The 123,423-nt window shown below is 50.0% G+C and overlaps 5 protein-coding genes, 1 non-coding gene and 1 pseudogene across 17 annotated transcripts; 3 read left to right on the plus strand and 4 right to left on the minus strand.

Moving 5' to 3' along the window:
• Window positions 1-656: 656 nt before the first annotated feature.
• Window positions 657-27,041, minus strand: Ptdss2 (phosphatidylserine synthase 2). Of its 9 annotated transcripts, XM_057779040.1 has the most exons (12): window positions 26,809-27,041; window positions 22,665-22,766; window positions 13,676-13,758; window positions 10,016-10,083; window positions 5,558-5,692; window positions 5,086-5,136; window positions 4,413-4,526; window positions 4,206-4,324; window positions 3,004-3,118; window positions 2,769-2,914; window positions 2,480-2,665; window positions 659-2,163 (listed from the first exon to the last, which is right to left on the minus strand). In XM_057779040.1, the coding sequence occupies exons 1-12, from the start codon at window positions 26,922-26,924 to the stop codon at window positions 1,974-1,976; spliced, it is 1,425 nt and encodes a 474-aa protein (XP_057635023.1). In that variant the 5' UTR covers window positions 26,925-27,041; the 3' UTR covers window positions 659-1,973. The 9 variants fall into 9 exon arrangements, 6 of the variants coding, with proteins under 6 accessions (XP_057635024.1, XP_057635025.1, XP_057635023.1 ...); XM_057779041.1 differs by lacking the exons at window positions 10,016-10,083; window positions 13,676-13,758; window positions 22,665-22,766; window positions 26,809-27,041 and adding exons at window positions 8,725-8,799; window positions 8,955-9,052; window positions 9,154-9,422 and having other exon boundaries at window positions 657-2,163; XM_057779042.1 differs by lacking the exons at window positions 10,016-10,083; window positions 22,665-22,766; window positions 26,809-27,041 and having other exon boundaries at window positions 657-2,163.
• Window positions 8,735-8,805, plus strand: Trnaa-agc (transfer RNA alanine (anticodon AGC)). Its single transcript has one exon. It is a non-coding gene; the product is annotated as a tRNA-Ala (tRNA).
• A 2,228-nt stretch (window positions 27,042-29,269) lies between the features above and the next one.
• Window positions 29,270-29,586, minus strand: LOC130880499 (cytochrome c, somatic-like; annotated as a pseudogene).
• A 17,897-nt stretch (window positions 29,587-47,483) lies between these two features.
• On the plus strand, window positions 47,484-57,511 carry Ano9 (anoctamin 9). The gene is made up of 24 exons (XM_057778712.1): window positions 47,484-47,489; window positions 48,179-48,253; window positions 48,483-48,608; window positions 48,721-48,866; window positions 50,601-50,647; window positions 50,746-50,804; window positions 50,892-50,965; window positions 51,180-51,314; window positions 51,422-51,518; window positions 51,687-51,747; window positions 51,842-51,924; window positions 52,025-52,129; window positions 52,207-52,359; window positions 52,439-52,475; window positions 52,654-52,765; window positions 54,701-54,758; window positions 54,847-54,944; window positions 55,042-55,184; window positions 55,286-55,438; window positions 56,182-56,329; window positions 56,903-57,004; window positions 57,080-57,173; window positions 57,279-57,391; window positions 57,484-57,511. Exons 1-24 carry the CDS (start codon window positions 47,484-47,486, stop codon window positions 57,509-57,511), a joined length of 2,253 nt encoding a protein of 750 aa, XP_057634695.1.
• A 4,132-nt stretch (window positions 57,512-61,643) lies between these two features.
• Sigirr (single Ig and TIR domain containing) lies at window positions 61,644-67,420 on the plus strand. 3 transcript variants are annotated; one of them, XM_057778638.1, is made up of 10 exons: window positions 61,644-61,903; window positions 63,484-63,624; window positions 64,681-64,879; window positions 65,294-65,424; window positions 65,506-65,646; window positions 65,891-66,034; window positions 66,137-66,239; window positions 66,316-66,466; window positions 66,619-66,808; window positions 67,104-67,420. In XM_057778638.1, the coding sequence occupies exons 2-10, from the start codon at window positions 63,618-63,620 to the stop codon at window positions 67,262-67,264; spliced, it is 1,227 nt and encodes a 408-aa protein (XP_057634621.1). In that variant the 5' UTR covers window positions 61,644-61,903; window positions 63,484-63,617; the 3' UTR covers window positions 67,265-67,420. The 3 variants fall into 3 exon arrangements, with proteins under 3 accessions (XP_057634621.1, XP_057634623.1, XP_057634622.1); XM_057778640.1 differs by having other exon boundaries at window positions 65,300-65,424; XM_057778639.1 differs by having other exon boundaries at window positions 61,644-61,843.
• Window positions 67,421-68,143: 723 nt separating this feature from the next.
• On the minus strand, window positions 68,144-77,063 carry Pkp3 (plakophilin 3). Its single transcript, XM_057778637.1, has 13 exons — window positions 76,753-77,063; window positions 74,660-74,739; window positions 73,895-74,526; window positions 73,674-73,797; window positions 72,958-73,162; window positions 70,795-70,969; window positions 70,164-70,281; window positions 69,921-70,091; window positions 69,633-69,818; window positions 69,149-69,302; window positions 68,782-68,974; window positions 68,601-68,688; window positions 68,144-68,407 (listed from the first exon to the last, which is right to left on the minus strand). Exons 1-13 carry the CDS (start codon window positions 76,982-76,984, stop codon window positions 68,372-68,374), a joined length of 2,394 nt encoding a protein of 797 aa, XP_057634620.1. The 5' UTR covers window positions 76,985-77,063; the 3' UTR covers window positions 68,144-68,371.
• A 7,851-nt stretch (window positions 77,064-84,914) lies between these two features.
• Window positions 84,915-95,897, minus strand: B4galnt4 (beta-1,4-N-acetyl-galactosaminyltransferase 4). Of its 2 annotated transcripts, XM_057779615.1 has the most exons (20): window positions 95,513-95,897; window positions 92,938-93,041; window positions 92,593-92,688; window positions 92,407-92,502; window positions 92,231-92,321; window positions 92,056-92,156; window positions 91,837-91,904; window positions 91,558-91,636; window positions 90,035-90,101; window positions 89,797-89,931; window positions 89,600-89,709; window positions 89,420-89,520; window positions 89,233-89,333; window positions 88,271-89,159; window positions 86,630-86,913; window positions 86,351-86,504; window positions 86,165-86,237; window positions 85,931-86,084; window positions 85,504-85,630; window positions 84,915-85,307 (listed from the first exon to the last, which is right to left on the minus strand). In XM_057779615.1, the coding sequence occupies exons 1-20, from the start codon at window positions 95,661-95,663 to the stop codon at window positions 85,184-85,186; spliced, it is 3,105 nt and encodes a 1,034-aa protein (XP_057635598.1). In that variant the 5' UTR covers window positions 95,664-95,897; the 3' UTR covers window positions 84,915-85,183. The 2 variants fall into 2 exon arrangements, with proteins under 2 accessions (XP_057635598.1, XP_057635599.1); XM_057779616.1 differs by lacking the exon at window positions 92,407-92,502.
• Between the last annotated feature and the right edge of the window lie 27,526 nt (window positions 95,898-123,423).

The raw sequence follows: 123,423 nt of genomic DNA on the forward strand, positions 1-123,423 counted from the left end.
AGACAAAATGCTCCTCATACTTATAAAGTAAATCTCTAAAAAAATTTGCCGAGCAGTAGTGGCGCACACCTTTAATCCCAACACTTGGGAGTCAGAGGCAGGCAGATCTCTGAATTTGAGGCCAGTCTGGACCACAGAGCAAGTTTCAGGACAGTCAGGGCTACAGAGAGAAACCTTGCCTCAAAAAGATAAAGCAAAACAAAAAGTTAAAGATGGAGTTATGGGGGGGTGGGGCTGGAGCGATGGCTCAAAGGGTAAGAGCACTGGCTGCTGTTCCAGAGGTCCCAAGTTCAATTCCCAGCAACCACATGGTGGCTCACAACCATCTGTAGTGAGATCTGGTGCCTTCCTTGCCAGCAATACATTGTATGCTTAATAAATAAATAAATCTCTTAAAAAAAAAAAGATGGAGCTATGGGATGACTCAACAATTGTTCTATCAGCTGGGCGATGGTGGCGCACGCCTTTAATCCCAGCACTCGGGAGGCAGAGGCAGGTGGATCTCTGTGAGTTCGAGACCAGCCTGGTCTACAAGAGCTAGTTCCAGGACAGGCTCCAAAGGCACAGAGAAACCCTGTCTCAAACCCCCCCCCCAAAAAAAAACAATTGTTCTATCAGATACACAAACAAAACAAAATCAGTTTGTACCACCTTGCTCACGCTAGCAGTGCTCCTAGCAGTAAGAAAGTGGGGCTGGAGGGATGGGAACTAACAACCACCTCTAACTCCAGTTCCTGGGGATGCCCTCTTCTGGCCTCCTGTGTAATTTTACCCACAAATATAATTAAAAATAAGAATAAGTAAATATTTTTTAAAATTTTTTAGTCAGGCATAGAGGCACAAACCTTTAATTCTGGGAGTCTGAAGCAGGAGGACTGGCAAGAATTTGAGGCTAGCCTGGGACATATGGAGTTCTGTGGCAGTCTAAACTATGCAGCAAAACCTGGTCTCAAAAATCCCAAGAAACATGTTGCCTGAGAAGACTGAGACAAGACTTGCACATCCGCATGTGTGGGACGACTGGACTTGTCAGAGACAGGTGGTTTGTCTTTGCATTCCCAATGGCTGCAGCTGTAAAGTTTATAGTCATCTCCCACGATCCTCAGTGATCACTGCCCCACCCCCCAGTGAGACAATGTGGGAGTCATGGGGTAGTTGCCCAGGACATGTGTCTTGTGAGCAGCTATGCCTGTCCTTGGAGAGGTGTATCCCACGGCCCTTGAAGCCCTGTGAGAACTACATTCTGCACACACACTCAACTCCAAATGGATGTAGCAGTCCCTTCTCACGGGGCAGAGAAGGCAGCCGGAGGCTCTGCACCTTCGCCATCGCTTTATTTGTTCTGTTTGCTCACGAGTGCAACTAGACTCAGGGAGCCATGGTGACAACACAACCCTAGCACCTGGGGTACAGGTCTCCAAGTTGGATTCTCTGACTTGATACCCCTCAAGGGGTCAATCTGATGACCTCCCTCCGTGGACATACCACCCATCTTAGAGTCCTTAAACGAAGGCCCCAAAGCTGTTGTCTCAGTACTGACTCCAGATCTACCACTGTGCAGCCACCTTAGTGTTGTCACAGCCTTCACTTCTGCTGCTTCAAGTTGGATGGGGCCACAGGGTCTCATGGGGCTTCTGCCTACCCCACAGAGGGTAGAGAAAGAGTACAAGATGCCTCTTCTGGTCTGTGGTGAGACTGAGCATGAGGGAGACCATGGGTCAGGGCCTTCGCTGACCAGGTAGAAGGACAGGGCAGGACCCTTGCTCTAGAGCATGCTCCAGGCTCACTGGTCAGCTCACAGCCCTGGAGAAGTGTCAGGAGCCAATATGTGCACACACCTACCTGCACACAAACAAGTACACTCAGGTGCCCCTGGCGGAGTGGGGATGGGCCCCCCTCCTCTGAAGCAGGGAGCATAAGGATGGGAGAAATGGGACAGCCCTATGGCACAAGGCCAGTGAAGACGGAGAGGATCATGAGGCGGCTGAGGCCCCCTCCTTCTCAGCAGGTACACTGTCACTGGTGGTCCCCTCTTCCTCTGCAGTCCCAGTCCCTAGCAGGTCATCATCTGGCCCTGGGTGCCCATCCCCATTGTTGACGGCTCTGCCCTGGTGACTCTGCTGCTTCTGTCGCCGGGTCTCCTTGTACCTCATGGTGATGTCCCTGTGGGGCAGCAGAGCCACCTCACCACCTACCCGTGCAGCAGTCCCCAGCACATACCCACAGACACCTGGACACCTTTGCTCTGCAAGAGGCTCCATCTGCTACAGTTGCAGGAATGGCTGGGTAGAGGGTAAGCTGGAGTGCTAGCTACAGGCAAGGCAGAGTTGCAGCGACTCAGAGAGAGGACAGGGGCAAAGGCAGGTAGAGCCACAAGACAAGGGTGGGGAATGGATGGAGCCCTGTCTGGATTCAACCAAAGGGGGGCAGACATCATTCATAGTAAAACCTGATGGCTTGGGGTCCCATCCCCACTCACCGCAGGAAGAAGCGCCAGACAGTCCACGTAAGCACCAGGATGGAGCCAAGAGTCCAGCACTGGGAGATGTAGAAGGGCAGTGACAGGGTGAGTGTGTGCGGGTCATACTTCACCACGATGAGCAGCTCTGTGACTGTGATGGCTGCCACCAGCCAGGCCTGCTGGCCCAGCTTCCTGTGGGGCTTCCTGCAGAGAGGCAGCAGCTACCTTGCTTGCTCAGAACCCCAAATGCCCTTGGGGCTCCCAGGCTCCGGCCTCCCACCCCCTAGGCCTTATGGACGGCCCTCACAGTTCATCCATGAAGTCATAGATCTCACGCATGGCCACACCACCCACGTTCACGAAGAAGACCAGCCGCAGGAGGACCAGGTAGTGTTCAGGGGGCATCCATAGCACAAACTTCAAGTAGAATGTGTTCAGTTCTGCCAGCAGGAACTAGGGGATGGGAGAAGGTCAGTTCGTCAGTCTGAGAACTAACCATTGGTGGTGTGTGGATACACAGTCACCAGGCTGCTGGGACTTACCACCAAGATGATACCACACACGGCCAGCCAGCGGTGCAGGCTGGAGGCGGGCTTCCACTCAAAGCGTACCCAGCTGTAGGGCGTGAACTGAAAGGCAATCCTCTTCATCTTGCCCCTGGGAACCAGAAAGCCAGGAGCCTGAGGGCAATGGCCAGGCCAGAGAACCTGTGAGCCAGTGTTTACTGCCCTCCTCAGCAGACACAAGGCTCTGTCCTGTTCACAGTCACACACAGCCACTCAGAGGGGCCTATTCACATGCTCGAGGCACCGAGACAGGAGGGGAACCTCATTCCTTATTGTCCCAGGTTTTGTTTTTGTGGTGCCAGGGACCAGGGCGATCCTCTTGCCGAGTTCCGCCAGCCCTTTTCTTTTGTGTGACAGGGTCTCTCTATTGTGTAGCTCTGGCTACCCGCCTCTGCCCCCCAAGTGCTGGGTTAAAGGTGTGCACCACCTTGCCTTTGTTGCTGAGACAAGGACTTACTAGGCTGGTTTCCTGGGACTAAAGGTGTGTGCCACTGGGCCTGGCTAATTTTTAGTTTTTGAAACTAGGTTTCATGTAGCTAAGACTAGCGAGCCTCAAACTCACTATATACCCATGGATGACTGTGAACTCCTGCTCTGCCTTTACCGCCCAAGTGCTGGGATCACAATACATTTGGTTCATGTGGTTTCAGGAATTGAACCAAGGGCTTCGAGAATGGGAGGCTAGCACTCTACTAAATGAGCCGAGTTACATCCTCAGCCCCCACTTTTTCTTGGTTTTGAGAGTCTCAAAACTGAATCACCTAGACTAGCCTCAAACCTCTGCGCTCAAAGAACTCTCCTGCATCAGCTTCCGCAGCTGTGGAATCTGTGGGTGTATACCACCACTTCTGGTACCATTTTTTTCTTAGCAGAGAAACTGAGTATAGGGTTACACACTAGTGCTCCTAGAGTTGGAAGGTGGGGGCAAGAGTCACCCTAGATGACACAGCACGTTGGAGGCTAACCTGCACTGTATGAAACATAGACCAAACAGGCCCACAGCCTCTTGAGAGAAGCAGGCGAGGGGGCTACATGGAGGAGTCAGATAGGCGTTGACTCTCTACCACTCTAAGGTCTGAAGGACAAAGGCCCATCTTGCTTGCCACCCTCCTGAGCAGCAAGGCCTTGTGCTTGGGGGCCCAATGCCTGTGGTTCCCTCTACGACTCCCAAGATGTACTTGTAGGTTGGAATGTTCCAGAGGCCCTGCCACTTATATGTCTTCAAGGACAGCCACTCGAGGGTCTTCATGCCACAGTAGATGCCCAGCCCGTTGCAGATGAGGACGTCCATGATCCACTGGGTCAGGAAAGGAGAGGTGTTAGCCACCGGGCCTGCGACGACAGGACCAGGCCCACCCCGGCTGCGCCTTGCCCGCTGCACCTACATGGTCCCACCAGCATTCGCTGAAGTTGGGCAGCTGGTGCTCCAGGCTGTACTCCAGGAACTCGAACATCACGCTGATGATCATACACATCCACCAGTCACGGATCATGAGGGTCTGTGAGGTGCCAGAGAGCACCCCATCAGGCTCTGCCATCCACTCCCTACAGACTGTGCCCTTCAAACAAACAATCCCAGCCTCCTGCCTCCAGCTCCCAGCCCAGTAGGTCCCTGGTATGTGCACTAGATGGGCAGCCGCCTTTCTAACATTAAGATTGCCAGTCAAAAAGGAGGGACCCAGAAGTTTGGCACTGAGCTCTGACAGAAGGCCTGATTCAGGCTGTGTGTATGGCCGACAGGCAGCACTATCATGGGGTACACCAGGAACCCAGGCTGACGTGGGCTTTCTGCCTTGCCCCTTTTCCTCATTCCCTTTTCCTAACTGGCCAGTGCTGGGACAGGGCACAGACCAGAGCAGCAGGGCCAGCACTAGCACCTGAATCCTGCTGAGAAACCGTGACGCTTCTGGGATTGCACATATTCTCCAGGACAGCTGTGCCTCCTCACCAGGGCGCGCCCACCTACCACTCAGGTCTACTGTGGCCCCAAATGGCCTAGAACACGGAGGAAGGGGGACTAGAGAGAAGCAGTGTGTCAGGCCAGCTAGATATCCCTACCTTCAGATACCATCCAATGAAGTGTGCAGGAACAAAGCCATCCAGCTTGTCCTGTAGGTAACAAGAATGCGACCCTCAGGCCCAGCACCCACCTCCGGCAGTCCCTCCCACAGGCCGTCTCCTCCCCTACGGTATCTTGGGCAAGTTTCCAGAGACCGCACAACTTCAAGCTGTGCAAAGGCCCAGGGTCGTTCCCTTCCCCTCCCTCGCCCAAGCATCCAGACTGGTGATGCCAAGTCAGAGTCTGGCAAGGATGTTGGTGTGTGGACACCTTTAGACCACGCTGGTAACAGAGAACAGGCCCGTGGGCCTGCTCATGTTAGATGCCTGTACCCCATGTGCAGAGTCACACCACAGTGCCCCGAAGGAACCTGAGGAAAAGCAGGAAGGTGGACAGTACCCTGCCTGACCCCATACAGTAAAGAACAGTCCTGGGGCTACTGAAGCCCTGCAGTTGAGGGGAACACCCTACCCAGATGTTGTGGAAGGGGTCAGTCTTGTTGTCAGCATCATAGACGAGGCAGTTGCCCCCGTAGTCCCTCTCTGGCAATGGAACTCCCAGCCTGGGATCCACATACTTCAGAAACTGCCGGCCATCATGGACTGTCTGCAAAGCAGAGTCATTAGTGTGGTCAGGCTTAGCAGGGCAGCCTGGATGGAGGAGTCTGTGATGTGATCTCTATCTTGGTCAGCATGTCAGAGGGACAACAGCCCTTCCACTCCAGCTAGAGCACCTCGAGTCCCGGGGAGCCATCAAGGCACAAATGCCAGCCCTACAACACTGTCTCCAGCGGATACAGGACCAGATCCCTACGCAGGAGAGACAGCCCTGCACTGCTGCCTTTCCACAGTCCAGGCCATGCCCAGGCCACTCTGTCAGACACAACCCCATCTCTGGACCTGCAGCAGTTGATAAGAGTTCTGTCCCCTCGGTGAAGGAAGCACTTCTAGACACAAAAGAGGAGGGGTACTGGAGCAAACCACCAGCTAGGACAAAGGGGAGGCCAGCATAGGAGACAGAAGTGAAAGCACACCACAGACAGGAGAGTAAACGGGAACAGAATGGCCAGCTGACAGTCTAGCCCCTGATCTCAAAGTCTGAGTTCACCTGTCCCTGGTGCAGAGACTTCGCAGATGGCCACCTTGCTAATGTCGTGTGCCCTGAAAACTAGCAAGACTTGAGGACATGCTAAGGCAGGAATGTTCCTGAAACCACCTTCTAGCGTAGGCCCTGAGGCCTCAAACGAAGTCACAAAAGGTGAGTTGTGGGCTTGGCAGAAGTTCAGAATCAAGGGGTACCTGTTTCTAGGTTCAAAACACCTTCAAAATACCCGCTGCCCCTGATCAACATGCAAAAATCCTATGACCCCATGGCACTCTTTTAGAGGGTAGGATGGGCAGGAAGTAGCCAGGCTGCAGAAGGACCTTCAAGATAGAGTACTAAAACTGATGTGATCACAGTAAAGTGTTACACAAATTACACAGACAGCAGCCAAGAACTGGGCGTGTGACCAGCAAACCCAGTTCCCAGATTGCACTCTCTTAAGACTGTCCTCCATCCTCCAGGAAAGGAACAGGGCTTCCAGGGAAAGGGCCGATTCCAAGGATCAGGGAGGGGTGCACATAACTGGAGCATCCTATGGTATGAGTTAGAAAAGGCCTCAACAAACAAAACACTAAGAACCACAAAAGAAGGGGGTGTGTCAAACAAGATAGAAACCAAATGACAGCTGCCTATGGCCTAAAGAACTTCAGTAAAAACTTAAAAGCAGTATTTGACCACAACCTAAAACAAAGTCACACGATCACAAAAAAATTATTAGATACTTAACATATGGTAGAAAAGAGACAGGTTTTCCTAAGAGGAATCCCAATAACACACACACACACACACACACACACACACACACCCGAGGTAGTGGAGCTCAAGTACACACATACATACACATACACACACACACACACGCACACCCGAGGTAGTAGAGCTCAAGTCCACACACACAGACATACACACACACACACACCCGAGGTAGTGGAGCTCAAGTACACACACACACACACACACACACACACACACACACACCCTAAGGTTGCAGAGCTCAAGTCCTGGCTCCTCCTCCCACGTGGACAGCACACAGAAACTTCCTTCTAGGGAGTAGAAACATGCTGTAAAGGGCACCATAAGGAGGGACACTGGTGGTGCTGCATATCAGTGATCAGGTCAGTTTCACCTGCAGAAGCCCTGTTGGCAGACGGCATATATCTTAACCCCGCTCAAATCCTGAAATATACATCAGACAAATTCTAACTAACTATGATGACAAAGCCAGAAAAGAAAAATACAGTTCCAGGAAATCAAAGACATGTGTCTCATGAATACAGATGCAAAGATCCTAGGCAAAATACGACGGAGGATGAATCTACACTACAGACAGGGTCATCTCAGGAACACATCATAGGTTCCAGTAAGAAAATCATGCCAAGTATGGTGGTAAATGCCTGTGATCAAAGCACTTGGGAAATACAAGCAGGACTACTGGAAGCTTGGGCCAGCCTGGGCTACATGACAAGACCTTGTCTCAAAAACAAAGCAGAACAGAACACCCCAAATAAAACACATTTTAAAAATTAATCAACATAGGACTAGGAAACTGGCTCAGAGGTTAAGAGCACTGGCTGCTCTTCCAGAGATCCTGAGTTCAATTCCCAACAACCACATGGTGGTTCACAGCCATCTATGAGATCTGGTGCCCTCTTCTGGTGCACGGGCATATAAGCAGGCAGAACACTGTTCATGTAATAATAAATAAATCTTTAAAAAATTAATATAAATGCCATCATCAATAAAGGAAAACACATAATCATCTCACTTAATGTAGAAAACACATTTGAGAAAATCTAATATCCTAAAATCAAATAATATACTCAACCAGTTACATCTGAACTGCTTTTACTTGGTGAGGGCTTCTAGGAAAAGTCAGAGCTTCTCAGCACACTCAGGACAGAAAGGTAGATACTCCGCTAAGATCAAGAAACAGTAAAGGAGGTCCATGTTTGCACTCAATACATTTCTGGAAGGCCCTGCTACAGGAGTCAGGCAAGAGTGACAAATAGAAAGCCCCAGACAGCAAACAAGTGTTACACACATGGCCAACATAAATGGAGCTGCTATCTGTAGCCAACTACCAGGACACCTGACCAGCAAACCCCACTCCAAGATTACAGTCTCTTAAGACTATTCTCCATCCTTTAGGAAAGGAACAGGGCCCTAGGAAAAAGGCAGATGGCAGGAACTAGAAAACATCAAATCCTGTACTTCTGTAGGATTTGATGTTTAGCAAGATCAGTGCACAAACCAACATGAAAATAAACTGTATTTCTACACACCATTAACAAGAAGTCCAAAACAAAACTGAGAAAACAATTCCACTTAGTAAGGCATGAAAGTGAGTAAAATCCTCAGGAATAGTTTAACAAAGGAAGCACAAAACTTACAGCAATAAAACTATAAAACATAGGAGGAAAAAAAAATTAAGGACCTAAATAATGGAAAAAGACCCCATGCTCATGGATCTCAAGACTTAACGTCGGGGTGGCAGTATTCTAAACTGATCAATGCAACCCCTGTCAACATCTCACCTGCTAGGGCTGGGGTGTGGCTCAGTAGTAGAGCGCTTGCCTAGCATGCAGGAGGCCTGGGTTCCATCCCCAGCACTGCAAAGAAAGAAAAAGAAATCTCATGGGCTCTTTTACATAGCCAGAAATGGATTCTATCACTCGTTTGGAAATATAGATCAGATGACACAATCTTGAAAGAGAAGATCAAAGTGCGGAAGACTACATTGCCACCTGACCAACCATACACCCACCAGCCTCTGCAGAGCTGTCAGCCCATGAGAAGCAAGGTCGGCCTGAGGAGCCCAGACGATGTGAACCCAGGTGTGCTGTGGTGTTTTCAAGTGGACCCCTGGCAGAAAAAATACAAAACACAAAACCAAGAAATGCCACCGTATACCCATTAGGATATAACTCCATTTGCCAGCAGCAACTCCACCTCGGAGCACTCACACAACAGAAGTGAGGGAAAGCAACAGCAAGTCAGTGCTGGTGGGGTGCAAGATGGCACAGCCATGCTGGAAGGCAGCCTGCTGGATCCTCAAACCGCTGAGGGCACATGTGTGAGGTGATCAGCGAGACCACTATGGCCTGTTGAGGACAGACACGGAAATCTGTGTCCGTACAAGAGAGCAGCGTGAGTCACAGCAGCTCCAAACGGGAAACCAAGTGCCTCTCGGCTCTGTTGAAGTGTCTCTCAGCTGACGATACAGCTGGGTGGACCTCAGAAGGACGATAAGCTCTGGCTAGCTCCACTCATGGGCTGTTCTGAGACAGATCGTGACAGATGGCAGGTAACTGTAGGACAGAACAGAGACTATCGAGGGCTTTGAGCGGGTTTTCAGGAGATGGAGCTGCTTTGGTCTTACTAGGATGTCAATACACGCACAGGGACTCGGCCCTGATAACGGCCACAGATGGCACAATAACAAAGCTGTCCACTCACTCATGAAGCTCAGAGTTCAGTGAGTGAACCATTAGTGAATACATAAAGTAACAAACACTCCAGCCCACTCCACCCTGGTGAGTCGCCAGCCCCACCAGCTCTGTGGGTCCCAGGCTAGGCCAAAGTTCAGAAAGCCTGAGCTGTTCAGCTACAGGCCAGGGCAAACCTGCTCAACTACACATTTTCTGTCCTGAAATCAGATGAGCTACCTTCTCCAGCCTGTGCCTGGACCCACACTCAGACAGCCCCTCCACACTGGCCCTCCCTCCTGTGCTGGTCCAGCCTGACTCCTTGCCAGGACTTGGGGCTGACAATCAAGGCCTCCTCTATTATCCATTCCTACTTTATCAACCAAGAAAAGCTGCTTACCTGGAAGAGGATGAAGATGAGAAACAACTCGTAGACCACACTAACACACAGCCAAAACCGCCAGTAAGCTACAACAAGATAACAGCAATGTCAGGGGCTGTTTTGGGGCTCTAGGCTCCACCCAGCCTCAGGAGGGTCTTCATCACAGATAATATTTTTCTGGGGGTACTCAGGTGTCCTTTGTAGAATTTTCACAAGGCCTAAATAAATTTACACACAAAGCTTCTCTCTGAAATGCATCCTCCATCCCAGTCCTGAGGAGTTTATTTTATTTTGCCTTACTACAGAGGCAGAGGCCTGTAACGCTGGGTAGACGTGGCGACACCCTACTCTTGTATGTGCTGCTGCATGTATGTGCTGCTGCATGTATGTGCTGCTGACCTGCTCTAGGTTCTGCTGGACATTTTTTCTAGGGATGAAAACCTTGTAATTCTAATATGTTTAGTTTTTAATCATGAATGAGTACAAAGTTTAGACTTCATTTAGGAAGGTGTTTTAACACAAACCTTACCAGTAGACTTCTGATATTCAAATACCCTCCGTCCTCAATAACACCATGGTATTGAAGAGCCAGGGAGGTGCCAGGCATTCAGGATCTGTGACCCATCTATTTGGTTGAGAATGACCAACCCAGATAGGAAACACGATGTGGGACGCTCTTACTGGATTTGTTCATGTTACTCCGGGTTACACAGATGGAGGTTACGAAGTGGAGGAAGAGCCTGTGTGAAAATCTTCACCGGCACTAGAGGTGCAGTGGCAGTCGAGGGTGGCAAGATGACCCACACCACTGGAGTTTGTGTAGTGAGCGGGGAGGGGGGTGTCCTTCTTCAAAGAGGCAGACATGATTTTTTTTTAAAGTTTTTCAAGACAAGGTTTCTCTGTGTAACAGCCCTGGATACCCTGGAAATCACTCTGTAGACCAGGCTGGCTGGCCTCAAACTCACAGAGATCCATCTGCCTCTGCCTCCCAAGTACTGGGATTAAAGGTGTGGCCACCACCGCTCAGCCCAACAGTAAGCTTCATCAGCTCTGAAACGGACGTCATCTGTTCGCTAGTGCTGTTTCCTGTCTTTCCCATATTGTTTTCAAGGAAGAACCCAAATCAGAAGCTGAACTACCTGAATCCTTGCTTCTACACCCTGCCCCCAAACTCCCCGACCTCTGGGTGTGGTGGGTTTGATGCCAGGGTCCCTTGTCCACCTAAATATAAAATGGAATATACAGGAACACAGGCTGTTTAGCAGTGCTGGGGATGACATCTGAACCCTAGCTTTGAACACAGCCCCAGACAGAAGAACCAGGAAAGGGGCTGGGGCTGCGGCTCAGGGGTGGCACACTCGTCTAGCATGAGGCCCAGGGTGCAGCTCCTAGCACTGCACACTGACAAAACAAAAACAAAAAACTGAACCACGGAGGGAGGCTGTTTCAAAGGAACCAGGACCTGTTTCAAGGTGTTCACAGCCAATTAAAGTTTCCAAATAAAGCAACTCCCCAGGGAGGTCAGCTGAAACCTCATTTTGCTGCTCTAATGAGGCCAGGCAGATAATGGCTCCAGCTGAGGCAGCTTGACTGGGTCTTCCTAAGTGCAGACCAAGAGGTAGGGTCGAGGGCACAGTCTTGCAGAAAGGCCTCCCTCCCATGTGATACCTGGTGATGTCTCACTTAGCTACATCACAAGCCTTTTGACTGGAGGCTCTGATGACTCCAAGTTCAGTACATTAACAAAAAGTGAGTGGGCGGTGAGAGATGGCAGAGGAACGACTCCCTACATAGTAAGACAAGAATGGTAAAATGCTTGGAGTTCACACAGAGCAACTACACTGGAAGGAAAGGCAGAGCAGAGCTCTCCAAATAACTCATAGGTGAGCATGCATGTTAAGAGGGAGAGGACTCGAGCATGGCAACACAGGCCTTTAATCTCTCAGCACTTGGGAGAGACAGGCAGATATCTTAGTTGAAGACCTGACTGGTCTACAGGTAAGTTCTGGGCAGCCAAGCTACACAGTGAGACCCTGACAAAAAAAAAAAAAAAAAGAGGAGGGAGAGGAACAACATCCATCCAAGTACTGGGAGCCAGAGCAACAGTCACTTAGCTCAGAGTCAGTGGGTGCCTCTGAAAACTCTAAACCCTTTCAGACTTGTGCCTGCCAGGATACAGGGCTTGTCTCCTGGACCTGCAAGTCTCAGAGACACTTCCAGTGTCCAGCATGCTCCTGTCTGTCATGTTCACTGAGAGGTGGCTTCCTAGACGAGGAAGTATGCCTTACTGGATGGGCTTACAGTCTTCTTCAAAACACAGGACAAGCACTTAACAATTAGCCCCACCTCCTTGTACACATGCAGTTTTATTGTAACAAAGCAATGTGTATGACTTTAACACCTAAAACTGAGCATCCTTCCTTTCTAGTAAAAAATCAAATATACATGTGTAATAATAATTAGAATTAAAAAAATAGAGAATGTCAACGCTAAATAAAATTCTATAGGTTTTGTTGATTTCCCCACTGTATGGTAGAGTTCAAGTCATCATTCAGAGAGACTTATTTCAGAAGTTACATCTGAAAACATCACACTTAAACATGTCATCAAAGGAGAAAACATACCACTAAAACGAATTGGGTACTTTTTAATTATTTTGCTTTTCTGTGGCTCTGCTTCAAACCTTACTGAGGCAAGGGCTCAGAAGGTGGAGGACTACTAAGGGCTACGAGAAGACTCAGTAATCTAGCAGCAATTATACAGCCTATTGGGATCCCTGAAGGGCCCAGCTCAGAGCTTCTGGGCCACAGGGGAGTCATGTTCACAACTCATAACTAACTTACCCTTGGCAGACATGCCCCATCCTTAAGGGCTAAACATCCCTTATCTCTGCTCTTATCTCTGCTCCTACAGTGGTTTGTTATACAATCAGGTAAGTACACAGAGACATGTGGGCAAAATCTCAAGACTGCCTAATTCACAAAATACAAAACAACAAAAAACCCACAATCAAACAAAACCTAGGAAAATCAGCAGTGTTGTAGCACTCACTTGTGGTCCTAGTATTCAGGAAGGGAGGCAAGGGAATTCCATGAATCCAGGAATCTGAGAATAGCCTGAGCAATAGTGAGACCCTCCCTCAAAAATAAGTAAATAAATATACACAACACATCCAAATTTAAGTGTTTATTTTTTTACATGCCTAAAAATAGTTTCTGTATTTCAACAGTTATAATCCCATTGAGACAGAAAAGAAACGTTTCTAAATATACGCTGAGGCCCTTAAGTCACACCAAGTTGTAGCCTCAAGTGCCTCCTAGTCTGAGCTCTGGCCAACTGCGGAGAAAAGTGGGTGGCTTATGACCTGCAGCTGAGGTTCACAGGGGACAATCTGATGCATGGATTTGTCAGAACTTGGGAAAGGTGATGGAGATAGCACCCATCGGCTACCTCGAGGTCTCTAGCCCCTCCTGTGATCCTAGGGCACCCTGGTCTGCAGGAAGAATGTGAGAGGGCCATAGGACAGGTGGAAGGAAGTATAGTCAGCTCTCCTTGACATGGAGGTAGCAGCCACAGGAGCTGGCAGAAGAGGACAGGACATTCACATCCAGCAGAACAAACAAGCAGCTGCTCAGAACAGAAGGGATACATGGCACACATGGAGAAATGGCAAGTTACCTGGATGAGGTCTGGAAAATGGCCCGTCTTTGGCTTGTGTGACTCCAAAACATAAGAAAACCAAAATACTGGCCACAATACCTCTGCAAATAAAGAACAAACAGCCCCTCAGTGTGCGTAAGCTTCTTCTAGGTCGGAGGCTGCAGGGACCCCAGAGGACACCCAGGTTGGGCAGGAGGCTGACCCACAACGTCCCCTAAGCAGCACCTCTCAGATGTCCTCGTGCTAGGTTTCTTTTCTTTTCTTTGGTGGTTTTTCGAGACAGGGTTTCTTTGTAGCTCTGGAGCCTGTCCTGGAACTAGCTCTTGTAAACCAGGTTGGCCTCAAACTCACAGAAATCCTCCCGCCTCTGCCTCCCAAGTGCTTGGATTAAATGTGTGCACCACCCACTGCCCGGCCAGGTGATAGGTTCCTTGTCATTTATGGTGCCACCACTCCTCCACTTGGACACATGATGATTAGACCTCATAAAACCCCTGAAAATGTCAGGATCTAATGGCTATCTAATGGCCCAACAGGTCTTCCCAGAGATTTCGTCCTTTTGGAGGTACAATATAGAAGATAAGTATGGTGTCTACATGTAGACCAAACACTGAAAATGACACAAGGTGCAGAAGCACTGACTCCACAGGGCCAGGGCTGTGCTGTAGGAGGTCCAAGGCTCTCAGTTCAGGATGTAGCTAAGAGGCCATGGTCCCTGCTAAGGACTAGTTTGGACTAGTGTTCAGAGATACCAGTTCTGCCCTGCTTTGCCTGTGCTATGCTGACTGTCCTTAGTATCCCGAGACCCTAGCTCATCGAGGTGGCACAAGCCAAGAAAACTGAGTACTGATTGCCAACCACGTGCAGGTGAGAGTCCCAGTCACAGCAGAACATCTGCAGTCCTCTAAGGCACATGCGACTTCCTACATTAGTCTCCTCCCTGGCTCTCCACCACTGCTGCCAGGAACAGAGCCCTTACTATTTAGCTCTGCAGGGAGGAATCACAGCTCCATCTCAGATGCACTAGCAAGACAGATGGGATAGGCACCTGGAAAAGGTACTTTGAAGTGATACCTCAAGTAAGACACAGCCCAACTTAGCTGCCTTCCAGTGCAGACTGATAAACTATTAAGTGAAGGACAGTTAAGTAGTCCCCATTCCCAAAAGGACAGAAAAAAGATCATGACAAGGTGACGCCACTGCTCTGTTTACCTGAGACAAGCCTGTGTCACATCCATCTGGGGCCATCAGTATGCCCCAACGACACACTCACCCATGGCCCATGTGAATGACTTGTAAGAAGTACCTAAGTACTTGAAAGAATGCTAGTTGAGCAGAAGTAACGCAAAAGGAAAACATTCGGCTTATATTTTAAAAATGGACTTTTAACCAAATAAGATGCACACTTTACCCTATTTCTCCAGTTCCCTCTAAAACCCTCCTCTGCCTCTCTGCAGGCTCCTCAGGTGCGGACAGAGCTGGATGTGTGCAGGACTGTCCAGCCTGTTTGAAGACGTCCCTGCTGCTTCCCTCACAGCAAGAATATGGCTGTGGGATTGGGGAGGACGTCCTGGGGGCAAAGGCCCCTTGGGCACTAACTGTAGTCCCCACTATCAACCTGACCTGTTCTCAGGACTCTGAAGCTGGCCCTGAGCACAGCTCTTCTCTACAACAGAGCAGTCCTCCACCCCTCGCTGATCTCTGGGGAAGGAGCAGGAAAGGGGCAGGGCTTAAAGCTTCCTCAGCTAGAGCCCGTTCATGTGGGATTCTTCTGCATGGGAACCATGCCCCTTGCTCCTGTTTGCCGATTTAATCAATTATCTCACTGTGGACTCCTGGACATGAGATTTCGCGCTTTGAGTAATGCTCCAACATCACTTTACTGACTTTGTTGTAAGTTTTTGGGTTTTTGTTTTGTTTGTTGTTGTTATTGTTTTTAATTTGAGACAAGGTTTCTTTGTGTAGTCCTGGAATTTGCTCTGTAGACCAGGCTGGTTTCAAACTCGGAGATCTGTCTGCCTCTGCCTCTGAGTGAAGGGATTAAAGGTGTGCACCACCAAAACATTTTTTTCTTTTAAAGAAAACATGCCTTGTTTTGGCACACACCTTTGGTCCCAGCACTTAGGAGGTAAAGGCAGGCGGATCTCTGTGAGTTTCTGAGTTTAAGGGTCAGCCTGGTCTACAGAGCTAGTTTCAGGACAGCCAAGGCTACACAAAGAAAGACCTGCCTTCCACCCCGAAAAAGAACACACTTGAAAATAAACCACATCTATGCTGAACACATACAGACGTTTTCCTTGTCATTGTCCATCATGCACTAAAGCAGCTCTGTGTGTGGCAGCCACATTTCATATTAGCTAGTATATTTTAGTAAATGGAGACATCTGTGGCTGTACACCGATGGCACTGTGTGTAAGGCATTTGAGTGCACACACTTCATCTTTGGAGGATCCGAAAACCAACACTCCATAGATACCAGGGTAATTGTATGTGTGGATATAGAGTGGTGAAGGCAAGCGTGCACTGTTCTCTGTTCTCAGAGCCTAAAGCTAGCCTTACGCTAGGGGCTACAAGTACACCCAGCACCCAGACCTTGGCTTCTGGTGTTCTTCAGTATGAGACCCAGACTCCATGGAGCACTGTAAGGCCAAGACTGGGGCAGAAAAGGCCCAAGAACAGCCTAGAAGTTCCTGCTGTGTCTGACACTCAGAAGAGCCTGTGGTGTTCTCAGGTCATCTCACAGCAACAGCCTTAGTCAAAACTGAGCAACAAGCCAGGCGGTGGTGGTGCACACCTTTGATCCCAGCACTTGGGAGGGCAGAGGCAGGAGGGTCTCTGAGTTCAAGGCCAGCCTGGTCTACAGAGCTATTATTTCCAGGACAGGCTTCAAAGCTAAGGGAAACCCTGTCTCGAGAAAAAAACAACACCAAAACCAAAACAAAAAAAAAACAAAAAAACAAAAAAAAACCCACTGAATGTTTGCCCAGGACTCGGGTTTAATTTCTAGCACCCATAAGACAGCTATAACCATCTTTAACTTCAGTTACAGGAGATCTGTCATGGGCACCAAACACACAAATGGTGCACAGACAAAATACCCAAACACACCAAATTGAAAGAGAAAGATCTTAGTTCCCTAAGCTGCTTTCCAATGTGGACAGACTCTGCATCCCTATTAGTAATGAACGAGCTGCTGCTGTCTCAGATCCTTTCGGGTTTTACATTTCCGTCTCCCTAGAGGTGTGTGGTGGTGTCTGAGACACAGTGACAAGTGCTGCCCATTTCAGACGCTGCTTCCTCTGTTTCCTCCTGGATATAGTATCTGCTCAAGCCTTTCTCCATCAAGATTTACTTATTTATTTGGTTGGGTAGTTTTTTGAGATAGAATTTCTCGGTGTAACAGCTCTGGCTGTTCTAGAACTTGCTCTGTAGACCAGGGTGGTCTTGAATTCACAGAGATCCACCTGTCTCTGCCCTCTGAGTGCTTTATTTTTATAACTTTAATTATATGTATGTGTATTTATGTATGTGAGAATGTGCACATAAGCGCAGGTCCTTGGATGGTATTAGATCTGCTGGAGCCAGAGTTACAGACCGCGATGGGCCACTAGACATGGGTGCTGAGAACTGACCTTGGTTCCCCACAAGAACAGTACACATTCTCAACAGTTGAGCCATCGCTCTGGCCCTCTATCCTGAGGACACAGTTATCATACTGTCCAGGCTGGGCTCCTATTCATGGGTTCAATCAATCTACGCTTCAGCCTCTAGAGTAGCTGGGAGTACATATGTGTATCAACACATTTTAACTGTGACTGCCCTTTTAAAAATGTGAGTGGGTTTTTGTTTTGTTTGAGAAAAGAGGCAAGATCTTGCTATGCAGTCCAGACTGGTCTTGAACTTAGGATTCTCCTGCTTCAACCTCCTGAGTTCTGAGATAAGAGGTGTGTGCCATCATGCCTCGCCTTTATAGTTGTACAATTTTTAAAACTGTAAATGGGATGGACACGTGGCTAACTGAGGCGAGAGAACCTCAGGTGTCCCCAGATCACCACAAAGATGGTAAATCTGCATGACACAGCACAGCAGTCCTGACTGTCCACAAAGACGCAGCCACTGTTATGGAGAGAAGAGAGACACAGAAGAGCAACATAGTAACTCCACTCCTGGGCCAGCAGCAGGCTCACAGGTGTGAGCAGCTCAACACACCAACCTACACCTTTATCAGAAATGCGTTAAATTATAGGCCAATAAGGTTGATTTGAGAAGAAAAAAGCTATACAGTGGCCTGTGTCTGGAGTCCTGGCTCTTCAGAAAGCTGAAGCAAAAGGATTACTTGAGCCCTGGAGCTCAAGAACAGACTGGCAGCCAAGCATGGTAAATCACACCTTTAATCCCAATACTTGGGAGGCAGAGGTGAGTAGATTTCTGTGAGTTCTTGACCAGCCTGGTCCACATAGTGAATTCCAGAACAGCCAGAGATCCACAACCACCCCCCTCAAAAAACAAAAAACAAACAAAACTCCAAAACCAAAAAACCCATACTGGCAATACAGTGACCCTTCCTCCCACATGTCAAAAACAATGATACAAGGCCGAGCGGTGGTGGCGCACGCCTTTAATCCCACCACTCGGGAGTCAGAGGCAGGCGGATCTCTGTGAGTTCAAGACCAGCCTGGTCTACAAGAGCTAGTTCCAGGACAGGCTCCAAAGCCACAGAGAAACCCTGTCTCGAAAAACCAAAAAAAAAAACAAAAAAAAAAAACAATACACACGTTGAAATTAAAGACTTTCCAAAAGGGGCAGAGGTAGGTGAATCTCTGTGAGTTCGAGGCCAGCCTGGTCTACAAAGCAAGTTCCAGGACAGCTAGGGTTAGATAGAAACCCTGTTGCTCTTGTAGAGGGTCTGGGCTCGGTCTCCAGCACCCACACTAGAAGGCTCACAACTGCCTGTAACTCCTGTCCCAAAGGATTCGATGCCTCTAATATTTTTGGGCACTTATATACATATAACTCACACAGGCACACATATATACACATAAAAAATTTTAAATCGTTAGAAAATATTTAAAAATAAAGCCGGGTGATGGTGGCGCACGCCTTTAATCCCAGCACTCGGGAGGCAGAGGCAGGCGGATCTCTGTGAGTTCGAGACCAGCCTGGTCTACAAGAGCTAGTTCCAGGACAGGCTCCAAAGCCACAGAGAAACCCTGTCCTGAAAAACCAAATAAATAAATAAATAAATAAATAAATAAAAATATTTAAAAATAGCCAGGCACATTGCAACACTCAGAGGCAGAGGCAGGCAGATTTCTGAGTCCGAGTCCAGCCTGGTCTACTGAGCAAGTTCCAGGACAGCCAGGGTTACACAAAGAAACCTTTTCTTGAAAAACAAGAAAGAAAAATGTTAAAAGTAAATTTGGGGCAGGGGGTCTAGAGGGATGACTCCGTGGTTAAGAGCGCTGACTGCTCTTCCAAAGGACCTGGGTGTGATTCCCAGCCCCCACATGTCAGTTCACAACTGTCTGTGACTCTAGTTCCAGGGAATCTAACACCTCCCACAAACATGTACGAAGGCAAAATCCTTGTTTGTATAGTGGTGAAAAAAATGAAGGCAAAATATCAATGCACATAAAATAGAAATAAATTAATTATAAAAAAATGAACAAATAAATACATCTTGGGGAACTGGAGAGACAGTTCAGTGGTTAAGAGCATTTGTTGCTCTTACAGAGGACCCAGATTCAGATTCCAGCACCCATAGGCAACTCACAACTGTCTGTAGCTCCAGGGGATTTGACACCCTCTTCTGGCCTCTGAGGACACTCACCTAGTCTAAAACATACATTCACATATATAAAAATAATTTTTTATTTGTAAGTAAGTCTTGGGGATGTGTCTCTGCAAGCAAGAGTGCTTGCCTGGCACATGTGAGTGTCTGAGTTCCATCCACAACACCACAAAAATTATACAATATTTTCTATAAGGCTGGTGAAATGGCTCAGCAGGTAACACGCTTGTCACTAAGCCTGACAATTTGAGTTCCACCTCTGGGATCTGCATGGTAGAAGGAGAAAATTCACTCCCAAGGGTTGTCCTCTGACATTCATGCATGTGTGTATTGTACATGCTTGAACACAAAAAAAACATGCAAACAAATACACATAATGAAAAAATATTTTTGACACACAAAACCTATCCTAAGGGCATAAGAAAACTCCCACATATTCAGGTTGTAGGCTCTATCAGAAGAGTTACAGGCCAGAAAGGTCAGTTCTTTCATGCCCTTAAAGAGGAAAGAGGAGACAAAGACCATGAGGAGTGGGTGTCCTGTGTCCCCTGAGGAGCAGTGAGGCAGCTCTCCTGAGGTAAGTGCTGAGAAGAGTGGCCTCACCCACACAGGTCCACAGAGCCACCCTCCTTAAGCATGGGAGTCTGAGCTCTTGGACTCTCCAGGTCTGGATCACCTGCTATTGACAAGACCAACACATTGGGTGGCCAACAGCTCTGTAACTGCTCTGGCAGATGCTTGGTGACACCTTTGCAGGTTCCTGCTCTTCGGAGAGAAGGCTTTGCTCTTCTTGGAGGCAATTCTTTTCCAGTGACATCAGAGCTGAGCATCTTTAGCTGATTCTACTTCTCATACATAGAAATCTTTTGGAGGAGTAGGCTGTGCTTTTAGGGTTAAACCCTGGGCCCCCTAAGCCATACATTCAGCCATGGAGAGCACCTTCTGAGGTGTAGCCATGTCCCGTCTCTTTGGACTTCTTACTAGCCTCCATGCCCAGGTAACACAGGTGAATTCAGAGAAACTCAGCAGACCCAGTTCTTTTCTTCTTTTTTTTCCCTTTGAGACAGGATCTCACTATGTAGCAACAGCTGTCCTGGAACTCTCTATGGACACCAATCTAGCTTCAAACTCATAGAGATCTGCCTGTTCTGTTTCCCAGTGCAGAAAGGTATGCACCATCATGTCCTTTTTGGTTGTTTTTTGAGACAAGGTCTCATGTAGCCCAGGCCGGTCTTGAACTCACCAAGACTGGCCTTTAACTCCTGATCCTCCTGCCTCTGTTTCCCAAGTGCTAGGTTTACATGTATGAGCAATCATACCTAGCTAAGACCAGTTCTATTCGAAAATTCCCTCTGAGCAGATGTAGGCACAACCAAGAGTCCACTGCCTCCATACCCTGGGTCTAATATCTGCAGATGCCCCCTCTGCTAGGACCCTATTTTTTTTTTTTATTCTTTTTTACTTAAAATTTCCAACTGCTCCCCGTTTCCCATTTCCCTCCCTAGGACCCTATCTTAAGAACATGCTGAGCTTACAGGCTTAGCTTGGGACTTAGGAGTATAGTGGAAGCCTTTCTAAGAACGGAGGGAGAAACAGGCAAGCCTGTAGATGACAGTGAGCAGAAAGTGCCAGTATAGACCCAGCCAGACACGATGGACAAGAGAAGGGCTGGTGGGCCTGGAATCAAGTCATCCCAAGCTCAGGGGGAAAAATGAGGAAACTCCTAAGAGGCTGACTCTGAGTTGAAGTTACTGAACAGTAAAGTAACTCACAGAAAATGGACTAAGAACAGCTGGGCAACCAGCTAGAGAGAGGTGCCTGTGTTGCCCAAGAAAGGTAGACGGAAGCCTGTGAGTCCAGCAGTCTGATGGCATGTTTCACAACGAGAACCCAAGGGCATACGCTCCATTACAAGGTTCACTGTTGGTGGCTCTACATCCCAGACAGGCTGGGTATCCTTATGTCCTAGAGTCTACCACATTGAGGGTGAGCTGTTTGGTGTGATGACACTCTCACAAGGCCCGCAGATACTGGGGAGGAGTACATCCACATGGTCACACCATACTCACTGTGACTCTATTCAATTCTTATCGCAAAGTACTAAGACTTCCATTTTTCTTTTATTTTCTTTAAAAAAAACGATTTATTTATTTTATGAGCCTTGATTGTTCTTTAGACTGAATGTATGCCTGTGAGAGGCTGTCAGATCCTCCGGAATTGGAGTTAGAGACAGTTGTGAGCTGCCACGTGGATGCTGGGAATAGAAGCTGGGTCCTATGGAAAAATAGCCAATGTTTTAAACCACTGAGCCATCTCTATAGTCTCTTAAGACTTCCATTTTTAAAAAACAAAATTTTGGCCTGGAAGTGTTAGGACCATGGAGGTTCCACAAGCAACCAAGATGGCACTGAAATCTCAATAGACCTTTCACATCCCCCTGTGCCTCTGCCCCTACTAAATCCTCTCTGGTCTCCTCCAGCCCTCCCAGAGCAAACAGAACCCGTTCAGTAACAGTAACTGACCTTCCTTGCCAGGCAGCATTCCAGGGCAGATACCCAGGCTAGAGGATTAGAGGGGCTGTCAGTACTCTGGAGCAACCGTCCCTGCATGCTAGGGACTGGCCGCTAGAGGATTAGGGGGCAGTATAAAAGGCTGTCAGTACTCTGGAGCAACCGTCCCTGCATGCTAGGGACTGGCCGCTAGAGGATTAGGGGGCAGTATAAAAGGCTGTCAGTACTCTGGAGCAACCGTCCCTGCATGCTAGGGACTGGCCGCTAGAGGATTAGGGGGCAGTATAAAAGGCTGTCAGCACTCTGGAGCAACCGTCCCTGCATGCTAGGGACTGGCCTCAGAACCTGGCAATACAGCAAGGACAGACAGTGCTTGTGGCCTGCCTGCTCTGGAGAATCTTGAGAAGCAAGGTCACAGGTGGTCATCGGATGTCCACCTGGCCTCTTACATAGTTCGTTTAAATATTTAGAAAGTGCTGGCACCAACACCACCACAGACTCACACCAGCAGGGGGATCACCCTGAAGGCTGCTGCAAAATAGCCCCATCTCTTGAAAGGTGACGTGTACCCAGGGTCCTGGGCGAGAAACACTCTGCAGCTCCAAGGAAAGGTGTGAAAGCTAGTCACTCTGCCATACAAGGGAATTTAGAGCCCGGGCTGGCCAGAGCACCACAGCACACACACCCTCTGCACCTCAGCAGTTACCTCTTGGTGTTGTAGGCTGTATCCTGAGGGGTTTCTTCCAGGAGAGTCACATAACCCAGTGCACAGGTAAGGATGAACAGCACGGTTAAGGTGTGGGCACGCCTGAATTCAAAACACACAGGTAGTGTCAGAGCAGAGACAGGGTCACCAAATACTCACCCAGCATAGGAGAGGGCCTGACCTGCACTCCCGAGCTGACTGACCATTCCCATGGGTACCAGAGGGACTGAAGTGTACAGCCTATAGCACAGGTAGATATGGTCACATTACTAACACAAGTTAAACATGGAAGGCTTTCCCCCATTTTCCCTCCAGGACTGAGGACTGAGCCTATGGCCTGACATATGACAGACTCTACCCAGCTTTTTCCATATACCTTAAAAATGATATCAGCTCCTCGGTTACTTTACTAGTACACTGATCTTCTCATAGGTTTTGAAGTAGCCAATAAGCTGAGGGCGTCCTTGACCTTTTGTTTTGTTTTGTTTTTTGTTTTTCAAGACAGGATTTCTCTGAGTAGTCCTGGAACCCTATTCATAGACCAGGCTGGCCTCAAATTCACAGAGATACTCCTGCCTCTACCCGCCAAGTGCCAGGAATGAAAGCGTGCGCTACTATCCCCTGACTGGGAGTACTATCTTTTATTTCTCTTAATAAAATAAATAACACCTTTCCCCTGAGGTAAATTTTCACCCTTTCATTTACACAGTTACCAAGTACCTTGCCTCCCTAACCTGGGAAAAGTGAAGCAGAAAGGGGGACCCAGAGGCAGGGCATCATCAGACAAACTCATAGCAGGTAGACTTCAGGAATGACCCAATCAATGGCTGCCGAGGAGCAACTCTACCCTGCTGCATGCACCGTATATCTCCCAGCGCAACACACACACACACACACACACACACACGATTCCAGAGGCAGTTATCCTTCCCCTTCCAGAATGTCAGCTTTGTGCCTCCTACTCCTCCCTAGTGTGGGCAGACGCTGGGATAATCCGGGTTCCATGACCAGGCCCAGGATGAGAGCTGACCTATGTAAATCTTGGGACTTCAGTCACTGCATGGGGCAAGCATGAGGACAAACTGGTTCCTTGCTGTGAGTGGAAAATACCCAGTTGTTGTTCCTCCCAAGAGATGACCATGTTCCTCATGCTGAGTGGGTAGAGAGGCAGCCCTGCCAGAACCAACCAGGGAAACATGAAGGTGTTGCCAGGAAAGGGACAGAGCATGCCCCAGGTCTGCAAGAGGTTCCTAGCTTGTTACACTGGCCTTCCTGGCCTATTGATCTCATAGTTAAAAGGTAAGAATTGCCAAATCATGTTTGCTAGATGTGGGCAAACCAAGGCAAGCCCTAGCCACAGTGAGTGACGGCCTACACACGCCTGCAGCTGCAGGAATAAGAACTACTGTGGATGTACTGGTGAGGTCCGCCTCCCTCACCTAGAAGGCTCACTAGAGGCTCCCGGCTCTAGGATTCAAGCATAGACCACCAATGCTCAAATTGTCATAGATTCCAGGCTGGTGGGAGTAGGTTAGAAAGTGTCACTGGGGGGCTGAAAAGATGGCTCTGAGGTTAAGAACACCGACTTTGCTGCGAGGTAGTGACTCACACCTTTAATTCCAGTACTCGGAAGGCAGAGGCAGGTGGATCTCTGAGTTCAAGGCCAGCCTGGTCTACAGAGCAGTTCCAGGACAGCCAGGCAACACAAGAGAAACCCTGTCTCAAAAAAACCAAACCAAGGGGGCTGGAGAGATGGCTCAGCGGTTAAGAGCACTAACTGCTCTTCCAGAGGTCCTGAGTTCAATTCCCAGCAACCACATGGCAGCTCACAATTGTCTGTAATTCCAGTTCCAGGGGACCCAACACCCATGGCAAATCACCAATGCACATAAAATAAATAAATATTTATTAAAAAAAAAAAAAAACAAAAACAAAATAAAACATACAAACCGCTCTTCCAGAGGACCCATACTGGATCCCTAACACCCATACAGCATCCACCAGTCTGGGACTCTTAGTCTCAAGGGATCCAATACCCTCTCTGGCTTCCAGGGGCACTGCACACATATGGTACACATACACACATGCAGGCAGAACATCAACACACGGAAAATAAAATAAATTTTTAAATAAACAAAGTTCTAGGACTGTGCTAGAGTCTGAGCTCTTGTTTAATTTCCTGACAAATCCCCTAAGATAGTAAGGGCACTCAGTAGAGGTCTCCAAAATACACACTGAAGAATGACTGAATGAATAAATGAATATAAAGCAAGAAAGGCAAGCCAGCTACCCACTCCAGGATTTTCTATTAATGACCATCAACTGCACTGGGGGAGGGTGGTGCCTCCCTCCTGCCCAACAGTCATGATGGGAGCTACCTGATAGAGAATGATGTTGAAATATCCACTTGAGTAATTTATAGTCCATCATGAATATAAGGCCAATTAGAGTCCTTTATTTAAGCAGGGGACCAAAAGTAGACTCCTGCCACAAAGAATTCTTGGCCCTGAAGACAAGACAGTTTATAAAAACAAAAACCAGGGATTTTTACAAGCATCGTTTCCCTGCAAGGGAAAAGGAACCCAATGTCCTATCAGGCAGGATATGAAGATGGTATGGGGTCAGTTATGGGGTTAAAGACCATGTGTCCTGTCGAGGAGGAGGAGGTATGGGGTCAAGACAGCCTGACTTCTTTTAGGTCATTTCAATGTTCAAAGGACCTCAAAGGTCAGAGAAATCCATTTGGCACTAGCTCTGGCCCCAAACCCACAACTTCAACTGCCCCATGCTTTCTCCTCCCCTCCCAGGGTTTCACTATGTAGTTGTGGTTGTCCCGGAACGCACTATGTAGCCCAAGCAGGCCTCAAACTCACAGAGATTCACCTGCCTCTGTCTCCTGAGTGCTGGAATCGCTTCTCTCCCTTCTAATGCTTCCACAGTCACCAGAGGGCATCATACTGAAGAGAAGCCTTGGTGGGACCCCCTTGCAGAAGCTGTCCCCAAACCGGGGAAGGTGCTAATCATATCAGGTCCAGATGCAAAACTATCTCCTACAGCCACCCACTTCCCTGCCACTTCAGCTGTATCTCACCAGAGCCTCAGGTACCACTCCCACTGCGAGGCAGAGATACAAGCCAGCATAGGACAGCATCCCTCAGAGAACCCCATCTGTGTGATGGCACCTTCTCCCGAATGAGCCAATCACTTTCAGACCATGCTTCTCTCGCGCTGATTAAATGTGTTCTCAAAGCTACTTGCACTTAGCATCACCAGTAGGTATGCATCTGTCTCTGTGCACTCGGCTCTCACTCGTCTACAGGACCCACCCAGGGACTCCAGTATTGCATATGAGAGTGGAAACTTACATGGCGCAGGCCTTTAATCACAACACTCGGGAGGCAGAGGCAGGTGGATCTCTGTAAGGTCCAGGCCAGCCTGGTTTACAGAGTGAGTTCCTGAACAGCCAGAACTGTTATACAAAGAAAACCTGTCCCGAACACACACACACACACACACACCTGTCTCTCAATACACACACACAGAGGGCAAAACCATTTCTCTCATGAAGTGGGCTCTCTCTGGTGCATGAGTTTTGAGTTCTGTCATTTCTCACAAATAAGGAAAGGTGAAGGGTTAGCCCAAGGTCATGGGATCACACGTTCGACTGGTCAGCCAGGGCGGTGGCATGGCCCTTCAAAGGAGCCAAAGCACCTGCAATTCCTCGGCACTCACTCCACTAAAAGCAGAGGAGGCGGCCCGACCCCAAAACTTGTCAGGGGCTGAATTGTGCAGGCCAGAATTAGCGAAAAGGGTAGCGATGAGCAAAACCTAGCACACAGACATGCCAGACCCATCAGGCCAGTTCAAGGCAATACCACCGGGGAGAAGCAGGGGAAGAACAGAGAGGGAACGTTACTTATGTGTGGTGGCGAGGCCTTCCAGAGCTCATCCCGGGGTTCCCCCGACCAGAAAAGCACTCGCCATCTCACACGCAGATGACCACGCGGGGAAGGAGGGTTCCACCCGTTTGCCGGCCGGTGAGCCCCGGTGCGAAACTCCCCCGACTAATCCCGGCCTTGACGGTCCCCGACTCCAACCCAAACCGCCTGTCCCAAGCCCGGACACGACACGGGGAGTCCCTCACCAAAAGAAGGTGTTGGTGCCATCGTCGTAGACCTCGGACTCGGTGCTGCGGCGACCGTCGAACAGCGGAGACCCGGACCCCGAGCCTCTGGCGACTCTGCGTTCGCCCCTCCGCATGGCGCCCGGCCTGCGCAGCCCGCCAGGTTGCAGGCAGCGGGCAGGGGTCGCGCTGCCGCCCAGCGGGGTCTCCGCGGGAGTGGGGCGGGGCCGTGAGGCATTGTGGGACGCGTAGTGCGCGCCGAGCCGCAGGGCATGCTGGGCGCTGGCAGCCTAGGTCCTGAGCTGCGAGCTGGGAGGGACGCGGTCCGGTTGCTAGGAGACCGGTCGCGTGCTCCACCGGCAGGGAGACTGTTCTAGCAGGTGGCAGTGGCTGGTGTTGATAGAGTTCCGAAGACAGATGTCTGGGGACGCAAAGAAAGAATCAGCTTAAACTGTTGGGGTGGCCCTAGCATGCGAAATAAGCACTCGGGAGGCTGAGGCAGGAGGATTGCTTCAATTCAAGGCCACCCTGGGTTACGTAGATAAACCTTGTTTTAAAAAAGGGGGGTGGGTGTGCTGGAGAGATGGCTCAGTAGTTAAGAACACTGGCTGCTCCTCTAAAAGACCTAGTTCAGTTCTCACACCCCCATGGCAGCTCACAATCTATCGTAACTTCCGTTCCAGTAAACCCAACGCCCTCTTCTGCCCCCCCAGGTACTGCATACAGGTGGTGCATACACACGCAACAAAACACCTATACACATAAGATTTTAAAAATAAAAAATAAAATTTTAACCAGGTGCGGTGGCAAACGCCTTTAATCCCAGCAGCTCAGGAGGCAAAGACAGGAAGATCTGCATGTGTTTGAAGACAATCTGGTCTACATAGTGAAATCCAGATCAGCCACAGATACACAGCGAGACTCTCTCCATTTTTAAAATTAATTAATTAACTAATTTACTATTGCTTTAAATTAACTGGATGAGGTATGCTGGATAGTTGAGAGATCACGGAGAGTTGCTGAAAACACATTTCTGCCGTAGGGTAGAGAATGGCTTACCTAAACTTGTATGAGGGTGTGGGTTCTTTTTCAGTTTTATGAGTTGTGATGCCGTGGACCTGAAATCCTAGCACTTTGAGGTGGAGGTGAGTAGATCAGGAAGTTCATGGTCATCCTTCCATGGGACTAGGAGCCTCTGACAGGTAGGAAGAGAACCTACGAATAAATATTAAAGGTTGCAAATTTCAGCAGGGCAGTGATGGCTCACACCTTTAATCACAATAATCCAGAGGCAGGTAGATCTCTGTGAGTTTCAGACAGTCAAGACTACACAGAGAAACACTGTCTCAAAAAAAAAACAAAAACAAAAACAAACAAACCCCAAAACCAACCAACAAACAAGCAAAACAAAGACAAACAAAAAAGATGGCAAACTTCTGGTTTCTTCTTCACCCTCCTCAACTAAAATAAAACTCTAGCAGTTTAAAATACAGGCCGTGGAGGCTTTTTCTCTGATAGTAGGAGCCCCAGTCTGTAGAGCGGCCTCATCACAAATTCAAAGCCAGATAAGGACTTGTTTGCCCAAAAGTTGTAGTCTTATTGTGGGCCTGCCAGACTCCCTGTTATTATTCAAACTGACAAAGCATAAACTAGGGGAGGGACACCTCTTTTTTTTTTAAATTACCTTTTTACTGCTGCAAACATCTCCTTTATTTTAATCCTTCCATAAAAAGTTGGCAAAGAATGCCACCAGCAATCACACATGTATAGAAGTTTCAGTTTTGTTTTGCTTCTAAAAGGATGTTTAAGGACAGTTCTGAATTACAATTTAATCTTAGATAATAACGAATTAAAAGCAAGGTCTAAGCTGCTGGTTTCTAAAAGCATTTTTAAAACTTAATAGATCAACTATAGCATGTGCTAAATACTCTTTATTTGATATATTCTACATAGACCACAGTAAGTGCCTTTCAATGGTAAAAGGCAGCATCCTTTGACTTAGGGAATTCTAATTAAAATAACACCGTCAAGTCAAGAATAGACAGTTGCTTCCTGACCTTTAGCCGTTGCCAGTAACAGCAGGGAGTACAAACTTTATCACAGGCGAGTCTTCTCATTTCTGAGATGGTGACAGAATTTCCCCAGCGTTTAAACATATTCATATGTCCAATTATATAAATTTAATTATAAGACCATTTAATAGGTTTGAGGCGACACCCCCATCTTTGTGGAAAGTAGAACTTTAATAATTAAGTCCAATCTTATCTTGAGAAAGGGTGAGCAGTGACAGTGTTTATGCAACTGGAATCGTTACTTTAAAAAAGATCACATCCACTTTACTACAAGTCAGCTTTACTTAAATCAGGACTGTCCAACAAAACACTGTTAGCCGTTCATGATCGGAATTTTGGGGTATGAATTAAATTACGGTATGCATTAAAAGTCATGAGACATTTGTTTTGTAATAAATAAGGCAGTGGAGTTACTCATTAGTAGCCTTTTTAAGATAAGCTATTAGGTCTGCCTTCTTTCCCTTCTTCTTAATTCCAGCAAAGATCATTTTTGTTCCAGGGATGTACTTTTTGGGATTCTCCAAACACTCCATCAGGGCATTCTCTCCCCAGGTGATGCCTTTGTTCTTGTTGGCATCTGTGTATGAGAATCCAGCCACCTGACCCATCTTCCTCCCAAACAGACCATGGAGATTTGGTCCAGTCTTATGCTTCCTCCCTTTTCCACAGTGTGGCACTGGGCACACTTCTGAACAAAACTCTTCTTGCCTTTCTCAGCATCACCCATTTTTAATTCGCTCCCAAAGACCCACCTCTCTCTCTCTCTCTCTCTCTCTCTCTCTCTCTCTCTCTCTCTCTCTCTCTCTCTCTCTCTCTCTTTGTGGTTTTTCGAGACAGGGTTTCACTGTAGTTTTAGAGTCTGTCCTGAAACTAGCTCTTGTAGACCAGGCTGACCTTGAACTCACAGAGATCCACCTGCCTCTGCCTCCTGAGTGCTGGGATTAAAGGCCCCGGTGGGAGGGAGACCCTCTTAAAGATCCTTAAAGTCTTATGCCTAAATTGCTGATATGGCCACAGTGGTCCAAACCTTTAATTCCAGAATCCAGAGACAGGCAGGTCTCTGTGAGTTTGGAGGCCAGCATGATTTATATAGTGAGTTCCAGGCCAGCCTGGGCCATATAGTGAGATCCTGTCTCAAACAAAGAACCATCCAGCCTTCAAAGAAAGACCGGATTTGGGAGTCTTGAGTGCCCCCTGAGTCTGCAGAGGGTCTTTCTCTAGGTGCCCTATGTGCTTCCTCACCCTAAGGAAAGCCTTTCTTTACCAGCTGATTTTGTGTACTGTATCCCAGATTTCCTCTTCAGCTGCTTGTGTCTTTTAATTCTCTAATTGGCAGAGAACAGAACACAGAAGGTACCTCTTGGCTACATCACCAGATTGATGCCAGACTGAACTACAGGAGACCCTGTCTTTAAAAACAAGAACAAATAAGCAAACAAACAAAACCACCGGTTATCTCAAAGGAAGGCAGAACCATAGCCCCTTTACTCTATTAGTCCTTTTCTTCCTCTCTTTCTTTGCTTGGAGCTGAAAAGCAAGGGCCACCTCAACTGTAGACATTTGATGTCATTCTCAGTTCATGTTTCTCCCAGAATTTTAAAAATTATTTTAACTAAGAATTAAAACAAAACTCAAAAACCAGCATATAATCTTTTTTACAATGACAAAAAAATTACACTTAGTTAGGGAGAATTAGGATTGTAAGTTGGGAAAAGAAATTTAAGCAATCTCGTCAATGTACTACTTACTTCAGAATTTAAAGGCAAGAGCACTGTGGACACAGTGAATTTCTTCTCAAACTGGCAATGTCTAGGTTTCAAGAAAATAAAGTTAGCCGGGCGGTGGTGGCGCACGCCTTTAATCCCAGCACTCGGGAGGCAGAGGCAGGCGGATCTCTGTGAGTTCGAGGCCAGCCTGGTCTACAAGAGGTAGTTCCAGGACAGGCTCCAAAGCCACAGAGAAACCCTGTCTCGAAAAACCAAAAAAAAAAAAAAAAAAAAAAAGAAAGAAAATAAAGTTATAGCTAGGCATGGTGGCGCACGCCTTTAGTCTCAGCACTCAAGAGGTAGAGGCAGGACAGCCGGAGGCCAGGCTACAAAGTGAGACTCTGTCTCAAAAGAAAGGAAGAAAGTTACATGTGAAAAAAGAATCTCAGAGACAAGTTTCTAGGATGAAATATTTTCTTGAGAGAACAAGAAGACCCAGCACATGCTTCTGTAAAACTCTACATTTGAAAACAAAACAAAACAAAACAAAAAGGCTACACCGGTAGAACTCTATGATGGAGTAAAATTACAATGTTTCAGATCCTAATCCAAGTTATCTTGGGCTGTCTTTAGTATCCTTAAACCGTTCATTCCCCACCTCTGATTTAACCTAACACCCCTTTTGGACCATTGGGTAAAACCTGAGGGATGTATTCTTTGTCAACCACTATCCTATAACAAACCCACAACTAAGAATACTATCAGCATCTTAAGGGGGTACTAGAGATTGCCCTCCTTTGTAGTAGCCTGTTTAATTGTGGTCCCCACCAGTGTATTTAGAAAATGCAGTAGCAATCCCTGGGGGGAAAGTGCCAAATGGCAACTTCAAAAAAAGCATAAAGCATTTGAATTTGAAGGAAAAGTAACTGTGTGAAATTTGAAGTCATTTATTTATGATGTTAAGTGAGCAAATAAAAACACAGCTGAAACTGTTAAAAACGGTTGTATGTGTGTATGTTCGTGCAAGAGTATGGTTGTGCATGTGGAAGCCAGAGGGTCAAGATTTGGGAGCCGGTTCTTGCCTTCCATCTGTGCAAAATATTAAAGATGAGTTTTTTTTTCTATCAGCTACTATAAATCTGTGTTTAAAACAAGAAATCCAAGTTATTTCATCTCCCCCACCTTATAAAACATTTATGCAATTATCTTAAACCCCCCACACCTCCACCCACCCTCCCACCCCTGTAAAGCCTTCCTTTCCTAGCAGGCTTCATGCCTCCAGAAACTGATGTCTGGAGCAGCGACTCCTTTCTCCTTTCCTTCATTTCTTTTGCAGCAGATGCCTTTAAAATCAGCCAGTCTTGACAGACAGAGGTCAGACCCCAGACAATGTTAAGCCCAACGATAGGAGGAAAAAGACCATTGACTCAAATCATCATGGCCAAATTGATTAAAACAAGCAATAAGTTAAAGCAAACTTTTTATTTCTGAATACGGGCTGTCAACCCCTAAGGGGAGATTTGAGAGGTCACCACTAGATCTGAGGAAGACAAGGCTTTTATAGCTCAAGGGTAGGGGGTTTCCCAAATGGGGGATCAGGCAGGCAAAATAGGGGTTACAGGAGCAGAACATAAGCATAATTAGTCAGTCCTAAAGACCTCCTCAAACAAAGACGTGGTAGAAGGTGGGCATAACAAGAAAGTCAGAACAACAGGTGGTCATAACAAGGTGGTCGTAGGGGGTCAGATAACCTTTTGAAACAAAAGTAGGGTTGCAAGATGGCTATAAACAACTTTTTGAAACAAAGACATGATTGCCATTCCGGGAACAGGCAGTACAGAACCATGTGTAGTCAAGGTTACAAGTGGGGCACAGTTCAATCCTTGAGAAACAGGTTTAATCATAAACAGGAATGAACCTAGTTTGTCTTTATTATAGGATGACTTTTAGGGCTGGAGAGGTGGCTCTGAGGTTAAGAGCACTGACTGCTCTTCTAGAGGTCCTGATTTCAATTCCCAGCAACCACATGGTGGCTCACAACCATCTCTAATGGGATCTGGTACCCTCCTTCTGGCCTGCAAGGACACATGTAGGCAGAACACTATACATAATAAATAAATCTTAAAAAGAAAAATAGAAAGAAAGAATAAGATGGCTTTTAAGTATAAGATGGAGGTAGGCTGGTTCTTCATCACCACTTGTAATAGAATAAAAATTGAGTGCACTTCCTGACTCTGACTCTTTGCTCCTTAGAGCACAGTCAAGGTTAAGGTACCCTTGTCGAGAGACTTCAAGTAGAGTGGTGGTCTACATAGGCTAGCTGGCTCCTCCTGTGTCTGCCTCTCATCTCAGCCACAGGAGTACGAGGATTACAGCCGCATGCCACAGAATGCAGCTTCTTACACGGGTTCCAGGTAATCAGATGAGGGTCCTCGGGTTGGGGCAGCTAGCGCTTTTACCTTCTGAGCCATCTCCCCGGCCCTAGGTAGGTTTCTATTGTGACAGGGTCTCCCTAGGTACCCCCAACTGACTTGCAACTCACCATGTAGTCCAGACTGGCTAGCAATCCCAATGCCACAGGCTTCCAAGTGTTGAGATTACAGGCTGGTATCATCACCCTCAGCCTCATTTGAGTAGGGTTTTGACAGTGATTCCATTTGGATTCTCTGAGCAGTAGTTGGCCGAGGGACTGAAGACAGCTCCATGCCAAGGCTTTCGAAACTGGACTTCTTACTACACCCTAGGAAATTTCAGGATGAGTCAGTATGAAGTAAATTGGGAATTAATTAAGAAGAGAATTTAACACAGACTTACACATGATTGGGGGTGGGTAACAGGCTTATAGGAAATAGAAAAGTACCCACCTAGTGGGAATGTGGGTCTCTCCAGACAGTCCCCCTTAAGTATCTTTACAGTGGCCATGCAAGATGCTGGTGTCATCTGAAGTTCCATCTCAAAGGGTTGCTAAGGGATTTAAATGTGGCCATAAAGCAGTTCCTGATGTGCACAGGACAGTATTGCAGCTGATAAGGTAAAACACTAGGGTTCAAGGGTTGCATGGAGGTTTTTTGTTTGTTTGGTTTTGAAGACAGGGTTTCTCTGTGTAACAGCTCTGGTTGTCCTGGAACTCTCTTTGTGGACCAGGCTGGCCTTGAACTCACAGAGATCCATCTGCCTCTGCCTCCTGAGTGCTGGGATTAAAGGCGTACAACCTCATGCCCAGCTGCACGGAGCTTTTACTGTAAACTTTTGTCTTTGAAACTCAGAAATTTTCAGGTTCCAATGTGGGAAAGAAGTAAGCCCATATTCTAAGGTCATATACACGCAGGGCTTAAGCATGGGTCATTGTTATTTTAACAATGTTATTTGAAATTACTTCTGTATAAAAGAAGCATATTGCTTCTATGCAGCCAGTCTTCACAACAAAAGTCAGTTGTGCCGGAATTCTTGACTTTCAGCTAGGGAGGGGCTCGTTTCCCTTCCCATGTCTCCTTACTTTTTTCCCTGTCTTTCTAGCCTGCTTCAATGTTTACAACTTTTAACAGTTTGTTAAAATACTCAACACCTTAATACTGAACCTTGCTCGACGCACAGATATGTGAGTCTTTCGTTGAGTGCTTGCCTCTGGGCCCCCTGCCGCCCACTGCTCTGATCCGGTATGGCCCCACGCAGTAGGTCGGCCCTGTGTTGGGTGCACACACCGTTGGGTGTGCGACTGGACAATACGGGGCTACAAAAGAGGGCAGGGCTGTGCCTCAGTTTCCATCCTGTAATGGGCCTTGAAGCAGCTGAGAGCGTGATGGGGTAGGCGGCGCCAAGACTGCATTGTCTGGGACTGAGACAATGGCCTGTAACAATTTGGCGAGGAGATGATGTCATGCCACGCGATATAAGAGTCCAGCACTGGTCGGCAGGCTTACCCTGCCCAAAGACAGCTCCTTCCGAGCCATCCTCCAGCGCCCACTTCTTGTAACTCCCTTCTGAGTTCCCTTGAAGGGAGATAGCTTTCCTAGTGTGGGTGTTTCTCCTGCGCAGAGACCGCAGTCCTTCCTCCGAGACACTGCTGGAGTGCTGCAACCTTTTCAGAGAGGAAAGACAGAATCAACCAGTCTGTTCTGCGAGGGACGGAGCCAAGGACTGACCGGCTCGGGGGCGTCGTCTGGGGTGGGCCTCGGTTCTCCGGGTAGGCAGTTTGGGGCCGGCCCAGGGTCAAGAGGATGGGTTTCGGGTGGGCTGAGATGACGGCCTGTAGGCGGGACTGGGGATCAAGGGGCGGGACGAAGGGCGTGGCCAGGCTCTGAGAGGCTGGTGGGCGAGCGGTTCGAGGGCGGAGCCGAACTGCTTAGGGGCAGGGCCCCGCAGCTCGTAGGCGTTGGGTAGTGCAAGTTCCGGAAAGGGCGTGGTCTGCGAGGGCGCGTCCACTTTTAGTCGGACCACGTGCAAATGTTAGGAATTACTGCGTCTGTTTTGCGACTTGTTATGGAAAAATTCTCCCAAGTTTCCAACGCTTTACAGGTCTTCACAACTCTTGAGTTTTATCTTTGCACCTTGTTTAGAAACAGAGATGCTGAACCGCGGGAATTTTAGCGACCTCCTCTCCCAACACTTTACAGGATCACGAAGCTTCTACCTGAACTCCAGGATTCTGCTGGCGCTCCCTCTGCTTGTAGGTTCGCACCGGCGTCTCACCTCCATCTTGTCTGCAGGCTGCGGATACCTGCAGTCCCTAGGGAGTGGGACATAGAGTGCCTTTTCTCAGCTTTGAAGCCTCATGTCAGAGACCCAAGACTCTGGAGCCAGGCAGGGCTTAAAGGAAACGGCCAGTTCCGGCCTTACCCTGGGAAGGAGGGCGCCAAAGCTCACATGGGCGTGGTCTGGTCTGCCATCAGAGGGCAAGGTTTCCTTAGGCCCAGGGAGTCACATTGATGGTGGGAAATAGTACAACACTGGCGGAAATGTTCTCTAAAAATACCCTTACAAGGAAAAAAGAGAAAGCCTGTGTAGGGAAACAATGGCTGGTTTCTATTGGTGTGGTAAATCTATAAAGCTGAAAACTCATTCCCAGCACACCTGCCACCTGAGAGTTTTTTGGTTTTGGTTTTGTTTTTTTAAGGAGCAAAGCAGAGAAACCAAGGAGTCCCTGTAGGAAGGCCTCACCCTATCTGTAAAAACACAAGACCTGCTTCAGAAAAATAGACCTGATACGCAAGCGACCTGAGAGATGGTTAGGAACAAGGTTGGGAAGCAGCCCAGAGAGAGAATGGGAAGCAGGGTCTTGGAGGCACCCAGTTCCACTCAGAGGCTTGGTCAGAAAATCAGAATATATTTACATCCAAGTCATCAGGATTGAGAGGCACATACCAGAAGGGCTGGAAGTCCCGAAGTCAAGGGGGAAAGCAGACAGTGCTTACTCCTGTCTGGGGTTTCACTGCCCTCTGGAGCCCTGCTGACCTTGTCCTCCTGATCCACAGAGAGGCCGCTGGATCCTGGTTAGCAGCAGGTGCCTCTTGTACTTTGGCCCTTGGAAGTCACCAAGATTTGTAGCTGGAGAAATGAGGAAGGAGTAGAAAGGGAAGAGCCGGAGCCTCATGTGGCCTGGGCCAAAGTTCTCTACTTGAAAAGGCAGGACAGCACAACCAACAGCCAAGGAGGCTGGGCCACACCACAGCAGGGCCTCATCCATGACCGGTCCCCTTCCACCTCAGCTGTACCCCGAACAGAGACCAAAGAATGCATCAAGTCTGGGAAAAGAAGATTTGTAATACTAGATCATGATATGCTAATAAAGTAATTTAATAGTAAGCATCAAATAGATGTGTGTGTGTGTGTGGTAGAAAATGTAAAAGAAACAAACATGGGGAAGAATCGATGAATTAAGCTTATACAGACAAATATCAACTTATGAACCTGCTTTTCCAGCATTTTCATATTTCTCAACTTAGTTGAAATTTCATGCTTTTCATTAAAAGCATTTTTTCTATATTCTCCTGGACTGTATTTTTTTTTCTTTTTGTAGTGGGTGGGATGGAGCCCTGACCTCTAGTTTGTTATGCACACACTCACACTCTGCTGTTGACTTAAACGCTATTCCTAAAGCATAATTTTGTTTATTTTATTTTTTAGAGACAGGCTCTTACTCTAGCCTTACCTATCTCGTGGAAGTGTCCACATTTAGGGAAGTGAATACAGCCAGAGCTGTTCTTAGCACTCCGATCTGGAGAGAAGTTGAGCCAGTCTTTTTTAGACATCAGTCCCCAAGACTGATCAACAGCCTCAGAACTGTTTCTGGTGATGCATGTTAGCCTTGCTTCCTATAACTGTTCTGAGAGGGAAAATTCAAAAAAAAATAATATATATATATATATATATATATATATATATATATATATATATATATAGAGAGAGAGAGAGAGATGTCTTTTGTATCCAAGATTGTAAACCATCTAGATGTTCAATAACAGGAAAAATCTGAGTAAACATAGTTTGTTTCACCCACTAAATCTTAGGCTCCTGCCTGGTTGGTGGTACATATTGGAAATCCCAGAGTTCGGGAAGCTAATGCAGGAGGAACTGCAAGTTCCAGGCCAGTATGGGCTCTATAGTAAATTTTAGTGAGACTTCATCTCCGACGATGAAAGAAGAAAGAAATAGAGAGGATGGGGTGGGGAGCCCGTGTCCTGGGCAGGTTCAAGTGGGACCTGGCAGGAAGACAAACAGCTGTAGTATGTATGGGTCTTAGTTTGGATTGAACCTTTGCAGATTCTCTTACTGGTTGTTTGAGACTGTCTGTAGGTTGAGGCTGCTAGGTACTGAAGGGTCCTACTTTCTTCCTTAAGAAAACAGAACATATTCTCCAGGTTTCTTTGCCATTGTATAGTTATGTGACCAGACATGTGAGGGATGGGGTACCCTCCGTTCTCTTTTTCTTCTGGTTGAGTGTGGCTGCAATACTAGACGATTGAGCAGCCTTCTTAGGGAGGAATGACAGTTCCCTGCTGAAGGACTACACATCCCAGCATCCCTTGCAGACTACAGAAGTAATTTCCACCCCTGTAAGGGGCCACCTCCCATTTCCCTCGGTAGGCATTTTGGCCATCCACACATGTGGGTGACATGATGTCCCCTTGCTATGAATAAAACCTCTCTTTCTGCCTTCTGTCTCCCAACAGCTGCCTTTTAAAACAATCTAACAAAGGGAATAAAGACCAAGAGTTTAAGGTGGCAAAACCTAGTAAAGAAAACCTGGGCCCTTGAAAATTATGGAGTGAACATATTAGTCCTCATTATCCAACTCTGGACTTCCTTCTTAGGAAAGAAAATACAGGAATGTGTGTAAGTCACTACCATTTCCATTCGTTACCCATATACTAGTATGTCCTTCTGGGTTGGCTTCATTCCTTACACAGTGTGGTGTTTAAATAGGAAAGGCTTATTATATATTTGAGTGCTTAGCCACCAGGGACTGGAGCTCTTTGATAGGATTAGCAGGATTAGGTGTGGCCTTGGGGAAGGAAGTGTGTCTCTGGGGTTCTCTCTCTCTCTTTCTGCTTTGGGATCAAGATGTAGTTCTCAGCTACTGTACCAATAGTACATCGTGGTAGTGCTCCCTGCCATGATGATAATGGACTAAACCTCTGAAAGTGTGAGCAAGCCCCCAGCTGCTTTCTTTCTTTCTTTCTTTCTTTCTTTCTTTCTTTCTTTCTTTCTTTCTTTCTTTCTTTCTTTCTCTTTCTTTCTCTTCCCTCCCTCCCTCCCTCCCTCCCTCCCTCCCTCCCTCCCTCCCTCCCTCCCTTCCTTGTTTGTTTGAGACAGGGTTTCTCTGTATAGCCCTGACTGTCCTGGAACTAGCTCTTATAGTCCAGGCTGACCTTAAACTCACAGAGATCCGCCTGCCTCTGCCTCCCAAGTGCTGGAATTAAAGGTGTGCGCCACCACCTCCTGGCTTCCAGTCTTCTTTTGTAAGAATTGCCTTGGTCATGGTGTCTCTTCAAAGCAATAGGACAGTGACAAAGGCAGTGTTACACAGTTTGCTCTCTCTCCCTCTCCTTTCCCCTTCCCTGGTTTCTGGGTTTGTTTTTTTCCTCTATGACCACTCACAATTCAATCCCGGAGCCTGCTGCTACCACTACGCAGAAGTAGGAGCGTGTTACTCTTCTGAGAACCCTGAGCAAGTATCCGTCAGCTCAATGTCTGAACTGCAGGAGACTGAAACGTGGTGACACAGTGTTGAGCAGGTGACATTGGGTGCCTTCTGGCTGCCAGCCACCCTGTGAGACCTTCAGAGATCCTGTCCTGACTATCAGCCTCCTTCCTGTTTCCTCAGCTTCTTATTGGTTTTCAGACCTGGCAGGTGTCATGTGTATAATGGCATTTACAGCTCAGTGTCCTCTGTCCCCTCCCTGGTGGAGGCCATTCACCCCCTGCCAGCTTCAGCGTCCTCAGGCTGCTGGCGCTTGTTGGTTACTCCTAGGCTGCCCTTCACAGCAGGGCTCATGATCTCAGGGCCACCCCAAGACTTCAAGAATTCTGGAGCCCAGGTGTGAGAAGAGAGTTCCTTTTGGGATCTATCTTGCCGTCCCCTCCCCCTTTTCCTCCCTCGGGAGTCAAGAGTACATTTGAAGGGTCAGAAATGAACTCTGCAGATGTCTTGGGGACAGGTGCTACTGAGTACCTGTCTGTTAAGTCATCTATGTTACCCCTCTGGAAGGGGGCAGGTGTCACGGACCCCACCTTACAGTCAATGCATGCCTGCAGGGAGGATGATAGGGATCGAGATGTAGTTCAGTGCTTTTTCTGCCCTCTTGCCCCACCTCACCCCTGAAAGGAAGGTATTGGGATTGCTGAATTTTCTTGGCGGGTCTGCGGCTGGCTCCTCCTCCTCCGCACACTAGGGCAAGCTATAGGAGGAGAGGGCGGGGCAAATCACACACGGAAGTCAGGTAACAGCAGGCAGCCTGGTAGTCACTCTCATACCTGCCAGCACCAGCATCCAGAGCCCCACGTTGACTCAGCGACCAGCCACCAACATGCAGGTGAGCCTGGGTTCTAAAGGGACATGCTTTCAGCCCCTACAGGTGCCACCCTTCCCTGGAAGGTGGCAGGCAGTTCCCAACAACCTGCCATCCAGGGGAAATGTGGCTAGAGTTGGATCCACACCTACGGGGAATGAAGTAGCTTTGTAGCCCTGTCTTGGAATTCTGGAGACTCCAGGGCTGGGCTTAAGGTTTTTGTGAGTATGTGACTAAGGGTTTTTCTGCCAGCGTTGTCTGTGCAAGGTGAGGACCGAGATGCTGTGGCGGAACCCCCAGACCTAGGGCTTGCACCGAGAGGGAGGGACTATGAGCACTATGATAGACTGGCCTTGGCAGCTGTGTGCCACGCTCTCTGGGTCCTGCTCCAAGCAGGGGCCAGCTCTAATGCCGAACTAGAAGCCTAGGTGTAGAGCAGAAGGTGAGATTTGTGTGTGTATGTGCATGCATGCATGTGTGTTTGTGTGTGTGTGTATGCGTGCATGTATGTGCGCGTGCATGCGTGTGTGTGTTTTGGGGGGTGCTTTTTGGAAAGCATCACTTCTCCTCTTGTCAACCGAAAGGCCACCCGTGGCAGAGGCCAGCACTGGTCTCCCCAGGGAGGAGGGAAGGGCGAGGTAGAGAGTGAAACCAGTTTCCCACTCAGGCACCAGGCCTACCGGAGCGGTCTGTGTGGGTGGCTGCTCCCTCTGCTTTTACTCAGTCCTCTCGCTGGGCCTCCCAGAACCCAGCTCTGGGAGCTGCCTTCTCAAGCCAGCAGCACATAGACACCCCTTAGCCTGGCCCCAGTGCCCCCTTGCCAGCCTCTTTTCCAAGCTGTTTGGTGATGCAAAGGGAGAGTATGAGCCCTTCCGTCCTCAGGGGACCTAGTGGTCCCAGCTCCTGTTGGTTCTCAGGGGCCCTCCCTGGTGGTCCCAGCTCCTGTTGGTTCTCAGGGGCCCTCCCTGGTGGTCCCAGCTCCTGGTTGGTTCTCAGGGGACCTGGTGGTCCCAGCTCCTGATTGGTCCTCAGGGGACCTGGTGGTCCCAGCTCCTGATTGGTCCTCAGGGGACCTGGTGGTCCCAGCTCCTGGTTGGTCCTCAGGGGACTTGGTGGTCCCAGCTCCTGGTTGGTCCTCAGGGGACTTGGTGTTTCCAGCTCCTGCTTGGAGCTGAGCCTGCTCTTCACTGTGTAAATTTCTTCCATGGCTCTCCATTGTTTTTGTTGAAGTCCATGAAACCTTCCATGCTCTGGCTTCTGTAAGCTACTACCCTCACCTGGTGGCTCTGCCCTTGCCCTTTATACTCCTACAGAGTGGAAGCGCTGAGGACTTAGTCACCGGGAAGAGTGACTACCAAGTTCCCAGGCATGTTGAGGACTGAGTCCTGTCAGGACATGCATGTGGAGGGTCAGAGGACAGCTCTTTGGAGTTAGTTCTCTCCTTTGATTGTGTGGTCCTAGGGATCAAAATGAGGCTTGTTGGCAGGTGCCTCTATCTGCTGAGTGATCTCACTGTACTGAGCTCTTGAGAGCATTAGCTACTGAGTCTCTGAAGGGTTGAGAACTGAGTATAACTTCCAGGTGCAAGCTGCCTCTCAGGACTGACCCACACACCTTCCCCTCTCCCAGAAATGCTGCTCCAACCCCTTTCCCCTCTTGCTAATCTCTTGCCTTACGAGGTAAAGACTGGGACCATCACTCCCACCAGGTAGACGTGACTCCAGTCCCTATGTGCACCCACGCCAGGCGCCACCCTCCAGGGTTCAGCACTGAGAACACGGAATGAATTGCCTGTTTAGTGTCTAGGGATGAGCAGATGGTGGGCACACAAAGGGATGGACTGATGGAAGACAGGTGGTTACAGTCAGCTGCAAGGAGAGATGGGGAGAGAGACAGAGGCCTCGGGAGTTCCTAGGAGGCAGAGGAAGCAGAGATGGAAGCAGAGATGGTGCCGGGAAGGCAGTGGGTTTGGGAAAACAGACCCCTGGGCAGTAGGGGTGGCCTCTATGTTGCACACGGTGGTGGAGCTGGTGGATCTCTCTGTGGATAATGAAACTGAAGAGTAATGTAGGCCTCAGAGCCCTAGCAAGGGAGGTAAACATGACCTTAGGGCCAGGTGGGCCACAAACGGGGTAGGAAGTGAGGTTCACATGTCTTTTGCGTGTGGCTGGGATGTTGTCATGTATGTGTAACATGCACCCACAGGTCAGGCTTGCTTTGGAGATGAATGGCGGGTGTTTGCACAACTGTCCCTTCTGTCTGTACTGACCAGGAGGGTGGAGAGGAGATGCACAGTAGGGAACAGGACTGCCCAGCTCTGGCTCTCTGCACTGCTGATCCTCCAAAGGGAGGTTCTTAGGTGCTATGGTGTCCCACTCCCTGGAGGAATGGCCTGTGTCCATAACAAGGAGCTGGGGTCCTAGATGAGCCCTGAACCCTGAGCCCCAGTCCACTGTGTATGGCCCGCAAGACTGGGGGTGGGAGGGACAGGGTAAAATGGCAGAAACCTTAATGCCTGGGCATGTGACTTTCTTCATTCTTTTCCTGTCCACGTATATTGTCAGGGCTCTTCATTGAAGGGGTGATATCCTTAGATTCTATAGGTGAGGAAACCGAGTCTCTGAGAGGGCTGATCATACCAGAGCCAGGGTATCTGTCTTCCTGAGCTTGAATCCTAGTCTGGCTGTATATGGCAAAGTTGGCACTGAAGGTTGAAGGCTCCTGCTGAATGTTTTGGTTCATCCCTGCTCCTGCTTTGGGTATCCCAGAGTTTCAGGAGGCCACACAGCTTCTTGGAGGTGAAACTCAATGGATTAGCAGCCAGGGGTTTTGAATATTTCAGGAACACCGAGCAAGCTGCTAGGCTGGAGGTAAAGGTACCTTCACCAGCTGGTCCAACACTAACAGCCCAAGGTTGTCCCGAGATGTTCATGAGTGTCATCATCCATTGGGGACCAGCAAGATGTGGCCCTGTACACACTGGCCCTGGACTGCCTGACCTGTCTGCGTACTGTGGCCGTGGATGGGTTGGTAAGCCCAGAATGCATGAATGCAGAACTTGGTGTCTGGGCCTGTCTTGCTGTGGGCTGGAAATGGATGAACCAGGGCTAACTAAGGGATCTCTGGCCTAACCGATAGGTTGGCCACTGTCCCTGTGCCGTGGTGGCAGCTAAAAGCTGGTGCAGCCCCCAGCTATGTATATATTGCATTGCCATGTATATATAAATAGTGGTCCTGCCCAGAGTGACCTCAGCCTACACTGACTGAAGTGACATCCCCAGCCCCATGAGGCTCCCGGTAATTGTTCCAAAGCTGCACACATCTCTAGTGGGAAGGGGCTTTCTAGTCTAATTTTTTGGGTTGACTAGAGACAGCCTCTGAGTCCAGCTTTCAAAGGTATGCTTTGTAGACAGTCTCCTCTTCCCTAGGATCCCTCTCAGTTTAGATTCCCAAGTCCTCTAGGTTCCTGGTTCTGTCCTAGGTCCCATCTCCACTTTAGTTTGTTCCAGACGTTTTGGGTGTGAGAAGACATTTTTTAAAAACACGTATATTTTAAATTGGGAGGTTTTGTTTGTTTGTTGGTTAGTTGGTTTTTTGAGACAGGGTTTCTCTGTAGCTTTGGAGCCTGTCCTGGAACTAGCTCTTGTAAAGCAGGCTGGCCTCGAACTCACAGAGATCTGCCTGCCTCTGCCTCCCAAGTGCTGGGATTAAAGGCGTGTGCCACCACCGCCCGGCTTGTTCCAGACGTTTTAACATTTTGATCCCACACTGATAATTGTGGCATATGGAAAGGAAAGCATGAGAGGATATCTGCCCAGGTTCAAAGTCAAATACATCCCATAGAACACTTGCTGAGCCTTTGTGGTGGGTGGATTACTAGGCTGGGTGCCAGGGACATAAGGGTCCCCTGGCTACCTATCCTGTTGGTTGAGATGTCCCAAGTGGAGACATGGGTGTTCACCTTGTCTTGCAGCTCTACATGTTGGTTCTCTCCTGGAGAAGTTTCCATCACTGCCCACAATACCTGAATACGGGTGTTTGTGGGAAGTGGATGGGAAGCCAAGAGAGCCCAGAAGTCTGAGGAATTTTGTCAGAGGGGGAGAGGGTGGGAGCAGACAGACACACCCCCTTGGGATACCTGGTGGACTGCGAAGTATAGCACACGATTCTGTGTGCACACAAGATGACGTTCTGGGGCCTGTGCTTCCTCCAGCAGCTAGATGGAGATACAGGCAAAGGCAGCACCAGCCCATCCTCGAACCAGAAGCTCCTTGGGTATATATAAGTGTGTGTCTGTGTTCTCACGGGGGTACAATAGGGTGTAGATTCAGCAACAAGACAAATGAATAAGCAAATAAAACAAAGCACCTTAGGTTAAAATGGATTTCAGATAAGTAACTCCCCTCCCCCCAGTATAAGTATACTTATTCTTAAAAACAAACAAACAAAATTCCCTCATTTTGTTTTGCTTTGAGACAAGGTCTTGCTATGTAGATTAGGCTGGCCACAAACTCGCCACCACCCTCTGAATTTCTGGCGTGTGCCACCATGCCCATCCCAAAGCCTGTTTGTCTATCTGGAATTCCTACATGACTGGGTGGCCTGTATTTTACCTGGCAGCTCTCGAACTGGCCTGTTGGAGCAGTATGGTGAGACTCTCTGGAGGAGGTAGAAGGAATGTGCTCGGGTAGGGGAAGCAGGAGTCAGACCTGGCATTGGGGTGACTTCAAGGATGGTAAGATGCAGTGTGGGGATAGAGGCAGGGGTCACTGAAGATGGGCACTGGGAACTGGTAACAAGACTCAGTGTCTATGAGAAGAGCATCCCAGCCTGCTGAACAGCCAGAGAAACAGCTTCGTTTGGCTCAGGTGCCTAGAAGGTACCTGAGTGTACCTACTTCCGGGACACTGGAGCCACAAGGTCCTTGTCATTCTGGAATCCCTCTGGAGACCTTCCACCAACCCCGGTGTGTTGCTTTTAGGGACATGGACAGAACTATGTCGCCATGTGCACAGAGCCAAGGGACACATCATGCACTACAAAACTAGCATCCTCAGCATCTGCGAAATGCTGTCTTCTTAGCCAGTGTGTCTGCCCATTCAACCCCTCCCTCGGCCCTTACTCCATCAGTTTTGGGAAAGCGCAACCTACTCCAACCTGCCTGGCAGCCCCCACATCCCCAATTCTCCCTCCCAGCTTCCTGCAGACCACACCCTCAGAAAAGAAGCCCCAATTGCCACTTAACTTTAGTCCGTAGGCACCTTGTTTGTTGAGAGTAAATGAAGTCCCAAGAACCCAAGACCCAGCACCCACTGAGACAGAGACCATGAGGCACCCATTGCCCCCTCCATTGGTAGTGTCGTTTTGGTTTTGTTTTTTCGAGACAGGGTTTCTCTGTGTAGCCTTGGCTGTCCTGGAACTCCACTCTATAGACCAGGCTGGCCTCAAACTTATGGAGATCCACCGGCCTCTGCCTCCTGGGTGCTGGGATTAAAGGTGTGCGCCACCACCGCTGCCACCAGCGCCACCACCGCTGCCACCAGCACCCAGCTGGTGTAGTTTTATTCCGTCTGTGGGTGTTCCTAAAAATGCACCACATTACTTGTGCTACTGAGGCAGGAAGACGAAAAACTTGAGACCAGCCTGGGATTCGTACCAAAACCCTATGTAAGAAAAACAAATAAGCAAAAACCCAGGCATAGTGTTCTATGCCTGTAATCCCAGCACTCAGAAGGTGGAAGTGGGATGTCCCTATTTCAAGATCATCTTCCCTCCTACCAATTTGAGGCCTGGGTTACATAGCCTGGCTCAAAAACTCAGAAACAAGCAAACTGGATTGGGTATGTAGCTCAATTAGTAGAAAGCCTGCCTACCACACATGAAACCCTAGCTTCAAGCCCTAGTACCACATAAACTAGGCTTGACCGTGTCTGTCAGTAATTCCAGGGCTGGGGACATAGAAACAGGAGGATGAGCAGTTCAGCAGCTTCCTGGACTACATAGTGAAGTTAAATCAATCCAGGCTATATGAAACTCTATTTCAAAAAATAAAACAATATTACAGAGGACATAGGTTCAATCCTCAGCGTGCACAGAGTGGCTTACAACCATCTGTAACTCTTGTTCTGGGATCTGATGCCCTCTTTTTTTTTTTTTAAAGGATTCTTTTATATATATATATATATATTTGTTTATTTATTATGCATACAATATTCTGTCTGTGTGTATGTCTGCAGGCCAGAAGAGGGCACCAGACCTCATTACAGATGGTTGTGAGCCACCATGTGGTTGCCGGGAATTGAACTCAGGACCTTTGGAAGAGCAGGCAATGCTCTTAACCACTGAGCCATCTCTCCAGCCCCCTGATGCCCTCTTATTACCTCTGCTGGGACCATGTACACACATGGCAAACAGATATATATGAAGTCAAAACATGTGTATAATAAAAACAAATAAAGATATAAAAAATTTAAACAAAACAAGATAGGCCAGATGTAGTGGTATGCATTTTTATACCAGAACTGTGTAGGCAGAAACAGATGGATCTATGCGTTGAGGACAGCCTGGTCTGCAGAGTGAGTTCCAGGCTAGCCAGGGCTACAAAGTGAGACCCTGTTTCAAAGGAAAGAAAGCAGGTTGGCAGGTTGGAGAGATAGCTCAGTGGTTAAGAGCACTGGCTGCACCGGGCGGTGGTGGCGCACGCCTTTAATCCCAGCACTCAGGAGGCAGAGGCAGGCGGATCTCTGTGAGTTAGAGACCAGCCTGGCCTACAAGAGCTAGTTCCAGGACAGGCTCCAAAACCACAGAGAAACCCTGTCTCGAAAAACAAAAACAACAACAACAACAAAAAAAAAAAGAGCACTGGCTGCTCTTTCAGAAGATCTGGGTTTGATTCCCAGCACCCACACAGTGGCTCACAAACTTCTGTAACTCCAGTTCCAGGGGACCTGACACCTCTTCTTGCTTCTATAGGCACCAGGGTCAAACACAGTGTACAGGCATACATGTGGGCCAAACACCCATACACGCAAAATAAATTAAAAAGTTAAAAAGCAGAGCTTTAATTGTTACTTGTTTTTTATTTTATAAAGAAGTATATCTTGCTAGGGACTTGAGAGACGGCTCAGTGGTTAAGAGCACTGGCTGTTCTTCTGGAGGACCCTGACTCAATTTCAGACCCCCACATGGTGGCTCATAAAAATCTGTAACTCCTCTGGTCCCTCTGTATTACCCACCCAGCTGGAGCAGATCTGATGCCCTCTTCTGCTTTCCATGGGTACACAGACTCAGCCAGCAAAAATGCAGGCAAAATACCTATTCTATGCACATCTTTTTAAAAAGGCATCATGCTAGATGTAGATTCCTAAGGTTCATTTTCTTAAAAACAAGCTTATTTTATATTTAGGTTAGTAATAGAGCTACAAGGTCATTCTGGTGTCCTCCAGCCCTCCCTTAGCGTCACATGATGGTCCCAGAACACACATGTGCTGCCCAGCACTTGCAGCCACACACCCTTGTCTTGGCACTCGGGATTCTGTGTGGCTTTTAGTTACTGTCTTCTTTATTATTTTTATTTTTACTAGCCTTGGTGTTTTGGCTGTGTGAACGTCTGTGTGAGGGTGTTGGATTCTCTGGAATTGGAGTTACAGACAGGTGCTGGGAATTGAACCCCGGTCCTCTAGAAGAGCAGTCAGTGCTCTTAACCACTGAGCCATCTCTCCAGCCCCAAGTCACCATCTTCTTAGCTTCCTCTTAAGATACTTCCTCCCCTTATCTTGGTGATGTGACTTCCTGGACACTCTCCACGTGACCCTCTGAACTTCTCTGAGGACTTAGGTGAGACGGATTATAGGCATCCGGCATCAGGACCATCGCTCACTTCCACAACCAGTCATGCGTCCCTGACTGCCATGGATGTAAGGACAACCACAACCTTCCTCATATGGATTGAGGCGATACTGGTGCCCACTATGTTTCCCATGCTCACAGCTTTCTCTAGGCACTGAACCTAGCCCAGAGTGGGGAGAGATGCAAGTCCATCTCCCAGAAGATCTGGGGTCCCCACTGTGGTCCAGTAGTGAACTAGTCACGAGCTAGTGTTCTCAAGGATGGCCTGGTCACAGGGTCCACTACTGCCAATTAAAATTCCAGTGTAAAATGTTCCCCAAGTTTGTGTGAACTTCTAGCAGTACACAGTGCATCCCTGATGTCCCCTGACTTTGGCATCCTCAGACTGACCTGTCCCTCCCTGAGTCTCTGAGGTTGCCATTTCTTCACCCATCAAGAGCTCACTAGGCCTTCTTTCAGTGACATCCCTATGAACCACTGTCTGCCGTGGAGGAACGGGGCTGTCTGACCTTCCTGAAAGCCCTGAAGGAACTCCTTGGTGTTACCACACAGACTCTGCTGGTTCTGTTGTCACCCTCTGCTCTCTTGTGACATCCTCAGCCTCACCTCCACCAGGAATGACCTATTTGCCAACTAGTTTCTGGCAGACCAGCCCCCAGCTTGGTGCAGATAGGGAATCTTGCTTCTTTGTTTACCAACTCAGAGAATGTAGGAGGAGAACTACATGCTCATCTCCCCTTTCCTTTCTGTTCTCCAGGGTGATGAGAGCCTTCAGATCTTTGTGGGGCCAGAAGGGGACTGCTTGCCACTGATGGAAAGGGGAACTTGTAAGGTGAGGCTGATCAGACCTCCCAGGATTGATTCCATTGACCCCTCACCTACTCTGTGTATCCTGTGCTTGGTTATGGTCCTACACCTCTTCCCATATCCATACCCTCTGCTGGCTTCCGGTCCTACACCCTTTCCCATCCTGTGTCTTGCACTAGGTTCCACATCTATATTTCTTCTTATCTCTGTCCAGTGTTCTGGTTCTATCCCAATCCCATGCCTTCTTCCTCCAGCTTGAGGACTCTCATCAATGGGACTGTGTCCTGGTGGCTGATCTCCAGACCCAGAAATTCGAGAAGCAGGTGCAGAGGCAACGGCAGTTCCTGGAAAAACTCGAAAGCAAGGGCTTCCACTTCAAGGTGGGTTAGTTTGCATCAGGGGCCGAGTCATGGGGAACGCCACATCATATGTCCCAGGAACAGGGGACAGGATAGTGGCTGTGGATGAGTTGGTTCCCCTGTGGCTCCCAAGATAATAAAGGACCAGAAGAAGGTGTTCTTTGGAGTTCGTGCTGACAGTAGGATCTTTGACCTGTACCGGACTCTTCTCATGAAGCCCGAAGATCCTGGCCCCAGAGCCAAACCGAGCAATGTTAACTCCATCCCAGTTACCACAAGGTGAGGATGTATCCAGAGCCCAGCCAGGAGAACCCCTGCCCTGTGTCCGGGCAGAACAAGGGCCATATCCCACCTGAGGGAGGACAATACAGCTCCATACAGTCTTAGCATGGATGTCACAGAGGATCAGGCCCCACTTTTTGAGCAAGGCTCTATGCCCCAGGATTCATTTTTAATAGTAATAATGACACCTTGTACCGGGCTTCTCTTTTTGGCCCCCAACCAGCCCCCAAATCCTGACATGGAGACTTATTATTAGTTTTGAATTCTCGGCCTAGCTTAGGCTCGTCTCTGGCTAGTTATTTTAACTTAAATTAACCTGTTTCTCTTCATCTATCCTTTGCTCATGGCTTTTTATCTTTCATCCCTTCTTTATATCTTTTTTTTTTTTTTTTTTTTTTTTCGAGACAGGGTTTCTCTGTGGTTTTGGAGCCTGTCCTGGAACTAGCTCTTGTAGACCAGGCTGGCCTTGAACTCACAGAGATCCGCCTGCCTCTGCCTCCCGAGTGCTGGGATTAAAGGCGTGCGCCACCACCGCCCGGCCCTTCTTTATAGCTTATATTCAGTTTGGCGTGTCTGGCTGGCGGCTGCCTGGCTTCTGGTACCGGGCATCTCCCTTGTTCTCTTTTTCTTCTTCCTCTTGTTCTCCCTGACACACACACACACCTAGATTTCTCCTCCTACTTATTCTCTCTGCCTGCCAGCCCCACCTATCCCTTCTCTGTCTAGCTGTTGACCATTTGGTTCTTTATTAGATCAATCAGGTGCCTTAGGTGGGCAACGAAACAAATGCAACAACATTTGTAAAAAATGCAGCCTAAAAAATGTAACACACCTTTGTACAGTTAAAATAATATTCCACAACAACAGCTCACTTCTTGACATCCTGTGAGAACTCCTAGTCATGGTTTTCCTTGAATCAAAGTCAGCCCTGAAGTGAACAGACACCCCTTCTCGTCTCTGAGGTCTTTATCTCCCATGGATCCCTTCCTCATCAGCTCAGAATCCCCTCTCTGGACATCTGGTTCCTGGCTATCTGACAGGGACAGCATCCTGTGTCCCCAGATACCTGCTCCTCCATGAACATTCATGCACCCCTTTCTGGTACTTCTGTGTCACCTACCCACCCCAGGCAGAGCTATCTGGGGGCTTATCTAGTTGACTTTGGCAAAGGACAGTCAGGGAATTAGGCACCAAACAACAGAGTCCTGTGAACACAGAATTTTTTGGCACTGGGGAGGCTTGAGAGGAAATCAGAAGTGTAGAGGCGCCTTGATTCAGGGCATGAGAAAGAGAGACCCGCAGAGGGCTTTCCATGTGTTCACAAGGTGACTACATCTCAGACACTTGACTTGTGTCTGAGTATGGCTCTCCAAGTGCCTGTGTGGCCTTGGGCAAGCTACCCTAACCTCTGAACATCAGTTTCACATCAGCAGAAGGCTTCATTACCACATAAGAGGGCTTGTGCACATTAACACTCAGCATGTACAAGCGAGTATGGTCAGAGGTGGGGGGCTCGATGTGGAACCCCAAGAGTAGGGGCAGGACCCTGTCCTGGAAGCCAGGCAAACCTGACCCGAGCAGGCTTTCAGGGTGATTTATGGACTCTGGGTTCTGGTCAGTATTGCTGGAGTGCCTCCTCCAGAACAGAGAGGGCAGAGAACAGGGCCTTAAGGGGCAGGGTCCGCTAGGCTATCACGGGGCCATTCTGATCCTTAGATTCTTGGATTTCAGGATCCGAATTGTGAGCTTCATCGTCAACAACAAGGCGAAACCTGGTGGTAAGCACAGATGGACAGGTGGCCTAGGAGGGTGCTGCTGTGGGCTGGATTCCCCTACCCTCCACTGTTCTCTGACTGGGGTTCCCTGTAACCCCTAGATACCTTTGAGGATCTAGTGAAAGATGGGGTGTTTGAGACCATGTTTCCTCTGCACGAGGTGAGGGGTGACAAGTTCAAAATGGGCCTGAGGGTGGGAACCCGAGGTAGGAAGCCAAGCTCTTATGGCCTGTCTTCCGTGACGCAGGGGGAAAAAGAACTGAAAAGAAAATGGGCCCGATGGAGAAACATGTTCCGGAAACAGCCGATTGATGACATTAGGTAAGACCACACCGAGCCGCTCACCTCTGTGCCACATCTGTGCTCAAACCAGATAACCTGTGACCCAGTAAATCCAGTCCTAGGTGACAGAGAGAGTCCCCATTTACACCGATGCCAGCAGCCCCCCCACCCCTAGCTTCTCTTCATATGCCCTCCCCTATCAGGTCCTGAGGCCACTGGGGAGGGTGGCCTTGATGGGGAAGCTTTCCCACAGGAACTACTTCGGCGAGAAGGTGGCCCTGTATTTTGCTTGGCTTGGCTGGTACACCTACATGCTGGTGCCTGCTGCTGTGGTGGGCCTCATCATCTTTCTGAGTGGCTTTGCCCTGTTTAATTCCAGCCAGATCAGGTAGGTGGGCTGGGGCTTGAGGCCTGCAGTCTCACCGTGGGCTAGCAATGGCTGTGGGAGCCTGGGCAGACCCTGCACCTGAGACTCACTGGTCTCCTTACTCCCAGCAAAGAGATCTGTGCGGCAGACAACATCTTTATGTGCCCCCTTGGCGACAACAGTCACAATTACCAGCCACTCTCAGGAATGTGCGCTTTTGCGAAGGTTTGATGTTACTAGAATCTTTTCAGGGCGCTTGCAAGGGTTGGCACAGTTTGTCCCTCTAGAAGTGGGGAAGACAAGGCACCTGGATGCCCTGAAGAGCCAGGCTCTCCCTTCCCCATTTGGACATGGGTAGGAGGCCCAGAATGACCTTTCTGCTCCTCTCCTCAGCTCACTCATCTCTTTGACAACGATGGCACTGTGGTGTTTGCCATCTTCATGGCTCTATGGGGTGAGTTACTGATGGGCATCCCTGCAGGGTCCTACGGCCAGCCAGCCTGAGCTCACCCCAGGTGTGCTCTGACACTTCCCTGTGCTCACCGCAGCCACAGTGTTTCTGGAGATCTGGAAGCGGCAGCGCGCCCGTGTGGTCTTGCACTGGGACTTGTATGGATGGGATAAGGAAGAGGTAGGAAGGGGCCATCGGCATCAAGGCTGCCTGTTTCCAGTGTCCCACGTGGCCCATACCTGTATCCGTGTATCTGAGGCGTGTCTGGTGACCTTCCTAGGAAGAGATGGCCCTTCAGCTCATCAACTGCCCAGACTACCAGCTGAAGACCCATCACCACTCCTACCTGAGCAGCACCATCATTCTCATCCTGTCCCTGTTCATGGTACTGCCGGGAACTGTGCTGAGGGCTGGAGACCCAGCTATCCCCATCCTTCATGGCTGCCCCCCCCCCCTTCACAGATCTGTTTCATGATTGGCATGGCCCATGTGCTGGTCGTCTACCGTGTGGTGGCCGCTGCTCTGTTCAGCAGCATCATGGAGCACCAGGTGACGACTGTCGTGGTGGTGACCGGAGCTGTGGTACACTATGTAATCATAGTCATCATGACCAAGGTAGAAGTCAGGTAGGGGGAGCCCTGGGGGGCTCGGCTGAAGTTCTAGGTGACTCCCGCTTGGTTCCTTCTTCCCTCAGGTCAACAAATATGTAGCCCTGAAGCTTTGTAGCTTTGGTGAGAAGAGGCCAGCCTCTCTCTGGGAGCTGGGGGGGACTCGGGGCTGAGAGTCATGGAGCTGTGATCAGACGTGGGGTGGGGACTTCCTGCTTTTCTGGGTCCTCTCACTTGAGAGGCGTAGGTCACGATGTCCTATGGGTCTAGGGAAAGACAGGATGGCCATGTCTCATTCCAGAGGATCCCAGGACCTTTTCGGAGCGAGAGAGCAAGTTCACTGTCAAGTTTTTCATCCTGCAGTTCTTCGCTCACTTCTCTTCTCTCATCTACATTGCCTTCATTCTGGGCAGGTATGTCCCCACTGTCCCATCCGCCCGTCCTCCACCCCGGCCCCCAGCTCCCCCGGCCTCAGCTCGCCTGGCTTGTTTCTCGCTCTTTAAAGTGGCCAGATCTTAGTTACACACCTTTGATGCCAGCACTCGGGGCGGGGTGGGGGGCAGGTGGCTTGGTTTGACAAAGGCTCGCATTCCGTATTCTCGTTCATGGCACTCCTGCTTCCGTCTTTTGAGTGCGGGCATTGGAAGTGTGGCCACCGGATGGGACGGGAAAGCAGACGCTTTTAAGCACAAAATGACACTATGTGCAGTTACCATGGGGAGTTACGGAGGTCATGTTCAACAGACCTGGTCTGGATGCATCTGAGCCTGTGCACACCTAGAGTAAGGTGCCTCAGGGTACCATCCCCTCCTGCCATTTCTTTCCTGTTTTTCTCAGGTACTTTTCTGTGGCTTTGATAAAACACCAGAACCAAGGCAACTTACAAATAAAAGTATTTAATTTGGCTTAAGGTTTCAGAAGTTAGAGTTCATGATGGCAGAGCAAAGGAAACCTTAGAGCTCACATCTTAATTGACAACAACAAGACAGACAGAGAGAGAGAGAGAGAGAGAGAGAGAGATCTGAAACCTCAAAGCCTGCTCCAGTGTGACATTATCTCCAACAAGGCCACACCTCCTAATCCTTCACAGTGTTACCAACTGGGGACGGAATATTCAAGTCTATGAGTCTATGAAGGGCATTCTCATTCAAACCAGCACATTCCACACCCTGGCCCCCTGTAGGCACAGGACCCTATCACAACGCCAAATGTGTTCAGTTCAGTTTCAAAAGTCTCTATAGTCCTTCAGTCTCAATGCTATTTAAAGGTTCAAAAATCAAAGTCTTCTGAGACTCAGGTAATCTTACTGCCCTGTAAAACAAAAAAGCAAATTACATACTTCCAACACACAGTGACACAGAATAAACATTACTGTTATGAAAAGGAGAAGTAGGGATATGCAGAAGAAATACTGAGCTGGGTGGTGGTGGTGCACACTTTTAATCCCAGCACTCAGAGGCAGAGGCAGGCCAATCTCTTTGAGTTCAAGGCCAGCTGGCCTATGAATCTAGTTCCAGGACAGTTAGGGCTACACAAAAGAAACCCTATCTTGAAAAACAAAACAAAAACAGAAATATTGGACAAAAGTAAGGCTGAAACCCAGCAGGACAAACTCCAAATCTTGTAGCTCCATGTCCGTTGTGAAAGTGTTCAGATGGCTCTGGCCTCCCGGCTTTGCTGCCTGCAACATGCTCTCTTCCTCGGGCTGGGTCCACTCCCTGCATGGAGCTCTCCTTAGCAGATATCCCGTGGCTCTGGCACCTCTAACATCGCCAATACCATCTAGGCTTCATTTTCAGAGCTTCCCACAATGCCTCTCAGGGACTTCAGGAAGGGACTCCTCTGCCCCATGCCTGGTCACAGTGACTCTCCTTAATTGTAGAAGATTACACGACCCCTTGTTTGTGTATCTTTTATGACTTTAAAGACAAAATAATGTGGATGACACTGTCAGATTTGACGACAGACTTGGGGTGAACCCTAGAACCCATAAATCACATTCATGGCAGCTTTATTGTTGGTATTTATTATTTTTGTTTGTTTCTTTAGTTTTTTTTTTTTTTTTGAAAAAAAGATTTATTTATTTATTATGTATGCAGTGTTCTGTATGTATGTATGTATGCCTGCAGGCCAAAAGAAGGCACTAGCTCTCATTACAGATGATTGTGAGCCACCATGTGGTTGCTGGGAATTGAACTCAGGACCTCTGGAAGTGCTCTTAAGCTCTGAGCCATCTCTCCAGCCCATGTTTCTTTATTTTTCAAGATAGGGTTTCTTTGTTATAGCCCTGGCTATCCTGGAACTTGCTCTGTAGTCAGCTTCTTCATTGGCCTTGATTTTCTCCCTAGGATCAATGGTCACCCTGGGAAGTCCACGCGCCTGGCCGGCCTGTGGAAGCTAGAAGAGGTCAGTCTGTCCTCAGACCCCACTGCCTAGTTCTTGAGTCCCTCTCCTCCCTTAAGCGCCATCCCTGACCTTCACAATGGCCCCACAGTGCCATCTCAGTGGCTGCATGACGGACCTGTTCATCCAGATGGCCATCATCATGGGGCTGAAGCAAACCCTGAGCAACTGTATTGAGTACCTGCGCCCGTGAGCACCTCTTTCTACCCCACCCCAGCCTCCTATAGTGCCTGTCCCTGTGCCCTGCCATCTTTCTGTATGTCCCACACACTCTTGGTGCCCGCAGGTGGTTTGCCCATAAATACCGCTTAATGCGGGCTTATAAACGCGGCATTAAGTCCAAAGACCCAGACCTGGAGGAGTGGCAGCGTAACTACCGCATGAATCCAGTCAACACCTTCAGCCTGTTTGATGAATTCATGGAGATGAGTACGTAAAGCTCCAGTAGGCTGAACAGATCAGATGGGTATGCAGGGTGAGAAGTGGGGGGCCGGCTGTCTTGGACCCAGGGTGACATTTCCACCCTGCAGTGATCCAGTACGGCTTCACCACCATCTTTGTGGCTGCCTTCCCACTGGCACCGCTACTGGCACTCTTCAGCAACCTTGTGGAGATCCGCCTGGATGCCATCAAGATGGTCAGACTACAGCGGCGCCTGATTCCTCGCAAGGCTAACGACATAGGTCAGAGAGCACACAAATTGTACAGTGGAGGAGAACAGTCAGGGCACCGGGAAAAGCAACTTCCAACCCTGGGTTTTTCACCAGTCAATGCCGGGCCACCCTGAGGCAACTTGTAATCGCTGGGGCCCTTCCCCTTACTCCAGAGACAGATCCTAGATTTTCCAGCTATGGAGACTAAACCTCATAAACTCAATCCCTAGAAAAAGGCAGACTAGAGCACACCCACCAAGGCCCTCCCCTGAGCCTCCAGTATCTGGCTGAAGGTCTTGTGACCTCCAAGGGGACCATGAGGAAGAGCTAGAGTCTGATCACAGGAGAGGGAACAGAGAGTCCAAGGCCTCAGTCATCCGGACTTTCCATAGTGGGAATGACAGGTGTCCGGGAAGCAGGGTTTAGCTCCTAGATGTGGGGAGAAGCATTAGGAAGAACCCCAGGCTAGGGCCCAGGTTACGAATCCTCACTCGGGTGGGGTCCAGGAAATAAGCAACCTGTTGAAGAGTTCCAGGAAGAATGGGATGGGGAAAGCTGAGTCTTTCACTGTTTATGTCAAGGAGAAGAGCATACAGCCATACCATGTCTGTCTTAGCTGGGGATTTCCTTGTAGGTAATCTGGCCCACATGGCTACAATAGGACCGTGAATGGAGAGGTCACAAGGTTCCTTAACCAATCAGCTTCTAAGTTTTTAGGGTGGGAGCCTACCAATGACCAGGACGGGCTGTTTCACTTCCCTGCTGTGGTTTAGGGACCTGGCTGCAGGTACTGGAGACCATTGGAGTGCTGGCAGTCATTGCGAATGGGATGGTCATTGCCTTCACCTCCGAGTTCATCCCCAGAATAGTCTACAAGTACCACTATGGCCCATGTGCACAGAACAGGAACTTCACAGCTGAGTAAGGTGTTAAACTGTCAACCCCCCAAGACACTGGCCCTTCCTTCCGGTTAAGCCCTTGGAGCCCAGACCTGGGGCTCCTCTGGGTATATCTGGGTGCTGCCAGGGCTATCTGGGGCTGTAGTGAGGCTGGGACTTGGCTACTCCTTGAACTGTCTACATGACTTACATATCTTGGCTGGATCCCAGGAATAACTGACGGAGCCTTGGTAGGGGCAGAAGTACCAGGCCCATTTGGTAATGAGCAGCCAGTACCTAAATGGCTTGCCTGCGAAGTGATACACCCCTGCCTTGCTTCTGGCATGGGAAGGCAGAGCACAAATGTGTCTCGCTCCCTGCAGACTGGGGCTCTTTGTGTCAGCCCTAGCAGCTTTCTTCCAGCCGGGCAGGGAAGACGGTTGGTGGCCCCTCAGCCTCTTTCACCCCTCTCCAGTGTGGCCTTGTACTTTTCTCATGTGAGAAATGGAGGAGGCCTTCCATGGTATGCCCTCCCTCCCCCTTGTGCCCCCTAGATACAGGTGAGTTCTCTGGAGAGGCCTCAGGCCACCAGAGTCCCGCACTTCTCTCTCTCCAGCTGCCTCGAGGGCTATGTCAACCACAGCTTGTCCGTCTTCTACACCAAGCACTTTCAGGACCATGGCAAGATGGGAAGCCAAGCAAATGTGACTGTGTGCAGGTTTGGAGCCTCTTATCTCCCATAAAATGCCCTCCAAACTCCCGATTCCTGACTTTAGGGACTTCCCTACTTCAGGTACCGGGACTACCGAAACGACCGTGACTACAATTTGTCTGAGCAGTTCTGGTTCATTCTGGCCATCCGGCTGGCCTTCGTCATCCTCTTTGAGGTGGGCAGAATTGTGAGGGAGCCTAAGTAAAGGCTGGTCTTACTTTTCTTTCCCAGCCCCCAAATCCTAACCTGGCTGGGCCTCTCTCCTCCCTCCTCCCCTCAGCATGTCGCCTTATGTATCAAGCTCATTGCTGCATGGTTTGTGCCCGATGTGCCCCAATCAGTGAAGAATAAGGTTCTGGAGGAAAAGTACCAGATACTTCGGGAGAAAATGTGGTACGGATGCAGTGGCCCATTTGGCTGGGGGCAGGTCTGTGTCTGGGGACAGGCCTGGCCCCTGACCGGTACCAACTTCATCCTTTCTGTAGCTTCAGTTCTAGGAGCACAGACGTGTAGACAACCTGAGGCAGTGGAGAAATGCTGATTTCCAGGAGGCTGGACTAGGAAGGAGTCCTCATCTCTGCAGCTTGCCTCTGTCCATGACAGTGTGTATCTGTATGTTGAGGGAGGCTGTGAAAGGGTCCATGTATATGTAGGGTCCTCGGCGGTCTACATATATGTCAGTGAAAGATGATCATAGGAGGCCCTTGAATATGTATAGGCATATTTGGGCTCCCTAGAAACATACATTATATGTTATATATGTTAACCAAGGGAGACTCTTGGATATGTAGGGGGTCACTGGAATTCCATGTATATTTGAGGGTATTTATGATCGGCACAGATGTGCCTGTGGAGTTTGTTCTAACTTTCCTAAGGTTCGAATGTGTCACAGACCTGACTTGAAACTCTTCAGTGACCCTGGGTAGAGTACCCCTAGAACTTTAGGCTGCTCATAAGATCCCACTGTAGTAAAATTAGCCCGAGTTCCACGGACCTCCTGGCTTCTGGGCCCCAGATCCTGCTCTGTGGCCTCCTACTTGGTGGGAAGCCCAGAGACTAACTTCTGCCCCCCACAACCCATTAGCTGGATCCCCACCACCGACAAAACTTTTTACAAACAAAATAAACCTGTGTGTATTGATCTCTGAGCCTCACGGTGTAGATCCAGTTTCTAGGGATTTCTGCCCTGGGCTAGACAGAGGAGGGGTGCTCAGTGCCCGGCAAGTCTGAAGTGTGGTAGCTTCGGGCCATCTGGCTTTTCTCTGGTTTGCCTCATCTCGTAGGCACGACTTATTGAAGAAGATTCCTTTCCAAATATCTGGAGTTTAGGGTGGCAAGAGAAGACACAGGATCAGTTATGGGTGGGGGTGTGGATCAAGACAGACTTAACTTCCTGGACGAAATTGAAGAACTCAGGCTAGAAAAGCAGAACACCATGATGGTCGGCAGGGTGACCCACTGCTGGCTGGGCTGGCTGAGCTGGTTTGGCCACTGCCCCAAAGCCGGGAAGGTTGAAGACTGAACTCCCAACAGTCTTCGGTACTAGCTTCAGGCGTAAAGCGGGACACTAGGGTCCGCCCTCGCCCTGCCTGCGGGGCGGGGCTGCACCTGCCGCTGGGTCTGTCGCTGCAGCGCACCTAGGCCAGGTAAACGACCAGTTTCCGCTCGAATCCCAGGTCTGAGAGTAGGTGGGTGACAGTGGTGACTCAGACGCGTGGAGGTGAGGAGGTGAGTAGAGGTCGTGGTTCCTGGAGTCGTTCTAGTTCTAGGGTTGGGAACCTGGGCGCACTTTGCTCCGAGGAGCCTAGGGGCCGCAGGAAGTAGCTCTGAACCAGGCGGGTTTCCCCGAGCAGCCCGGAAGCTAAAGAGCGCTGCTCCCAGTCGCCTTCCCCGGTTTCGCTCTCTTCACTCTGCCCGACGTGATCAAATAGCTTTCCTTTTGACTTCAAAGCAAGCAAGCCTTGAAGAGGCGGACCAGGGTCACAAAACCCCAACTTCGCTCCCACGAGCGTATCTCAACCCCGAGCAATCTAGGACACCCTGGGCAGATTGAGGGGCTGACTGAGGCCCTTGCTTACGGGGACCCCAGCAAAGCTTCCGCCTTCTGCGAGCTCCCCACTCGGTGCGCGTCTAGATTAGCTGTCGGCGCGCTTCCGCTCTCCGTGCGCGTTCCTGTCTTCTGCTCGCGTGCCTAATAGACCTGCTTGCAGCACCTGTTGGGGCCGGGGAATCACGTCTTTTGCCACCCACAGAAGACGAATGGCAAGTTGCAGGAGCAAGATGAATTCAGGGAATCGGTCTCCTTGAGACCTTTTATGCACACTCCTTCCTTTAAAAAAGATATCTGGGGACCCAGCACGCGCCAGGACCTTGAGCAGCACTGGTCAAGAGTTGATTGAGTAGAAGTAAAACCCAGGCCGCGGGGACGCTGAGCAGCAAAACAGACCTGAAAGAGGGGAGCGGGCTCTGATTTTGGGGTTCTCAGCCCCAGGGTATTAACTTTTCCAATAGCACAGGCAGCCGGTAGAGCTCAAGGACTGGGCCTGGCGGGAGAAGGACCTGGGCTTTCCAGGAATTTCATAAGGTGGAGGCAATGCGGAGTGCTGCGAGGGTCCAGGCTGGCGTTTAAATTCCCAGACCTGGAGGGCCTCCAAAGGACTGAAGAGACAAGTGTTTGAGGCTCTCTGGGCTTTAATGCAAGGTTGGCCTGAGGCTGGGGTACTGGATAGAGCAGTGGTTCTCAACCTTCCTAACGCTGCGATCAGTTAATATAATTCCTCATGTTGTGGTGACCCCAACCATAAAATTATTTTCATTGCTACTTTATAATGGTAATCTTGCTACTGTTATGCATTGTAATGTAAACACCTGCCTTTTCCGATGGTCTTAGGCAACCCCTTGTGAAAGCGTCGTTTGACCCCCAAAAGGCATCCCAACCCTTTGGGTTGAGGGCAGGATAGAGGGTGGTAGATGTTAGCAGACAGAGGAAAGGAGAATGGTATTGACTCAAGATCCGGAGAGGGTGACAGAGACTAGGTTCGGGGTGGGGGGTGGGGTGGGGAGGCTCAAACATATGCCAGGCTTATTAGGGGGCAAAAGTGCTTGAAGGCACTGACCTCAGTACTGGGACACTTACCTCTTCACTTCTGACCTGGGTGCTCCTGAGCTTTGCTGCATTTCACCTTCTTGCTTTTTAAATTTCTTTATTTTTATTTTACATGCATTGGTGTTTGCCTGCATGTGTGTCTGTGCGAGGATGCTGGGTCCCCTGGAACTGGAGTCACAGACAGCTGTGAGTTGCTATGTGGGTGTTGGGAATTGAACCCAGGTCCTCCGGAAGAGCAACCAGTTCTCTTACCCACTGAGCCATCTCTCCAGCCCTGCACCTCAGTTTCTTTACTCACAATATGGGAAGCACAGAATTGTCTCTGGTGAGGTAAGCTAGTTACTGTGCCTATGAGGAGGCCTATGAGGAGGCTTCAGGTAGCCAGCAACTCCACAAGTACAGAGGACAAGGATCTGTTCCCGTCAGCCTTTCCAGCCCTGAGCCTAAGGGGCACCATCACCCAGAGGGCATGAATACCAGGCCACAGGGGTTTGAACAAGACTGGGTCATCATCAGGTAATGCGGTAGGAAAGCCTGCTCCTGCATCGAGGATGCTCCTGGGTGGCCTGAACCAGAGGCAGGAAGACCACAGGGGAGGGTGGAGGGAGAGAGAGGAACTGGAGAAGACCCCTTGGCCAAGTCTGTAAATAATGCCACTGGGCCCCAAGGCTCAAGTCAAGAGTCCTTGGCAATAGGAGAAATGAGCTATCTCTCTCTCTCTCTCTCTCTCTCTCTCTCTCTCTCTCTCTGTGTGTGTGTGTGTGTGTGTGTGTGCCTGTCCCACCTCAGAGCCAGAGGCTTGTGGCTCCTGTGTTTGGCACTTGACCTTGGAAAGGGGCTCTGCTCTCTCACCCCAGCCCTAAACTAATGTCACGACTGTCCATCCACTGGAGTCTGTTGCCTGGGAGGTGGATAGGGTAAGGACCAGAGAGATGCTCTAGGTTTCATTATTGGTCACCAGTTTCTGAGAGATCCCCTTTGCTGCAGTAGGTCAGAGGTCAGTCATGCCTGGGACTTGTGTGTGTGTCCGTATATGTGTGTGTGTGTATGTGTAGATAATATAATTCTTCTTCTCCACTCCTGAGTATAGTATAAAAAAAATGAGAGTGTTGCCAGACTTGGAGCACACCTTTAATCTCAGCACTGAAGAGAAAGAGACAGATGGAACTCCGTTTGTTCCAGGCCAGCCCAGTCTACATAGACTGTTCCTGGTCAATCAGGGCTACACAGCAAGACCTGTGTCCAAAAGGCCGGGGTGAGAGGGATGGAATCTAGGAGGCACGCCTTCTACCCAGTGTGTATATTTAGGACAATTCTGGCTGGGGGTCTCCTTGCCAGGATGTCTTCACATTGCTCTAGCACAGGAACAAATGGAGTGCTTAGGGGCTGGGGCAGTCCTGGGAGGAAGGGGCCTCTCAGAGTTACAGGAAGAGCCAGGCAAGGCGGGGCAAGGACCGCCAACAGCCCGCCCCACCAGGGGAAGGGGTGGGTACCTGGGTGGGGTTTAGGCTTAGGAGAGGATGTGACTGTAAGGCCAGGAAACCAAGGGGGAAAGTTCTGACTAAAATATCTATCAACAAAAGCCAGGTCCTCGCCCAAGCTTGGTGATGCATCGTGGGTAGCCACAATACTGTGGCTCCTCTCTGGGGCCCAGCAGAAGGGACAATTTGCTCACAAGTTCATGTTACTGACCTCAATGACCATCTATCTCCCCTCTGGAGGAAAGATCCGGAAACCAGGTGGCTGTGCCCTCCCTGTTGCTCTGAGTGATCCTGTGGCCTTATGGTCTGTTCTTGGAGGTAGGCTTGACTGAGGAGAGGCCCATGGTGCCGAGGTGCATGAAGACACAATGTGTGTGTGTGTGTGTGTGTGTGTGTGTGCATGCACATGCGCGTGCTTATGGCCCCTGAGATATTTGGGAGTGAGCCCGTGAGGTGAGGTGTGTGTGGCCCAAAGCCTGTGTGAAGAGCAGTGTTGTATGGAAGATTCATGTGTGCGCACTGGCTAGGGTGAACTCAGTGTGGCTGTGTAGGGGCCAGAGGGGCTGTGCATGTATAACATGTGAAAGAGAAGAGGGCACAGGAGAGGGCACTGCTGCCTCAGTGAGTCACAACCTGGCGGGTTGGTCTTGATTTCTGGCAGTGTCTGCGACTGCCTTTGCAGGGGTCAAGGTCTTCTAAGCTTGAGGAGTTTGAGGGCTATGGCAGGACACGTTCTGGGCTGGGGTGTGTATTTCTGGTCACTCTGAGTAGCCAATTGAGAAACCTATCTTTTATAGATCCTTGGTAAGTAGTTTAGCTTCCAGGATTGTAGTAGGACTGCCCTTTATCCTAAAGGGTTTCTGGAAGGATCACCTTGCCACCCCTGACAGTAATGTGCCTCTTCCTGAACTAGCTCCCAAGGAGATTGATGTCTAGCCAAGCCGGAGATTTCTGGCTGAGCAGTACCCAGTGCAGAACAAAGGGAGACAGTATTTAAAAAAAGCCTCTGGGGCCTTGGGTATAGGAGGGGCATCTGAGGCAAGCCAGGCCCACGGTCTTGGGAATTGACCCCATGCATCTGCTGCCCATGTGTCTGGGCAGCATGGAGGGGACCAGGCACTCACTGAAATGTGTAAAGAGAGTGAACTCAGGGTGCCAAGGAAAGAGGGGTCACCTAGGGTCCTGGGCAGCTAACGAAGACCATCCTGAATGTTCCCTGCAGTCATGCCATTACAGGGCTTACTGAGCACCAAGTGTGTATAATTGCTGTGAGTTGAGAATGGCCCAGGACCCTAGATAGGAGTCATCTGTGTTTGGGGTACCCGGAAGGGGTTCCCAAGGCCCTTCAGAGTGGCCTCTATACTAGCTTGGTCCCCATTTACCTCTCCTGGCCCAGATGAGCCCCAAGGTGTCCTCAGGTGTGGCGTGTCCATTAACATTCTGCATGCGTGACTGTATCCAGAGCAAAATCTCACAGTTGGATTTCACTTATGGCTCATATCCCCTTAGTCCCCAGGTCCTGGCCAGGTGATGAGCACCCATGCACCCACTTGTATTCAGCAGCAGTCCATACAGGGGACAGCCAGGAATGAGGCTAACTGCGATCTCCTGAGGTTAGATCCTTTTTGGAGCATGTCTGCTGTATCCCTGGGTCACCACAGTGGCTCCAGGACAAGTGAAGGTGGTCCATGGGACTACCTCTTCCAAGCTGTGTGACACAGAGTCTGCTCCAGTCTTGTGATATCTAGGAGTTCACACAGTGCTCTGAGACTGGCCGAAGTTACGAGGAAGCTGTCTGGTGTGCAGCCAGCACTCCTGGTGGCTGACGGTTACTGGTTAACTCATCCTGTTCCTGTTTAACTTGTCCCCTGGGTATGGTGACAACCTCTGACCTCCAGGCACCTTGTCCAGCTGGCTGAAGAGATAGAAAGGAGCCTTCTCCGCCTTCAGTGGATCCATCTGCGCGGTTAAGGGGCCCTCGTGGAGCCAGGGGTGGAACCAGCATTCGGCCTGAAGAGGCCCTGGAAGAGCCATGGCAGGTAGGCAGGTCAGAGAAGGCCACAACCAAGTCTCCACCCCAGTTTCTGCCTGTGGAAATGTGGCTGGCTCCACCTCGCACCCTCTGCTGAGCTCTGCTCTTGGACACCTGCCAGAGGTCAAAGCCTGTGCTCATCCCTTCTCTCTCGCAATTGGTTTTGAACTCAGGGCGGGCAGGGATGATGAGAGCCTCTACTTCTCCTGCTCAAGGCCTACAGAAGAGGCAGACAGGAATCAGTAAGCCTGCTGGGCATGGTGGTGCGTGCCTTTAATCCCAGCACTTGGGGAGGCAGAGACAAAGAGAGTTCCAGGATAGCTAGGGTTGTTACAGGATAGCCCGGGTTGTTACACAGCGAAACCCTGTCTTGAGAAAAAACAAACAAACAAACAAAAAAAGAAACCAGTAAGCCTAGGAATCTCAGTTCGGGGGGGAGGGGGTCTTGGGTGTGGGTGTTAAATGAGATGATTCAGTGTACCTCTCCAGCCTCCTTCGAGGGTCATCATCCTCAAAGATGCAAAGTTTAGGCCTCAGAGAAGTAGAAGGGCAGGTCTGTGGTTAGTGGAGGGGGATTCTCAAAGCCCAGGCTCCAGCTTGCCCTGTCCCTGTGAAAGATGCTAGTATATGGATTCTTTCAACTTTTGGTGCCCATAGTCCCTGCAACTCTTCCGTAGAAGCTAGCCAGGCTGAGGGAGGCGGGAGCTGGCCCTGCTCTGAGGGGTAGTGTGAAGGCTGGACTAGTGTCCCTTAGGGTTAAGCCAACAGATAGACCCCTGTGGCTGGGCTGGCTCAGCTCAAATATGGCTCTGGCCACTCCTCTCCCTGTTAATGTTCCCCCGGAGCACAAGGCCATCACATGAGAGCCAGAAGAACACAATTAGTCACTACTGAGAGAGGAATGCAAGCCTGGGCTCTGGCTACAGGACCTGTGGATGGTGCAGTGTGATCACTGACACCAATTCCCTGTTGCCTTGTTTTTTTCCCCTTGATCACAGAGCATCTATGAACAGGATGAGAGACGGCATCCAAGCATGGCTGACCTGTGGTTCTCTTTCTGCAGGTGTCTGTGACAGGACCCCCAATTTCCTCTCCCCATCTGAAGACCAGGACTTGGGACCTGCCCTTGGCAGTGCAGTTGCTTTGAATTGCACAGCGTGGGTGGTCTCTAGGCCCCAGTGTCCCCAGCCCTCAATACAGTGGCTAAAAGATGGTCTTCCACTGGGCAATGAAAGCCGCTTCAGCCTCCATCAGGACTTTTGGTAAGAGTCTGAGGTGTCCAGGATTAGAGCAACCACCAGAATACACCATGGCCAACAGTCTTTCTGACCTACACCCTAAACCATAACAACCTGGACAAGGGCTGGGTAGTACCTTTGCAAACCTGCCATGGCAAAGTGTTCCCGTGGACACAGATAGAGGGTTGACTTTGAGGACAGGTCCAGAATTTCTTCATGACCCCTGTATATATTTTGTAGACTCGGCATAGAATCCTAAGTCCTGAATGGGTTGTTTACTAGCTAAGCCTGTAACCAGAGAATCCCCGGGAGCCAGGCCCAAATTCTGACCACTGAGCCCAAATCTGCAATCTCCCTGGGCGAATCCCAGACAGGTGGTACTCGGGTGTCCACTGATGTTCTTGGTCCCCAGGTGAGGGTATGGCCTGGTTTTCCCAGGGACAGCGCCAACTTCTCAGAGGTTGTGTCCAGTGTTCTGGTGCTCAACTTGACCAATACTGAGGACTATGGAAGTTTCACCTGCTCTGTCTGGAATGTCAGCTCCCACTCCTTCACTCTTTGGAGAGCTGGTGAGGAAGTTCAAGGTGGTGGAGAGCAAGGGTTTCCTGAAGTCCCAAGGTTAAGGGAATAGTAATTCTCCCTGTCTGCAGGCCCTGCTGGCCATGTGGTTGCCGTGCTGGCCTCCCTCCTGGTCCTGCTGGTGCTGCTGCTGGTGGCCCTGCTCTATGTTAAGTGTCGCCTGAATGTGCTGCTTTGGTACCAAGACAACTATGGGGAGGTGGAGATGAATGGTACGTGGGGTCCAATTTGGCCAAAGGCCTTACTGAGGTACCAGAAGCATGCTGGGTTCAGGCCTGGGAGGAGGGAGCTCTAGGGGGCTTTAGGTGTACAACCTGGAAAGGCAATGTCTCAAAAGGGCACAGACGGGTCAACAGAAGGAAGAGTCCTGGGGTCTGGTTCACTTGTTCAAAGGTGTGCTGGGCGTGGGGTAGGAGTATCTCTATAACTGGCCACACTGAATGACCTTCCCTGCAGATGGAAAGTTATACGATGCCTACGTGTCCTATAGCGACTGCCCGGAGGACCGCAAATTTGTGAATTTTATTCTGAAGCCTCAGCTGGAGCGGCGTCGGGGATACAAGCTCTTCCTGGAGGACCGCGATCTCTTGCCGCGCGCGGGTACCGCCCTTGCCCAGCCTCCTGGTCCCCACCCTGTTCCCTGAGTCCCACCCTTGTCACTGGCCCCGCCTCTCACCCGCGGGCCCACACCCTTGCCCACAGAGCCCTCTGCCGACCTTCTGGTGAACCTGAGCCGCTGTCGGCGCCTCATCGTGGTTCTTTCAGACGCCTTCCTGGGCCGGGCTTGGTGTAGCCAGAGCTTCCGGTGCGTCGGGCGCTTGGCTTGGGGTGGGGGACCGGGAGACCTGGTCCTGCCCGGCCTGACGGTCCTGTTCTCGCAGGGAGGGACTATGCCGCCTGCTGGAGCTCACGCGCAGACCTATCTTCATCACCTTCGAGGGCCAGAGGCGTGAGCCCATGCACCCCGCTCTCCGTCTCCTGCGCCAGCACCGCCACCTTGTGACTCTGTTGCTTTGGAAGCCTGGCTCCGTGGTGCGAGAGCTGGGGGTTTGGGAGTGGGTGCCTGAGGTGCTGGAGGGCCAGAGCACCTGCAGCCAGCAGTGCTCTTTGGGTTTGGGTGGCTACAGGTTTCCAGTTCGTAGATCCCGATGTGTTTATACTGACGTTCCAAACCTGGCCCCCAGACGCCTTCCTCCGATTTTTGGAAAGAGCTACAGCTGGCACTTCCACGGAAGGTGCAATATAGACCTGTCGAGGGAGACCCCCAAACGCGACTACAAGATGACAAAGATCCTATGCTAATCGTGAGAGGAAGAGCTGCCCAGGGCCGCGCCATGGAGTCAGAACTGGATCCAGACCCTGAGGGAGATCTGGGTATGCTCACCTGGCCTCAGTGCAGATTGAGGGATCAGATACAGCTCCAGGTCTTAGTCAGGCAGAGAGAGAGCCTGCCTCCTGTAGAGGTTTGACCTCCACTGGCAGCGCCCCTAATTGCCTCTTACCGGGGAGGTGTTTTGTCCCTAGGGCTCTGTGGGGGAACTTCCAGGGTTTCTAGTGTCACTGTGTCTGCTGGGTGAGCATGGAGTAAACCCTTCTGATCACAGATTCGAGAAGAGCGATGTAGACACGGCTGTAGACATGCAGCCTCAGGCCTTGTGGTGTCCTGCAGGTGTCCGTGGACCTGTCTTTGGGGAGCCACCAACCTCGCTGCATGCAAGCAAGATCTCTGGAGAAGGCCCCGGCAGTGAAATGGACGTCTCTGACCTTGGTTCTCGAAACTACAGTGCGCGCACAGACTTCTACTGCCTTGTGTCTGAGGATGATGTGTAGCCCTTACCCTAGCAGCCCAGATCGTGGGGTCACGGCAGCAATTTCCAGGGTAGAGGCAGGCACTCCTTCTCCCTAGGACCGTAACCCTCGCCTGTAGCCCTGGACCCCTCAGGGAAGGAGTGTGGCTCCAGGGTCTCACAAAATAAAATCCTCTTTGCTCCCGCCTGGGCCTGTTTCTCATCCGGGTGGTAACTGCTAGGTATCCTGTGGCTTCCATGGTGAGGCCCTGGCCTTTCATTCATTTCGTTGTCTCCAGCACCAGGTTTCCCAAGCTGCTGTCCACTCAAATCTGCTCTCCATCCTCAGCCACCCTGGCGTATCCCTTGCTCTAATAGCCCCTGGTATCCCTTCTTGGTTGGGAGTGTGACTGTCCCTAGCCCCCTTCTCATCCAGACAGGTCTTTCAGTAGGAAGCTACCGTTGATAATTTTACACGGAAAAATGGATAGCCCTGTTTCTGATATTACCGGACTTCAGGCCTTCGGCAGCCAGTTCGATCCTCTAGCCTGGGTACCTCCTAGCGCCAGCTCAGGGTAGACAGGGGCTGTTGGATGTGTTTATGGTACGGCTACTGCTCATGAAGTATGGATACTGCTGTGTCTATGCTTCGGATAGCAGTAAGGCTGGCTATCCCTACTGTCTACTCCTTCCCTGTCCTGTGTCTTCTGCCTTGGGAGGCCTGTGTGTGATCCTGGAGTTGTGTCTTCTGGAACAGGTAGGCATGTTTGGGGACAATGCAAACGTGAGAATCTGTGGTCAGTCATGGAAACACAGAGCTGGGGCTATGTTCAAACCACTTTATTCCCAGTGTTGCTGTCGCAAGGCTGTCAGGCCACAGGCAGCCTCACCCCTACCATTGTGACTAAATCACTACCCGAGCACCAGAGCAGCTCAAGCCCTGCCCCCTTCCCCTGCCCTGCAGAAGCCAATCAATCCCCAGTTGCAAGCCCCCATCTTTCCTGGTGGCCCTGGCCCCTCAAGGGCACACACAGGACTCCAGAGATAGAGTGGTCCTGTGGCCATCAGCTCCTCTTCCATAGGCTGTGGAACAGCAGGAACTGAGCCTATCTCTTGGAAGTTGAATCACTTCACCTCCAGGAGGCTTCACTTATGGGCCCAGAAAGTCCTCCTTCCGATAGCCTTTCTGCAGGGGAGAGGGGACAGGGAGATCAGGACTGCCTTTGCTCTCCCTGAAATCCTGCCTTCCCCATAACGTTCTAGGCATAGCTTGGGCCCCTTGTCTCTGTGTTCCAGGCTTGTGTCCCTCCCTTGGTGACCTGCATCTTGCACTGGACTCCATGCCCCGAGACTCTATTCCCAGGCTCTGTAAAACATACCGCCCTGAAGTCACGGTGGAGCTTGCTGTACTGCCAGAGGTTGGCCAAGAGACTGGAGGCTGCCCGGGAGGACTTCTCACTGTCAGGGCTGGGGGCATTCAAGAGGGTTAGGGTCAACGCTAGGAGGTCGGATGGTAGGGTGTACCTTGGCCACGTTGCCATGGGTTGGGTTGTTCCTCACCTATCCCTCTTTTTTTTGATGAAGACCAGCTTCCGAAGCCCATCAAAGTAGAGCAGGTCCCGGGCAGCAATGGGACTGGCTACCACGAGGTTGTTGAGCACAGCTATGATGTTGACCAGAACCTCCGCTGGGGGACACTTCTCACCCACACTGCCAGGGAGCTTCTCTATCAGGTGGCTCACTACCTTTGTGGCTGATGAAAGAGATTAGGGTCAGTCTGACATACTCCCTGCCGCTGTGGCACCCAGAACACCTGCCTACCCAGGGGGCTGGCACACACACCTCCCACTCTATCTGACTTGCTAGCCAGAAGCCAGCTCCTTGGGAGACACGGGCTGTGTGTCGGACCAGGGACAGAACAACTCACACATCTCGTCCTTGTTCCTGGCGTTCCGAGACAGGTTCCGGATGAGACCAGTCAATGAGCGCAGTTGGTTGTGGTCAGCGGTGCGAACTCGGTCCAGCAAGGGGTTCAGGATGCGCTCCTGTTCCAGGGCCAGGCGGCTCAGCACACCTGCCCACTGCAGGGAAAGGCAGGGAGTGTGGTGAAGCCCAGCAGCACCTCAGTCAGCCCTAGCCAGCCCTGTTCAGGACTGAGGCAGAACCACGTCTTCACTTCTTGTCTGCTACCCCTGCTTACTCTGCCAACTCAGGACACGACCAGGTAACCCTTCTGCTCAGAATATCAGAACCCAGATCCAGGGCCCCATTCCTCAGGCTGAGCATGGGTCTCATGTCTTACTCTTAGGGATCTTCCCCCCAACAGACCATGAACTGCTAGGGCGTGGTTCCCATCCATGTGCCCTAGTGCCCAGCACAAGACCAGGAGGGGGGCTTCTCAGCTCACTGACCCTGCGGTCACCCGCGGTGATATTCTGCAGCGCCCCTGCAGCCGCCTCTGTTGTATGCCGGTTTAGTTCACAGCGCTGCAGCAGTCGGTTGTACAGCCCCACGATCTGGGGACTCCACAGCCACTCCAGGCCCTTGGGATCCTTAGATACTTCCGCAAAGGTGAGTGCATCAGCTGTAAGAGGAAGCTGAGTGGGAGGATACAGGGGTCAACCAGGGCCAAGGGTGCAACTGAGGTCAGGGTATCAGACCGGCACCTCCTGTTCCTGGTCTCCCAGGTCTGCGCTCACCTCACGCAGCCTCCTACTCTGTGGTGTAAAGCAGCCCACCACTTCACCAGATGGTGCCCCGGTCATGTCTCTGCGGCCCCGGCCTTCAAGCCGCTGCAGTGCTGAGGGCGGCATCTCATCATAGAGGCGGTAGGACAAGTTCCTCAGTACGCATACCGCATTCTCCACACTCTGCAGGGAACAGAGGGTGGTCAGAGTGGGCCAAAGCCCCTGGACCCCCTTGGCTTACCAGCTGCCCCTCACCTTGTCCTCACACTTGCCCACGTCCAGGGCATGGTTGATGTAGGTGACCAGAGCATCCACTAGCCCATGGCACTCACGCATCTTCTGGCGAGTGGCCTGGGAGGCTGAGCTGAGGTTCCTGGGGATGGAGGCAGATCAGAGCTCCCCCAGGGATACCCACACAGTCCCCCCAGGGACCCTAGAAGTGCCACCTCAGAGACCCTTAACTTGAAGCCCCTGTCCTGGAGATGAACTATCAGGCACTGATACTGAGTTGAGACTGGCCCTTGTGACCTCCTGTTCCTAGACCCTACCAGATACTTCTGGCTCTGCCCTTCTCATTACCCATCTCCCAGTCAACTCCACAAAGTTTAGGAAGATGGATATCGGGACAAGGGACTTGCTTTAATGAATCATAAAGCTCCAGGATGTCCTGACATCTATACCTGGTAGCTACACATAGTCTAGCCCACTCTTCCCTCAGCCCCTAATCTTTTCCCTGCTGTTTACTTCTCCCTGCAGGCTTGTCTAACTGTCCTTGTCATTTAGGCATCAAAAGAACATACTTCTTCTAGAAGCTTCCCTGATGCTTCTCTGGCACCTGGCTCTTTCCCCTCAGCATCTCCTGGCCCAGCGCCTCCACTTAGCACACCTGAGGAAGCCAGTAGCATTGTAGAAAATCTCTGCCTCAGAGGCATTCTGCTGGATGAGGGGGGGCCCACCTGCCCCTGACAGGGGGCTTAGCACCAGGTCTGTGAGCTGCTCCAGAGTATCTCGGGCTAGACGATCCTTCAGGTGGTCACTGGAGGACAGATTCCACAGGATCCCTGTACAAGAGGAGGCCAAGGCTGTGGTTAGGACTGGCTCCCTGGGCCTACTGCTTCCTCTGGGGATGGCGCAGAGGAGGCTGTCCACATCTGCTTCTTCTTCTTCTTCTTCTTTTTTTTTTTTTTAAAAAAAGATTCATTTATTTTTTAAATTCCATGTGTGCCCATGCATGGGTATATCATAAGCACATGAGTACAGGTACCCGTGGAATACAGATGTGGGCGGCAGATCTCCTGGAGCTGGAGTTACATGCAGTTATGAGCTGCTTGATGTAGGTGCTGGGAACAGAACATGGGTCCCTTGGAAGAGCAGCAAACACTTATTCAGTGAGCCATCACTTCAGCTCTTGGCCCCACACTTTCTTGGCCTTACTCTAGAGATCCGCTGGAGAGGTCGTCAGGGTGACCCTTGGAAGCATGGAGCAGGAGCAGAGCAAGAGAGACAAACAAGGTGTAGGGATTGAAGGCCTGGGAGTGGAAGTGACTCTAGAGAGCCTGGACTAGAGCCCTTGAATGCCCTGCTTGTATGCATGAAGCCTGAGGACCATTCCTAGCACCACAGAAAATAAGGACAAAAGCCACAAAAACAGAGTTTGACACTATAGGTGTAACACTTGTAATCCCAGAATTTAGGAAGCTAAAATAGAAAAATTGCCATGAGTTGAGGCTATCCTGGGGCTACATAGAAACAATAACCAGGGATAGTGGTACATGCCTTTAATCCTGGTACTTGGGAAACACAGGGCAACCTAGTCCACATAATGAGTTCAAGGTCAGTCAGAACTACATAGTGGGACCCTGTCTTGAAAACAGACAATACACACAACAATAACAAACACCACCAACAACAAGGTCTAGGTAGAAGAATTGCCATGAGTTTATGGCCAGTGTCTTATACATAGTGAGATGGAAGCCAGTTTGGTGTGCAGAGTGGGACAATACAAATGGGGTGGGGTGGGTTGGAGACATGGTTCAGTGCTTATGAGCACAGGCTGCTCTTCCAGAGTACCTGTGTTTGTCTCCCAGAACCTACATGGTGGCTCACAATCATCTGTAGCTCTAGTTCCAGGCGATCTGATGCTCTCTTCTGATCTTCATGGGCACTGGGCATACACGTGGCATACAGACATTCATGCAAGCAAAACATTCATACACAGAAAATAAAATAAGTAAATAAATTGAATATATATATATATATATATATATATATATATATATATGTCAGGGGACGGAGAAATGGCTTAGTGGATAAGAATATTTGCTGCTCTTGTAGAGGACACAGATTTGTTTCCCACTACCCACATGGCTTTTAATAACTGTGACTCTAGTTTCAGGGAATTCACTGCCCTCTTCTGACACCAGGTAAATGGTGCATATGGTAAATGAACATACATACATGCAGGCAAGAACTTTATATACATTAAAAATAAACGAATCTAAAAAAAAATTAAAAATAAAACAAAAATAAACGAATCTCTAAAAAAATAGTAAAATAAGCCAGGCATAATGACACATACCTTTAAAGCTAGCACTCAGGAGGCAGAGGCAGGCATAGTTCTATGAACTTGAGACTAGCCTAGTCTACATCATACCTACTATGTAGTGGGCTACATAGTGAGTTCCTGTCTCAATAAATAAGTAAATGGGCTGGCAGAGTGGCTCAGGAGGTATAGGAGCTTTCTGATCAAGCCCAATTACTTGAGCTTGATTTCCCAGAAGCCATGGTTCAAGGAGAGAACTGACTACCAAAGTTGTTCTCTGACCTCTACATATATGCTTGTGGCATGCATGCAGATACACACAGTACTAATAAATAAGAGAAACAACAAAAAACTCAAACAACAGCTCCCCCCCAAATTCAGTATGGGAAGGCATAAGATAAAGACAGACTGTTGAGAATAAGGAAGGGAGAGAGGAGCAGCAGGGACAGGACAGGAGAGAGGGCAGACGATGGGGATGGAATGAAGAGGCTGGAGGGACCAGGGTACCTGTAACATTCTTGCGTAGCTCATCATCCTGCTCTCGAAGTGTCCGCAGCAGCTCAAAAATGCCGTTCTCTTCTACCAGTGCCAGCTTGTTGTCTGCATTGTCATAAATGAGGTTGCGCATGGCACCCGTGGCGTGGCGTTGCACCTCTTGGTTGGCGTGGTTAAAGAGCTTCACCAGTCTAGGCACCGCCTGAAGGCTACGAGCCTGTGGCACATATATACAGATGTATGTGGGCATATGCAGACTGAAAATGTGTGCAGACATGTCCACATGCATGGAAATAAGTGTGTATGTGTATAAGTCATCCAGATGGTATAGGTGATAGATATGCAAGTTTGTACATAACATGTGAAAATGTATTTTGGGGTGCACGTGATGGAAATGGTGATTATATTTGCTACAGGCATATGCAGGGCTGTGTTATATGGAGGTAATCTTAAGTATACGGCGATGATGTATATATGTATGTGCCACAGGTATATGTATGTAGGTGTATATAGATGATGCAGGTATATACAAACAGGACATGACTGCCCATTCTCTGCTGAGGATATGGAGAGGAGGTTTGACCAGACAGCCCAGTGATCAGCAAGGACAGCCAAGAACCAGAGGTCAGGGAGGGTTGGGGGCTGGTAAGAATAATCATTAAGGGCATCCAGGGCCAGTGGGGGCATTCATCGAGAGATAATAGGGGACAGTCAGTGGGATATGTCACCTGCTTCTTGGCTGCTGCATCACTGTAGCACCTGTGCTGGATGTAAGCTGCTCCCAGCACCTGCAGGTTGGGGTCTGAGGCCATGAGGTACTTGACTGCTGAGGGCAGGTCAATGTCGTCAAAGCTGTAGAACCAGGACTTAGTCAGTGGTCAGGCAGACCTTAGGATAGGGCCCGACTGTGTGGTACGATCCCCTCCCTACTTCAAGCCCAGCTCCTCACCCACTGCTGAGCCTCTGTAGCGTGCGATGGCCTGTGTAGCTGTCCAGTCCACGTACATCTGGCAGGTGGCCTGAGTCAGCCAGGCTAAGACTGAGACTGCGCACAGATGGGGCTCGGGCCACGGGTTCCAGGCCAGTACCTGACACTGACCCAGTACCCCCACGGCTTCGGTGGCTGCTCTGAAATCTCTGCAGAGTTCGCATGGCGGGGGCACGGATGGTCCGGCTGGGTGGACCCTCAGTGGCCTCTGACCAGTCCAGGCCTCCTGCCCGGCTAGAGCCAGAGCTGGCCTGGCGCTCATAAGCATAGGCCCTGTAGGTGGAGGCGGCTGCAGGTTCCAGTTGCTCAGATACCACGCTGTAGCGGTCGTCCAGGCCCCCAGGTCCCAGCCTCAGTGAGCGCAGGGATAACGTGTCATAGTCGGCTCTGCTGGCTGCCCCACCTCGTTCATGGAAGGACACTGGCCGGTTGGGCATAGGTGGAGTGGGCTGGGCACCCCCATATCCCACAGCCCCAAAGGCACTGCCCCCATTGTGAGCAGAGCTCAGCCTCCGACTGCAGCTCAGGTCCACGGCTGAGCGGGAGGACCAGGAGGCTGGGCTGTAGGCCGGCTTGGCGATGGGCCGGAAGGTCTACAGGAGGGGAGGGCACAGTGAAGGCATATCTGGGGTATACCTGGTGCCCTCCCCTTCTGATCCAGAGCTCCCAGCCTCCCCTGTGGAGCCTCCCCCTCAGTGTGAACTCAGAGTTGACTCCCTGACTCACCGAGGTCTTGTCCCCGCTCAGGCCCTGGGATCGGGAGCTGAAGCCAGCCTGCATAGTGTGGTATTGGCCCCTGGGCATGCCTGTGGACAGGGACAGTGACAGCCTGACTATGACAGAGAGCAAAGTGTCGGCTTTTCTTCTGCCTTCCGCCAGGGGTCTCTGACCACAACCCTGAGACTGACATCAGGCCCAGAGCAGGGAGGCCAGGTGGGTTTTGAGGCTAATGCTTTGCCCATGGCTCTGCCATGGCTGCAGTGTGGTTTCACCTAATCTGTCCTGGTAGGTCCCCTTTCCCTAGAACTCCAAAGTTCCTTCTCTCAAAGGAGGTCAGACAATTCATCCTGCTAACCTCTGGCCTGCCTGGAGAATTCACCAGGGTCTCTGTCAGCTGTCCAGTTCTCGCCAGAGTACAGCATCTGGCCCCCTCCAGGGAGCCGGCCCAGCCTGTCCCAACCCACAGTGACCTCCGTTGAGCTCCTCCTGTGTCCAGACTCCATCTGTACGACAGTCACAGGGTAGTGACACTGTACAGGCCAAGGATGCAGTCTCTCTGGGTCCATCTGCTATGACGGACAGTGGGAGAGCCACCCGGTAGAGCCTGAGGCAGGGACCACACCCACCCTATCTGGCTGTATATTAGTTGAGGGCCGGGCGGCAGCCCAGCTCCACGGTCAGTGGACAAGATGATGAGTGGGTGGGGAAGCCGGTCAGAAGCTTGGCATGATATGTAGGTGAACGAATCGGTTTGGAGGGAGAGAGGGCGGTGAAAGGATTACATAGGTGGACAGAAATGGGTAACTGGCTGAACAGAGAGAGAGTGGGTGCAGAGGCAAGAGGCAGACACGAGACCATCCAGGAAACATCGTCCCGAGAGCTGCTGGTGACAGTAGGCAGGCCTCAGGGGGCTCAGCCTCTGCCGGGGTCTTCTGCTTTGGGGAAGGGCTCCCTGAACAGAGCCACTACTATAGTACGGGTATGGGGAAGGGGCCTTCACTCCTCCTAACCCTACCCAGGGGGTGGATAGTCTGGTGTTCCCCAGACCCACCCAGGTTAATGAGGCTTCTAGGCAGGGGCTGTTAACCCTTTGACGCTAGTGAGGGCCAGCCTAGGGGGCACACCCCAGCCTGGGGACCTTACGCCCACCCCCAAATTACTATCCTCCTCCCCCTAATTGGCGGGGTAGCCAGGTGATAATTAACCCCTCCCTGTGTCCTCCCCCACCCCATGACCCCTGGGCATCGACTTGGCTCCCAGTAAGGCTTTACTCAGAAAGATTTCAGGCAGCACCCCAATTCCTGACCAGTCCTTCTGCCAGACTGTCCTCTCCCTCTGGCTAGTAGCTAGAGGCCATACATCATGTGGACCACTGTGAACTGAGGTCTGGACCTCTGAACAGAGGTTGCTGTTGTAGCCTGGCAGGTAGGGAAATTAATGATGTTTTTGAAATGACTGACTGCCTTGAGCCCAGCATGTCTGAGTGACCGTCTCACAAACACACACACACACACACACACACAGAAAGAGAGACAGAGAAAACGCGAGCCCCTGAAGAGTACCCTACAGGCTATTCTCACAAAGAGTATCTGGGTCACTCCTGGTAGGCCCAGTTCTGTAATTCCTCAGGGAGCCCCTGCTCCAGACAGACCTGGGCTCTATCCAGGGCTCTATCCAGGATTATCAATCAGTCTCTCGTACCACTGTTCTTCTCAATCCCGCCTAGTTAGACAGCACCTTGGCCCCTCTATCTGAGACCTCAAGAGAGCCTGTGTTCTGTGGTGATTGATGGAAGGGGTTGCCAACAGGTGTTGTCCTCCTTGTTGTCTTCCCAACTTAGGGGAGTGGGTGGGCCCAGCCATGGGACCCCTTCCTGGCTGGGGAGGAGGGATGCCCCACCCAGGCTGCTCCCCATGCCTGCTGGGGCGGGGCGGTGACTCAGAGCAGGCCTCAGTGAGGTGAGTCAAGGCCTGAACCCCGAGCTTGTATGGCCTCTGCCCCTGGCACCGCCACCGCTGCCCTAGCCACCTGTACCTGCCACTGTCACCACTACCCCCTTCATCACCCCTCTGTTGCCTTCCATGCCCCAGTTGGCCTACCTCTGGCGGTCTCGATGGCGCCATCAAGCTCAGTAGACCCATTGTGCCGCGACTGCTGGCCCAACTGCAGGAGGCGGGCTCGGACTTGCTCCTGGACTCGGGCGGCTCGAAGCCTATCAGCCTCCGGCCCCTCAGCACCCCGGCGATCCAGCTGCAGGTCCGAGGGCAGCGCCAGGGAGCAAACACCAGCCTCAGGCTGCAGGGCAGACAGCAGGAAGTTACCCTCCTGCATAGTGACAGGGGCGACTAGCCACCCCACCTGTCCTGGGCCTCTTCCCGGTCTTGTCCCTCAAGGCCCGGTTCCAGAAGTCTCTTCCTGGCTGGCTCTCTTAGACAGACGCCCGCCCAGCCCAGAGCTTGGCTGGGGGCGGGGACACCTGGGCCAGGTGGGAGGGAGGGGCCTCTGCCTGCTTAAGGTGGAATTTGGGCGGAAGAACAGGCCCAGCGCGTCCTCGAGTCACGGCCCGGCCTTCTCTCTTGTCCTATCCCAGAACGGGGCCACAGTGACTTGGGTTCTACTTGCTCTCAGCCTTCCAAGCCCAGACCAAGCCCCGTGGGTGCCAGCGCTCTAAGTACGAGAGTAGGACACGGAGCCTGTAGGGGCCTGTCACTCCAAGCCATATGAGAAGGGGTGTCCCAGCCTGGGGGTTGGGAGCTCTGTAGCATCAAAGACCAGGCAGCCTCCAAGACATCTGGGACTGGGCTTGGTGAGGTCCAGGCAGGGTTGGCATCCAGAGAGAGTTTCATGTTTATAGAGTCCTGGTAAGGATAAAGAACTTGAGTGCTGGGGTTTTAAGGGCAAAAGCAGCCCCATGATTACCCTAGACCCGGGCCTGACAACTCAGTAAGACTGACCAGTGAGGTAGACAAATGTCCACCTCGTGACCTGCAAACCTAGAAACGCACTTAGACTCCACCTCTACAGAGTCTTCAGAAGGGCTGCCTGGCCCTCTCTGGCACCTCTCCCCAGCTTCTGCCCCCCAGGCCTGGGGTGGGAGGCCCGTTCCCAACAAATGAGTCAGGGCAGGCAGGCGGAGCCGCCCTAAGGGGTTGACTCAGAGGGGCCTAGGCTCATGTCAGCACCTGCCAGGCTGGGGGGCCAGGAGGCTGGGGGGGAGGGCTGGAAATGAGGGGCATCAGTGCTTGTCCCTAGAAGGTCTCCCAAGCACCCCTGCCAGGTAGACCAGCTTGTGAGTTAGGCTTGGCATCCAGGCAGATTGGGGGGTTAAAGGAAAAAGCTGGGAGCTGGAGTAGAGGGACAAGCTACCTCTGCATGCCCCGTGTGCTTCCCGAAAGCATTCCTGCAACTGTTTCCTAAGGCTCTCTCTTTTCCAGAACCTAGTCCCTGGGCTCAGTCTGAGCTCTCTCTCCCACACTGGGCACTCAGCCTTGAGTCCTGACCCCTTAAAGACATTTGCCTTCACGGGGTGACTAGGAGCAGAAGCCTGGAAGTGGGAAGTGTTCAGAGAAAATAGCATCTGGGGCAAAGCCAGGGTGAGTAGGAAGGGATGGAGGATGGGAGTCAGAGGCCAGAGGTTGCTGGGGAGATAGCGTGGAGGGTGAAGCCCCTCCAGGATAGAGTCTGGCTTGGGTCTACCGGTCATGGGTGGAGGCCAGGGCTGGGCAACCTACCTTGCTTCTGGTCTGGATCCCACTGGCCCCTTGGCTCATTCTGGAGGCCACCAATGTAGGACAACTCCTCCTGGGCTCCATCCGGGTCCGAGATTCTGTGGTGGGCTCCATCAGGGCCCAGCTCCTGTGGGCAACAGCTTCTGTTTGGAGATGGTACCGTGGGGGCACCCGAGGGTGGGGTGGGAACGTTGCACGCCCATCTCATCAGACCGGTTGCTTCCCTGGGAGACGTGTTTCGTGTGGAAAAATCCTGGGAGACAAGTTTGTGCGGCGCCTTGAGGCCTGGAGGCACACGCCTGATCTGAAGAGGCCCGCCCTGTATGTGCTAGGTCCACCCAGAGCCCTACAGCAGCCAGGCTGGGGGGCAGAGGGGACAGAGGGTTCCAGGAGAGTGCTAAGCGGAGGGTCATAATTACACACGGCTGCAGGGGGCTTAGGTGTGGCTGTAGCCAGATAAGAAGGTACCTGGTGAGCATGAATGGCAACTGAACTGAAGGCCAGAGTCAGCTTTGGGGTCCACTTGGCGGAGTGCTGTTATGATGGGCCTCCTTAAGGACGTTGGGACTGAGAGCTGTATCCACCTTTTTAGGGCTCAGTGTCCCTAAAAATCTTGGAATCTGGGTACTTCCTTTAATGGCTATCTGGCTTCGGGGATCAGTAATGTTCACGGAGACTGTTCTCTCAGCCCCATGATTAGATCTGTATTTGACCCCTGTGTCCAGTGTCCCCTCAGCTGTGAGTGTCCCTCTTCCTTTTCTTGGAGAGAGGATGAGGAGGATGCAGCGGGGCTTCCAGGAGGAGGTGACTGATACAGAAAGTAACTTTACTCAGGGCGCGTCGAGATGGATGGTTGCATTTCTGCTATAATCAGGCCTAGAACCTCGAACTCAGGATCATGAAGAGTGATTATGAGGACAGAGGATGGGCTGTCACCTTTCTGCCACTCTCCCAGTGGCTGTTACCTCCCAGAGAAGAGTGAAAATCGTGGGCGGGGCAGGGGAAGTTCCTAAATGGAGGAGGAGTGGGAGAATTTTGCACTTGAGGAAAGAGCTGGGGGAGGGACACTGGGTGAGCGGGTGAGCATATGGGCTGGGAGACTGAATGGTACAAGGGTTAGGGATTGGCTTGCTAAGAAGAGTGTTGGGATAGTAACAGCAGGATCTTCCAGACGCAAATGTCATGAGTATGCTGGGGCACAGACAGGTTAAGGAGGTTCCTGGTGCTCATGAAGCCCGAGGGGCAGGGTGAGGGCATGCCAGCACTGCTTTGGTATGAGCTGATGAACTAGCAGGGTGCAGCAACCTGAGCTGAGACCAGTGGTGCACATCCTTGTGCTGGTGGTGTCCAGAAGTCTGAGGTCATCATGCCTGCCCAAAGACTGCCTCTTTCACAAAGCCTACCCAGACTCGCCCCATGGATGGCACTCTATGCCTTCCCAGACATTATGGTTCCCTATCCCATCCTGGGCCCATGGCCATGCTGGTTTCATCATCACTGCCCATGCTCCAATCTCAGACTTATACCCCGAGGGTGGAAGTTAGCTGAGGAGTTCCACTCCAGGTCACCAACACGTGTGGGAACATGTCCACCTGATTGTCAGTCCATCCACATTAATCCATTCATTGTTCAAATTCACCTTATCCTGTGCACCAGGCACTTCTGGGAGAGGCTCGTGTGACACCCAGGACTCCTGGCCTTGCAGCGATGACAGCAGTGCAGTCTGTGGCAGAGCAAAGTACCAAAGACATCAGTACGGTAATAAGGTAAAAAACGGGAAGTCCTGTGCTTGTGCACATATGTGTGCATGCATGTGCGAGTGTGTGCATGATTGTGTGTGTGTGCGTGCAGTTAGCCTTTGTAGGGAAGGAATTCGGAGAGAAAAGATGCGGGTGGCATCCTGCAGAAGGTGTGGTGATGGGAAGTACTGCCACATGGCAGTGAATTGTCCCTAGAGTGTGGCTATTGCTGGCCCCTGAATGATGATGTACCAGACAGGGTGATGAATTCTTTGTTCATACTCTGCCCTTAATCTCACGGGAACTCCAGGAGAGGAGCTATGACTACCTCCACTTATAGATGGTGAAACCAAGGCTCCATAAGGTTAAATGAGTTTCCATAAAGTGCATAAATGGTACAGCAAGTCAGAATCTGTTTCAGGGTTTCTCTGTGTAGCTCTGGCTGGCCTAGAACTCTCTATGTAAACCAGGCTGGCTTTGGACTCATAGAAATTTTCCTGCCTCTGCTTCCTTAAAGATGGAAATAAAGACATGTCCCATCACATGCAGCATCTAGAGACATTTCCAACTTTGAGTAGCAGCAGAACGGGGACGATCGGGGTGTGGCTTACTGACAAAATGGGGTCTTGTTAGATTTGTTGATAGTCATCTCTGTCTGGGCCACTTCCTGGACACTTCCTCCAAGGGGACAGTCTGTTTCTCTTAGTGGTGGGGTTTTAGCCTGTCTTGAAGACTGCTTCTCTGGTTCTGTGAGTCCCCTCCTGAGGCTACTGCTTCTATGGAGCTCTTGGCTAGCCCTAGTGCTCACCTGTGACTCACTTTGAGACAGGGTCTCTTTACACACCCTGGCTGTCCTGGTCTTACTATGTAGACCAAGCGAGATCCACCTGCCTGTCTCCAGAGTGCTGGGACTAAAGGCATGCACTACCATGCCTAACCACTTGAGGCCCTCTCTTCTAGATAGGATTTATTAGAGATCTTGCTGAGTTCCCAGGTTAGCAGAGCCTTCCACCACCCTGCCTTTTGCCATGGAGGTCTCCCTGGAAATCCAGCCGCTTCATTTGCATATGTACTCATCTCTCAGGGTTCCTTTGACTCTGGCCTTTATTTACTTTGGGGAAGTTTTCATTTATTTTATCACATATTTTTTTTCTCTGTCACCTTGTGTGGTTTCCCTATTTGTGCTTTGTCAACCACTGTCTTTTCCTGGGCCACTTTTGTTGTTTTCTTTTTTCTTTCTTTCTTTCTTTATTTCTTTCTTTCTTTCTTTCTTTCTTTCTTTCTTTCTTTCTTTCTTTCTTTCTCTTTTCTTTTCTTCTTTTTTTTATTTGTTTTTTTTTTTTTTGTTTGTTTGTTGTTTTTTGAGACAGGGTTTCGCTGAAGTTTTTGGAGCTTGTCCTGGAACTAGACTGGCCTCGAACTCACAGAGATCTGCCTGCCTCTGCCTCCCGAGTGCTGGGATTAAAGGCGTGCGCCACCACCACCAGGTTTGTTCTTCTTTTCTTTATTTGAGACAGGATCTTATTGTAGAGTTCTAGTTGGCTAGAACTCACTCTGTAGACCAGGCTGGCCTTCTAACTTGTGGTCATCCTCCTGCCTCAGCCTCCTAAATCCTGGAATTACAACTGTGTGCTACTATGTCTGTTTTTTTGTTTTTTTGTTTTTTTTTTTTTTTTTTTGTTTTTCGAGACAGGGTTTCTCTGTGGTTTTTTTTTGGATCCCTGTCCTGGAACTAGCTCTTGTAGACCAGGCTTGTCTCGAACTCACAGAGATCCGCCTGCCTCTGCCTCCCGAGTGCTGGGATTAAAGGCGTGCGCCACCACTGCCCGGCCCTATGTCTGGTTCTTTATCTGTGTTATTTAGCATTTCATTCTGTATGATGTTTGTTTGTTCTTTCTTACTTATTTTGGTTTTTTGGGATGAGGTTTCTCTATGTCACCATTCTGGCTGTCCTGAAACTCACTCTGTAGACTAGGCTGGCCTTGAACTCACACAGATCTGCCTGTCTCTACCTCCTGAGCGCTGGGATCAAAGACGTGTGCCATCACTGCCCAGCTGTTCTTCCTTTCTTTTTTAATTGATAGTTTTGTGCGGGTTCTGGGGATAAATTTCAGGGATTTTTGTATGCCAGTGAAACATTCTACCACTCAGATCCCAAATACTAAAGTGGCTTTTATTTCTGCAAAGATCTTATTTAACTTTTTAAATATTTCTACCTAAGTGCCATCCATAATTTCTATTTCCATTGTTTTCATCATCAATTTTCTAAATTTTCCTCAAATATTTGCTTGTTCTCCCTGTCCCCAGAGGGCCAGGAAGGCCTTTGCAGGATTGCTTGTCCTGCCTACCACAAATGCAGTACCACTCAGATGTGCTACTTTCTTTTCTGGCCTTATTCCTTACAACACTTGCCTTTAACTGACATGATGATGTCAGACATTGTACTAGCATGTCTGTTTGGTACAGCACCCAACAGCACCACCCACTACTGTGCTAGGATGTAAATCCTCCAAGAAGGAGTCCTGCCCTCTGGCTGGTGCTCATTGAAAACACCTTAACATATCAGGGCAAGGTGGCTCACACCTTTGGTCCCAGCACTGGGAGGCAGAGGCAGGTAGCTCTTCCTGAGTTAGAGGTCAGCCTGGCCTACATTGTAAGAATCAGGACAGTCAGTCAGGGCTATGTAGAAAGACCCTGGTTGGGCGGTAGGGAGAGAGACAGAGAGAGAGACTCCTTGATGTATTAATGTGAATTTATGGTGTGAGTACAGCCTGCTGGCACAGACTTCTAAGATTAATAGATTAATCTGCTTCACTTCACTTTTACTTATGGCTTTTCTCCTTTCCTTATCTTTTAAGTATGTTCCAGGTACTTGCTCTATAGACCAGGCTGGCCTTGAACTCACAGAGATCCACCTGCCTCTGCCTCCCTGAGTGCTGGAATTAAAGGTGTGTGCCACCACCGCCACTGGGCCAACAATGTTTCTTTCTTGGTATTCTCCACCCCACTTTAACAGAGTCTTGCTAAATATGTTGCAATGTTGGCCTCAAACTTGAAACCTTCCTGCTTAGCCTCCTGAGTGATGGGGCTTGCCTGCGTGCATCATCACACCGGTTTGGTTTTGTTGTGTTGTTTTGTTTTATTTTTTTAAAATATTTATTTATTTATTTATTTATTTATTTATTTATTATGTATACAATATTATGTCTGTGTGTATGCCTGCAGGCCAGACCTCCTTACAGATGGTTGCTGGGAATTGAACTCAGGACCTTTGGAAGAGCAGGCAATGCTCTTAACCTCTGAGCCATCTCTCCAGCCCCTTGTTTTAATTTTAAAGGGTTTTATTTTTATTTATGCGAATGTGTGTATGCCATTTGTGTGCCAGTGTTCACAGAGACCAAGGAGAACGTTGGGTCCCCTGGATCTGAAAGTTACAGGAAATTGTGAACTGCCTGATATGAACGCCAGGTTCTAACTCAGGTTCTCTGGAAGAGCAGCAGTGCCCAAGTGCTGAGCTGTCTTTCCAGCTCACATTTTGTGTGCATGTATTGTACCACGTGTGTGCAGGTCTGGTGTGTGTGGAGATCAGAAGAGGGTGTTGGATCCCTTGGAACTGGAGTCCTAGACGGTCGGGAGGCAGCATGCAAGCTGGGAACTGAATTCTAGCTTCTGCAAGAGCAGATTTGCCAAGCCAGCTTTCCAGCAGAGCCCACATAATTTTTTTTCCAAAAGAGGAGGTTCTTTAACTTGCGGTATTTTTTTTTTTTTTTTTTTTTTTTTTTTTTTTTTTTTTTTTTGGTTTTTTTCGAGACAGGGTTTCTCTGTGGTTTTGGAGCCTGTCCTGGAACTAGCTCTTGTAGACCAGGCTGGTCTCGAACTCACAGAGATCCGCTTGCCTCTGCCTCCCAAGTGCTGGGATTAAAGGCGTGCGCCACCACCGCCCGGCGCGGTATTTTTTTTTTAATGTATTTGTGTGCGATGGCATGCCTATGGAAGCCAGAGGACAACTTGTAGGAGGTTAGTTCTATTATGTGGTTCCTCGGGTCATCAGATTCAGCTGCTGATTCATCCTACCAGCCCTGGTAGCATGCCGCCTCCTTTTTTATTTTTTGAGATAGGGTCTCATTATGTATTTGGGCCACAGAGATATTACAGTCTTTCTCCCAAATGCTGGGATTAAAGGTGTATGCCACCATGTCTGACTTGTAGCACATTTTCTTTTAATTTTTTTTAAGGTTTAATACACACACACACATATACACACACACATATATGATGAGTGTTTTGCCTACACATATGTGTGTGTCCCTGGTGACCTATCAATAGGGTGTTGGATCCCTGGGACCGGGGTTAGGTTTAATTGTGAGACACCATATGCGTGCTGGAAACTAAACCAAGTCCTCTGCAAGAGCAGCGAGTGCTCTCAGCTACTGAGCCATCTCTTCAGCCCCTAGAACATGTATTCTTAAATCCAATGCTTTTCTTGTAAAACATCTGAACTAGACACAGAGAAGGCATTGTGGGTAACTGGGGGCTTTGGCGTGTCTGCTCTGGTTGTGTGGGTCCTCCCCTGTGGAGTGACAGATAAAGGTCATGCTAGAGACTTGGTGTCTCCACATATGCTGGCTCAGCGACAGTTCCTGTGTGGGAAGGTCTCATGCAATGTCTGTTCTGAGCAGCCAGACTCCACAGAAACCAGGTGGAAACACAGAAGCTAAAGGCAGGAAGTGGGTGTGGGAGGGGAGGTAACCAGGGCTCTGCCTCACAAGAGAAGAGTCACAGAGAACAAGTCAGAACTAAAAAAAATATTTCATTTCATTCTGAATAAAAAGCAGAACAGACAGAACTCTTGTAAATTCTGAAAACAATGTCATTGCTACAGAAAATTTCACAGAAATCATCAGGGAGTATGGGGACCAAGGTACCAGCCCTGCCATGAAGGCTGTCTATCCGGAGTCACAGAGGAGGCATTGAGGGGCCAGCACAGGTGGTGACAGAGCCTGAATCAGGCACAGCTTCTAGCTGCTGCCTCAGAGCCCAGTGACGCGAGGGCTGCCGGGTCTTCAGGATCGCTGCGTGCGGGCCCCTTTGCGGCTGCGTGTGGCCCACATGCCCCGCTTTGAATGGTAGTGGTGGTAGAAGTGCCGTAGTCGAAGCCTCTCCACCTCCAGCCCTGCCTGCAGGACCCTGGGATGGGTGGGTGGCAATGTCAGAGCCCTGGTTCTCTGCTGGGGTTCAGGGCTGCCCCGAGACTGGAGAAGCCCGGGGGTGGGAAGGGTTCTTGGGAGTGGGGCAGATGGAAGGGTTTTGTGATCCTGTCAGGGTCAGTTTAGCATTGGAGGAAGAGGAGATGTCTCAGTGTGGGATAGGGGAGGGCAGTCACCTGTCCAGAAGTTCCCAGTCCTCGCCTCCCCATTGGTCACGGAACTCCTCAGTGTTCATGCCTCCTACCCGGTCAAAGTCTGACTTAAAGATCCCGAAGAGGCCAAATCCGTTCACTTCCCAGTAACCTTGAGGTGGGGAGGGTGACCGTCAGGCAGTGGTCCTTAACATTCTCTCCCCCAGGAGGACTGGAGGACCTCAGGAGCAATTCCAAGAAGCCTCCTTATTTTGGAGACTCTTAGAGGGGTTGGTATTTGATCATAACCCACAAAGTCCTAAGTCCACAGAGGAAAGGGTCTTATGACCCTGCACTTCTGGGTCCTATGAGGTATTGCTAGGGTCCTAGGCTTACCCGGAAGGTTAGGCTTGGATTTTTGCCCTGATGGTTTTGAGACACTGGAGTTCCTGGGGAACACAAAGGTCCTTACCGTGTGGGTCCCACGGTGAACTCCCACAGCCCAGACGCATGACCACAGGGGCGAAGGCCAGCTTGCCCTCCACACAGTGCTTGCGGATGCTGTCCAGGATGTTAGGTGGGAAGTGGATGTGCAGGTCACAGAGGAAAACGATGCTGCTGGGGTCCTGTAGGTTGGGAGGTCTGAGCCCTGCCCACCTCCCCAAGGTGTCATTCCTCTCCCCTAAGCCCTGACTGGCCCACAGACCTCCACTGCATCCACTCCAGTTTGCAAGCCTGCAGAGCGTTCGAAGTTTCCAGTTCGTCTCAGGTACTGGTACCTGGGGACATGAAGGAATCACAGGAATCAAGGGTAGATGGTATCAGGACAACCCACCTCCCACAAGAGAAAAGATCTTTGACCTCACTAGGTGCTGGTGGTAACCGTCATTACCGAGGTAGCTTAGCTGCACGCAAGGCCCGCTCCACATCCATGTCCTCGCTCTCAAAGTCCACTAAGATGATATTGAAGTGCGAGTCCCCCGTATGCACATGCAGCGCGGTCATATCTGACAGGAACTGCACTACCCAGCGAGCCTGATTCTTTACTGAAAGAGGGGGGTGCCACTGAGCTAGCATGACTGGACAGCATGGTTTCCCATTTGGAAGATCCCCTTCAGTCACCCATGCCCATGGCGTTAGCCTCCCCCCTCCCCCCTCGAAGCGCACATACCTGGCACAATGAAGTGAACCATGACATCCTGTCGCCAAGCCAGATGCAATGGCCGGCAGAGCTCTGGGCGACTGTCTGGTTGGATCGAGGAGGCAGGAGGGGGCTCAGGGCTTTCTCCATCCTCGTCCCCAATGCGTGCTCCAGGCAATCGCAGGAAGACATATTCTGATAGGCGCTGGCGGCTGCCTCCGCGCTCTTGCAATTCCAATTCCAGGAGGAAGCGGCTTCCTCGTGCGGAGTCACGGCGCTTCTCCACGTTCACGATGCGCAGAAGCGAGAAGCGCCTGCGAGGTAGGGCTGATTAGCCAAATCCTCCCACGTCCCACACCACCCACTTCACCCCCAAGAACCACATAACCACGCTCCTTGGACTAAATAGCACCTGCAACCCACTTGGTAGTTCCCAGACACAGGTTGACCTTCCCACATCTCACACCCTCCCCCTGCCCTCCCCCCCAGCAGCAGGAAGGAGTAGGGAAGAGCACACTAGGACCATGCTGTGAGCCCAGGATTGTCAGGTTCTCCCAGATGATTTACTACGCCTGAGTTTCTTTGCTGTTTCAATCCTCTTCTGTAGCCTCCTACAGAGCCCCCAGGAGGAGGATGTTGGTCCTCCCTGACCGGGCCCCACCTCCAGCAGGCCCCTCCATTTTGTCTCAGGCAATTATTCCCAGGTCTCAGGCTATTCATTCATTCTGCTTCCTATCTTCTGGTGACAGCCAGTGCTTCTACAGGAACCCATCAGCCAGCGTGACTTCAGATGGGCCCAGACTGCGTGTGACTCAACCGCACCCAACACAGGAACCTCTGCCCCCACAACCAAACATGCTAGGGTTACTCCTTGGGGCTACCACACCCTAGGACCCAGATGTGCAAAAGTGAGGTCATGCCTTGACCATTCAGGGTGGACAGTCCCCACAAGCTGCTTTCAGGAAGTCTGTTCTTTGAACCAATAGTGGGAGGGTCTTAGGCCACCTCCTCACTGTCCTACTTCAGGACTGTCCGCTCTTGTCCTCTGGAGCAGCAGGACAACCCCTGCCCTGTTCAAAACTTCCTGGGGAGCCTGGCTCTTTCTACCCATCGGCTGGACACCTTGTCTTGATGACCCTGTATTCATCCAGGTCCACAGAAGGTTCTACCTTTCCTCTAGGCTGACACTGTACAGAACAGACTCTCATGAGAAATCCCTCAAAGAAAAATTATGGCCTTAAGCTCCCTCAAAATGGGGTAGAAACAACTTGGAATCCTAAGATCTAACAGGCCAAGAAGGATCAGTAACAGGGGTCCTGGGCTCTCCCCCTTGAGTCAGACATAGTGCCCTAGACCCTTCAGAGCTCTACAAAGAGAGGTTTGGAGGTCCTGAGCTTGGCCCTTCAGTGTCTCTTGTCCCTAAAAAAGCTGTCTCTCGTGGCCTGGCTAACCCTGGCAGTTCATCTGAGAGTCTAAGTCCAAGATGACGGACTTGGTGCTTGGCAGTAAAGGGATATGAAGCCAGTCTGGAGTGGGGCTCCAGAGAGCCCTTCAACCTGGGTAAGACACTCATCACTGGAGAGGGAAAGCGCGATCAGAGAGCTGCTGAGAGCCAAGAAAGGTCTGGGATTCCCAAGGGAACACCACACCCTCTTGCAACCTGCTCCGTACCCGCCATGGCGCGCATTGAGTCGCTCCATGTACTGAGCCACCACATCCACTGCCTCAGCCTCGGGAAGCTGCAGGTTCCCTGACACGTTGCAGCGCAGGTCGTTCCAGTCAGAGCGCAGCAGCTCGAAGTCCATGGCGCCCACACTGAATGTGCGCTGCCAGTCGATGGCATCCTCGCGCCAGCGACCCAGCGGCCGCCCAGCGGCCTGCTCCTCCTCTTCCTCACTGTCTTCTGATGTGGCCTCATCACCAGGGGCCCCATCATCCTCCCCTTCTTCACCCTCTCCAGGCAGCTGTGGCCTAGACACCTGAGACAAACTCAAGAAGGAGGTCACAGGCTGTGTTTCCACGGAGGAGTTCAAGTCTACTGTGGGCACCGTGAGTCCCTGTCCATGCACTTGGCCCTCCTGGCCTCTCTGGGTGGTCTGTGCCCTGACTGGGGGCTTTAGTTCTGTGACCTTGGAGCCACTGGTCCTATAGCCCTGGGTTCGTGGTGGGTGTGGGGGCACCCGCAGCTGCACTCGGGGCAGAGGCTTGGGGCGCAGGAAGACGCCAGGGAAGGGTGGCCAAGGTGAGTCTCTCAGCGCCTTCGGGGAAGACCGCTGTCCAGGCCGCACTCTGGTCACGTACACCTTTGAGGGAGACTTCTCCACAGTTCGGGGAGGTGGAGCTCTCCCTAAGAAGAGGGGCAGGGGGCGTGGGGCCCAATTCAGTGCCCGGGAGTGTCTGGGGGTCTGCTCATCCAGCGGACTGTTCGTAGGTGGGGTAGGGGTGGCTGCAGTCCCAGCGGAGGTGGTCGGGGTGGGTGTCTTGTGGCTCTGTCGTGGGGATGCATCAGTGGGCTCTAGACTGTCTAACAGTCCCTGCTCGTCCTCATCATCCAGGAAGTCTGCAGAGAGTGTCTGGTAAGCGGAGAATCTGGCAGAAGGGCTGGGAGGGCAGTAGGAATGAGGCACACTCACCATCGGGGTTGAGGAAGAGGAAGGCTCTACGCTGAACTTCTTCTTCCTCATCTTCCTCTCCTTCCTCCTTGTCCATCTTCATGTATTTATAGAACCCAAACCTGAAGGAGAAAGGGCATCAAAGACCTTCTTCACGGAGGCTCCTTCTCCTCACTTCTGATAGGATAATACCCCACCCCCAACCTACCTTTCCAGGTAGAGTGGGGACTCGCGGTAGAAGCACTTGTTGTCTGTCTCCATGTGAGTGAGACGGGTGTGGTCGTTGGGATAGATGAAGGACAGGTACACCTACAGGCAGGGCCGAGAGCTTAGGGGTAGGGCTTGGGGAAACCGTCACTTTAGGAAGCCTCTCTCACTGGGTACTTACAAACTGTAGTCCTTGGTATCGGGCTATGGGAAAATCCTTGAGGACGTAGGTAGGCGCATAGGCACAAGGCTCCAGTACATTCTCTAGGCTCAGAGGTTCCATCCGAGGAGCTATAAAAACAAAACAGAAGGGCCGTCACTTGGTGGCCTGGCCCTCACCACACTCCATCCTTACCCTCTCTTGGAGCCTCATCTTACTGAGGAAGAAGGTGTCCCTGGGGTCTGGCTGCAGCATGTCGGCGCTGGGTTCCTTGTTTGGTGGGTATCCCCCTACATGGCTGGCTGGAGACTGAGGCACATGGGTCACGTGGTCCATCTTCAGCAATGACTCATCTGAGAGCAGAAGGACGTCTGGAGCTTCAGCCTACCCTTCACCATCCCCATGCTGAGCCCAGGAGAACCCAGCCATTCCCCTGAGGAAGGACCCAGCCCGCACCTGTGTACAGGGAAATGTGAGCCGAGCCAATGATCTCGAACTTCAGACCAGGCAGGAAAGCTCGCCACTGGGGGTGTGGGGATAGGAAAGAGGTTGGGTCGTGGTAGGTGGCTTTCCTTAGTTCAGGGGTGAGGGACTAGAGAGTGAAATCCTCAAAGGACGGAAGAAGCTTGGTGGGTAGAGAGGCAGGGAGGGGCTTAAGGGAGAGGCCCCACAAAGTTGAAGGGTTCAAGGGGCAGATCCAGACCCCATCCAACTTCATCCCCTCACTCTTCCTTTCCTCCAAGGATTGCTGGTTGTAACTTATGACCCCTTTTTTCCTCTGGTTTTGCATGTTGCCTTCCTGAGGTCCCAGACGTGGGACCTGCTACCAGATGGGCTCCCCATGCCCCAGCTCCCGAGTCTCCTGGCAGATATGTTCTTTCCACCTCTGTCAACCTAGGGCTCCTGGGGGACTCACTCTGCACTTCTGTTGCTAGCTTGTCCTAGGGTACCAAGACCTCTGCTTCCCTAGGACCATCAAAACCCCAAGTCTCCCCTCTACTGAGTTGGGGCAGCATGTAATATCCTATGGCATGGAGGCTGAGAAAGAACCCCCATTCCTACTATGGTTCCTGTACCTCATCCTCCAGGCTCTTTTGTCCTGCTGCGAAACCCTTCTCCTACCTCCCAGCTCCCTGCCTTTCTTCCCTGTGATGGCTGATCCTGATTTTCAACCTGACAGCATCTAGAATCACTGGAGACACACTTCTGGGCATGTCCGTGAGGGGTTGTCTAGGTGAGGTTAACTGGAGGGAAGACCTACCCTAAAATGTGGGCAGTACCACTCCATGGACTGTGGTCCAAAACTGAATAGAAAGGAGAAAGTGAGCTGAGCACCAGCATGAATCTCTCTGTTCCAGACTGCAGATGCGATGTCACCAGCTACCTCAAGGTACCTGCTGCCAGGACCCCCTCCCATGATGGACTGAACCCTCAAACTGTGACCAAAACAAACTCTACCTTAAGCGGTTTCTTGTCAAGTACTTTGTTACAGTGATAGTCATGGCAATAAGAAGATAACAGCACACTTTCCGAGGCTCTACCTCTCAGCCTCCCCTTGTTCCAGAGGCCAGGGGGCTTCCTGGAATGCAAACCTCATTGCCCCGCTCTCAGACAGTCTGAGCCGCTCAGTACAGCATTGCGGGTCTGGCCTGATCTGGTTACCAGATTCTTGGAGTCTCAGAAGATGCCAGAAAATGGGGCCAGTTCTCCAGATATAGAATTTACACGCTATGCTTCCTGCCGTACACTTTCTCCCCCATGTGTCCTGGTGAAGGGCCACTTGTCAGGGCAGTCCCTCTAGCAGTCAGCAGGCACAATGTGCCCTCCTGACCTTGGCCCACGCCTGGGGATACGTGCTAGGCTGGAAATCCCTTCGGGCGATGGACCAACCTACAGTGCCTGTCCAATAAGGACATGGGAAGTGGATGGGAGGAGAGCTATGGTCTTTGGAGCTCCTCCAGAGGGCAGGTCACACTCACACCCACTTCCACATGGTCTGAGCCCTTGTCATCTTGCTTGTGAAGCAGTTCAAAGTAGTATCTCCGGGAGGCCATGAGCCTGTGGACATAAGGAGTCGGGGTTGTCTCCCACCAGACAGATTAAGAGCCTGGAGAGCAGGGAAAGAATCTCACATCCCTCTGGGATGGTCGGTCCCTCAGGAGGATGATACTTGTGTAATACGGGCAAGGGTGATACCCAGCCTCCCTCACGTGCTAACACATACACGCACATTTGATAATGCACCCTCAGTTACTCACCGCCGTGGCTTAGACACCTGGGAACTGAACTTGGTGAATTCTCCAGGTGCTGTCCACTCAGAGCCAGTCTAGGGGTGAAACAAGCAGGGTAGAGGAGGGATCACATTTTCCTTGTGGGCAGCTGAGACATTCAGTCTGTATTTTCAAGAGGTCGCAGGAGACCCGCTGAAGTTAGATGTGGTGCCGATAGAGAAGCTAGGGCAAGAGGGCAGAACCTACCTTGCCTACAAAGGCTACAAGCTGGGCAGCCGCTGGGCTCTCATCCATGCTCAGCCAGAACTCAGAGTTGTCATCCGAAGCCACGGAGAACTGGATGTCTCCTAGTCGACGGGACAGAGGTTCAGCAAACTGGACTGTTCAAGACATGTTGCCCCGGCACACTCCACCTACTCACCATCTCTGGCAGGGTGGATGAAGCCAAAAATCCGGAGTCCGTAGTTCTTCCACTTCGGGGACACAGCTAACTTTGTCACAGTAGTGCGAGTCTGCCGGCAGAGCACCAACTACTGACTCGCTGCTCCCTGCACGCCGTGCCCACTGTGCCCACCCATCCTGTCCTGAGGTACTCACGTGAGGAAACAGTGGGAAGTGCAGGTTCCTTCTCAAGTGGCCCACAGCACCCCCACACCAGTCCTCAAATACGTGCAGGTTCACCTGTCCCTTGAACTAGGGGCCAGAGGGGACTTTAGCTATTATACAGCCTGTTTCACCCCCTTCCCAGCCCAGCCCAGCCCAGCCCAGCCCAACAGAGCTCACTTCTTCCCGCCACGGAGGTGTCTGGTGGGTGAGGTTCAGTGGCGGTGGCTTCCTAGCTCCTCCACGAAACAGCATGTTTGGGACCCGCCCCTCAGGCTGCAGGAAAGGGTAGCCATGTCAGAGTTCTAAAGGCAGGAAGTAGCACTACTGCACAGTCCATCTAGGGACACACAGCAAAGCAGAACGTCATGGTCCCCCTTTTGCACATCACCTAAGTACTCTCCACAGACACCCTAAACCAGTGTGCCCAGGCACAGCATCCAGGCTGGGATGCTGACACTTAGATACAACCCATCCAAAAGAGGAGTGGCCTCTTGTGCATAGCCTTTTCTGGCCACTGCTTACCACCTGCTCCTCTTCATGACTTTCACTGGAGTCCTCTGCCCTCTGCGTGGATGATACCGCTCGGACACCCCTGCCGTCTGTCACCCCAGTCAGCTTCTCACCATCTGCAGATAGCATGGGAAGTGTGTCAGGTCCCAGACTCTAAGGTCAGCATCTTCGTGGCTGGGGTCAGCTGGAGTGGTAGGGGCAGGAAGAATTGCTGAAGCTCCTGCACTCCTGCTCATTCGATCTGGGGCCCTTCCAGAACCCACTGTGGGTGGGTACTGCAAAGCGAGAGTCCTTCACCAGTTCTTCTCCAGTCTCGGGACTATATACACACTCACCCCAATCTGGTGATCCTCCAAATGGCTTTGCCTTGGGAAGAACTGCAGATGGCCTAGCACCTTCGATGCCTTTCCCATGTGCTAGGGTACTTGCCTCCTGACTCTCCCCAGATCTATATGAAGACATGTCCACAACTGCCCTTCCAGTTTGGGGAAGACCACCCTAGTACCTTGTTTTGTCCCACTTCCTGAACCTTCTCCCTAAGCTGTGTGCCCATTGCATTGGTGGGTGTCCACTTTTCTGGATTTGAGTCTTTAAAGGCAGGAGGATTCACTTTATCCCAGTCCTGTCCCTCCTGGTGCTCCCAGGGAGAGACACTGGATCCAGGAATCCTTCCTGTTTCAAACCATGCTTTGCATCCACATTGGTGCCTCAGTGCAGATCTCAGAAGCCAGGCTCTTATACAGGTATGGCTGATACCAAACGGGACTGAACTATCTCGAGGTGAGGGGCTGCCTGTGTGCTCTTCCCTTGAAATCCTTCTGGTACCTTTCGCTTGCTCACATTCTAGATCCTATCCTGACCAGCCAGGAAGTAAGCAACCAAGACTTGCATGGTCAAATTCCCAGAGTCTGGCCTGGATACCACAGCCCATCGAGCTAAGTCCAGGCATTTGGAGTACATTGGGAACCCTGTAGTAGGGTCTCAGCCCAGGCCACCATCACTATCTTGCAGCAGCTAAGCCTCAGCACAGAGGGTGTGCAGACAGGCTTCTGCCCCAACCCCACTTGGAGCAATCTGGAAGCATAGGCTGCTGGACACTCACTGAATGCTGCCTGCACTGAAGATGGACTATACCATCAGGAAAACCGTAAGCACACACAGCTTCTCACAAGCCTTGCAGTGCCTGGGATCCCAGGTGACCAGACAGAAGATGGGACTTCAGTTGAGAGTAAAGTATGTATGGCTGGGGCCCCTTCTGTGCAGCCCAGGCTGCTTCTAGCTGTGCCACTGGGCAGCACTGATCTCCCAGGATCCAGAACAGATCCTACCCATTTAGGAGGAATCAAAGCTAGATGCCCTAATGATCCAACCTTCAGCGGTGAGGCTCCCTGTCTTCACCTCTTCCTGGTTGGTCTTAGTCAGAATCAAATTGCTCAGTAAGTCAGCCAGGAGGAAGGGAGGCCTATGGCTGTTGAGAAACCCACAAGGGGAGCTGATGGGGGCTGGGTTTATTGGGTACTAGGTCAGCTCTGGGTCCAGACCTATTAGCTCACAGCTGAGGCGAGGCTTCTCTTAGGGATACAGTTGTGCCAAGATATCTTGAAGATGTCACAGTTATAAGGTACATGGATTGGAATGTCCCATAGAATTTCTTTGGGGCTGGGATCGGTCTCAGAGCCTTGGCTTGGGATCTGGCGGAAGATGGATGGAAACAGGTGTCCAGGCACTTGAGGAGGCAAAGGGCCTTCTGCAGATAGGAGACAGGAGCAGGGCTGAACAGGGAGTTTTCGGATCCATCAGGTGGGGTGGACCAGGATGTCATAAGTCAGTGTACTGCTCTGATCTCTCAGAGGGGAGATACTTGCTCCCTTCCTCAGCTCAACAGCCACCTTCACAAGGGCCAGAGCCAGCCTGGCTGGGCTATATCCAGCTTGGTTGGACTTCTCAGATCCAGTCCCTGGTCTTTTTCTATCTAGCTGTCATTGATACCCACCCTGCTCTGGAGCTTTTCCACCAAAGTCTGGGTCAATGGCCACCAACTCCATAGGCTCTCCCCTGCTTCTAGCCCACAAGGCTCGCCAGGCCTGAGCTGCTTTGTGCATCCCCTACCGACTCTTAAATGTGTAGACTACAAGCATTTAGTCAAGTTAGCATTGGTCCCTAGCACACAGGCGTCTCAGTCCAGTCACAGGTGTACCCAGGGTTTCCAACTGTTTTGGTCACTCTAGGCAGCTGGATCCCTCAACGCCCCCCTTACCGCCCCCCTCCCCCAGTAGACAAGGAAACTGAGGCCCTGCTAAGTAGGCAACGGCCTGGCAGGCCTCTTGGCTAAGGGTACGGGTGCCCGCAAGAGCCCACCGTTAACTCCATCAACACTGGATCAAAGCCAGATTCCAGGGTCCGAAAAGGTTAGGGATGCGCCCCAAGTGGGTCCCCGGCGTTACTGCTGACGTCACTGGGAGTCCCGCCGAACAGAGCCGCGACCCCTCCCCCAATATAGCGGAGCTGGGATGAGCAAGACAGCGGTGGGCTCTGGACAGTTAGACCCCCGCGCCTTGGAGGCCCGGGCCCTCACGCCCTCGCGTACCTCGCCCGTAGCCCAGCCGCTGGCGCAGCGCGCGACCCGGGCGCACCAGGCTCCGGTGCACGTACGTGAGCCACGCGGCGCAGGTGAGCAGCAGCAACAGCAGCAGCAGCTTCATCTGCTTGCGGACCTTCTTCACCGGGAACCACGGCATCGCGGCGCCACACTCAGGGGCGTCGCTGCGGCCCCCCGGCCCCGCCTGCTCCGTCCCACATCCCCTGGCCCACCCTGCTGCGCTCAGCGCCTGCAGCCCCGCATGGCCCTTTGTCCGCTGCCGGGGCTACAGGATTTGGTCGCGACGACCGGGCTGCTCGGGCCGCGGTCGGGGTGGGCGGTGGGAGCGGCTCCTCGAAGCGCTCCCCCGCCCGCCCCTCCCGGCTGCTCACGCTCCTCTGGCTCCTCTGGCAGCCGCGGGACCGAGCAGCATCCAAGCTGCGGTGCTACCCACCGTGAAACGGGACCGGCGGCCGCGTGGCCCGAGCCAATCGGCCGCGGCCAGCCCGCGCACAACCAATCCGTGATGCTCGGAGGCGGGGCGGCGCGTTAGGGTGTGCCGGTGGTCCTCACGACGCGCGCACTCACCTGGTCTGTGCCGGCCGCGCGCCCGGGGATGCGGGGGTTGCGGGGATCGAATTTGCGGTGAGGGAAACCAGGGACGTTCGGGGAGAGGGATGTAAGAGGTCGTTGTCACCGTGGAGGCCATGGCTGGGGCGAGCGGTGCTGCGGGAAGCCGGCTGTGTGTCTGTGAAAACCTTAGGGATAATGAGCACGCAGAGAAAGCTTGCAGACCAAAGAGGAGCTCAGCCTAGCTCTCAGTGGGAACTTGAACCAGGCTAGGATGTTTAGCTGTGATGGAGGACAGGTGGGTGGAGGGTGGTTCTGTCGGGATCATTTCAGTTGCGCACTCCATTTGCTTTCTTGCTGTCGCTTCTAAGCCCTCCTGACTACCACCGCTCTTCCACCTTGCCACCAGCCGGTTCTTCTTGGGGTTCCAGCCTATTAACCACAGTACTTCAGTTGGTGTAGCGGAAGCTGCTGTGAGCCTGCAGAACTCGTGGGTTAGGAATGTGGACTGGAGATTTGAATAGCCTCCCCTCCTCCATGATGCCACGGCCTTAAGTGGAAAGATGCCATCGGAACAGGGTGGATCACTTAGAGACCTTCTCACCTGGAGTGGTTGTGCCCCAGTGGAGATGACTGGGTACCTTCCTGTGTCTGTTCTAAGGGGTGACCTCCAGCTCAGCAAACAGTGGAGCCACCGCAGATCGTGTGCATCACTGTCAACCCACTGGCCCTGTTCGTGAGATGGCTTTGCACCCCCCCCCCTTTTTTCTTTTTATTTGTTTGTTTTTGTTTTGAGACAGGGTCTCACTATGTGGCCTCTGCTGGCCTGGAGCTCTTAGGCACCTGCTTGCCTCTGTCTCCTGAGTGCTGGGATTAAAGGCATGTATCACCGCGACTGGTTTCCCTGCTTTCTCTTTTAACATTGCCCCATCATCACTGTGTATTCTTGGGACACAAAACCAAATTGGCCACATTTCTGTCCTTACAAAGTGTTTTTATTTTTGTTATTTTTTAAAAACTTTCTTCCAACCATCAGCTGCTCTTCTCATTAACTCGCCCCTTGTTGTGACTTGTTTCTGTTGCCTGCACGTGTGTATGTCCTAAATGTCACCTCAGTGTTCTGCTTCACACTTGCACACACACCCCTGCCTTACATGTCGCACGCTGTAGCTGCTTTTGTACCCTCATACTTATTCAGCTAAGAGACTAGCTGAATAATGTTACAGCTGGAAGGCCTGAGGGTGCAAGAGTGAACACGAGATAAGGTCTCTGCTTTTGTGGAACTTAGGTACTTACGTTTTACTGGGCAGAGACAAAATAAGCAGCATTCAAAGAAAGCAAGACACTAGCAGAGAAGTGTTTGGGACCCTTCACTGGTCCCTGCCTGGGGAATCTCCTCTGGTCGTCTGGAATCCAGCAAGTACAGGAAAGGGTCGTGGCAGAACAGCCGAGTAGGCGGTCTTTGACCAGCTAGACAGCTGTTCCTCTTGTTAACATATCTGATTGTGACCACATCTCACCCCAACCACGGAGGGAAATGTCACAGTCTAACCGAGCTGATAAAAACACAACAGCCCTCGTGATGAAAGTATGCATAAACACTTAAAAAAACTATTTACTTAAATTTTTTTTAAAAGCCAGAGGGTGGTGGTGCAGACCTTTATCCCAGCACTCAGGTGGATCTTTGTGAGTTTGAGGCCAGCCTGGTCTACAGAGCTACTTCCAAGACAGCTAAGGCTATTACACAGAGAAACCCTATCTCAGAAAAAAAAAAATTAGTTGTTTAATGTGTATTTTGCCTGTATGCACATCTGGTGTGCCATCTGTGTACCGGGTGCCCACAGAGGTCAGAAAAGGGTCTTGGATCGCCTGGATAACTGCCAGGAGATAAGTGGCCATGTGAGTGCTGGGAACTCACCCTGAGTCATCTGCAGAACAACCAATGCTCTTAACTGCTGAGCCATCTCTCCAGCTCGACAACTGTGTTTAACCAAAGCAAAACCGCAGTTCAACTCCAGAGGAACCCGGTCAAAACTTCACATTCACCTTTGGGTGCGATTCATTCCTGTAGCTGAGTCACACTCCTTGAGCACGCCCGAGAGGTAAATGATGCAAACACAGAGACACATTAGCCACTGTGAGTACATGGTGTGTTAGATGGGAGGGAAGCCGGAGGAAGAAAAGGGAGGCGAAGGAATTGGTCACCGGAGGGTAAGAGAAAGCATTTACCATTCAGTCATGGGGTTGGAGTGGCACTGACAGTTACCCTTTTGGATGGAGCTTTCTGATACCTTTGCCCTCAGAAAAGGCTGGGGTTCCTTGCTTTGTGTGGGGAAAACCTAAGCCTGCATTCCCCAATGGTCAGTGCAGTCAGCAGTTTTGTTGTGGATGGATCTAGTTTTCTGTAGTAGTTTCCATGGGACTTTCAGGTGTTAAGGGACACCTCAAGGTATCCCTTCCTTTTGAATCTCTCTTCTTGTCTATAACATGGTCCTGATTTCCCCTGATTTCCTGGCCAGCACATGGATCATTCTCTCTGTAGATAGCCTTTTGTATGCTATGTCCCCTGGCAGAACACTCTTGCATTTGCCCAGGACTGAGGGGATTCAAAAGACCAAGCACTTATAGCTCTAACCCCAGGGAAGTCTTGGGTGAACCAGGATGGTTCCCTTGGGATCTGAGATCTCTAGACCAGCAGAGCCCAAAGTTGTAGGGACAGGAAACAAGGTATACGCTATTTCTTCTCCTGACCCCTAGATCCATGGACCCTGTCTGTGGTAAGTTGTAGCGTGGTCACTGATGCAGAGCATCAGACATATCCTGGGTGCATCCCAGCCCCACAGTGTGGCTACTCTCCTGGCACCAAAACAGCTTCTAGGAGCCATTTTACTGTTCAGTGGGAACGTAGCCAGACAATGAGTTCTCTGGAGAGACTTATGCTATGTGGAATAGGTCCTCCTCTGAGTCCACGAACTGCCATTTGGGCAGGAGCATTTAGGCTGCCAGGGAAGGTACATCCAGGGGAAAGAGCAAAACTCTGTCCCCTTCAGGATGGAAGGGGTTGGTGCCATTTTCTACAGCTGGCAACTGGGCACTCAGCAGTAGCCATAACGGAATGAGCCCCTGTGATGGGAAATTCAGGCGCGGATGTGTACTAGTTTGCTTCTCTGTTCCTGTGGTAAAACATTCTGACAAAAAGTGTCTTGGGGAGGAAAGGGTTAATTTTGATTTACAGATTGAGAGAAGCCAAGGCAGGCTCTCGAGCAGGGGTCTGGAAGCAGGAACTGCAGCAGAGACCGGGGAGAAGCAAGTGCTGCTTACTGTCTTGCTTAGCTGCTTTTCTTCTACAGCCCAGGCCCACCTTGCTAAGGATAGCACCACCCACAGTGGGCTGGGCCTTCCGCATCAATTAGCAATCAAGAAAATGCCCTACACGGGGATGGAGAGATGGCTCAGCGGTTAAGAGCACTGACTGCTCTTCTCAAGGACCCGGGTTCAATTCCCAGCACCCACATGGCAGCTCACAACTGTCTGAAAATCTGAGACCTTCAAACCAATGCACATAAAATAAAGTTAAATAAACCATAAAATTAAAAAAAAAAGAAAGAAAATGCCCTACAGACATGCCCACAAGTGCTTCAGGTGACTCCAGTTTGTGCCAAGTTGAAAAAATTAGCCAGCACATGAGGTTGTGCCTAATATGTATTCGTGCTGCGCCCCCCCCGCCCCCAAAGAGCAGTTTACTTGGGGAAAAGGTGGTAATTCCTCAGTTGGGCTGTCCCATTCACTGGGCCAGTGTTCACATGGGACAGCTCCCCATAGAGCCATTGGTGTGTCTAGCTTCAGAGGGACCTCTCAAGAGTGATTCTTGTGCTTTCTCATGGTCTGCTTCCTGGAGTTGCCTACTTGGACCTCCAGGCCTTCCTTGAGCCAGCACTATATATATGTCACATTGCATCAGTGAGGGACACCACCATGAGCTGCACCCTGGGGTTTAGTGGGTCAGGTGTTCTAACAGTAGCTTAGAACAGACGCTCAGTATCTAGGGCACCAGTTGGAATTAGGATAGTTCTCTTCTGGTGAGGGCAGCACTTGCCAAAGTCCATGCAATAATAATCGGAAGGGCTAGCCAGAAGCTCCCCACTGGGTTAGTTTGTTGACAGAGGTTCCCCACCCCCAACTAAAGGTTTATTTATTTTTAGTTTATGTGTCTGAGTGTTTGTTTGCATGTGTGTATATGTACCACTTGCATGCCATGCTCTTTGGGACGAGAAGAGTGCATTGCAGCCTGCTCAAACTGGAATTACAGATGGTCGGGAGCCACCAGGTGGGCGCTGGGAATCAAACCCTGGTCCTGTGTAAGAGCTCATAGCTGCAGGGCCTTCTCTTGCCTTGGGTTATTCAGTTAGGGAGTTGCAGTGAGCACCCTGTCATGAGTGACTGACATCTGAGCTGAACAACTTTGAATTCAACTGAGCCCTTTGCAAAAGATCATCTCAGTTGGGCTTATTAATGGTTTGTGACCCCTTACAAAGAGGTGGAAAGGGTAACGAGACTCTCTGTTAAGGATCCAAGTGCTATCTACCATCTGTTGTATGTGACTCTGACTTAATTGCCTGTGGTCTTGGTGAGGAGCTAGATTATATAGGCTGGGGACAACTAGGAGGTGGGCAGGAGTCTTTCCATCTGTACTGCTATGGGAAGCTCTTATCCCTGCTGTGTTAGGATTTTCAGGTATGGCCATCTTCCCCCCTGTAAGCAACACCTCCCCTACACTATAAGGAAGTCCAATAAACTCAATGATTTTCCAGAGTAAAGTTGGGAGGAATTGAGTGAGTTCTTCATCCATGAGATTTCAGGATTATTATTGGGAGTGTGCATGCGAGAGACCAAGCACTGACATGTTGTCATCCAGGGGTGGATGTGGGCGCAGGTGTCATTGCAACCGATGCCTTCATTGCCCATACTGTGCAGAAAATTACCTCAACATTGTGTGCTTAAAGGGCTTAAGATTTGGGCTTAAAAAAAATTTGGGCTTAAACAAATAAACTAGCTCTTTTGGCCTCAAACTCACAGATATCTGCCTGCCTCTGCCTCCTGAGTGCTGGGATTAAAGGTGTGTGCCACCACCACCTGGCTCAACAAATAAACCTTTAAGGGACACAGTTCAGCCCTTATACAGTGCATTTTTTTTTGCTAATGTTTTGTATTGTACTTGTTACTTTTACATAGCTGTGTAAAGACCCAAGAACTACAGCTCCAAGGAGGGAAACTTTGTACCTTGGTTTGTTGCTAGGACATTGGGAGAAAAGGTAGACATTTATTATATCAATACCTTGGAAGGAATTTTAGCAGGTTGGTAAAAACTGTCTCTGAAATAACAGGGATATAGCTGGGCAGTGGTGGTGCATTCCTTTAATCCCAGCATTTGTGACGCAGAGGCAGGAGAACCTCAGTGAATTCGAGGTCAGCCTGGTCTACAAAGCAAATACTAAGACAGCCAGGGCTGTTACACAGAGAAACCCTGTCTCAGAAAACAAAACAAAACAAAAACAAACAAACAAACAAAAAACCAGGGTTATACTAGGCATGCTGTCTGTCTTATGGGTTGAAGAGACTGGATGCACTGGACTCTGGTGTCTTAGTTACTTTTCTATTGCTATGAAGACACACTGTGACTGAAACAAATTAAAGGCAAACATTGATGGGTCTCATGGTTCCAGAGGGCTAGAATCCATGATCATCATGTTGAGGAGTGTGGCAGCAAGCAGGCAGACATGGCACTGGAGCAGTACCTAAGAGCTTACATCCAGACTCGTAAGTTGGACGCAGAGAGAACTAGGAATGGTATAGGCTTTCAAAATCTCAAAGACCACCCCCAGTGATACATTTCTTCTAACAAGGCCACACCTCCTAATCCTTCCCAAACAATCTCACCAACTGGGGACCAAGCATTCAAATATATGAGCTAGTTCTCATTCAAGCGACCACACCTGGAATTCCAGATATAGTGAGTCCCAGGTTCTGTGGGATCCACTCTCCAGCACATGAATTCTGCTAAGATGGTAACATCTACTTTCTCTCCACCAAGTGCAGTCACCATTGCATGACGGGAAGGAAAAGTGATAAAGGTCCTTATGGACCAGGAGACAAGTCTGGGCGAGGGCATTGGTCCTGGGAGATGGGGCCATGAAAGCGTAGCCAGCGGTCTTGAAAGTAATGTATTCATCCTCACTTTTTCATCCTCATGCTTTTATAAGAAGTATGGAGAAAGGGCACTTGCACATCAGTCCAGCTGTGGGGTGGAAGTGCATTCTAAGTGTGCTGTAGCAGTGAAACTAATCAGGAAAGGTAGTTGCAATAGCTGTCTGTGGTCTGCTCACATGTACAATAACCACCCTTCATTCTCTAAGTACTGTTTTCTGCACAGGCCCAGCATAGGTAAAGTGTAGGGTGATGTGGAGCCATAGCAAGTCTTATATGGGAGCACATACCCCAGGATGCAGTACACTTTTACTGTCCTGGTTCCTAGATGTAGGCTAGGGAATCCACACAAAGCTCTTCCTTTATGACTGGGCCATAGAGGAGTAAACACAGCGTGGGCCCAGGAACCCTTAGTGCGGCGCGCAAACTCTGCCAGCAGAGAAGATGACCACAACAGGATTCTTCTTGGAACGTACTTTATTGGAGCGCAGAAGACTGAAGATAAGATGGAGGCGAAAAGACCCCGAGCCCGACCGCGTGGGGAATATATACAGTGCCTGGTCCGCCTATGATGTGTCATTGCTTGATTGGCTCGGCCCACACTGATGCAATTGCGTGAGCAAGACGTGTGAGCAACTGATAGGTGGATTCAAACCACTCTTGGGCCAGTAGCGAGCGTGCGCAGAAGTTGTTTACTACTAGGGACACTAGCAAATGGCGGCAACGGGCTTAGTGCCAGACCCTGAGAACATGACAGCTGACAGCGCCGTGGTGCGCAGAGCGCCTGGCGCGCAGAGCGCAGTGGCGCGCTACATCGGAACATGACAGCTGACAGCGCCGTGGCGCGCTACACCTTAGCCCTTTGAGAGCTGAGCCTGGGTGAGAGCCATGAATACCCTGCCCTTTGGATGGATAGATTTCAGGTTTCTAGGAATCCATCAATTCAGACCCAGAGTCCCCAGAAGTTCTGCCTATTTTCCCTTCCCAGGCTCAGATTAATACAAGCAGAGTGGTCATTCCTTCTTAATGATTGTCTTACTTGGCTCTTACTATAGATACAGAGTCCCCACTTCATATGTGGGGGTCCTAGCTTCCATTCTTATGGAGTAAAGTGGTATTTGGAGGAGGTAACTAGAGTTAGGTGGAGTCATGAAGGGGTCCTAGTTGTTGAAGGAGCTGTGGGCTGCGTTCCTGCCACCTAGCTCCTGGCCGCCTGGCTAGCTTATGCCCCAAAATAACAACACACAAACTGTATTCTTTTAAACACTGCCTGGCCCATTATATCTAGCCTCTTCTAGGCTAATTCTCACGTATTAATTTAGCCCATTTCTAATAATCTGCGTAGCACCACTAGGTGCACTTACCAGGAAAGATTCAGCATGTCTGACCTGGCGGCTGGCTGCATCACGTCTGGCTCTGAAAGGAGCTGCCCTGCATCTGAGCTCATTTCCTCTTCCTCCCAGCATTCTGTTCTGTTTACTCCACCCACCTATGTTCTAACCTATGAGGCCAAGCAGTTTCTTTATTAATTGACCAATGACCTTCCTCTATCACCTAGTGTCTTATAAGGCAGCTCAGTTCCCACCCCACTTAAGAGCAGAACAATATGGCTTTCAGACAGCCAGGAAGGAAGTATAATCCTGGCCTGGTCATACTTGTACCCTGATTTCAGATTTCTGACCTCCTGAGCAGTGAGAAATTCATTTCTTTTTCTATGTATGGACCCAACTTGCCCTGGCTGCATTGTTGGTTGCAACTGCCATGTTGCCCTGGGTTACCCTAGTTTCTTTTTCCCTACAAAGCTTTCTGGCAAACTATAAACAGGCAAAGCCATTAGGTCCGTGCTACTCTACAGCTGGCTGTTGGTGCTGTCTGTGCAGAATGTGCTCAAAGTCATTGATAATAGCTCGAGATACAGCAAGTACATTCTGGCTGAGATGAAGTCACTTTTGTCTTGTTCATGTTCTTCTGACTCAAGTTTTGGGGATCCACTGAACTTGCTACTGTCCAGGACCACACTTTGGACAGTGAGTCCCCATATCCTTGACTCTGTAGTTGTGGGGGTGTCTGTTTGTTTCTTTGGTCTTGAACTTCTTGGGGCCTGATCCCATACCCTAAGGCCAGAATTCTCCAGTACTTGGTTATGAGTGTCCCAGTTGGCCAGCAAGTTTCTAATTGCTGAATTTCTATAATCAAATACTCTTCTAAGAAGCTAGGTTTATGGGGGAGGGGTGTCTCTTTCAAGGCTGTCCTTGAACTCACAATCTTACTCCCATGCTGAGGTTACAACTGTGTACCATGCTTTCCTTCTTCTAGGTTTTTTTTTTTTTTTTTCTCTCCACCATGTAACTGATTGGCCTGGATAGAGTGAAACTTTAACAGTTGCCTTTTGATTTTGTTACTCTGGACACTGTTACAAACTAGCTAAGAGCAAAGATGTTTGTGGCACAGTCATTGTGAGTGTGTGTGTGTGTGTGTGTGTTTGCTCTCACGTGCACATTCAGAGGACAACTTTAGCTGTCATTCCTCAGGTGCCATCCACTGATGTGGGATTCCCCTCTGTATGCTATGAATATGTTTTATTGTGATTGGTTAGTAAAGAAGCTGCTTTGGCCTATAGCAGGGCAGAGTATAGCCAGGCTGTAAGAGCTATAGAGAGTAGGCAGAGTCAGAGGGACGCCAAGTAGCTGCCAATGGAGACAGACACGAGAGAACATTACCAGTAAACCACCAGCCTCATGGTGATACATAGATCAATATAAATAGGTTAATTCAAGATGTAAGAGTTAGCTAGAAATATGCATGAGCTAATTGGCCAAGCAGTGTTGTAATGAATACAGTTTCTGTGTGATTATTTTGGGTCTGAGTGGCCAGGAAATGAACAAACAGACTCTGACTACAATCCACTTTGTTTTTTAAGATCATTTACTGACATGGAACTCACCTAGAAAACTAGAGTGCTTCCCAGAATCTGCCTGTCGCCATCTTCCTGATGCTAGGATTGTAAGCATTGCATGCCCAGCGTTTACTACATAGATCGTAAGGGATTACACTCAGATCCTTATGCTCACAAGACTACCTACTGAACTTTCACCCCAGCCTCTCTGCTGTGAGTAATTCTTCCTTCCTTTCCCCTCCTCCTCCTGCTCCTCTTCTCTTTCTTCTTTGTCTCACTGAGTAACCCTGGCTGGCCTGGAGCATGCTCTGTAGACCAGAGTGGGCTCTAGCTCAAAGAGATCCGCCTGCCTCTGCCTCCGGAGTGTGAGGATTAAAGGTGTGCGCCATCATGCCTGGTTCTTGGTTCCTTTGACAACTGCCCAGTATAGTCATCACTCTCCCTCATCTCTGAAGGTGAGGGCCCTTTGCCCTGCCTTGCTGGAGTTCCATTTCAGTGGTAGTGTTACCAGAGCCCCCAAGGCTTTCAGAATCTCACTGTGAATCAGTCTCGGGGCCCTATGAATCGGGAGAGTCTTCCAAATGTTTTTTTGGGGGGCCAGTAAGGGAAGGATTTGGTAAACAAACACAAAATCCAGCTGTGTAGCTGTTTGAAAATCAGAACTGAGAGCTGGATATGTAGTACCTACTTTTAATCCTAGAATTTAGGAAACAGAGGCAGATGAATGTCTGTGCAGTCAACGTCAGCCTAGTCTCGGAGAGAATTCCAGGTCAGCCAGAATTGCATAGTGAACCCTGTCTCGAATAATAATAATAATAATAATAATAATAATAATAATAAGAAGAAGAAGAAGAAGAAGAAGAAGAAGAAAGAAGAGAAAGAGAGAGAGTGACCTTGTTTCTTGTCTCAAAAAAATAAAAAAATGGAATCAAAAGCCAGGTGTGGTGGCACATGCCTTTAATACCTGCACTTAGGAGGCAGAGACAGGTGGATCTCTGTGAATTCAAGGCCAGCCTGGTCTACAGAGTGAGTCCCAGGATAGCCAAGGCTACACAGAGAAATCTTGCCTCAAAATACAAATAAACAAAATAGAATCAAGGCAAAGTGTCGTTCACACTTGTAACTTCAGCATGGGAAGTGGAGGGAAGAAGACAGTGAGTTCTAGGCCAGCCTGGGATTCATAGACTTCCCCAGATAATAATAACTTTTAGAACAGTATTACATTGATAGTAATTCAGAACATATAATACAGAGTATCGAGTCAGAATTTGCTTTACTGTGATGTATTTGTTACCGTAATATCAATACATTACTCTGTGTGTGTGGTGTATGCATGTGGTATATGTGTGTTCATGTGTTTTATGTGTGTGCATGTGGGGTGTGTGTGTATATAAGTGCATGTATTCGTGTACTCAGAGGCCATAGGAAGACATCAAGTGTCTTCCTTTATCATTTCTGTCTTGTCTTGAGACAAGATCGCTTTCTAAATCTGGAGGCGTCAGGTTTTTGGCTAGTCTGACTACCCAGCAAGCCCCAGCCATCCTCCTGATTCTGCCTCCCACCCCCTCAGTGCTCAGGATACAGGCCGGCATGGCCTGACTTTTAGGGCCAGGAAGTGGTGTCGTCATGTCTGTGCCATCAAGTGTTCTAACTCTGCGCTCTCTCCCCAGGCTGGTACACTGTTTGAACTGGAGTTCATGCTCCATTCCTATCTACTCTGTTTTCTCATATTTTCCCTGGTGTCCTCCTCTGCCCCAGATATCTGTCCAGGGTCTTACATAACATGGAGTTATCACATCTCCTCAGCTGATGACAGGGGCTGTCTCTGTTTACCGAGGTGGTTAAGAACAAGACTGTGCAATGACTCCCCTCCATCCAGAGTGGTCTGGTGGGGAAATCCGAGACTGGGGCCTTGGGAGGGAAGACTCCAAAGACAATGTCCCCAGGTTACCTCCCACCGGGTCCTGCTGTTCTGCTCTGGGGCTCAGGACTGCAGATACTGACCCAGAGCTTCGAGGAGGTGTGTTGGTTGTACCCCTGTAGAGCAACCAGCTCTGCTGAACTCTGGAAAATTTCGGCGGGGGAAAGAGTCGAGATTTAAAGTCTCGGATGGAACTATTTGTTGATTTGGTCGCGCAGACTGAACTCCTGGATATTAACGTCATGCTTTGGGTATTCCAACACCCCTCTGCTCCTTTTGTTGCCCAAATTGTTCAACTTTGACCACAAGAGGGCTCTTTTGTCTGGTTCCAGTGTTGCTGGAACATAACCTGTCTTTATGGGCTTTGTTTTTAGGAGTTTTTGACTTTATGCCCTTTGGGGGCTTCCCAGGCTCATCTTTGGGCCTTTTCTCTCCTGGAACCTGCCCTTGGCCCTATTTCTCTGTTTCTACCCTATTCTTGTGGAGGCGGTTATCTTTTCCTGGATGGGTGAGTTTCGGGGACGTCTGCTCGAACTGCCTTTGTGACGCGCATCCTCTCTGTCCCTATATTCCGCACACCCTGCTCCAGACCCTGTGGCCGACTAGACCCGAATCTCTCACGTCGCAATTCCCCCTTCCTCCAAATACCGTGCCTGGCTTTTTGACTTCAGTATAATCAGGAATGCTTGACGTTTGGAAGAAAACTAAAGCGGACATCTGGAAGAAATGCAGGCGCCTGGAGGTCTCCTAAAACGAAAGGGACAGCTTCTGGGGCAGCCCCCCCACACCTACTCCCCCTCCCATCACCCCCCCCCCGTCTCCTGCTCCCGCCCCTGGGCCCCACCCCTCTGTCCTTGAGTTTCACGTTGTTAGGATGGTCACCAGGTGGCGCTGCAGGCTTGCTGTTTGGGCCTCAGAGTGCTCAGGGTTTTGCCTGGGGTCGGCAACTGCGTCAGGCTGCACCTAGGAAGTCCTGAGCTATAGTAGTGCTGTGGAGGGGCTGTTGGGCACATTTTTCTGCTGTGCTTGGCGCCTGGCGCACAATAACGGGAGGGTATGTCCACAGTGTCCTCGAATACAGAGTCCCCTAGTGTCCAGGCTGCAGGAAAGGACAGGGTTCGTAGGGCGGGAGGGTAGGGGGATGGGAGTATGTGGGCATTCAGCCAGTTGCGCTGGAGGTCAAAGAAGGGGTGCATGGGAATGTGTGGGGAACACACGGAGACAGAGGAAGGGGGAACACAGGGAGCAGACCCGTTTGGATAAGAGCGGGGGTGGGTGGGTGAGGGGCTCGAGCTGGAGAACAGTGGCGCACACACGGGCACGTGGGAGGACAGAAGACTGGCTGCTTCCCAGCTTCCCGCCTCTTCTCTTCCGAGAAGTGACAGTGACTGCCCGGTAGAGCGGGCTGGGGTGGGGACCGAGCGAATAGAGGCCCGGGGGAGGGAAATCCCCAAGGGTGGGGGAGGGGTAAGAAGTCCTGGAATTGTCGGGGAGTGCAGCACGGGAAGAGCTGGGAAGGGGTGGAATCAGGGCTAGCTAGGTCTAGGGGTGAGAATCAGAGAAAGAAGAGCCCAGAATACGGGAGGCGGCGCCCGCCCTGAGCCGCCGGAAGAATGTTTGTTCAGACCCAGCTTCTGCCCTTGATCCTCATCATTCAGCACAGAGTAGAAATTCGTGAGTCCCAGGTGGGGATGCTGCCAGGATTCTTCTCAGTGCCAGTTTCCCTTCTGGGGGAGGCTGGGGGGAGGAAAACCTCAGCCTTGAAAGTTCATAGCTGACAGCCTCTCGAGAGAAGGAGGGACCCCCCAAAGGCCACTTGTGGCGACAGGGTTTCTCGGTAGCTTTTGGTTCCTGTCCTAGAACTAGCTCTTGTAGACCAGGCTGGCCTCGAACTCACAGAGATCCGCCTGCCTCTGCCTCCTGAGTGCTGGGATTAAAGGCGTGCGCCACCACCGCCGGGCTGGGACCGGCTTTTTCACAGAGTGAAGTTTACTTGAAGGTGAAAGGGGAAAACCCCTTCTGTATGTCTTGTCTGGCCACCCAGAGCACAGCAGGCAGAGTTCCTTAGGCCAAAGGTCACATCAATTGAAGGGTCAGTCTGGACTGTGACCTCTCCCTGGGGTTGGGAGAGCCACATCTTTTGGGTCTCACTCAAAGATTTTTCTTTTCTGACAGCTTCCAAGAACCTGACTAACTAACTCCCTGTTAGCTTGGAGTGAGGTGGGGTCCGTAGCCAACAGAAGTTCTGGAAGTTAGGGATGTGGTAGCCCCCAAAGGGAAGCTGGAGTGTTGTTTCAGGCAGGCTTGGACCTCTCTAACATCAGAATGATGTTTGGCCTCCTTTGTCACAGACAGGAAGCTACAGAGTCTCTAGGGAACCATATCCTTCTCACAGTGAAGCAGAGAGCTGCTGTGGCCCCTAAACTAACTAAACTAGTTAACTAACTGAGCTGACCTGTGACCACTAAACTAGCTTAACTAGTTAACTAACTGAGCTGACCTGTGACCACTAAACTAGCTTAACTAGTTAACTAACTGAGCTGACCTGTGACCACTAAACTAGCTTAACTAGTTAACTAACTGAGCTGACCTGTGGCCACTAAACTAACTGAACTAGTTGACTAACTGAGCCAACCTACAGCTACTAAACTAAGTTAGTTAACGAACTCAGCTGACCAGACTCCCAGAGCCTGAGTGAGCACACTCATTGAAGCAACCTTTATCTTCTACTAACCCTATCACCCCAATTTCTTGATGCCACCCTTTTTCACCTATGAATTTATCCTAACAGTTCTTTGTCTTAAGGCTTACCCAGCATGCACCAGGCCCTTGGTGTGACCACCAAACAGCTTAAAGGGGTGTGGCAGCACACACTTTTAATCCCAGGATTTGGGAGGTAAGGGCAGGAAGGTCAGAAGTTAAAGGTCATCCTGGATTCTGCCTTTTTAAATACTTAACTTATGAGCACAAGGTACTCTGTTTATTCTAATCTCTCTTGCATAGACTGGTCAGATGGCCCAGTGGTAGGAGAGAGCCGTCCTGTGACTTCCACTTTTATTTTATTTACGCATTAATTTTGGGGAAAAAATTCTTTTGTGGTGTGTGTGTGTGGAGGGGTGATTTTCAAGACAGAGTTTCTTTGTGTAACAGCTCTGGTTGTCCTGGTCTGGAGACTAGGCTGGCCTCGAATTCACAGAGATCTGCCTGTCTCTGCTTCCCGAGTGCTGGGATTAAAGGTGTGTGCCAACATTGCCCGACAAAAAATTTTTTCTTACAATATATTTTGATCCTGGTTTCCCTTTCCCCAGTTCCTACCAGATCTTCACCTTCATCCAACTGCTCTTTCTTTTTCTCTCTCTTTTTAGAGAGCGAACAGGCAAAAACCAAACCAAACCAAAACAAAAATCCCCAAAAGCCAAAATTAAAAAAATAAATACACACACAAATAAAACCCTTAAAAACACAAATTTGGAAATCATATAAGCAAAAGATAAGTAGGTCAAAAAAATGCACAAACAAAGCAGTCTGTGACAAAGTCTATGACCATTGAGTTCATTCTGGGTTACCATTCACTGCTAGGCATGGAGCCTGCCCTGAAGTGTGGTCACTATATCCAGTGAGACTCTGCTGGAGAAAACTGATTTTTTCCTTTGAAAGTAGATGCCAAGTGGAGATAGCTTCTTGTTTAGGGCTGGGAGTTTGTGCCCACTTCCCTCTCTCAGAGCTGGGACCCTGTCTGGCTTGAAGCTGTGCAGGCCATGTGCATGGTGTCACAGTTGCAGTGAGTTCATATGTGTGTCAGTTCATATGTGTGTTGGTTCTGTTGTGTCTAGCCTGTTTCATATGTGTGTGCGTCAGTTCATATGTGTGTCAGTTCATGTGTGTTAGTTCATATGTGTGTCGGTCCTGTTGTGTCTAGCCTGTTTCATATGTGTGTCAGTTCATATGTGTGTCGGTCCTGTTGTGTCTAGCCTGTTTTGTGTGTGTGCGTCAGTTCATATGTGTGTCAGTTCATATGTGTGTTGGTTCTGTTGTGTCTAGCCTGTTTCCTTGGTGTCATCCGTCCCCTGTGACTCTTAAATTGTTCTGCCTCCTCTTCCACATAGATTCCTGAGCCCTGAGGGAAGGTATTTGATGAGGTCATCCCAGTTAGGACTGAGTGTTCCAGAATCTTTCACTCTCTGCATTGTGGGTCTCTGTGTTAGTTCCCAGCTATTGCAAAAGGAAGCTTCCCCGATGATGGGAGAGCAAAGGCACTGATCTGGGTCCCATCTCCCAGCTCAGTGTGTCTGATTTCTACTTAAAAAAAAAAAAAAAAAAAAAAGTAAAGTACAGGGCTAGAGAAATGGCTCAGAGGTTAAGAGCACTGCCTGCTCTTCCAAAGGTTCTGAGTTCAATTCCCAGCAACCACATGGTGGCTCACAACCATCTATAATGAGGTCTGGTGCCCTCTTCTGGCCTGCAGGCTTGCAAGCAGACAGAATGCTGTATACATAATAAATAAATAAATATTTAAAAAAGTAAAGTAAAACACAAATAAACCCACCCCAAACACCTCAGAACAACACAGTTCTATCTTGTGAACATCCCCACAAAATGTATGTAAAGTTAGTAAAAAAAATTATGTTTTTCGCCGGGCGGTGGTGGCACACGCCTTTAATCCCAGCACTCGGGAGGCAGAGGCAGGCGGATCTTTGTGAGTTCGAGACCAGCCTGGTCTACAAGAGCTAGTTCCAGGACAGGCTCCAAAACCACAGAGAAACCCTGTCTCGAAAAAACCAAAAAAAAAAAAAAAAAAAAAAAAAAAAAAAAAAAAAAATTATGTTTTTCTCTTGTTAAACAAGAGAACAATTAGCTGTGTTCTTACATCTAGCAAAGAGCCCATCTAGGGATTAAAGGGGCCATAAAGGGGCCACAGGGCATGACTGTCCCCACACTGTCCCAGATAGGAAGAACCTTCCCACATTCTACAAAAATGACAGGACCTCCCAACTGCCATTTGTCTTTGTCTGCCATTCTAGGCTCAGCTTCTTTTTCCTGCAACCAATTAGTTCTGGTGCTGAGTCACCCACACTGTGAAGGCCTAACCGTCAGGCTAGGCATGCCTTCCTCTAGCTCCCTCAACAGACTATAGCCTCAAGAGGATCCTGAGGCTGCCCAGGTCAGGTATAGAGTGGAATGGATCTGGGGAGCATTTGCTCCCGAGCATCCCGACATGAAAACAAAATAGCTCATTCATTAGATTAACTCTGTATGACATACAGCAATTGAAATGTCCTGTTTGACTATAAATTCTTTTCCTAAGATCCAAAGTCGGGGGCTGGAGAGATGGCTCATAGGTTAAGAGCACTGGCTGCTCTTCCAGAGGTCCTGAGTTCAATTCCCAGCAACCACATGGTGACTCACAACCATCTGTAATGAGATATGGAACCCTCAAAAATCCAGCCAGGTGGTGATGGTGCATGCCTTTAATCCCAGCACTTGGGAGGTAGAGGCAGGTGTCTCTGTGAGTTCGAGGTCAGCCTGGTTTACAAGAGCTAATTCCAGGACAGACTCCAAAATTACAGAGAAACCCTGTCTCAGAAAACAAACAGACAAAAAAAAGAAAAAAAATCTAACCCCCAGATTTCTTAGCATCTATGTCAGCTCTCTGTCTCTGACTTCAAAGAATGTTTTTGAACTGTGATCAATATATATTTATATAAAGTGTAATGCATGACCTAGGTTAATATTCGTAAATAATATTATAATCTGGGCAGTAGTAGCACACACCTTTAAACCTAGCATTCGGGAGGCAGAGGCAGAGGCAGGTGGATCTCTTTGAGTTCAAAGCAAACCTGGTCTACAAAGTGAGTTCCAAGTCAGCCAGAGCTGTTATACAAAGATCCACCTGCCTCTGCCTCCCGAGAGCTGGGATTAAAGGCATGCACCAGCACTGCCTGGCTTGATTTTTTTTTTCCTTTTTTTTTTTTTAATTTGAGATAGGGTCTCACTGTATAGCTCTGGCTGTTATGGAACTCACTATGTAGACTAGGTTGGCCTTGAACTCACAGAACTTCTCCTGCTTCTGCCTCCAAAGTGTTGGGATAAAAGGTGTGCACCACCTTGCCTTGCCTGGCAGTTAGGAGATTTTCAGAAACTCAGAGAGCTGCTGTAGGCAACAAGCTGGTACACAAGGTAAGTTGGCAGGAAGCTCAGGGCCAACCTAGATCAACATGGCAGCTCAAGCTGGGCAGTGGTAGTGCACGCCTTTAATCCCAGCACTTGGGAGGCAGAGGTAGGCGGATCTCTGTGAGTTTGAGACCAGCCTGGTCTACAAGAGCTAGTTCCAGGACAGGCTCCAAAAACTACAGAGAAACCCTGTCTCGAAAAAAAAAAAAAAAAAAAAAAAAAAAAAAAAAAACAACAACAACAACAAAAACATGGCAGCTCAAGAGGATAGACATATTATCCAGTAGGGACAATACTGAGCTGAAGGCCCGGGGCAGAAGTTCTCTCTGCCTATCTGCTCCTTTGTGCAGTCATTGGGCGGTTGAGTGACTGATTGGTGGGGCTACTGCCACCCCAGGGTTACATGTCCCCCATTTTACATGAGCTACGTGAGAGAGTGGCATCCTTTGGCTGGTCTGGTGTGTTTAGTAAGTCAACAAGCCCAGCTTTTCTGAGATGCTTTTAATATGTCAGTGTAGTCCTGATCCGATCTGTTTTGATAAGGTCATGGGTGGTACTCCTTAACTTGTATGAACAAGTTTTAATCAGCCTGTGCCTTGTGATTGATGTTGGACAGGTTGTGTGTGTGTGTGTGTGTGTGCGTGCATGTGTATGTGTATATGTGTTATGTGCACAAAAGAGATACAACTGTCCTGTGTGTGTTCACAAATGAGACACAATTAATTGTCCTGCCTCTGCACTCTGAGTGAAGCCTAATGCTACTTTGTAAAATGTAATCTCCAAGGACAAAGCACAGCCTCAAGTCACTATTCCACGTATGCCATCTTATGCCATACCGAGGCACACTCCAGTAGGGCACAGCTGATAACCGTAAATGTCCCAAGGAAAAGTTTTATGAACCTTTCCCTTAACTAAGCCAAATCCCAAGGACGCTACCATTTTATTTATTTCTTTATATTTGAGATAGAGTTTTGCTCTGTGACTCATGCTGGTCTTCAACTCCTGATCATTCACTTAGGATTACAGGCCTGAACCACCATACTTCTTGAGAATAAATCCCAAATAGATTGTCATAGAGAAATATTCCACACACGTCACGATCACAGAACTCGATCAGGAAAAAACAAGTGTCCCCTGCTGCCTCTGATTACTGCTTGTAATTGCTGTGGCTCGTGGTCTTCAGGCTTCTCCAGGGCTGGCACAGGGCCCTGGCAGGACGGACCCATTGGTATGTGCACAGAAGAGACGGTTTCCTGCCCTGGGGAGCTGAGATCAACAGGGCAGGGCCCTGGAGTTGGTTTCTTGGCAGCAAGTCTGAACTGCAGCCTGGAAGCCTGCTTCACTGTGAGACTTGTTTAACTGTCAGGAAACCTGAGTTTCTGTTTGTTTTATTTTTTTTAAAAAAAAGTTCTCAGTGTTTTATGTGTCCGGCCTCAGGCGAGGTTGCCCTGACCATGACCACTGGCTGTTAGTCCCTGCCCCCCTGGGCTTGAGACCCCCTGGCCATATCAATAGATCCAAAGTCTGCTTGGAAAAGGTTAAACAGTTACTTGGGTGAAACGTTTCCTGTCACTAAGTTTACAAACACAGTTTGTTTGGGACCCTTCAGGAGAAAAGCCACAGTTCCTTAGGTTCTGGGGTCTATGAAGGAAAGGAGGGCCCAGGAAGAGAGAGGCTCTGGTCAGTCCAGAGTGGCGGAAGAACAGACTGTTCCTCCCGCAGATCCACTCTGGAGCAGCTGGCTGCCAGGAACCGTTGCTCACTGGGGCCCACTGTCTGGCTCTGAATGGGAAGGTTGGAGGGAGGGGTTCTGCTTCCCACCCATAGGGGCCAGTGGAAGAAGGGGAGAAGAGCTTTGGTTGCCCACAGATTAGCCCTCCCTGGACACTGGGCCTCGAGACTGATGTCTCAGTGAACTTCCAGGGGATTCTCAGAAGCAGCTCCTGGGTCCAAGAATGGGAACAAAACCAAGGAAAGGCACAGGCAACTCAGGCTACCCCACAGATTGGGCCCATACTGAGAAAGTCCAGGGACACAATTAAAGACACAGTGCTGAGCAAGAGCAGGAGGCCTTAGAAGAAGCTCAGCTAGAGCTGGGTACGCCCTCTGCACAGACATAGAAGTGTGGGACAGAGAACACAGGTGACATGCAGTGTGAGGTGAATGGAGATTCTTCAGTGAATGGTGCTTGGGGGTTTGGGGCAGCTGGGGGACCCTAGGGAAGCTGAGGGGTCCTGGGGTAGCTGGGGGGGCCCTGGGGAAGCTGGGGGGCCCTGGGGCAGCTGGGGGACCCTAGGGAAGCTGGGGGATCCTGGGGTAGCTGGGGACCCTAGGGAAGTTGAGGGGCCCTGGGGTAGCTGGGGGATCCTGGGGTAACTGGGGACCCTAGGGAAGCTGAGGGGTCTTGGGGCAGCTGGGGGGCCCTGGGGAAGCTGGAGGGGGCTCTGGGGTAGCTGGGGGGCCCTAGGGAAGCTGAGGGGTCCTGGAGCAACTGGGGGACCCTGGAGCAACTGGGGGGTCCTGGGGCAGCTGGGCCCTGGGGAAGCTGGGAAACCCTAGGGAAGCTGAGGGGTCCTAGGGCAGCTGGGGGCCCTGGGGCAAGACAACAAGAGGTCTGCATTTCCCACCATACACAAGCGAAACAGAACAGATCAACGATCTGAACATGAAGGCTGAGACCACACAAGCATCAGAACACAGGTAACATTCTCTAGCCTCAATGTTAAGATAAGCCTTCCTGAGGAAGACTTAAAAGGCCAGATGCACAAGGAAATAGAGGAATGCACAGGGTTATGTAAATATGCTAACAATCTATATGACAAAACGTCATAACGGACTAAAGAAGAAAACTGACACAGTAGGACAAAAGTATAGAGAGCTTTGGGGGCTGGACTTGTGGCTGAGCAGTCAGAGTGTTTGCTTAATCCGCACAAAACCCTGGGTTCGACCTTCAACCTTGCATAAATCGGGATTCATAGCAAATGCCTGTAATCCTAGCAATACAGAGGAGGGTGGACAGGAATATTAGGGCTTAAATGCCACCCTCAGCTACCTAGCCATCTGGGGATACTTGAGACCCTGCATCAGAAATAAATAAATAAGTGCATCTTTTACCATAAGCTGGGTGTGGTGGTTTAGACCTGTCGTCTTAGCTGGTGGGAGGCTGAGCAGAGAAGATAGTGAGTTAGATGCTGGCCTGGACCCCATAGTGAGACTCTAATTCAACAAAAGAGAAGAAAGACCCCAAATCAGGGACTGGAGGGACGCTCAGTGGTGAAGAGGACCCAGGTTTTCTTCCCAGAACCCATATGGTAGCTCCCAACTGTCTGTCACTCTCATTACAGGGGATCTGATGTTCTCGTTGGGACAGCAGGCCCATACATGACACACAGACATATAGACAGTCAAACAGTCATAGAATAAAAGTAATTTTTTAAAAAAAATCCCGATTATATCTCAGAGAAAGCGCTGGTGCTCCGCTGTATTTCTTGTCTGTTGCTGCGATAAAATACCCTGGCGACAGCGACTCAAGGAAAGGCAGGGTTTATCTTGCCTCACAGTTCCAGGTTACAGTCAATTGGAGCGGGGAAGTAGAGGCAGCAGGAGCTGGAAGCAGCTGATCAATGGCCTGGTTGGTCCTCTGGAGCCTCTGTACTAGGCCATAAGAACCAATGGGCTTTTTGACACCTGGAATAGGAATGCTATGGGGAGATCGGGGGAAGTTAAAAGGGTTGCTTGTGGTAGTCCCTCAGTGATAGGCTTAGGACCATGGCGAGTGGTGGGGATGGGAGGATACTGGCCCAGAGCAACAAAGGCAGAAGGGTCTCCCAGGTGCTGAGGACAGGATTGTGATGGCCAGCCAGGGGTCTGAAGTGTCCCAGACTAGAAGGTTGACCAAGGGCAAGAGGGTACGGGTGGAGGTCTGGTTTTGGGTGGTTTGGAGATACCTCCTGAGTCCAACCTAAGGAGAAAAATGGTGGATGTTCTCAGGGGAGAGGAATATATGGAAACCTCAAGCTTTGATGACAAGAGATCCCAGCCTAAAAGTGGGAGTGGGCATTGAGACATTAGGACAAAAGCTTAGGTGAGATTTCTGTTGTCAAACTGGCAGACTGAATCAGGTGTGCAGAGCGGATGATGAGGGAATTCCTGAGACTCCTGTTATTGCTAAGTTAGTAGTTTTCCTGGCCCCCTGCCACTTGGCGAGTAAAGAGAAAGAAAGCCCCGTGTTTAGTATAAGAGAGAGAATTCTACCTGTCTTCCAGCGGCCAGTTTTGTTGCACTGAAAGCAAGGACAGAGGTGAGAGAACACCGACCCTGCTTCCTCCGGACAGACAGCAGGTGGTGAGTGGGCTTTGTTTTGTTGAGAGTCGCTGCCAGGAATGGGAAACTGGCGTGGCATTCTCGCCTGTCCTCATGAGCTCTTTCTTTTCCCTTTTTGACCTCATCCTCTCTGTTGGTAAAAGTTTTTAAAGCCACATCTAGGAATCACTTTGAGGAGTTAGAGGTGCCTTTTGTAATCTTTCGAGCTTGTGTCTAATGTCTGGGCTGATTGACCCAGGAAATACATTAGTTTACTTTGTTATTGCCTCAGTGAGGTGGGTTAAGTGAAAGTGCCCTGAGTGACCTCTTGCAGTGTGTCAAAGTTAACTCTAGAGTGAGCACTCTATTGCATGCTCTCAGCTAAATAAGTTGTAAGTTGCTGCTGCCAGGTGTTCCGTCTTGGTGTCAGCATGCTCATAATTCCAACTTGGGTCCCTCAAAGGGACTGCCTCGTGTCATTTTGTTGATGATGTTTATCAGTGTGGTCCCTGGCTGCCTTCCAGACATGGTCCTTTTCATCTTGGGTGAGGATAGAGGTTAGGATATAGTATATACTTTTACCTCCACTGACGGCCGACCCAATTATTTTGATCAAATTAAGCAAGCTTTATTTCCTGTCAGTCACAGCTGTATTCCTAACGTGGGGTTTGAAAGAACAGCATTGAACTTAGGAGAAAGCTGGATTTATATATCTTAGGAACTACAAGACTAGGGGGGTTTAAGGCTTGGGGGATTTTCCAGAGATAATTTTGTTTACATAGGAACTTAGCAGAACATCTCAAAATTATTTGGCAGAGAGGGCTGGAGAGATGGCTCAGTGGTTAAGAGCAGTGATTGTTCTTCCAGAGGTCCTGAGTTCAATTCCCAGCCACCACATGGTGGCTCACAACCATCTACAGTGAGATCTGATGCCCTCTTCTGACATGCAGGCACATATGCAAGTAGAGCACTCATATATATAAATAAATCTCTAAAAAATTATTTGGCAGGATATCTTATCAGGTTGAAGGTCAAGGTATAGGGTGTAGAACTTGTCAACTTCAGAAAAATGGGTAAAGACATGGTCAATCCCAAGTTGTACAGAAAACAGAAATGAACTTATTTTGACCTTGTAATCTAGGAGTCGGCTGGTCCGTATATCATAGCAGTATCATGCCAGGTGAGACCGCAGATTTGAATTTTCCAGGTGAATTGTCTTTGGAAATGGGGCTGTTTTTCAGAGCGACCCAAGCTTTTGTTCTATGACGTCTATTTCTGCCAATGTAAAAGGCACTTGGACTCAGGTGGGGCCATTCCTTCCCGCCACCTCAGGTGGGGACGTTGTTACCATGAAATAAGGTGTGAGGAGGGAAGGGTAAGTAGGGAGGTGGGGGTGAAGTGTCTACAGGAGCTAGTGGTTTGGACATTGGAGCAGCTGAACAGGAGGGGGAGAGTATAGGACTCTGGGGGTGCTAAGGGCTGAATGGTAGGGGGATTATTATTGGCAGGGGGTATGCAGCGAGGGGATTCCTAAGTGAGATGGAAAGCTAGGGAACTGAAGGTGGGCAGAGCAGGAAGTGTAGAGAGAGGGGTGAGTGTGAAGGGTGGAGAATACCTCAGACTATTTGCCATTTTGTTTGAGAAGGTTGTCTAGGTCTATAAGAATGTTAAAACAGAATGTTCCCAATTGGGCCTAGTGATGGCCGTTGTTGAAGGAGTTTTGTGGCCAGCTTTGGGTGGACAACTGAATGACCTTGTGAGCTGGAGCTCAGTGAAATTGAACTTTTTAAGATTACCCCAGAGACAAACCAAGGGAGAGTCTTTTGAAATGGATAATTTAGATCCCATTACTTATTTTGTTTTGTTTTTGTTGTTTTGTTTTTCGAGATAGGGTGTTTCTCTGTGTAGCCTTGGCTATCCTGGAGCTTGCTTTGTAGACTAGGTTGGCCTCGAACTCACAGAGATCCACCTACCTCTGCCTCTGAGTGCTGGGATTAAAGGCCTGTACCACCACTGCCTGGTTTAGATCCCATTTTTGAATTTGAAATGACAAACAGGATTGGTGGAGAGTCTAATCCCACTGCCTCTGTGTCTCCAAGGTTTATGGAAAAGGTGAAGACAGACTTGAGTATTACGAGGTCTTGTCCTCACGCTCATAAGACTTGGGGGAATCACAAAGTAAAATGTGGATGTTTCCAGAACATCTAGGCCTTTGTGATCCAGAAGGAGTGAGAAGATCCCAGAGTTTCTGGGGTCTCTTCAGGGCACCTCTGAGTCAGATGCAGGCGGTTACCTTGTCCTGCAGAATTTGGGTGCATGGATGGTAGTGATCAAATGCCAGAGTTACCTTCCCCTTTGTTAGATGTGAGGTTTGCAGAAGATGAAAAATAACAGGAAAGTTCATACATTATAAACCTGAACTCTGCATGCAGGAAAGCAGCCTGATGATCAAAGAAAGCAGCTATACCCCTACACCCAAGTTTAGGCCTGAGTTCTGTGGCCATGTAACTTACAGAATTAATCATAAGCCCCAGTATGCACCTTGAAAAAACAAAGTTGTAAAAGGAAATTAAATGATTCTCTTGTGTGTAAAGAAGAATAGATGGCTAACCCACCGCTCATTTAAAATTCCTCTAGAGTAAAATTAAGAATAGAAATCTGTTCCAGTGAAATCACAAACAGCTGCCTGCCACTACAAAAGAAACTCGCTGGCTTAAAACTTGTTAATCAGTAATAAAAGAATCATTGCTTCAGGGAGAAGATGTTATGGTGGGAAAATTAAAACAAAGGAAAATGTTTAACTATTTGTGGGCTTCTAAGGAAAACATGTAACTTGTGATCTTAATATTTCTTCTTATGTAAAGATTTTAATTTGTTTTAGGAAAATGTTGTGTGGTTATGAGGTAATCTTTCTTTGAATAGAAATCTTTGTCTTCGGTGGTAGAAAAGGGATAAGGGGAAAATGTAAGACACAAAAAGAACATCCAACAAAGAAAATAAAGCAAAGACTTAAGCTTTGTCCCTCAGACAACAACTCTGTGTGTGTGTGCCTGTGTGTGTGCCTGTGTGTGCGTGAGTGTGTGTGAGCCTCTGTATGTGTCTATGTGTCTCATGTGTGTGTCTATGTGTCTCATGTGTGTGTTTGTGTGTCGTGTGTGTGTGTGTGTGTGTGTCTGTGTGCACATGCACGCAGGCACATGCATTGCACAATCTTCAGGCGCTACTGAAAGTTGGTCTAACAGCAGCCAGAGGGAGGGAGGCTAAGGAGCCTGAAAACCTCAGTCTTTCCCCTGGGGCTTTTCAAACTCTGAAAGCTCTTCTTCCCCTGATTTAAGAGTCTGTTGGTTTGAACAAAGGCAGGCTGGCTGATTGGCTCACTAGTGTTATGTAATTGTGCCCTGATCTGGCCTTCCTTCATCCTACAGGTCCAGTACCGAGGGGTTTTTACTGGAGGGAGGGAGAAAAGCCTGCCACGCCTTTGTTTTTAAACTGCCAGGTTTGGTCCCAGGTCAGGAGGGTGAGGAAATTTGTCATCATGTCATGTCCCCTCTCCCTATCTGTCTGTTTAACTCCTAGTTGCCTCTGTAGGGTTGCCTGCCTGCTTCTGGGGTCACAGAAATGTTTGTAGAGTTGGAGGAATATAATAGGAGATACTGAGTTTTTTTTTCAGTACACAACTAATCAAGAACCCTCCTGTTTTCCCCCTGTCATTGGCCCAGGAGCCTCCAGCTATTGAAGTTTTGGCCCCTACTTGCAAGCTTCCCGGGTGACACTAGAAATATAAACATCAGCTTTGCCCTGTCCTGGAATTTAAATTACCATATGAAAAGGTGATGGTATCTGAGCTTTGCTCTAAATTCCACTCTTTGGTCTGGGGTGGAGACCCAGCTAACCAAATGAGATGGGAGGGATTGTTACGCGATGAATGAGGCGATGTTTTTTTCCTTCCCAGAAGCCTCTTCCACCAGGCAGCACTGTTGAGCCTATCATGGGCCGCCTGCTGTACTAATTTAGTGTTACAGAATTGGGGGGGACAGCACTCTAACTCCTAACCCTGCTCCCAGTCAGATGCAGCCAAGTATCCTGTATAAGCCGATTAAGAGTCAAATTAGAACCTGGCAGTGGTGGCTCGCGCCTTTGCTCCCAGCCCTCGGGAGGCAGAGACAGGTGAATCTCTGTGAGTTTGAGGCCAGCCTGGACTATAGAGTGCACAGACTCCAAAGCTACAGAAAACCCTGTTTTGAAAAATCAAAAATAAATAAAATAAAAATAAAAAAGTCAAATTAAACGTGGAAAGCAGAAAATGGAGATTTATCCAATATAGCCACATTAGGAAGAGGGACAAAAAGATCCAACTAAGCTACTATCTTCAATTCCCAGTGAATCCATCTTCAAATCCCAAAGTGAGATAAAAGTTTAAACTTTTGTCAAGTCTTTATTTTTATTTTATACATATGAGTGTTCTTCCTATATGTCTGAACAACATATTTATACAGTGCCAGCAGAAGCCAGAAGAGAGCATTGTATGTCCTATGGCTGGGGTTACAGACCATTGTGAGTCACCGTGGGGGTGCTGGGAATGGAATATGGATTTGTTGTTAAATGACTACATTTCCCAGCTTCCTTTGCAGCCAGGTAAGACAACTCCAAAAAGAGGGACTACCGGACGAAAAGTAAACTACTGGCTGCAGTCATTTCCACCCCTAAAAAGGTTTGCAGTCATCTTTTCCCACTGGCAGGCGGCTCGGCTTCCCCGGCGTTAGATTCAGCCGCCCCCCCGCAGTGTGCACCTATGAGGCGTGATCCCGTCGAATCACGGCGCCTCCTTTTTTTCTGCTTTCTCTCTTTAATCTGCCTCAGAAATCTGCCACTCTGGGATAAAAAAAAAGCAGCTAATAACCCGTGGAAGGAGGATTATTAGTAAGAGGTTAGGAAGTTGAGTGTGTCACCACTGGGGAATGTTCCCATGTTCAGTCCAGGATGTAATGTTAGCCAGGGAATGCCGTAGCCTGACATTACGGAGCTGCACCAGGCACTTGGTAAACTGAGTCTTTGATCAGGAGTGCTCTTATTTTCACAGCGGTGGCCACAACTGCCACCAACCTGCCATCTGAATGTGTGCATCACAGAGTCACGAAGGAAAAGCTCCCAACAACTGCCTAGGCGCTTTCTATTTCCACTGTTGATAACAGAGGCTCAACTGCCTGTGCTATCGACCTAACCGGACCTGCATTCCACCCACCCATCCGCCCTCCCACATATCCTCCCATCTATTTCCTCCTGCTAACTGAACTCCACTTTGCAACTTCGCTGTCAATCCTGTGCCTTGCAGTGGCCCGACTTGCAGCCTCCTCACTGTTTCCAGTATTTTCTCTGTTGTTTGTTTTTTCTCTGTTTACATTTCTACCAACTTCCTTGGGAGTCTAAGGACTTGTGAAGCCTCTCAACCTTGCTGTGACCTCTTAGGGCTTTTACAGCCGTTCTGTAACCCACGCATTTATTTACTGTGCGATGTGGGTACGACTGAGAGTATTTATTAACATGGAAACCCAAGTGTTTGCCTCGGTCGGGGTATCAAAGAAAACAGGGCTCTCTAGCAAATCGCTGTTGGAACTTGGCCAAAAGAGTGACTAACGGTGAACAATGAAAATGTCTCGGGGAACTGTGAGAGGCTCTAGGAAAACAAGCAAAAAAGCCAGGCAGTGGTGGCACACGCCTTTAATCCCAGCACTTGGGAGGCAGAGGCAGGCGGATCTTTGTGAGTTTGAGCCTGGACTACAGAAAAGTCTGAAATGTTTGGCTGGGGACTTCACCCCAGATCCTGGCATCCATCTTGGAATTTTGAGTGGAAAGCTC

This window comes from Chionomys nivalis, chromosome 8 (genome assembly GCF_950005125.1).
Source record: "Chionomys nivalis chromosome 8, mChiNiv1.1, whole genome shotgun sequence".
Classification (NCBI taxonomy): Eukaryota; Metazoa; Chordata; class Mammalia; order Rodentia; family Cricetidae; genus Chionomys; species Chionomys nivalis.

What these genes read in the sequence shown, in the direction of transcription:
- Ptdss2 (XM_057779040.1), bottom strand. Translation starts at nt 26,924, where the DNA reads ATGCGGAGGGGCGAACGCAGAGTCGCCAGAGGCTCGGGGTCCGGGTCT. An exon ending in ATTTTCCAGACCTCATCCAG is followed by an intron (nt 10,084 to 13,675) that starts GTAACTTGCCAT and finishes ATCTTGTTGTAG; the next exon opens with CTTACTGGCGGTTTTGGCTG. An exon ending in TATGACTTCATGGATGAACT is followed by an intron (nt 2,666 to 2,768) that starts GTGAGGGCCGTC and finishes GCCTCTCTGCAG; the next exon opens with GAAGCCCCACAGGAAGCTGG.
- Ano9 (XM_057778712.1), top strand. An exon ending in CATCTTCATGGCTCTATGGG is followed by an intron (nt 51,748 to 51,841) that starts GTGAGTTACTGA and finishes TGCTCACCGCAG; the next exon opens with CCACAGTGTTTCTGGAGATC. An exon ending in TGATGAATTCATGGAGATGA is followed by an intron (nt 55,185 to 55,285) that starts GTACGTAAAGCT and finishes TCCACCCTGCAG; the next exon opens with TGATCCAGTACGGCTTCACC.
- Sigirr (XM_057778638.1), top strand. An exon ending in CTTCACTCTTTGGAGAGCTG is followed by an intron (nt 65,425 to 65,505) that starts GTGAGGAAGTTC and finishes CCCTGTCTGCAG; the next exon opens with GCCCTGCTGGCCATGTGGTT. An exon ending in CGATCTCTTGCCGCGCGCGG is followed by an intron (nt 66,035 to 66,136) that starts GTACCGCCCTTG and finishes CCTTGCCCACAG; the next exon opens with AGCCCTCTGCCGACCTTCTG.
- Pkp3 (XM_057778637.1), bottom strand. Translation starts at nt 76,984, where the DNA reads ATGCAGGAGGGTAACTTCCTGCTGTCTGCCCTGCAGCCTGAGGCTGGT. An exon ending in CGCCATCGAGACCGCCAGAG is followed by an intron (nt 74,740 to 76,752) that starts GTAGGCCAACTG and finishes CCCTGTCCACAG; the next exon opens with GCATGCCCAGGGGCCAATAC. An exon ending in AATGCTACTGGCTTCCTCAG is followed by an intron (nt 70,282 to 70,794) that starts GTGTGCTAAGTG and finishes CTCCATCCCCAG; the next exon opens with GAACCTCAGCTCAGCCTCCC.
- B4galnt4 (XM_057779615.1), bottom strand. Translation starts at nt 95,663, where the DNA reads ATGCCGTGGTTCCCGGTGAAGAAGGTCCGCAAGCAGATGAAGCTGCTG. An exon ending in TCCCCACTCTACCTGGAAAG is followed by an intron (nt 89,334 to 89,419) that starts GTAGGTTGGGGG and finishes TTTCTCCTTCAG; the next exon opens with GTTTGGGTTCTATAAATACA. An exon ending in GGTTCACTTCATTGTGCCAG is followed by an intron (nt 86,505 to 86,629) that starts GTATGTGCGCTT and finishes CCCCTCTTTCAG; the next exon opens with TAAAGAATCAGGCTCGCTGG.